The sequence below is a fragment of the Lepidochelys kempii genome, chromosome 21 (genome assembly GCF_965140265.1).
Source record: "Lepidochelys kempii isolate rLepKem1 chromosome 21, rLepKem1.hap2, whole genome shotgun sequence".
NCBI lineage: Eukaryota > Metazoa > Chordata > Testudines > Cheloniidae > Lepidochelys > Lepidochelys kempii.
Window position 1 is genome coordinate 401,996 of NC_133276.1, and position 121,914 is coordinate 523,909.

Below are 121,914 nucleotides of genomic sequence, written 5' to 3' on the forward strand. Positions count from 1 at the left end.
TGCTTCACCCTCACCTCAGGGCTGAAGTGCTTCTCTCCTTCCTCATGGAATGCAAGTGTCACCCGAACACATCTTCTGGTTATTCCTTTGCACCAGCAAGGAGCACCTTCCTTACTGCTCTGGTCCCTTCCAGGAACTGATCTGCTCAGGCCCTGCAGCTCCTTTTAAACTAGGCCTGCTGCACTCTGAAGGGCTGCTTCCCTGTGGCCTCTCTAGGCAGGCCTGGAGGACCCACCTTTACTGCTCCTGTTCTCAGGCAGGGTGTAGTAGGACCACCTACAGCTGGGGACCACAAAGGGCCTAGTACACCCTGTCACAAGGAGACACTCCCAAAATGAAATATCCACTCCTGGGATTAGTTTGTGAGGACCATGGGAAAGAGGCAAATAATTTGCCACACAGCATGAAATCTCATTATAATCAGTTTGCTAAGCATTGTGTATTGTTCAGCACCACCCACTCCCCCCCCCCCCATAGAGTGGAAAACATTCAACAATGCCATCTCATTTGAACATATAACAGTAAGAAATTCTATTTTATTAGCAAACAAAATCTCAAAGATCCCATGACAACACTATCCCCTGCCTTCATTTGTGAACGGGGAAGAAACATCACACATCTTTGAAGTCTGTCCCTGAACTGCAACGTTCACAGTTGGCATTTTCAGTCCAGTTTTCATAACTCGCAGCTATAAACAGTCCCTTTCCCATGGGGAGCAGGTGAGACTAACTAGGTGGAATGAATCTTTTGGTGACTTGGATAAATCCTTTATAATTCTGCTGGTTGCACTGGAGGATTTCACACCTTTTCCATCCTGGATAACTTCGACCCAATAGTCTGTATCAAAGAGATTTTTGCTTCTATTCTTCTTTTTTGAATTAGAAGGGTTTGGGGTCCCTGTAGATTGAGGAGAAGTTAGAAACAATCTTTTTTCCCCAAAGATTCCAGTCTAAAGTCAATATCTGCTCTCTGCTCTGCACCCACTTTAGACAATAAAGACCCCAGTTTACTTATTTCAGAGTAACAGCCGTGTTAGTCTGTATTCGCAAAAAGAAAAGGAGTACTTGTGGCACCTTAGAGACTAACCAATTTATTTGAGCATGAGCTTTCGTGAGCTACAGCTCACTTCATCGGATGCATGTTTACTTGTTTGTTCCTAGAAGAATACTCAGTTACCTGTATGGGCAATTCTTACACAAATTATTTTCCTGTAATGGTTTTGGGATCCATTAAAACATATGTATTACTTAATTATCCAGTCTTTCATGCAGACATATATGTCATCCTCATCACACTGTACTTTGGCTCAGACTTTATATAGGACAAGTGCACAAATAATGCTTTTAGGGTATGAGTCAGTTCTTTCCCCGACAGCTGCAATCTGCAACAAAGATTAAAACCAACCAACAATAACCTTCCAAAGGGCAAAGTGCCTGAGGCCAAATAGAGGAAGCCAAATTAAAGAAGTGAGATTTTGGAGACCAGGGTTTCCCCTAACTACCTTCCCTTAACTTCCTGGAAAAACTGTAATTTTCATTGGTAAGGGATTGTTTATTCTTCATATTAATGAAAACCAATTAGACATATGGGAATTTGAGTTGAACAATGTTCTTCAGAAATTTATGTAGTTTTCATTTTTATTTGTATTGGGTTTTTTTCAGATTTTTTTCCCACTCCCATATGATTGCAAAAAGAAAAGGAGTACTTGTGGCACCTTAGAGGCTAACAAATTTATTTGAGCATAAGCTTTTGTGAGCTACAGCTCACTTCATCGGATGCAGTTTACTCTCATGTAGCATACCCTTTTCTGCTCAGCATCTGGTCACCCAGTTTCACTTAAGGAACATTTCTCAATAGCTGCAACTCACACTTTATTCTGGACATTTATTATTACTTCCACTTAACATTATTTACTTTGCACCAAATCCTGTAAATCTTCCTCCTCTATCCTGCTGCTTCTTTGCTTCTCAGACTACCACCTTGGTTAGTAATCCTCAGCAGATTCTATAAGTGACACTTATCATGTGTGTGAATAGAATATTGCATGAGCACGGGCTCCCTGGGGCTTGGTAATTAGCTATTCCAGCGGCGGTCCTGTCTAAACTGACATAATTTTCTGTGTAACAGAATCATTTCTGGCAATACCCCACGTGGCACTGGCAGCTTCTGAGGTAGAAATCTGGCACCAGGCATGGTTTGACAGAACCTGCATTGGAGAGGTGCTGTTTCTAGGCTCGTGTGACATCCGTTAAATGCAGAGGATCATTACTGCATATAAGGATCAGTAGCACCCATTAAGGCAGAGGGGGAAAAATAGACAGACACTCTGAAAAGCCTAATATGACTCCAGCAATGGAATATTTTATGGTCATTTGCCCTAGCTATGCAGCTCTGCCTTGCCAGAATTCTCCTTGTGAAAGGGCAATCGGAGCAGCACCCCGGGGACATAAATCAGCCCATAATCTATTCAGCTAGAAAAATTCAAAACACAGCTGCTTGTGAAATTATTCATTTTTAATCATAGTCTGTACTGGGTGTCAGGTAGGATGGTGGCTTCTCGCATCCTGGTACGTAGTGACACACACACAGTAATTTGCAAAGATATACTGAGATATAAAACAAAGTTTAGAATCACTGAAGAAGAGATATTTGTAGATTTATGGTATACCCTGTGATTTTCCCCCAAAAAAACAGATTTCCTTCAAAGAGGTGCTGAAGTAAAACAAAGGTTGAAAAGGTATTTTACAAACACTGTTTGTGCTTCTGAGAGGAAATTTTGCTAATTTTTTTTTTAATAAGAAAAGTGCCTGTTAAGAACCAAGGATGTTTATTTTTGAGCTGACTTGAATTGCGTTTCTGGCTTTCCTTCAATGATGTTCAAAACAGCAGTTGTTCAACTAGCAGTTTTGCGGTTTGCAAATCTGCATATAAAAATGAGGAAGCTCTACGGTTATTTAGTACACTATTAGAAGGGGTGCAATAGTATTGTCTCCTGAGTCCCACGCGATTTGGCCTTTTACACACAGATTGTACATTGACCAATAGTGGCAAGTTTAGACCTATCCAGAGTGATTTGTTATGTTCTCATGACAGTGGCGATCCCAAATTGGATCTGATCCAGTATCACAGTGGGAAAATGTTTAGGCAAAGTACTGCAGTCAACAATACTCCTGAGGGATGTACTTGTGGTATTTATGTAATAAAAGGAAAGTTTACAGGAAAATTTCAAAGAAGATACAATCACAGCATGATGTGTATTACAGAGAGAACACCCAGCTACATTACCATGCTCAGAGGGAGAGAAACATTGAGCAGGAGGGACAGAACCAAAAGCAGGGATGCCAATGACCCAATGTACCATGTTTATTATCTGTTAAGCACCAGCTATGTACAAAACACAAATATGAAGAAAATCCCTGCCTGGAGAGAGAGAGAGAGAGGCTAGGAGACCAGAGGAAGGAGTTACTTTATATTTCTCTCTGTATAAAATGTTCTCACCACCAGAACCATGTATTAGGTTTGGAGATCTGATGAAAAAGTGAATCTTTAGGAGGAACTAAATTACTATACTGTGCTCATCATCTTCATATCTCAGTGCCCAAATGGGGGGAGCAGGCACACCAAGATTGGCAATGGAGAAAAGTGGGTGTGAAGAGGGCTTTGGAGAGAGAATAAGTTCAACTTTAGCCATGTTAAGTGTGTAAAACACTGTTCATCCAAGATGATGTGTCAAAGGGACTGTTAGATGTGCAGGACAGAGCAGAGAGGTAGATTTGTGAGTCATCAGCACAGACATGAGAGTGCATGAGGTCACCAAGAGTAAAGATGTAAAGCAAGAAGAGAAGGGGGCCAAAGGCATAGCCCTGAGGGAACCCACAGAGGATGAGAGAGCAGAGGACAAGGAGCCACCAAAGGAGATTTGGAAGGTAGTGTCAAGTCACCCACTTGTGGTGTGACCTGGAGTTTCAGTGACTCTGTCTCAGACTCCTCCTCCAATAGCCATGGAGGAGTCTGGGTCATGCTGTACTTCCACCACTCGCAGGGTATCAGTGTTCCAAATAAATAATGGCAATCTACACAACCTCTTCCACCCATCCTGGGCTCCTCTTAGGTCTTAGTTGTCTTCCAGGACAATGGCTCACAGGGCTTCCCCCTGGAGCCCCTCAGCAAAACTCAAAAAACAGATGAAAATACAAACCAAGCAAGTTCTGACCATACTGAGCTTGAGCCTTTAGTCCATCTCAGGTTCTCCCCAGTTTTCCATTCTTCTGCAGAACACTGACCCACAGGGCTGCCTCCCTGGAGTCCTGCCCCTTTTCCAAGATCTGTCACAGGAGGTAAATCCATTCATGTAGCTTTTCCCATGGCTCTCCTCTCCCTTCACCTGGTTTCTGTCAGACCCTTCCACAGCTTAGGAACTCCAGCCCACCTCCAGCAACTGCTCTGAATTCCTTCCTGTTAACTCCTCCCTGAGCCTGATGCAAGCTCCAGGTGTAACAAGGTAGGACTAATATAGTGCTCAGGCTCCAGTTAACCCCTTCCTGGCCAGTGTGGACTTTATACATCCCATCATGTACAGTCAGAAGGGCAGGACCATTATGAGAAAGAACATTACAGGGAAGCACTGGAAATGCAGGACATTGTTCCTTGACAGACAGGTATCCAAAGGGTGGAGTATGGATGCCATTTAGGCCTTAGATCTATGTCTGAGCCAGCCAGCTCCTGAATCATAGAATATCAGGGGTGGAAGGGACCTCAGGAGGTCATCTAGTCCAACCCCCTGCTCAAAGCGGGACCAATCCCCAATTTTTGCCCCAGATCCCTAAATGGCCCCCTCAGGGATTGAACTCACAACCCTGTGTTTATCAGGCCAATGCTCAAACCACTGAGCTATCCCTCCCTCGCCTCATGCTCAAGGTATAATTTCCAACCTCTGCCTCTCTCTGTGTTCACTGAGCTTTACCTACAGACTCTGGGTCAGAGTCTGCTCTCCGTCATTCCAGATTTATGACAATGTAACTCAGATCAGAGTCTGGCCCTTTGCGAGTTATTGGGAGTGCACCTGAGTACACCTCACAGAGACTGGTGAATTTAATCTAAACATCTGGCCCTTAATCCTGCTTCAGGAATTCTGTAATGATGATAATGGCTCCTCTAGTGTCACAGACATTCCAGCAGGGAAAGCTGGCTCTGTTGCCCGACTTGGGCCCCAAGTTGTTTCCATCTGTGAGGAGATGGAAATTTCAGAGGTTACATTTCCTTGAAAATGTTTCTGACAATAGGAACCAATGAAATGACTTATATGCAGAAGAAAGATAGGTGAGACACACCAGGGCTAGAGAGACAGCTGCGTGGGCCAGTCTCTAAGGCGAAGATGAAGATAAGCATCGACACAGTATAGTGTCAGTCACTCCAAAAGGACCGCTCATTTTGTGCTCCCCCATTCCCATCTCCTTCCGCTCCTCCTTCACTGTAACTCATCTCCTCATACCTTCCCCTCCCCAGTTCCTGACACCTTCTGTTTTCTACTCCCTATAACACCTTCCTGTCTCCCCCCCCCCCCCCGCCCTTTCTATTTTGCAGGGATATTTAAAAGAAGCTTCTTGTTCTCTTTCCTGCCTGTCATTTACCCCTTCTGCTCTAGGCTAGAGTCCCTGGGCCTGGTCTTATATATACAGTAGTATAAATTAGCAATCACTGCACTGAAACCAATGAAATTACACCAGTGTACAACAGCCAGTGAGATCAGAATCAGGCTCACTCATGCTAACTCTTTAAAGCAATTTCACTCTCTCAGAAGTGCTCTGATGTGTTGCTTGAAGGCTGCTATGCAAAAATACATTGTAGAATAACACATATTTTAACCCTTTTCTTCATCTGTGCTTTTGACTGTATGCCTACGCTACAACTGAAAGTACAATTTGCAGCTCAGGAAGACATACCTGTAGTAGCTTTAATCTAGCTAGCATGGCTAAAAATAGCAGTGAAGGAATGATGGCAAGGGCAGGCCATATAAGCCTGGCCAGAATGAGGGTACATACTTATATTGCTAGACTATGTTGCTGCGGCTCACTGCTAATTTAACTGTGCTAGCTAGATTAAAACCAGTGTGGGTATGCCTGCCAGAGCTGTAATCACACCTTTGACTGCAGTGTAAACATACCCTTAATAATTTTTATCACACCTATGGCCACAATACCTAGGCATAGATAACACAAAGCCACAACATGCACACATGCACATACATAACCCACACTATAGCCCATGATACAGTGATATATTAGTGAGAATGTACTTAGGGTTTCAGTTCCAACTAAATAATCCTCTGTCCTTTTTAGTTGTATTCATGTATGAGTCTCATCCCTCTTATTTCTCTTGAAAGAGGTAGCGCTCCATGTATTTCTTGCTCCATCTCAACATTCAGTTATCTGATAACTCATTATTTCAAGTATATTATCGTACCACTCAATTTTCAAGTGAAGAAAATCTCTCTTTTATTCAGGGCCTTGCTTAAAGGTCTTCCTAACCTATCTTTTCTGAAGATGAAATCTTTTGCAGACTGATTGTTTCTAACCTGCCACAAATCAGAAGTAAGGTTGCACAAAGTAACTCTGTCTTTTTATAGTTGTTATATTAGCACAATACTGTGTTAGTTATTTCCATTAATATCTGCTGTGATTTAGAACAAAAGGTCCATTGTAAACTAAAGTCTAATCAATAGTGAAATACAGAAATAGACAGGGAAGACTTATTGTTTCTTAAATGAATGTGGCCAATTTTATGTTTATTCTCAGATGTTTAAATTCACTTCACTTCTGAGTCAAAGGTCATTCTGAAATTCTTTGTATTTATTTTCACAGTGTGATGGAATAATCAGAATGTCCTGGTGTTTTTATGTGATAAATCATGTTAATGTACATTACAAACAATGTCTTAGATTTATCAGAGGTGAATTTTGAAGGAATAATACCACAAAGCTGAGAACCCTTTTCCAGTAAATACTAGGAAGCTGATGACCCTGCTGCATGTGTATAGAATTTGGCCTAAGGAGGAGGCAATGAGTATCTGGCCAGTGGGCAGGAAGTTCTGTGAAAGTGAAAGAAAAAGAAAATAAAACTCTGAAGTAACAAATAAGAAAGGCCTTTAGAGCCAACAGCAGCAAGAACCAAAACCTCCCTCTGTTTGTTGCAGAAACACTTCCTTTGGGCTCTCAGGCCCCAGTCCAGCAAAGCACTTAAGCAGGTGCTTGACTTTCAGCACATAGATAGAGCCATTAAGATACACAGAAAATGTGATTCATTCCTTGTCCTCTCAAGAATGTAGGAATTGCCAGGCCTGATCTGACCAAAACTCCATCTAGCTCAGTATCCAGTGTCTCTGTCAGAGACTAGCAGCATCTGCTTCAGAGGAAGGTCCAAGAAAATCTGCATCAGCTGTGATGGGATAACCTGCCCACAGGGAAAGTTTCTTCCAAACCCCAAGTAGTGAGAGCCTGGGTCATGCCATGAGGTAGAAGGAATGACATCCCTTCCAAAACCATTGTTTATCTTTAACATTTTGGATAAATCTTCTATCAATATAAATATGTAATCCCTTTTTTAATCTTGCCATCTTGTGGCAATGAGTTCCACTGGATGTGTGTTATGTGAAAAGGCATTTCCTGTCATCAGTTTAAAATTTGCTTCCTTTCAGTTTCATTGAATGTTCCCCATGTCTGTCCTCAACACAATGCATCATAATCAAAAAGTCACTTACACAAGAATTCCCTCTTCATGGCTGTGGCCCCTTTTCTTGTAGCGTAGAATGAGATGAGAAGCTAAGAGGATTTTCTTCATGAAGCTCTGGAAACTGAGTGCATGGTGAGCGTGAATCAACAATACCTCCATAGGCTGCTTCTCAGACCTTCTTGGTAAGAACTTGTATAAGAACACAGAACTCAATGGCTACTGAAGTAAAATTTCTAAATGAGAATAGCAAATTCCAACAACTCCCAGCAGTTCATATACTCTACAGTAGATACATGAATGAATAGAAGCTTGAAGGGGATTTGGCTGTGTTACCAAAGCATCTGTGGAAATGAGATTTTCTTCTCACAGAGACATTTCTCTAGGCAAAATTATGTTTTAATTAAAGACATTCATCACATTTCCAGAGTTTGTATTTCATGCATCTTTAGCAGCCTTTCAGAGGAAGCCTAGAGATCAGCTTATTCTTGCATACAAGCTTTTCTGGGGCTGCACAGCTGAGGGCCCCACATTATATAAACAGATAGGACCATGAGACATGAGTGAACCGCCCATTTGGAGGGAATCAATTATAGGACATTTTTCTGGAGTAAATACAATCACTTTAAGTTAAACAATAACGTATGTGTCAAAAGAAAATGAATAAAATGTCTACCAGTCTGCTTAGAAACACTGTGTCCTCGGAGCAGGAGAGGAAATTTAAATCCCCTGTGAAACATACAGCTAATCTGCAGTTCTTAAGTAACTGCGGTGTTCTACAAATAACATGTCAGAAATGGCTTAGAGGCCATGCAGCGAAGGGGGGTTGTAATGGATGGAACACCACACATGTTAGGATTCAGTGATAGCGTAACACGGAGTCGGCGGGTGGGATCGAATCTGGGACCTCAGGAACTTAGTGTATGAGCCTCTACTGTATGAGCTAGAAGCCTCAGGGCCCCAGCTAAGGCTGTAGCAGACTCATTAATCTCTAAGTGATCTTGGTGCCACTAGGGGGGACAAAACACCACACTTAGCAGGTGTGTGGGTTACAATAGCATATGCTTGAGCACAAATAATAGTTTATTATCTGCTAAGTGGGTTTAGACACACATCCCCAGCGTCCATTACAAGGTGGCCTCATAGTAAGTGGTACACAGGAACAAGTCTAAAATACTAGAAAGCCCGCCGCTAATTACATTAACATGAAGAAAGGCCTGATGGGCAAGATATCTTAACTGACAGGTGCCAATCATGTGCACTAAATATGTTGCCTAATCTACTGAATGATCTTACCTAAAAAGAGTGTAAATGGTGAATTAAAAGCCCACTGGCTTTTTTTTTTTAAAGGAAGGCACCATCAGTTTTGTTCAGCAAAGCTCTTTCAAAAAAATTGTGAGAAGGGGAGTAAATCTCACCCTGCATAATATGGAAAATCTATCAGGTGAAAATAAAGGTATTAATTGAAAGTGACATTTCTGAGTTCGCTGGTGGGCATCTTGCTGAAAATGACATCTGTGACTCCAGTTATGGTTGCTCAGTGCCCAGTTTTTATTCTGCATTAAAATCAGAAAAAGTACTCTTTGCACAATATTGAATGGTTTATTTCAATATTACACAGTAATGTTCTTCCTCTGATTGTTGATCTCATTTTATAGCTAGATGGAGAGTGTCTTGCATAAGGAATTGTGCCTCATGGATAGAGTAGGAAATTAGAAGTTAGGACTCTAGATTCTTATCCAGCTCTGGCTTGCTATTTGATACAGGCAAGCCTCGGTGCTTTAGTGTACTCCTTATGAATTATTAGCTCAATTTTATACCTAAATCAAAATGGGTGAGGGTCAGAATTAAAATGTGTAAAGTACTTTGAGATCCTCAGATGAACGATGTACCAGGTATTCTTATCTTATTAATCAGATCTCTGATATTTTACTCTTCCTGTGCTGCCCACTCCTTTCAGTCCTCTTTCATTACTCTATTATTTAATCATCTTTAGTTCTGGTTCTCTATTAAATTTTTTATTGAAAAGCATATTTGGTCTTGGCCTCTTAAGACAGTTGACGATGTTTGTATTCACATGTTCTCACAACATAGAGCTACAACATCTGAACTGTATTTGCATATTAAATTAATAGAATTCAGAAGATTACCCTGCAAAATTCCCAACAGAAAATCAGCCAAAGTTCTCTTTGGCATCTGTACATCTCATTTGGCATTCTCATTTAGCATCTCATTTATTTTTCTTGAATACTTTGACAATGTTCTCTTATTGTTTATGGGTTAATTTTTCTGCTCATGTATTCTCCAAAGAAGGAAAGGATGGTATTACTATGCTCTGAATAAGGACACATCACTTGGTTGTGAGGATTATTTCATTATTGTTTATTTCTTTTCTGTTTCCCTTCCTGGATTTTTGGATCCTTGAGTCACATAGCATAGTGTATTCAGTAGACTCCTGTTCCTCTTACTCCAGCTCTTGTAGGTGAAGCCACAGAAACTTTGTCACTTAGCCTTGGTCTACACTAGGAGTTGAGGTCAAATTTAGCAATGTAAAATCAATTTAACCCTGCACCCGTCCACACGACGAAGCCCTTTTTTTCAACTTAAAGGGCTCTTAAAATCGATTTCCTTACTCCACCCCCGACAAGGGGATTAGTGCTGAAATCGGCCTTGCCGGGTCGAATTTGGGGTACTGTGGACACAATTAGACAGTATTGGCCTCCGGGAGCTACCTCAGAGTGCTCCATTGTGACTGCTCTGGACAGCACTCTCAACTCAGATGCACTGGCCAGGTAGAGAGGAAAAGGCCCGCGAACTTTTGAATTTCAATTTCCTGTTTGGCCAGCGTGGCAAGCTGCAGGTGACCATGCAGAACTCATCAGCCCAGGTGACCGTGATGGAGTCTCAGAATCACAAAAGAGCTCCAGCATGGACCGAACGGGAGGTATGGGATCTGATCGCTGTATGGGGAGAGGAATCCGTGCTATCAGAACTATGTTCCAGTTTTCGAAATGCCAAAACATTTGTCAAAATCTCCCAGGGCATGAAGGACAGAGGCCACAACAGGGACCCGAAGCAGTGCCGCGTGAAACTTAAGGAGCTGAGGCAAGCCTACCAGAAAACCAGAGAGGTGAACAGCCACTCCAGGTCAGAGCCCAAAACATGTCGCTTCTATGATGAGCTGCATGCCATTTTAGGGGGTTCAGCCACCACTACCCCAGCCGTGTTGTTTGACTCCTTCAATGGAGATGGAAGCAACACGGAAGCAGGTTTTGGGGACGAGGAAGGTGATGATGATGAGGTTGTAGATAGCTCACAGCAAACAAGCGGAGAAACCGGTTTTCCCGACAGCCAGGAACTGTTTCTCACCCTGCACCTGGAGCCAGTACCCCACGAACCCACCCAAGGCTGCCTCCCGGACCTGCCAGGCGGAGAAGGGATCTCTGGTGAGTGTACCTTTTAAAATACTATACATGGTTTAAAAGCAAGCACGTTTAATGGTTAATTTGCCCTGGCATTTGCGGCTCTCCTGGATGTACTCCCAAAGCCTTTGCAAAAGGTTTCTGGGGAGGGCAGCCTTATTCCATCCACTATGGTAGGACACTTTACCACTCCAGGTCAGTAGCACGAACTCAGGAATCACTGTAGAACAAAGCATTACAGTGTATGTTTGCTGGCATTCAAACAACATCCGTTCTTTATTTCTCTGTGTTATCCTCAGGATAGTGATATCATTCATGGTCACCTGGTTGAAATAGGGTGCTTTTCTTGAGGGTGGAGGGGCTAGCCACGCGGTGGGGGGAGGCAAAATGCGATCTTGGAACGAAAGCACATGTGCTATGTATGTAATGTTAACAGCAAGCTTTACCATGAAAGAGTGTACCCATTGTTCTATAAAATGTGTCTTTTAAAATACCACTGCCCCTTTTCTTTTCTCCACCAGCTGCATGTGTTTCAAGGAGCACAGGATCTTCTCCTTCGCTGAGGCTAGGGAAGATTAGAAGGCGAAAAAAATGCACTCGCGATGAAATGTTCTCTGTGTTCATGCTGTCCTCCCACACTGACAGAGCACAGACGAATGCATGGCGGCAGACAATGTCAGAGTGCAGGAAAGCACAAAATGACCGGGAGGAGAGGTGGCGGGCTGAAGAGAGTAAGTGGCGGGCTGAAGAGAGGGCTGAAGCTGAAAGGTGGCGGCAGTGTGATGAGAGGAGGCAGGATTCAATGCTGAGGCTGCTGGAGGATCAAACTAATATGCTCCAGCATATGGTTGAGCTGCAGGAAAGGCAGCAGGAGCACAGACCGCCGCTATGGCCCCTGTGTAACCAACTGCCCTCCTCCCCAAGTTCCATAGCCTCCTCACCCAGATGCCCAAGAATGCGGAGGGGGGGCCTCCGGCCTCCCAGCCACTCCACCCCAGAGGATTGCCCAAGCAACAGAAGGCTGGCATTCAATAAGTTTTAAAGTTTTAAACTTTTAAAGTGCTGTGTGGCCTTGTCCTTCCCTCCTCCACCACCCCTCCTGGTGCTTCTATCCTCCACCACCCCTCCTGGGCTACCTTGGTAGTTATCCCACTATTTGTGTAATGAATTAATAAAGAATGCATGAATGTGAAGCAACAATGACTTTATTGCCTCTGCAAGCGGTGATCGAAGGGAGGAGGGGAGGGTGATTAGCTTACAGGGAAGTACAGTGAACCAAGGGGTGGAGGGGTTTCATCAAGGAGAAACAAACAGAACTTTCACACCGTAGCCTCTCCAGTCATGAAACTGGTTTTCAAAGCTTCTCTGATGCGCACCGCACCCTCCTGTGCTCTTCTAACTGCCCTGGTGTCTGGCTGTGCATAACCAGCAGCCAGGCGATTTGCCTCAACCTCCCACCCCGCCATAAACGTCTCCCCCTTACTCTCACAGATATTGTGGAGCGCACAGCAAGCAGTAATAACAGTGGGAATATTGGTTTCGCTGCGGTCTAACTGAGTCAGTAAACTGCGTCAGTGTGCTTTTAAACGTTCCAAATGCACATTCTACCACCATTCTGCACTTGCTCAGCCTGTAGTTGAACAGCTCCTGACTACTGACCAGGCTGCCTGTGTACGGCTTCATGAGCCATGGGAACAAGGGGTAGGCTGGGTCCACAAGGATAGCTATAGGCATTTCAACATCCCCAATGGTTATTTTCTGGTCTGGGAATAACGTCCCTTCCTGCAGCTTTTGAAACAGACCAGAGTTCCTGGATTAAGTTTAGAAGTGTGAGCAACAGGAGTGATGTAGTGGTGGGAGTCTGCTATAGACCACCGGACCAGGGGGATGAGGTGGATGAGGCTTTCTTCTGGCAGCTCGCGGAAGCTACTAGATCGCATGCCCTGGTTCTCATGGGTGACTTTAATTTTCCTGATATCTGCTGGGAGAGCAATACAGCAGTGCATAGACAATCCAGGAAGTTTTTGGAAAGTGTAGGGGACAATTTCCTGGTGCAAGTGCTAGAGGAGCCAACTAGGGGGGGAGCTTTTCTTGACCTGCTGCTCACAAACCGGGAAGAATTAGTAGGGGAAGCAAAAGTGGATGGGAATCTGGGAGGCAGTGACCATGAGTTGGTTGAGTTCAGGATCCTGACACAGGGAAGAAAGGTAAGCAGCAGGATACGGACCCTGGACTTCAGGAAAGCAGACTTCGACTCCCTCAGGGAACGGATGGGTAGGATCCCCTGGGGGACTAACATGAAGGGGAAAGGAGTCCAGGAGAGCTGGCTGTATTTCAAGGAATCCCTATTGAGGTTACAGGGACAAACCATCCCGATGTGTCGAAAGAATAGTAAATATGGCAGGGGACCAGCTTGGCTTAACGGTGAAATCCTAGTGGATCTTAAGCATAAAAAAGAAGCTTACAAGAAGTGGAAGGTTGGACATATGACCAGGGAAGAATATAAAAATATTGCTCGGGCATGTAGGAATGAAATTAGGAGGGACAAATCGCACCTGGAGCTGCAGCTAGCGAGAGATGTTAAGAGTAACAAGAAGGGTTTCTTCAGATATGTTTCAGAGTAACAGCCGTGTTAGTCTGTATTCGCAAAAAGAAAAGGAGTACTTGTGGCACCTTAGAGACTAACCAATTTATTTGAGCATAAGCTTTCGTGAGCTACAGCTCACTTCATCGGATGCATACCGTGGAAACTGCAGCAGACTTTATATATACACAGAGAATATGAAACAATACCTCCTCCCACCCCACTGTCCTGCTGGTAATAGCTTATCTAAAGTGATCATCAGGTGGGCCATTTCCAGCACAAATCCAGGTTTTCTCACCCTCCACCCCCCCACACAAATTCACTCTCCTGCTGGTGATAGCCCATCCAAAGTGACAACTCTTTACACAATGTGCATGACAATCAAGTTGGGCTATTTCCTGCACAAATCCAGGTTTTCTCACATCCCCCCCACCCCCATACGCACACAAACTCACTCTCCTGCTGGTAATAGCTCATCCAAACTGACCACTCTCCAAGTTTAAATCCAAGTTAAACCAGAACATCTGGGGGGGTTAGGAAAAAACAAGAGGACACAGGCTACCTTGCATAATGACTTAGCCACTCCCAGTCTCTACTTAAGCCTAAATTAATAGTATCCAATTTGCAAATGAATTCCAATTCAGCAGTTTCTCGCTGGAGTCTGGATTTGAAGTGTTTTTGTTTTAAGATAGCGACCTTCATGTCTGTGATTGCGTGACCAGAGAGATTGAAGTGTTCTCCGACTGGTTTATGAATGTTATAATTCTTGACATCTGATTTGTGTCCATTTATTCTTTTACGTAGAGACTGTCCAGTTTGACCAATGTACATGGCAGAGGGGCATTGCTGGCACATGATGGCATATATCACATTGGTGGATGTGCAGGTGAACGAGCCTCTGATAGTGTGGCTGATGTTATTAGGCTCTGTGATGGTGTCCCCTGAATAGATATGTGGACACAGTTGGCAACGGGCTTTGTTGCAAGGATAAGTTCCTGGGTTAGTGGTTCTGTTGTGTGGTATGTGGTTGTTGGTGAGTATTTGCTTCAGGTTGCGGGGCTGTCTGTAGGCAAGGACTGGCCTGTCTCCCAAGATTTGTGAGAGTGCTGGGTCATCCTTTAGGATAGGTTGTAGATCCTTAATAATGCGTTGGAGGGGTTTTAGTTGGGGGCTGAAGGTGACGGCTAGTGGCGTTCTGTTATTTGATTTGTTAGGCCTGTCCTGTAGTAGGTAACTTCTGGGAACTCTTCTGGCTCTATCAATCTGTTTCTTTACTTCTGCAGGTGGGTATTGTAGTTGTAAGAAAGCTTGACAGAGATCTTGTAGGTGTTTGTCTCTGTCTGAGGGGTTGGAGCAAATGCGGTTGTATTGCAGAGCTTGGCTGTAGACGATGGATCGTGTGGTGTGGTCAGGGTGAAAGCTGGAGGCATGCAGGTAGGAATAGCGTTCAGTAGGTTTCCGGTATAGGGTGGTGTTTATGTGACCATTGTTTATTAGCACTGTAGTGTCCAGGAAGTGGATCTCTTGTGTGGACTGGACCAGGCTGAGGTTGGTGGTGGGATGGAAATTGTTGAAATCATGGTGGAATTCCTCAAGGGCTTCTTTTCCATGGGTCCAGATGATGAAGATGTCATCAATATAGCGCAAGTAGAGTAGGGGCTTTAGGGGACGAGAGCTGAGGAAGCGTTGTTCTAAATCAGCCATAAAAATGTTGGCATACTGTGGGGCCATGCGGGTACCCATAGCAGTGCCGCTGATCTGAAGGTATACATTGTCCCCAAATGTGAAATAGTTATGGGTAAGGACAAAGTCACAAAGTTCAGCCACCAGGTTAGCCGTGACATTATCGGGGATAGTGTTCTTGACGGCTTGTAGTCCATCTTTGTGTGGAATGTTGGTGCAGAGGGCTTCTACATCCATAGTGGCCAGGATGGTGTTATCAGGAAGATCACCGATGGATTGAAGTTTCCTCAGGAAGTCAGTGGTGTCTCGAAGGTAGCTGGGAGTGCTGGTAGCGTAGGGCCTGAGGAGGGAGTCTACATAGCCAGACAATCCTGCTGTCAGGGTGCCAATGCCTGAGATGATGGGGCGCCCAGGATTTCCAGGTTTATGGATCTTGGGTAGTAGATAGAATATCCCAGGTCGGGGTTCCAGGGGTGTGTCTGTGCAGATTTGATCTTGTGCTTTTTCAGGAAGTTTCTTGAGCAAATGCTGTAGTTGCTTTTGGTAACTCTCAGTGGGATCATAGGGTAATGGCTTGTAGAAACTCGTGTTGGAGAGCTGCCGAGCAGCCTCTTGTTCATATTCCGACCTATTCATGATGACGACAGCACCTCCTTTGTCAGCCTTTTTGATTATGATGTCAGAGTTGTTTCTGAGGCTGTGGATGGCATTGCGTTCCGCATGGCTGAGGTTATGGGGCAAGTGATGCTGCTTTTCCAAAATTTCAGCCCGTGCACGTCGGCGGAAGCACTCTATGTAGAAGTCCAGTCTGCTGTTTCGACCTTCAGGAGGAGTCCACCTAGAATCCTATCACCAGCAGGAGAGTAAATTTGTGGGGGGGGGTGGAGGGTGAGAAAACCTGGATTTGTGCTGGAAATGGCCCACCTGATGATCACTTTAGATAAGCTATTACCAGCAGGACAGTGGGGTGGGAGGAGGTATTGTTTCATATTCTCTGTGTATATATAAAGTCTGCTGCAGTTTCCACGGTATGCATCCGATGAAGTGAGCTGTAGCTCACGAAAGCTTATACTCAAATAAATTGGTTAGTCTCTAAGGTGCCACAAGTACTCCTTTTCTTTTTTCAGGTATGTTGGCAACAAGAAGAAAGCCAAGGAAAGTATGGGCCCCTTAATGAATGAGGGAGGCAACCTAGTGACAGAGGATGTGGAAAAAGCCAATGTACTCAATGCTTTTTTTGCCTCTGTCTTCACGAACAAGGTCAGCTCCCAGACTGCTGTGCTGGGCATCACAACATGGGAAATAGATGGCCAGTCCTCTGTGGAGAAAGAGGTGGTTAGGGACTATTTAGAAAAGCTGGACGTGCACAAGTCCATGGGGCCGGAGGAGTTGCATCCGAGAGTGCTAAAGGAACTGGCGGCTGTGATTGCAGAGCCATTGGCCATTATCTTTGAAAACTCGTGGCGAACGGGGGAGGTCCCTGTTAGCCGACGGCCAAGGATGTTTGGTGAGGTGCCAGCTATGCCCGTTTATACCATCCGTGACTTTAACCGCTAGGACGCACTGTCCCTTCGCGGCGGGCAGCCCAGGCTAGGCTGACGGATGCCCCAAGGTCCTAACCACCCGTGACTTTAACTGCTAGAGCTCAGAGCTCCTTCGCAGCGGGCAGCCAGGATTGACTGACAGGTGCCCCAAGAGTTTGCCCCGTGGAGGCGGCACAACTCAACGCTAGGCTCTTAGTACTCTCACCTAATGGCCAGGCTTTAGAGCCAAAACGGCTGAGGTTCTTTAATTGTGTAGGCTGCTTTACAGTAAACCAGAGAAAACAAGTCAGGCTTATGCATAAATGGTTACCAAAATTTATTAAGCTAGATTCTAATCATGTGGTTACAAAATTGCTAGTGCCTACTTATTTAAATGTAGAGATGTTACACACACAAACAAGTTACAAAACGGAAGCCACAATCCCAAAGAAAAGAAAAACAAAGTATAGAGCTCTATTTCAAAATATGTGTACACTAAAGATAGGAGATCAGGTGTGGGTCCTTCTTACCCTCCTTGCATCTCTCGATTCCAGCGGTGCCAAGCCAGGATCGGTCACTCAATTCTGCGGAAAGACGAATAAGGGACAAGGCGTAGGGACCCTCTTAGCTGCAGCAGCCTTGGGAGGCTGTCACTTATCTGACCAGCAGATAGATAGTGAAAAGCACTCAAAAATCATGGTGCTGTAGGTCCCCTACTTATACCTCTGTACTCCTTTATTCTCTTTCTCCTTTCTTATGCCAAATTGAGGCTGGTCTGTCGGGGTGACGCCAGCTTTTGCAAGAGTAGTTTACACTTGCAAGGGAGAGAAACAATAAGTTTCGACTACTGGACATTTCTTTTATCAGGGTAAATATTTTCCCACCTAGGATGTTGGTGTGTGTGCATCACGCTATTTAGTTGGGGCTAAGAGCCATGTCTGTCACAGGGCCTCTGCCTGCTGTGAGCTTAATCCTTGTATCTGTTCCCAGAGGCACATTGTAGCAGCACACCTGTGCTTTCACAGCTTCAAAGGCTGTGCTGGAATATATGTTAAGTGCCCTGTTCCTGCTTCCTCCTGTGTTTCCAGCAATGCTGGTCTGAGGGGGGGGCGGCTGTCTGGCTACAGTCCCGGATGACTGGAAAAAGGCTAATGTAGCTCCAATCTTTAAAAAAGGGAAGAAGGAGGATCCTGGGAACTACAGGCCAGTCAGCCTCACCTCAGTCCCTGGAAAAATCATGGAGCAGGTCCTCAAAGAATCAATCCTGAAGCACTTACATGAGAGGAAAGTGATCAGGAACAGTCAGCATGGATTCACCAAGGGAAGGTCATGCCTGACTAATCTAATCGCCTTTTATGATGAGATTACTGGTTCTGTGGATGAAGGGAAAGCAGTGGATGTATTGTTTCTTGACTTTAGCAAAGCTTTTGACACGGTCTCCCACAGTATTTTTGTCAGCAAGTTAAAGAAGTATGGGCTGGATGAATGCATTATAAGGTGGGTAGAAAGTTGGCTAGATTGTCGGGCTCAACGGGTAGTGATCAATGGCTCCATGTCTAGTTGGCAGCCGGTATCAAGTGGAGTGCCCCAGGGGTCGGTCCTGGAGCCGGTTTTGTTCAATATCTTCATAAATGATCTGGAGGATGGTGTGGATTGCACTCTCAGCAAATTTGCGGATGATACTAAACTGGGAGGAGTGGTAGATACGCTGGAGGGCAGGGATAGGATACAGAGGGACCTAGACAAATTGGAGGATTGGGCCAAAAGAAATCTGATGAGGTTCAATAAGGATAAGTGCAGGGCCCTGCACTTAGGACGGAAGAACCCAATGCACAGCTACAGACTAGGGACCGAATGGCTAGGCAGCAGTTCTGCGGAAAAGGACCTAGGGGTGACAGTGGACGAGAAGCTGGATATGAGTCAGCAGTGTGCCCTTGTTGCCAAGAAGGCCAATGGCATTTTGGGATGTATAAGTAGAGGCATAGCGAGCAGATCGAGGGACGTGATCGTCCCCCTCTATTCGACATTGGTGAGGCCTCATCTGGAGTACTGTGTCCAGTTTTGGGCCCCACACTACAAGAAGGATGTGGATAAATTGGAGAGAGTCCATCGAAGGGCAACAAAAATGATTAGGGGTCTGGAACACATGAGTTATGAGGAGAGGCTGAGGGAACTGGGATTGTTTAGTCTGCGGAAGAGAAGAATGAGGGGGGATTTGATAGCTGCTTTCAACTACCTGAGAGGTAGTTCCAGAGAAGATGGTTCTAGACTATTCTCAGTGGTGGAAGAGGACAGGACAAGGAGTAATGGTCTCAAGTTGCAGTGGGGGAGGTTTAGGTTGGATATTAGGAAAAACTTTTTCACTAGGAGGGTGGTGAAACACTGGAATGCGTTGCCTAGGGAGGTGGTGGAATCTCCTTCCTTAGAAGTTTTTAAGGTCAGGCTTGACAAAGCCCTGGCTGGGATGATTTAATTGGGGATGGGTCCTGCTTTTGAGCAAGGGGTTGGACTAGGTGACCTCCTGAGGTCCCTTCCAAGCCTGAGATTCTATGATTCTATGATTCTATGCGAGCGTCATGTACCTTTCCCGGCCATCCCATGCTGATGTTGGTGAAATGTCCCTTGTGATCCACCAGTGCTTGCAGCACTATTGAAAAGTACCCCTTGCGGTTTATGTACTCGCCGGCTTGGTGCTCCAGTGCCAAGATAGGGGTATGGGTTCCGTCTATGGCCCCACCACAGTTAGGGAATCCCATTGCAGCAAAGCCATCCACTATGACCTGCACATTTCCCAGGGTCACTACCATTGATATCAGCAGATTCTTGATTGCGTGGGCTACTTGCATCACAGCAGCCCCCACAGTAGATTTGCCCACTCCAAACTGATTCCTGACTGACCGGTAGCTGTCTGGCATTCCACAGGGCTATCGCCACTCGCTTCTCAACTGTGAGGGCTGCTCTCATCTTGGTATTCTTGCGCCTCATGGCAGGGGAAAGCAAGTCACCAAGTTCCATGAAAGTGTCCTTACGCATGCAAAAGTTTTGCAGCCACTGGGAATCGTCCCAGACCTGCAACCCTATGCGGTCCCACCAGTCTGTGCTTGTTTCCCGAGCCCAGAATCAGCGTTCCACTGCATGAACCTGCCCCATTAGCACCATGATGCCCACATTGCTAGCTCCCGTGCTTTGAGAGAAGTCTGTGTCCATGTCCTCATCACTCTTGTCACTGACATCGCCTACTCACCCGGTTTCGCTTTGCCAGGTTCTGGTGCTGCATATACTGCTGGATAATGCGTGTGGTGTTTAATGTGCTGCTAATTGCCAAAGTGATCTGAGCGGGCTCCATGCTTGCCGTGGTATGGCGTCCGCACAGAAAAAAGGTGCAGAATGATTGTCTGCTGTTGCCCTGATGGAGGGAGGGGCAACTGACAACATGGTTTACAAGGTTGGGTTACAGGGAATTAAAATCAACAAAGGGGGTGACTTTGCGAGAAACAGAATGGCCCCCTCAAGGATAGAACTCAAAACCTCAAGGATAGAACTCAAAACTGGGTTTAGCAGGCCATTAATTTCACGGAGGGAGGGAAGAGAAAATGAATACAAAACAAATCTGGTCTATTTCTTGTTTTGATCCACTTCATCTATCTTTATACATCTTGCTGGCAGCAGACTGTGCAGTACAACTGCTAGCCATCGTCATCTCCTGGGTGCTTGCCAGAAGATGGTGCAGTATGACTGCTGGCCATCATCTTCTGCTGGCTGCTGATTAAAAGACAGTGCACTGCCAGTAGGACTGAATCACCATGAGACGAAACTTAAAAGGGAAATGACCTGACTGAGTCATTCCCATGTTTGCCCAGGCGCCCCTGACCTCATCGAGGTCGGTTAAAAGAGCACCCAGGACTACGTTGACGACAGCTACCAGTCATACTGCACTGTCTGCTGCCAAAAGGCAATAAACTGCCGCTGCGTAGCAATGCAGTACCATGTCTGCCAGCACCCAGGAGACATGTGGTGACGGTGAGCTGAGCGGGCTCCATGCTTGCCGTGGTATGGCGTCTGCACAGATAACTCAAGAAAAAAGGCGCAAAACAATTGTCTGCCCTTGCTTTCACGGAAGGAGGGAGAGAAGGGGGGCCTGACGCTATGTACCCAGAACCACCCACGACAATATTTTAGCCCCATCAGGCATTGGGATTTCTACCCAGAATTCAAATGGGCAGCAGAGACTGCAGGAACTGTGGGATAGCTACCCACAGTGCAACGCTCCGGAAGTCGACGGTTGCCTCGGTACTGTGGACACACTCCACCGACTACATGCAGTTAGAGCATTTGTGTGGGGGGACACACAATCAACTGTATTAAAACGCTTTCTACAAAACCGACTTCTATAAATTTGACCTAATTTCGTAGTGTAGACATACCCTAACTCAGAAAGTAAATGAAGTAACACAGGAAGTTACAGAGGGGTCCGCTCAGGAAGATTTTGCACCCAAATGTTGCATTTTTTGGTAGGCACTGCAAGGTTTACATTCAGAGATCACAGAAACATGCTTACACTGAATCTAACCCCGTAATGTGGGAAATCTGAGCTGTGTGACCTTGACACTAGCATTGTCACAGTGGAGGCCTCCCAACCAAGCCAGGCTGTATTTTATTTCACCTGTGTGCATGTAAAGGCAAAACAGGGGTAAAGTGCAAATGGTGCTGCTTTCACATACATCTGTTTTTGAAAGAACACTCCACTCAATTGAAAACATTTTCATCTTTTTTCTTCCATTTGATCTTTTTTCAACATACTTTTCATATTACTTCTGGCATTTCACTTCCATCTGGTTTCAACTTTTGATTAGAAACGTGAAGTTCAACTTTAGCAGTTTTATGCAGAGAAGTAGGGTTCTCATAGCAATTTTATCCCATAAGCAATTTAATGCAGTGCTGGGGTTCCCAATAACATTCCACTGCATACATGGGAGGGGATGTCCTCAGTAGCACAGTCTGCTATACATATACAGGGAAAGAAGTCGCTGATAATACTGCTCTGTGTTCCTAGGAGAGGCTCCTCAATTATCGAGTAGAGACAGAACACAAAAGGCCGAACACACAAGACAAGGAGACCCTGATTGTTCAGTTGTATTTACATGGAACATTTGTGCTGCTAAGATAACTGTCATTCAAATGTAGTCACAGAAAAGCTGCAGACTGATAGGTATATCACCAAAGAAACTATACACCTGCACATACAATTCCAATAGATACACTGAAAATAGACAGACACAGGAGTCAAGTGCCTAGAATATCTGGATTCAATTTAGGAGTCGCTATGGAATCACCATGGGAGAATGTGCCAAAATATTTGAATTGTTCAAGAAAAGTAAAAGAAAAAGCTTTGTGTGAAGCGATGAGCACAGATCACTTGAGGCCCTATGTGTCTGTCCTTGCACAGCATGGAAAGCAGCAGATGGGAATAAAACATGTGCACTCGGGCCAGGGAAGAGAGAGGGTGGATGTACTAGTATCCACACCTCAAAGCAGCCACCACCAGCTGTTCTATCCCACCTATACACATGGCAAAGAAATTCAGATGAGACTTTAGTAATGAACCATGTCTTACATTTTGAAAAATTCTAAAGTGAATGGTAACAAGGCTTCATGAACTGGGGTCACTGAAAGGAAACCTGGGGCCTCTGCTTAGGCTAAAGAAGTGCCAGGCATTAAGGGAATTTATGAAGAGATTAGTCATAATAAACTTCCACAATCATCATCAATAGAAACATCTTGTCTAAATAGTTTAGAAAGGAATGGGAGACCTCTGAAGGAGACATAAAGTATCTAAGGGAAACAGGCAGGGGAGATGGACTGAAATGGGCTTCTTCTTAGCATTTTCTGCATTCCTGAGTAGCTGACACCTGAGATTCTAACACTGGAAACAGACAGGACTCTGATTACACTGCTACAGAGAAGAGAATTACTCTTTATTCATCTCACAGTTGTCCCATTCCTGTGCTTTCTGTGTATACATTATCTCTGGGTCAGATGAGTAACGCATCCGGCCTCACTTTAATATTGTGTTTGGAGTGTTTACTTGCAGCGTTCATGATGTAAAGATTTGAGACACATGTAGGACACATGCAGGAAATAAGATGTAATAATCTCATGTTTATAATTCAGAGAGAAGGATGGCAGAGCTGAAAGTGGGTTTGATTGACTACCAAATCTATTTTCTGGAGTCACGTTTCAATTAGACAGGTTTCAGAGTAGCAGCCGTGTTAGTCTGTATTCTCAAAAAGAAAAGGAGTACTTGTGGTACCTTAGAGTTTCTCTGAGAAATAAATTTACTGGTAATCAGATAGTTTGTTTGCAAGTACCTGAATCATTAAAGTCTTGCTCTGAATATTTCTAGTCTCTAAGTTTTTCAAATTTGTTGCAACCAATTTAGTTTGTGCCATAAATCTCTGACCAACTTTCTTCTCTCATCCACTATACCTGCCTCAGCGTCTCTGTATGTGGTGTCCTCCAATCATCAGTTGTTTTATTTGGAAAATCCTGTTTTATCTACAGTATTGAAAACTTCCATAATATTTGATGTTTTTCTTAAAGTTACAGCTTTTGGAGGTAGCTGATCACAAAAGAATCTACGTTTTTGTTTAAAAAAAAGTTTCTAGCTCTCCTGGTTGTGGAGAAGAGCTTGAAAATATGACCCCCAAGCGTCAACCACTAGAAGACAAGTAAAAAGAACCAAACATTTATCATTTTTAAATTTCATAATTTTCAAGCCTATCTTCTAATTTTGGGGGCCTGATTCATGAGTTTTGAATGCTTGCGGTTGGCAATACTGTATCTATTTATTTACAGAATAACCTAGGACGTGATAAATCCAATTTATTTCAATGTTCACCCAGCTCTAACACTCATAGATGATCCTAACGAAGTTACAGACATAAATTCTTCCCTTTAAACTTTCCATATTTCTTCATCCATTGCATTTTCAGCAGTAGAAAGTTCCGATATTGCAGCTGTATCCAAAAAAGTGTGTGCATGCCCAGTGTGCACATATGCATTTTATGTGTTTGTTCAACGTTTTTGGTCTATAGTAATTTTGACTTTCAGACATATTATAAGGAGGACTTGTGGCACCTTAGAGACTAATAAATTTATCAGAGCATAAGCTTTCGTGAGCTACAGCTGCTGTAGCTCACGAAAGCTTATGCTCTAATAAATTGGTTAGTCTCTAAGGTGCCACAAGTACTCCTTTTCTTTTTGTGGATACAGACTAACACGGCTGCTACTCTGAGACATATTATAATGACTTTAAGACGATAGAATTCTTTTGGTCAAATCTGGTGCTGCTGCTTAGCTTCCTGCTCCAGTAAAATCCCATCTGCTTTTCCACGACCACTGGCACAAGTGCATAATGATGACACTTCAGTACAAACCACACACCAGCTGTAATGAAACTTGCCTCGTTTCAGCAGTGATTCGTCCGAACGACACACAATAAATCAGGTTCCCTACTCCAGCACTGGCGGTGTCACCACAGCACCAAATGACACAAGTGTGAAACCTGAAACTCCCAAACTATGCAGCCAGCTCGTAGTCATAATCCACTCAATGACTTCAACCCAAGTCTTAAGTATTTACATTGTTCTACATTTTCTAGTAATAAGCCTAGCAGTAAACTCAGCAAATCTTGCTGACCTTTTTCACTCCTTCCATATTGATCAAATGAAGAGGGCAGACTGGGGTTTACCCAGAGTATTTAAGAACATGTTTGGTAATACGAAAAGCAGAGAACTGTGCAAATATATACGAATGGATTTGAAACAAACCACAGACAGACAAGAAAACCCCAAAGCAACAGACACATTCACTCCTAGGGTAACTCTCGTGAAGCCAATAGAATTACACTGCTAGTACACTCTGTGGCGTTTTCTGATGATGGTTCTGTGCCTGTTGAGTAAAGCCCAACCTTTCTCCTAGGCCTTTTGGGGGTAGTGAGCTGGGGACTGGGCTGGGTTACATTGTGGGCTTGGTTTGCTGGCTGGAATGAGGGTCTTTATTGCCTCTTTCTGGTCTGGGGAACTGTTGTGTTGTATTTTTAATGTGTGTCAAAGGCGCATACATTAGGGATGACTGGCCTGACGTTTCGTGAATTCACCTGGGGTAAGGTGAGATTAGTTCCCCTGAAAAGCAACCATTAGGCCTGGGCACTCTGGAAACACTCCCACCCATAGGTGCCAACTCTGTGGATGCTCCGGAGCTCAAGCATGCATGGGAAAAAAATAGTTGGGTGCTCAGCACCCAACAGCCACAGCTGTTCGGCGGTGCTGCTGATCAGCTGTTTGGTGGCTGGAAGGAGGTGCTTGCGGGAGAGCAGAGAGTGGCAGGTGGGCTTGGGCCTCTGGGAGGAGGCAAAGTGGTGAAGAGGTAGAGCGAGGGCAGCACCTTGGGGAAGGAGCAGAGTGGGGGTGGGCCTGGGAGCAGTGTGGGGGTGGTGCACCCACAGGGAAAAATAAAAGTCAGTGCCTGTGCTCCCACCAGTAACAGATACAGGCCCATGTGCTTCCCGGCACCATGAAAAGCTTCCCCATCCACTCCACTTCACCACCTTTCCTCTCCGCACAGGAGCCTGTGGCCAGGTGGGAAAGGGAACAGGTCCAGAGTGGGATAAGCAGCTGCAACAAACACGTTCTTCCTACCCCAAACTGTAGTCAGATCCACAAGCAAAACATGCTACCTAAGATGGCTGCACCTCTGGAAAGTCACAGTCAGTGAACCAAGGCTAGGCACAAGTACAGAGCAGAGTCCCTTTGTGCATCTATCTGTTAACATTTTATTGGGGGTGAGAGCCGCATGGTAACCGCCTTCTCTGTTCCAACCCCACAAACTGAGGGTAAGGGGAGAATGCAGGGTGTTGGCAGTTCTGGTGCTACAATGAAGCCGTGAGTTTGGGCATTAATTTTTTCTCCTCCAAATACTTATGGCCCATAAGCAACTTCAAATGCTTTGAGAAGAATAGCCTTGTGTTTAAGGCACAGACCTGGCACTTGGAGATCTGGGTTCTATTTCTGGCTCTGGCACAGACACCCTGTGTGACCACGGCCATGTCACTCAGTCTCTCTGGGCCTCAGCTCTCCATCTGTAAAATAGGGATAATAATCCTTCCATTCTTCCACCCTTTGTCTTCCATATCTACTGAGATTGGATTCTCTGTAACTTGAAGTCTTTACATCATGATTTGAAGCCTTCAGAAACTCAGCCAGAGCTTATAGGGCTATTATAGGAGCAGGTGGGTGAGGTTCTGTGGCCTTCAGTGTGCAGGAGGTCAGACTAAATTATCATGATGGTCCCTTCTGGCCTTAAGGTCTATGAGTTTTTGGGGTGAGAGCTGTTTCTTACTATGTATTTTTTGCACCAAGCACAATGGGGTATTGATCTCAGTTGGTGCAACTATAGTGTAAATAAATAATAATTTGATAATCCCTATATCCTTTAGAAAACATAGAATGACAACAACAATGCTACCTATAGAGGATGGTCACATCCCACTGATAACTAACAAAAAAGAAGCCAGTTCATTGCCATATACAAAATTAAATTAAAAGGTGACTGGAACAAATGCACCTCACAGATGCTCAGATACACCACGAGAGGGAGTGAGCTCTGCAGGTGAGAATGACCTGCTGCCAAACCAAACAAGTTTTATGTCAGAAGGGAAGAGCAGAAGCAGCTCATGACCCTCAGAAGGATCAGCTGTATGTGATGGCAATTCAGTAATTTATATGCTATTTTAGAAGGTAACAAGAAAAATCTGGAGGAAACTAGGAAATCATGCTCCTCTTTGGAGATTATAGGACCCATGTAAATAGTAACAAGGTACCCAAATGCTATGGTGGTGTGGCAGAGATAGAGAATCTGAAAGCAAGCATAGGAGCTGCAAGGGCCCACCTAAATCATGTGGCTAACAAGTATACCTAGATGGCCAGTGTGATTTTTATTGCAGGGAAATCTATTGGAAGGTCAGCCAGTTTTTTTCCGCAGTTTGCCATGGACTTTTGTTCAGATTTTGCTGTGTTATTAAGGTGCTTTAGTACATTGCCTTTTATCTCAGCAATGGTGTCAGCTAATTTCTCACTAGTTTTCTCAGTTATATAGCTCACAAAATAATCCCAGTGTGCACTTTTTCTATAGCAGATTACTAATCTGAGACTACATCTACTGCCAGCCCTGCCTGAGTGCAATTCTGTTCTGCTTCTCCAACACAGGGCGTGTACATTCACATGCTGGTACTGGATTCTCTTCCTAGTATGTTCCCCCAGGGTTAAATGACACATCAGCTTCCTTGCTGTGGTTTGGTCGGAAGGATTCTGAATGCAGATATACTGAGGTTCTTATTCTGGATACTTGATCTCTTCTATGCTTAGCCTCCGTAACTGAATGAACTCTTCCCCTTGTATTTTTCTAATGAGCTCAAGAGTGCACGGTTGATGTCCCTCCTCTTGCGTCCACTGAGCTTTAGCTCTGATTTGCTCTTTATTCCTGGAATTTACTCTTCCAGATGCCTGTCCAGTGCAGCTGCTGTGTCCTGCCCTGACACTTGCTTCTCATTGTTGTTTTGTTACTTTCTTTCTTTCCCACTCTTGCTTTCCTTCCCATGTTTTATAGCTTTTCTGGTTACAACTTCATCTGGTTATCCTGACAATGGCCTCACATTCCTTGAATCCCAGTGTAGGGAGAAGCAGGCTGCACACACTGTAAGCACCAAAGAAGGTGCAGTAGGGAATAGCATATTAACTGGTTTACATACAATTACCTAAAGGGTTGGCACCCTGCTACTAAAATAGAAGGGGTTAAAAGCAGTCCTGGAGAGGGCTGTGGCTGGGGATGGCTGATTGGGGAAGCAGCCGCAGCTGGGCCACACCCCAATCAGGCCCCAGCTGTCCTGTATAAAAAGGCTGTGAGGCAGTGGCCCCAGGAGTCTCTCTCCAGGCTAGGAGAGAGTAGGGCCTGGCTGCCAGGGTTCTGAGGGTGGTGCAATGTTGGGGAAGGAGCAGGCTGAGCGGGGGTGCTCTAGGCTGGCAACTCCTCAGGCTATAGGGCCTGGTTCAAGGCCTCTAGAGATACTGGGAGGTAGAAGAAGACAACAGGTCTGAACCCCCTTGCCTATGATGAGTGGCCTTTACACTGCAGTCTGCCCCAGGGAGTGGGGGCTTGGTGATGACTGGCAGTAGCCCAGACTGAGGCAAGGTGGGGATAGTGGGTTTGGGGTTCCCCAGAAAGGGGAGACCCAGAGGCAGAGTGTGGGGGTACTGCCAGGGTGGCAGAACCCCAGGGAGAGGGGGACTGGGGTCTGTGAGGGATACGGGGGCAAGATCTGTGTAGATCACTGGCCTGCAGAGGGCGTTCCAAGGGTGGTGCAAAGAGCTAATTCCCAATGACCAGGAGGAGGCGCTGCAGGGATGAGTCTGCTCCTTTACAGTTGTCTTGGAGTATAACTTATTCGCTTAAAGTGTAGAACACAAACACATTAGCAGAATTCAGTACTTTGTTAGTTCTTTAAAATTCCCTTTCCACCCTTCAGACAATCCAAAAATAGAATGAATGTTGTGGGAGAAGCTAGATGGAGGCTTCCCAAACTCCTAGGACTTCCCATTTTGATCTAGTGACTGGCTGCAGAAAATTCCAGTTAAGGGACTGTAAAGCAGGGACTCCCTCCTGCCCCCACATCCAACACAGAAAAAAATCTCCTCCCAGGGAGCTGTAGAGAAGGGAACACTGTTCAAACATAAAAACCATGCTTCTTTTCCCTGAAAGGGGGGACCCAATAGAATGGTGAGCTTTTAACCATTTCACAGATTACATCTGATATTGGTGGGGGGAGAGGATCACACCCTGCAGTTCTCCCTGTACTCGCTCTAGACTATTCAAATCAGAAACAAGTAGGGCAAAATAAACAGTAAATCTGTTGTGAAATTTAAAAGTATTCTGGTTAATGGAACTGTGGGGGGGTGTTTACCTGAAACAATTAATGTAGTAATAAGTTTGTTGGCTTTTAAAAAGAAGCTATTGAAAAACCAGCAGAGCTCTCCTGCCTCAAACACAGGCATGCAGATCCAAAGGCACTTGCTCATTTATCTACTCTTCTCTTCTCTTTCCCCAAGACTAATCAAGCTTAGATGGATCCCTGAGACCCACCCCACTTTCCCCTGCCTATGGGCCCCAGGGCACATTCACATCCTTCAGGCAAGGAGGACTGGAAGGAATTCCTTTTGGGATCAGTCAGCACTTCACCTTAGTCTGCTAGAAGGACATGAGAGAAATCCCCTCTCAGCCAGGGCCTGACCAAACTGCTTTGGCATGCCCTTGTGCCTTCTGGCCCAGGGAGTGAGAGGCTGGAACTAGGCATCTAACCAGGGTCTCTTGCATAGCGTTACAGAGCAATGTGTTAGATCACTAGACTAGCTCTGTATACTTTCCTTACAGATTGGCCATGGCTGGGATGGAGAGCAGCAATGGAGACAGAGCAGCTTTCCAACTGTGCCAGCTGACCAGATTGCTGCAGAGAACTTTAGCCTGTCAGGAGCAAGCTTCTCCGTGAGCACTTTTGATTTTTATGGGCCCACTTTTACAGTACCTGGGACATATACTGAAAGTAGGAGATAAAATGAAAATTCCCATCATAAACAGCACAGACTCTACACAGGTGCTTACACTTGCCACATCACCAGAGCATCTGAGTGCAGTCCAAAAGTGCAGTAAAGAACATAACCAGCATTAATCAGGTGACATTCTTCCCTCTCCCCCCCCCCCCCCAGAGAAAATTATGTTTTGTTTTATTTTATTTTACACCTGCTGTGCTAAATGTTTGGTATTGGAGACGGATCAGAGAAGTGTACCTTGCACTTGGAATGGAAAATGCTGAGGTTGGAAGTGGTTCTTAGATCCAGTGGGAGTTTGTTTAACAGCCTTGGACCAGCTGCCGAGAAAGATCTGGCTCCTGCACAGCTGAGCTTTAGCCTTGCCGTACACAACTCATTGTGCCTGTGTGTGGAGTTGTCGACTAAAGTTTCTTGTCCTAAAGCATCTTGAAGATAAGGATATAACTTAAATATGACTCAGTATACCACAGAAAACCAACACAGAGAGTGGATCACTGGTTTGATGTGCTTATAGTAGTCTGTGTTGCTGAGGAGATATACTGTTAGTTCTGCACTTGTCTGTTCCTGTGCTTCCCCAGCCCAGTATAAGGTAAATCCTCCTCAGCAAATACTTGATTGGAAAGATGGATCTTGCATCACTATCAGGCAGAGGCCTGAATCCACCACTGAAAAACCTGAGAGAGAGAGTGCACCTTTAGAGAGAGAAGCATGATTTAGTGTAGAAATAGTCTCTTCTCTAAGCCACAGTTCACCTTAAGTGATCACTCTGGTTACAGTGTGTATGGTAACACCCATTGTTTCATGTTCTCTATGTATATAAATCTCCCCACTGTATTTTCCACTGAATGCATCCGATGAAGTGAGCTGTAGCTCACGAAAGCTTATGCTCAAATAAATTTGTTAGTCTCTAAGGTGCCACAAGTCCTCCTTTTCTTTTTGTGAATACAGACTAACACGGCTGCTACTCTGAAACCAGTGATACAATGAGTAACTGCTCTAGTCTGCTGCACTAATCTCTCTCCAATAAACCAATGATATCTGTGGCCTTTAATTTTTTTAAAATAAAGTAATTTAATAGGAGATTGTCATAACATCAGTGTCGCCTTCACTTAGAGCAGTGTTTCCCAAACTTGGGACGTTGCTTGTTCAGGGAAAGCCCCTGGCAGACCGGGCTGGCCCGTAAGCGGCTTTCACTGAACAAGCGGTGTCCTAAGTTTGGGAAACGCTGACTTAGAGTAATACCCTGTGTAACAGCAGGAGGCCATTCTTTGGTGGAAGTTTCTATTTAAATGTAAGATTTGTCATTTATTGTTGTATTGACATATCTTAAATTGATTTGAAAATAGTAAAACCTCTCAATAAAAAGATAATAGCATCAGATACTTCTTAATTTGATCGTATAGTCCATAATCCTAGCTCTGTTTTTCACAGCCAAGCATTTTAATTTGATAGAAGAGCAGGTCTCAAATGTGTCAATACTGTAATTGGAGATCTCTGAAAAATGCTGAGAGAGATCCAAAGAGACAGAGAATTATAGCATAGCATTTTATGATGAAGGTGGATGTACATTACTTTCAGAGGTTTGTCTGGCATTAGCTTACCATGTAAAAATGTGCATTATCTTCCCCAGGTGTCCTCCTCATTTCCTAATTTTTCTAGTTTTAATATGATTAATATTTATGTTGATGTAATACCCAGAGGCCCCAGTCAATCAGAACTGGGGGCTGATGTGCTGGGCACTGCACAAACACATGCAAAGGCATAGTCTCCACCCTACAGCACTTACCATTTAAGGGCCCTGATCCTATATCACTGAAGTAAACAAGGCTTTCACATTGATTTCAGTTGGTCCTGGATCAGGCCCTCAGGATTCTACAATAATAGACTATTAATCCCACATTGCATCTATATATAGCACCTGCTTATTTGCTTAGTGCATTGAATACTTCCAAACTATTCCTGGGAACTATATGTACAGTTCTTCATTCCAAAACCCATTCTGACTCAGGAAAACTGTTTTTATGTCATTAGAAGAAAACCATTTATTTGCATAGACATGCCCAGTTATTTAATCTTTGCACTCTGTCTCTCATCTCCTATCCCCAGTTCCCACATACTCAAAAAAAGACCAGATGTTTGCTTTGCCTGACTATGGAGACATTTAAGCACTCAGTGAAGTATTCTGATCAATTCTATCTTGTTTCTTTGAGTAGTTGCTTCTAGGCATGTTAGGAGTTGCATGACATGTCTGCTTACTTCATGAGAATTCAATGGTGTTGAGAGGAAGTCAGTGAAATAACTCCCTCCTAGGAGATGTTTGGAAACAGTGGAAATCCTGTTAAATGCAATGATGGAGATTCAGCTGAGACTCAAGAACCACTGCAGTGAGATTCTAAAGTGGTCAGCTGTCTTGTTACTGAGCATTCCAGTGAGTTCATGGGAAACCCTGATCCAAACTAACACTGAAAACTCTCCTGCTTTTTTTTCCCCCCTTGTATCTGTTGCTACTGTTCATCCATCCTTTGCTTGTTTAGTTTTTATTATGAGACATTTGGTCACCCTGACCCTGTGTTTATTTCTTATAAGCAGTTACCTGCCTGCATATCTTTTTTAAGTGCTTAGTTGTTGTTGGAAAAACTTTTGCAGGTCATCTAGATCCATGGCAGAGTATTTCCACACCTCAGAAGTACAATTTGCAAAAGAATTTCAAGTTATTTGCATAAAAAAACTGGGAATATTCAGTGGGAAATATCAATATGACCCTAGAATCAACTAGAGTGAACACCCAGTTCTGTCTCAGACATGGAGATCAGCAAATATAATAATGGTGAAATCTGCCTTCCATCACCTACTTAGAATGTTCATAGGAAAAAAGTTAACAAATGTAAAGCTAAGTGATCCAAAGATTGTCTATATGGAATGTGTATGAAGAAGGTATAGGGAAGATGTAGAGAAATTCCTCATACAGTATTTTTTGTGGAACAGTAGCAGGAAAAATTATATGAACCGGTTACTCCCAGTTTTACTCAGAATAGCTGACAACAGAGGTGTGGCAGGACCTGTAAGTTTTTCAAGGAAAATGATCCCATAAGCAGCATTAGGTTTTTTTTTTTATTGTCATTACTTATCAATTTATAAAGTTCTCATCTCCATTATAGGATCTGGGATTTTGTACAAAATAAACCAGAATAAAACCAAACTGTGTTCCACAGCTAGAGAAAGCAACCAACAGGGCAAAACAATAAAATATCCCAAACAGGAGGCCAGAAGAGTCTGAAGCATTGTGTACTGAGTCCTGGAGACCTGTCAGGGAACCACTCTGGGAGGCATCCTCCAGGAGGGCATCCCACAAGCTTGCTCCCAATTTTAGGGTAACCAGAGGTCCCAATTTAGGGGCTTTGTCTTATATATGCAATTATATCCCCTCTCCAAAAAAAAGTATCCCAATTTTTCACACTTGCTGTCTGGTCACCCTAGCTCCCATCCAACACAGATGAAACCTCAGGACATAAGATTAAGAACAACACAGCTGACCTCAGAAGCCTGGGAGGAAGAAACATGAAGAGCTGCTAACTCAAGTACAGTCCTGGCTTTTAAAAGTCTCTCACTTCCTCAGACCTATATCACTAAGAGCCAAACTCAATCCATTGTCTTATGGGCCCCCAAGGTATGCCAGGGACAGGTAATATGTAGTCTCTTGCCATTATGCCAAGGAGCAGACAGGCTACTGCATTCTGCAAGTACTGGATCATTTTTAAGGGAAGCTCAGTTAGATGTGAATTATAATCATTTAGTTTGACACCCCTAGCTTCTAACATGAGGGACCAAATGCATAAACAATCCCTCTGGGAAACAGTGACTAAAAATCCTCCCATTCTATATGACAGCTTGATTTCCTACAGTGGCTGATGCCCTTTGTGCTTTGTTCCTCTCTGTATTTAGTCTAGTTATGTGGTACTAGCAAGAAAATGGTCACTGTGTCTAGTTTACCAGGTGGTAGAGCTCAGCCTTTCAAAGTTCTTGTGGGTTTGTGTACATGCTCTTGCTGCTGGCCAGTTCTTCTGCTTCTCCATCAGGTCTCTGTTCTGAGCCATGCCTGCCTTCTACTTGCACTTTCATCTTGCAGTGTGCTAAACATTCCCACTTGCCATTTCCTATCCTTGATCTGTCCCACACTGATCAGCCCCAGCTCCTAGCAGGCTCTCCATGCTGTGTAACTGAGCTGTGGTTTGGATGATTTCTCTTATTTTCCTCAGTTTTATATTCTCCCTGGATAATAATTAATCTCATCCTAAACTCATCTGACCCTAGTGAATTTACCAACCTCTGTGGCCTGAAGGGTTTTCCCAGCTCTTTCCAGCTTTACACATAATAAAAACACTGATGACACATCCTTGCAGGATAGTCACTTTTCAGAGTTTAATGTCTTGGTATTTAATATTTTTTCACTACATTGTGGATTCATCACTTGCCAAATTTCCATTTTTTTAAAGTGAAGTCAGTTTTGAGTCATGTCATAGCTCTAAAACAACCCTGCAGCTAATACTGTGCTCTGGTTTCAGCCACTCATAATGTAAAAATGTCCAAAGCAATGTTCAGACACGCACATCACACTCCTTGGCTGGGACCTTCTGGACTAAACTTTAGCCCAGCAGGAATGACAACTGTTGAGGTACAATATAAATAGGGGTTTTGAAAAGAAGTACTGAGAGCCTCATAATAGCAGGGGGATTTCAGTGAATAGTGTACAGGCCAGTACAGCTCTTTTGGTCACACAGGGCTAAGCCAGTCACTGCTGTTAATGGGAATATCAGTCACTGTTCTCTCCCTAGGAAATGGGTTAAATTAGCAATTAGGAAATGCTGTGCACCTGTACAGATCCTGGTGTGGGATTGCTAGGATCCTGTACTGCTCTGGCTGTTTGTATGGATAAAGTGTGAAATGGTGATAATAGGAAAGAAATATACCAACAGTCAAGTGCCAGTCTGAAACTGCAATGTCACCTTCAGTAAGACCTGCGGAGAGAAGAATCTGAGAGCTCTCAAGAGTCTCCCTTGGGCCAGTTTAACAACATCTATTTTTAGGCTTCCCAGGTTGGATTTCTGAAACATTTAAAAAATATTTTACTAGATTTATTTTATTAGGATGACAGATGAAGAGACTATTATAAAACCCTGAGCCTGGTACAGTAAAGGCTCCATTTAAAGGACAAGAAGGCAGAAGAGACATTGTACTAGATCTGGAGATGTGGGCGGCTATACTGGTGCCAGCAAGAGAAAGGGGGAGAAACAACACAAACAGGAGCAGCAGTGACAGGGAATACATGTCTATGGTGTGCAAGAGCTAGAGATTGAGCAATTGTAAACGATTCAGGGTAACCCACGGAGTCTGAGGAGACTTGGAGCACCAGTGGATTGTGACTGCACCCCTTACCCCCCCCCCACAAGGCCGTGAGGGGGGCGGTGGCGGGACTGTTGCTGCCCCAGGGCAGCCCCCCCCCAGGCCGTGAGGGGACGGTGGCGGGACTGTGACTGCCCCAGGGCAGCCCCCCCACCCCAGGCCGTGAGGGGGGCGGTGGCGGGACTGTGACTGCCCCAGGGCAGCCCCCCCCAGGCCATGAGGGGGACGGTGGGGAGGATTGTGACTGCCCCAGGGCAGCCCCCCCCCCAGGCCATGAGGGGACGGTGGCGGGACTGTGACTGCCCCAGGGCAGCCCCCCCCCAGGCTGTGAGGGGGGCGGTGGCGGGACTGTGACTGCCCCAGGGCAGCCCCCCCCCAGGCCGTGAGGGGACGGTGGCGGGACTGTGACTGCCCCAGGGCAGTCCCCCCACCCCAGGCCGTGAGGGGACGGTGGCGGGACTGTGACTGCCCCAGGGCAGCCCCCCCCCAGGCCGTGAGGGGGGCGGTGGCGGGACTGTGACTGCCCCAGGGCAGCCCCCCCTCCCCAGGCCGTGAGGGGACGGTGGCGGGACTGTGACTGCCCCAGGGCAGCCCCCCCCCGAGGCCGTGAGGGGGGCGGTGGCGGGACTGTGACTGCCCCAGGACAGTCCCCCCACCCCAGGCCGTGAGGGGATGGTGGCGGGACTGTGACTGCCCCAGGGCAGCCCCAAACCCGGGAGACGAAGGGCGAGGCTGGCAGGCTAGAAGGCAACTGTGCAGGAGGTGGTGGGTGGGAAAATGGAGACACCGCTTTAGCCTGCCCCCGTCATGTGACTGGCGTCCCCGAGCGATGCCCGGTCACGGGCTGGCCGGCCCTGGGAGGCGGCGCTGCAGAGCCCAGCTGGCAGCCGGCAGAGGGAAAGGGCCAGAGACGGGCTGCTGCCCTCACCCTGGCAGCTGTTCTCGTGCCCACAGCGGGAAGCAAAGGCAGGCTCGAGGCGAACCCGAGAATGGCCCGCGCGCCCAGCTGCAGAGCGAAGATCATTAGCAGCAGCTGCGGGCCGTGGCTGAGCGAGCTCTGGGATCCTGTGACCGTCTGGGCACAGCCGGGGGTGGGAGGGGTGATGTGTAGGCCCAGGAAGAACGAACAGTGGTGAGAGAAGTAGAGGGTGCACGAACAGCCCCCATGCCAGCACAATGGGAAGCACTGTTATTATTCAGTAAAATAAACATACAGCACTGTGAATTGAGAGGGTGTTTTGCAAGCAGTATAAGACCCCTCCCCTGCCCCAGAGAGCTTCCAGTCTGAGATCTCAACCCTGCAAACACGTCCTTAGCTTTAAGCACAAGTAGTCCCAATTATTTTAGTGGGACTACATACATCCTTGAAGAAAGATAGGAGAGAAAGGACCGGTAAGACATTGGACAACTGTTCAGGACCAGGGGAGTGAGGTGAGTGACAGACACAACAAAGAAGGATGTGACACAGCAGGGGGTGCAGACTTGCATTACAGAGAGCGCTGAGCTTGATTGCACTACTTCATATCACTCTTCAGTGGGGATCAACCGTAATGGTACATCAGACCATGCTGCGCCAGCTCATATGAAAGGGCTATGTGTGGTCTTGTATACAGTTAGGGTATTATTTCTGTACAGTGTTGTGTGCTTCTTGGGCCATCCTGCTGTGCTAAGTGTTATGGCTATGACATACTGTATATTTTATTTTATGGCTATGTGGATTCACTATATGATATAATATTGACTCCCTGAACTGCACTTCCCAGCTTTGTGAATATGGGTGTTTCTGACAAGTGTGTGAAATTTGATACCCAGTGTTCTCGTGTTTGTGAGACGTGAGGACCCAGGAGCTTTTCTCTGATGCCCCGTGGCAATACTTTATAAGATTTTATTAGGTCAAGTAAACTTTAAGCATCTGTACCAAATTCTACCTTCCTGAATCATAGGGGTGCAGTTTCCTGGTGAGATAGAAATCTGAAACCCATGGATCTGAAGGTTTGCAAAACAGAGTCAGAACATGGGTTATTTACACTTTATATAGGCAGTTCATTGCAGGAAGAATGTATTCTGTGTGACCTCAAGATGCAACTTACAAGGCTGAACCAATTCCAGCTATTGCTGGCACTCACATAGCAATAGAACCCTCAGATGAGCGTGTTCAAAGTTTGTTTTCTGAATAAGTTCTTTTTCACTGGCCAGAGCAGCACAAATGACAATAACGAAGTCTCTTATGTATGCCATTTCCTTGCTAAAAGCCCAAACCAGATTTCACCATACTAGGCAACGTTAACTTGCTCATAAATGTAGTCAACCAATTTCTAGAGCAGAATATGCAAGTAAAATCCATGTCTTCCATATAAGTTCCAGATCTGTCACAATCCATGAATTCCCAACCAAGGAAAAGCACATGGTAATGCAAGATGAGCAGCCTAGCATTTCAGAATTGTGGAACTTACTGAGACCAGCATATGATCCCGTGAAACGTGATGGTACTGTAGCAGTCAGTGCTTCCATCAATACACTACCATAAGATGAAGCAGTCATCTTGTGGGTGAAGCATGGAGAGGGTCTTCTGTGACCTGGGTTAATTTCCACACATTCCTTGAAAATCACTCTCTCTTTGTACCTCAATTTCTCATTTCTAAAATGGAGATAATATTTCCCTATGCATCTATCTGTGAGCATAAATTCATTAGTGATTGTGATTTTCTCAGATACTATGGTGATGGGGGGATGGGGGCACATAGGTGTCTAGATAGGTTAGAAGGCAAGAACAGAGCCACCCCGGATGGCTGAAGGGAGCTTTCACCTGTAAGTCATCAGTTCAAAGCTAGCAAGGGTCACAAGGGACTGAGTTGTTACTATCTGAAGGTTGTCTATGGAATGAGATGATGGGTCTCAGACCCAGTTCATAGGGGGTAAAAAACCAAACATTAAAATGTACAACCATCTTTGCAACCTGCAAAAAGGGACAAAGGATTGAATAGTCCAGAGAGCTGTCAATAAAAGCCATAAGAATGAATGTGGTCACCCAGGGAAATAGTTTGAAGTGCAGGGGAAAGGAAGCAGGAGGCAACACCATAGAATATGTTAAAAGAGCTGTGGCAGAGCCCGAGGTAGAAGAACCATGAAAGACCAGGGCAGAAAGAAAAGTTAAGGAGGAAGTAAGCAGACAAATCAAGATGGATGAAAATGTCCTTAGAATGGGCCAGTTGCAGGTTTATTATCCTGAGTGAGGAAGACCAGGAGGAGGCCTCACTGCAGCAGATCCAGGACAGAATTAAAGGAAAGGAGAGTGAGGCAGTGGGGTTTGGCCTCTTGCTTACAAAGCTTTGTTTGAATGGAGGAAGAGAGATGGGGGGGTGGTTGGAGTAGGAATGGAGATCAGTAGGCTGAGTGGTCAACCTGTTAAACGTCAAAGCCCCAGGCTCACTGAAAATAATCCCAGTAATTCACTGCACTTTATGATTTTCCTTATTTACAACATTTTTAATTCAGCAAGTGTAAGCAAAGATGTTCTGAATTAGGAGAAATAAGAATTTGTGTCTGTCAGGACAAGGACAGCATTGTCTGAAATTCAGCTAGTCAGATATTGGCTACTTTAGACTTCTGCCTATTCTCAAGCAAAGTTTCTTTTACAAATATATTAATATGGTCTGTTCGAAATGAATTTTCAATTGTGCAGTGCAACAACATCTGGAATTAGCCATCCACTAACAACACATTCTACAAAGAAGCAGAGGAAAAATGCCAGGCAGCCACTTTGCTGTGGAGCTCTGCTTCAAGATTCCAACCCCTGAGGGATGTGGGCCTGGGTGCCAACATTCAGCAGAACCACGGTGCAGGGAAAATACAGTCTGCACAGCCATTCACTGCACAAAGTTCCAGGCAGTGAACAGGTTCAAATCCAAGAAAAGAAGATAAATACAGAGTTCATTTAACCTCCACTCCAACTCTCAAGCCATAAGACATTGTGCACAGTCCTAATATAAAGTAGCTGCAGAATTCTTTGGTACCACACATGTTATCTCTTTCTGTAGAGTCTGGAGATATTTGCTGTTTTCTTAAAGCTCCAGCTTTTGGCATTCTCTGATTACATATGAATCTCACCTTTTTAGGAAGTTTCTGGCCTTCATGGTTGCAGAGAAAAGCATCAAAACATGACCTGAGTGAACTCTTAAAAACTCAGAAAACAAAAGGCAAATACAAAGAAACCAAAAGTAATTTTTTTAAATCTCATAATTTTTAAGCCAATCTCATGATTTTTCGGGGCTTGTCTCATGTATTTTGAACAGCTGGGGTTGGCAATACTTTGTCTAAGACTGAAAACACTTCAGGGCAGGAATTCTGTCTGTTACATGTGTGTAAAGCTCAGCAGATACCTGGGGCACTATGAAAATATCAGTTGTAAAACACTTACTCACAGGCACCTTGCACAGGGTTGTGGGCTTCACCAACGGGGGACCAGAACTGGACAAACAATATAAAACCTTCATTTACCCAAACCTGACATTCTGTGGTGTCTGAGCACTCACAGTAGAGTGGCTCAGGAGGGCAGGCTGTGCTATCCTCCCCATTTGGGATTTATGAATCAACTAAAATTTCAATGACAGGTTTCAGAGTAGCAGCCGTGTTAGTCTGTATTCGCAAAAAGAAAAGGAGTACTTGTGGCACCTTAGAGACTAACCAATTTATTTGAGCATGAGCTTTCGTGAGCTACAGCTTATGCTCAAATAAATTGGTTAGTCTCTAAGGTGCCACAAGTCCTCCTTTTCTTTTTGCTAAAAGTTCAAGGTACTTTGGATAGGTGCTATGTGTTCCATTTCCCAAGAATAGAATTGCTTTGAGAGCATTATACTGAGCCATTTGGCCTGAGCTGGGACATCAGCCCTTCTGCGGGGAGCAAACTTCACAGACCAGCTCAACACTTTGATTTCGTAGTTCTAGTTAAAATTAGCAAATTTTAAAAATCTGATCGCGCCTTACTAGCTTCTGTGGCTGATATATACATGTGGATGCAAGGTGGCTATTTATTTAAGCCAATCTAAGCACAAATTTCAGGTATTTGTCCCTCCTAATCTCTCCTATTAAGAACAAGCAGAATTTATAGTTGGAATGTATCTTGGGGATGTATGAGAGAAATGATTGCGTTGCTCACCTAATATTCATAAACTTCAGCAGCTGCCAGCACTACTACCTTCCACTTCTGACCTGTCGCTAGTTACTGTACTGTCCTCACCTCTAGCTGTGGTGGACGAATACAGCTCAAGTGCCCTCTAGTGGAACTTCATTGTACCTGACCTTTCCTTGCTCTCTTGTGAGGGGCAGAAGTATGTAAGATGGATTTTACTTTGTGTTTTGGAAGGCTCATGGGCTTAACATTAACCTGCTTAGCTCCTCTCCCAGCAGCCAGCATGTGTTTCTGATAGGGGCCCTGCCTGGCTGATGAGAAACGTTCTTGTGGTAAGCTTCCGATTATTAAAAAAAAAAAAAAAAAAACGAGGAGTACTTTAGAGACCAGCAAATTTATTTTTGCATAAGCTTTCATGGGCTAAAACCCACTTCATCGGATGCATGCATGGGTGAATAAGAGACCCCAACATGTTGATTTCCTACAAATTCTCATCCATGGCTGACTGTTTTACATCTGTCTTTTTCTGTCCTCCATGGCAGGTCCCCAGCATTCATCTGTTTACACTGAATATGTTGCAGAATGGACCTCTTTGGTACACTGTCTTCATTCTGCTGATAACACTTGGTATGAGTGTAAGTTCTGAGGCTTTGAGACTTAGAGAGGCAGGGTGAAGGTTGTTGGAGCTGTTATGGGAAAGGGGGATCAGCTACCACATGCATGTGCTGAGAACCTACATAGAAATGAAATATTCAAAATATTGCAGCTATTCTCCTCTCCAAAACTACAGCTTGTTAGTTACCCAGTCACTTAGGAGCCTCCTTACGAGCTGCTGAGCACCTGGCTGATGTTAAAGGTGAAAGCAAAGGCTACACATACAATGAGCAGTGGGGACAATCTGTCACCAAACCTGAGTTACATGAACCTAAGCAAAACATGGGCCTGTCCTCTCTGCAAGTCCCCAGACCAGCTAAAACTATCAGTCACTGCAGACACACAACTTCAGCTTTAAAATCATTACCACTTGCCGTTTGTTTTCCAACGCATTACCAGTTTAACGATTTTACAAGTTGCCAGAAATATTTGGGTTTGTATGTTATTGAGTGAATGTATGTTTCCTCTGGAAAGACATGCAGAGAGCTAGATATTGTGTGAGTAGGATGGGAATAGCTTTGGATGCATCTTTTCTAACAGCTCTTCTTCTCAATGTATCCCATTAACAAGAAAGATGCAGAGAAAACTGAGCACTATTTCATTTTGATGACTTGTAAGTGGTTATGTGATAACATCAATTTAGGATTGGAAAGTTCCTCTCTATATTGCCCTGACAGGAGGGAATCACCAGTGGAACAATTTACCAAGGATCATGATGGATTCTCCATCACTGACAATTTTTAAATCAAGATTGGATGTCTTTCTAAAAGCTGTGATCTAGGAATTATTTTTGGGGAAGTTCTCAGGCCTGTGTTATACAGTAGGTCAGACTAGATGATCACAATGAGCCCTTTTTGCCTTGGATAGGGTGACCAGCTGTTCTGATTTTATAGGGACAGTCCTGATATTTGGGGCTTTTTTTTATATGGGCTCCTATTACCCCCTCACCCCCTGTCCCGATTTTTCACACTTGCTATCTGGTCACCTTAGCCTTGGATTCTATGAACAGTTGTTTACAGAAACAACCCACAGATAGCTCAGGTTGTAATGGAGAAAAGATGGAAGTGGCATGCATTTTATGCTGAACTTGGGGATCTTCAGACATTTTGGAGGTTTCACAGACACCTCTTTCTCTTTCCTTTCCCATGAGCTCAGTTTCTGCTGTATGAGGTCCAGCCACTTTATCTGAAGAACAAAATCTACAGTTAAAATATAACTAAGTAAAAACAAATTCCACAAATCTGCAGAATGATATTTGAAGAAAACCAGGTAGCAGGGTCTGCATCCTCCCTATCTTCTATGCAATTTCCAGAGCTTTGTTGAACTTTCTTGGGAATTCTTCTAGAGTAACCCAGATCTAGGGATATAGTAACAGAACCATTCAGCTTGGCATTGTTTTGAGTCAGACACTGCAAAGTGGAGCAGATACCATGATCCAGAATGTCAGTACATGATTAACCAGAACAGAGACATTTCCTGAGAAATGAATAAAATCTTTATTGTAAATTCAGTGGCCTGGATTAAGGAATCCCTGTATAATAAACCCCTTCTCTTAGAATACATTGGCCCTGATACAAATAATCTCCCTAGACATCACAGGCAGAGTTTTACAACACGAGGGAAATACCCAAAGAAAACCATGTTGCTGACCTGATGGTAAATCATATGTGCAAAGCATGCAGCATAATGGATCCCAGTTTTGACTGGGATTCCTGGCAATTTGCTATTAAAATTATTATTACTAGTGATGTAACTTTTTAACTTTAAAATGTAGGGGGAAGGGGGTAAATTTTTCTTGGATGCTGAATACAAGGAGCTTGATTAAATGTAGTAAAATGCTGTGATTTACATGATGTGCTGACTTTGCATCACTCTGTATATTTTCACTTATTAGCCAAAGTAACCTACAACCTTCGATTCCTTTAGATAATGAAAAGTGCATGTGTAGCTGCCATCTGTCTTGGATTTTAGAGGGCATCTAGCACAGTGGTACCAAGCCCCAAGTACAATCTGCACATAGCACAGTTCGTTACATTTTGTGTAGTGAATAAGCAAAGGTTATAAAGATCAGTATATCGCCATCATTCCCCAGCCTAAAGTACCACTTCTGCCATACCCAGAGAAGCATGACTTCTCTGCCCAGGAGAGAGACCCCTTCTGTCCCCACCTGGCATGCTTACTGGACCCTTCATCCAGTCATGGTGCTGAAATGAGTCCCCCCAAGTGTCAACCAAGCCCTAATGCTGATAGTCTGCTCCTTCAGTTGCTGATAGGATTCATGCCAGGTGAAGGCAGAGGTCTGACTTTTAGTGCAGAACCCATAAGAAGGATTGTGCCAGGCAGCGCAACCCTTATTCATTCCCCAGGAGCTGAACCATCGAAGTGACCTCTCCAATGGAATTGTTATTTCTCACCATGGTACTAGTCACTGCCATTCTTTATGTAAGTAAAATGAAACACAGAAAATATGCAGCACATTTCACCACCGAGTACTCCCATTACACATTCCAGCCTCAGTGCATTTTTGAAGGACCACAGAAATGTGGAGCTTAAAACCTGTCTAGTAAACTTCCTCAACACTGAGGCATATGCTTTGAATTTAGTCACTTTCTTTTTTCCATTGCCCTTTGGAACAGTCTCCCTTTCCTACTTGTCTCAATTAGAGACAATTCTCACATCAGGTCAGCGGCAATGGTGTGTTCCACCCTGTAGTGCAGCTTGGGATTCTGGGGCCTCTGTGCTTCTAGGAATTACCCCACTGACACTCCTGGGAAAGTCTGGAAATGCCTTTGGTCCTGGATATCATCAGGCACTTCTGCTGTGGAGTGATAAAATACGGTTCCTGCCACTTACTGGGCATGGAGCGGGCATACAAGTATCGGTCTAGATCATGACACTGAGCATGGAACAGGCAGGGAGTGGACATGCTAACATCACTCTAGATTGTGACCCTGAGCAAGGAATAGCAAGGAGTGGATGTGTGACCATCGCTCTAGATCATGACACAGCATGAAATGGGTAGTGAGTGGACATGCAAGTATCACTTTAGATTGTGACACTGAGCATGGAATGGGAAGGGGATGGATGTCTGAGCATCACTCTAGATCATGACACCAAGCACAGAAATGGCAGAGTAGACATGCGAGTATCGCTCTAGATCATGACACTGAGCGTGGAATGCACCATTTCCATTAGTAGACCCTCTTTACAAACTTTCACTGATATCTCACAGAGGGCCAAGGGGGTTAAGTCACTATCCTTATACACATTTTAAACATGCAGAATCTGAAAGATAGCAAGGTGAGGTGATCTGCACAAGACCAGACAGCAAGTCAGAGTAGGGATTAGCATGCAGGAGACCCTGACTTCCAGTCCTGGGGACAGCCCCTTAGACTAATCTCTCATTAAATTATTGCATAGTTTCATGCTGGGTCATCAGAATGACCCTCACTCCACTGCTGATGCTTTACAGTCCCATGATGATCAGCTGGGTTCAGATTAATTCATTAGAAGGCAGGGGCTGAGTGCTCTGGGGAGACAGCCTCTCCTTACATCACCAAGCAGTGAGACAGAGAAGCATTGTTGGGGCTCCAAGGAGTCCTGGCCACATTTGGTAAATTGTTTCAGTATTAGTTACCAACACTGCATCTGCTAAAGAGCCCTTTACTATCATATAGCTTCTCCCTGTGTAGGTACTTACAGGTTATGATCAAGTCACTTGTTAACCTTCTCTTGGTAAGCTTAATAGTTATTGCCCTCATTAGAATTCCTAGGGATGACAGTCCCACAGGAAACTCCTTGCAATGTGGGGTAGATATTAGGGTCCTGTTGTCTCACTTATGAAGTTAACAACAGGACATTGCCCTCAATTGGGATGCATTGAGAAGCTAGGGTCCAACATGGGACTCGTTGCGCTATGTTGTAAAGTTTTAGGATCCTGTTATGTTCCTGTCCTACCAGGTTACCACAATTCAAATAATAACAATTATTAAGTATTAGATTATCTATATATTCTATAATAGCTAATATATCTATTATCTATATATTCTATTCTTATACCATTCTCACCACTGTAATATCTGAACGCCTTCCAGCAGCGTATTAAGCAATGTGACTAACATCTGTCACGTGTTGTTTGTTCTCTCATCCTCTCCCCAGGGGATGAAGCATGTGGAGTGTCTTGGTAGTTAAATGCGCCCGTGCGTGTGCGCACACACAGCTATGTATTTATATTAGGGAATGCAAGGTCAAAGAAATGTGCCTTGCATTTGGAGCAGAAGTTGGTGAGGTTTGTGATGATCCTTAGCTCCAGAGGGAGTTCATTCCAGGCTCAGACCATCCCCCGAGCAAGTTTTGTCTCCCGCACAGACAAGCTTTAGTCTTACTATAGAGAGTTTCATTGTGCCAGAGGAATTTAGTTGTTGGCCACAGTCTTCATCCTTGAGCTATAGGTTGTCCTTTAGATCTCCTGGGCCCCAGCTATGGAGCACCTTGAAGATAAAGACCAAGACCTTAACTTTGATTCAGTATTCTATGGGATGGCAGTGTAGAGAGCAGAGGACAGTTGTGATGTGCTCTCATTAGTCTATGTTGCTGATGAAGCACGCTGCAGCATTTTGTATGAGTTGAAGTTTCTTAAGTGCTGAAGAGCTTCTGGCAGTCAGAGGTTTAGGGACACCCAGAGCACAGGGTTGCATCCCTGACCATCCTGGCTAATAGGCATTGATCAATCTATTCTCCATTAACGTATCTGATTCTTTTTTTGAACTCAGTTATACAGGTTGACTTTGTGTTGTCTGAAGAAGTACTTACTTCCCTGTGTTTGTGTTAAACCTGCTGCCTATTAATTTCATTGGGTGACCCCTGGCTCATAAGTTATGAGAAGGGGTAAATAACACTCCTTTATTCACTTTTTGCACACCATTTATGACAGAATAGATCTCTATCCTATCCTCCCTTAGTCGTCTCTTTTCCAAGCTGAAGAGTCCCAGTCTTTTTAATCTCTCCTCGTATGGAAGCTGTTCCATACCTGTAATGTCAGAGTGGAAAGATCTCTGACCACTGCCTTAATGAGCTGATGATCTGTTCAAGACAGCGGCTGTGTTGTGATGTCCTTGATTCTGACGTCTAGGCCAGAGATTAGGTCCAGCGTATAACTGGCTGCATGCGTTAGACCAGAGATGGCCTGTGAAAGTCCTAGGGAGCAAGTGAGGAGACAAGTTCTATTTTTCTCTTATGTTTTCTATTTTAGGGGTTTAAAACATCAAATTACCCCTTTTGGGATTGTTACGGTCCAACAGGCTACCCCTTTCAATGTGAAATATGAGGGTCTTTTTATGATATTATCTTCTCTTCACGTTCTTATACCATTCTCATCACAATGGTTTCTGAGCACCTTCCAGAAGTACATTCAATGATGTGACTGATATCTGTCATGTGATTTTCACTTACAGAGTTAAAAACATGACATAGCCTCCTTTGGTAAGCATGGGAAGTTCAGGGCCAACAGGGCACGCCTGCCAATGCTAAAGGGTACTGTTATGTTTGTCACTCATCAGGTTTGCAAGGAGATGTTGGGTGAACAGGAATTATTTGAGTCCCTTATAGTTCTAACTCAGGAGATAATGTTTAATATTTCTTCCAATTGGGACTCTAAAATGGAAAACCTTGGTTATCCCAGGGAACACAATGGCCTGCCTTCCACCACACAGCTATAGAGCTAATCCTAATATAACCCCCGAAACCTCTGTTTCAGTAAATGTGAAAGCCTGCCTCAGCCTCTCACCTCTGGGACAATTCCAGCAGTGGCTGGTAGTTTAGCTGTATCATAGAGGAGCACACAGTGTCCCAAGACTGCCCTGACAATACCAGAGGGCAATGTGGGGAATCAAGGAGCTGTGCAGAAATGAGAGCTGGCGGGTCATGAGAAGAAATGCAGATGGGCATGGCCCAGAGTTTCTTACTGCCTAATGTTGTACAGTACCCCAGGGAGCACATCAGACCTCGCTAAGCCTTTTAAAAATGCAGCCTATGGATATGCTATTAAAAGCCTTTTTGGTGGTGTGTTAACTTTTAAGTTTGCAGTGCAATGTGAGAGGGGTTATGGAGTGGGTCCTGGGAGTGTTGCAGGAGACAGTTTGTAGGGTTGGGAAGGCCTTTTGAGGGAATGATCTCTGTAATGCTTTGTTGTTTTTTATAAGCGCTTGTATGCTTTTTAAGCTGGTTGAGTGCCTGAAGCATTGTTTTTATGAGCATAGTTAGGCTCCAAAGAAAGAGAGAGAGAAATAAAGAGAGAAAAAGAAAACACTATATTTAGTCCTAACCCTTTATCCAACTGTACTAAATCAAACTGTGCTCAGTCCATATTCATCTCCTACTGTGGTCCAAATGTGGCAAAACCAGTGATAGGCTAGGACTGGAGTCAACAGCAGCACCTCAGAATCTCACAGGCCTGGGCGCCTCAAGCCTAGCCTCTGAACACCTGCCCCAGCTTCCCTATCCCTTGTCCAGGAGTGGCCCCATCTTTTTCTATACAGGGTATCCCATGTTAGCTAGATCTTCCATCACACTCTGCAGAAGCGTATCCCATCCCCTGTATGCCATGCAGAACTTCCTTGGGATTAAATAACTTTAAACAATGAATTTTTTCTGCTCATTTTTCACCATTTGCAGCAGGCCGTTTTGTTACCCTCTGGCACTGACCTCCTTGGAAACAAAACATCTCCAGGGCTCTTTTAATCCCATTTAAATAAATTAAACCAAATTAAAACTTTTAACATTATTACATTTTAAAACATTATTACATTTTATAATCCATTGTTCACTGGCCCGTCGGACGACATCAAACACCTGGAATGTGCATCTGTTGGCTCCCTGGTGTAACAACTAGGCTTCAAGCCCTCTTGGCCTTGTTACCTGCCTCATGTCCCAAGAGATGGCCGGTGCCAAAGCTTCCTTTCTGAGCAGTGATTTGTTTCATTGCACACCCCAGAATGTTCTCCCCAGGTGGGAAGATGGGGGTTGCCACGTGCAGACCTAAAAATAAGTGGATGAAATGGGACAAATGGAGATTTTTAGGGATGTGCAACCCTTCTCCAACTCCCCGCAAATATCTTCCATGTTCTTTTCATTTTTAGGGTTTTTCTCTGAGTTAAAGATAACAATAGATATTACAGCTGCTAAATAAATCTTGTTTCTGTCATTCCTTTGGCACAAATGTTTGGACCAGGGTGGTAATGTTTCCCACCCACTTTGCACTGACGGAGATGACTGTCCAAAGTGCAGGGCAATGAAAATCAGACCCAAAGATCATAAAGAGCGGGGCGTCAAACTGGGATCCTTTAATGGACATAGCTGGAGGAATAGGGAGGTGGGAAGAGTTAGTTTTTCTGAAGGGAGGGAGAGTGGGATCAGCATCTTAAAAGGGTCTGGGTGCCCATTGCTTGGGAGAGAAGTGCAAAGGAACCACAAGATGAGTCTCTACAGCTCTCTCTGACCCAGAGATAACAGCACAGAAAGGGGAATTTTAAAATTGAAAATGAAAAGACCAGTGTGCCCTCCTGTTTAATAAGCAGCAATTCAGGGCCAGCCCAGCCCATGAACTTGTAAGCTGCCAAGAATTCCCCACAGGTTCCTGTTCCTCCTAGAATTGTTGTCTCTAAATCTTGCTAGAGTGTTTGTAGTTTTGCCTGAGGTGCATTTCTGACTCTGACACTTTGTCTGTCACCTGCTAATGCTGACAAGGGAGGAGGAGGTTCCAGCAGGGTTTGCTGCAGCTTCACAAAGCTTCTCACTGACATCAGGATTACACTCACTCAAGACAAGTCTGGTTTTGACCAAAGTTGGGCCCAACAGGGAATTTCCAGGCCTACGGAGTGTCTTTGAGTGATGCTCCCTCCTCCCCACTACCACCAGTTTCCAGAGGTGTTGGAAGAAGCCTCTGGGTTTTGCTTTGCAGAATCATTTCCTGCAGACCTGAGACATTTTGCAGACTTCTGTGATTGTACAAACTTGCACTTGCTTCTGAACAAGCACCATTTATAGAGGAGCCAGTACTGGAACCACCCAGCCACAAGCAGGAGATCTCATCAATCCAGTGTTTGCCCATCTCTAGAAACACTGGATGGGCCAAAAGTTCTTGGAATGGCTGGATACTATGTAGTATGCTAATATAAACGAAAAGGAGGGGGATGGGTGACAGGGCTTTAAACATGGCTGTGCAATGGCACAATGGGTAGCTAAACCCTGGTGTCCCCTCAATGTACACACACCTTTTAGGAGGGAGAATAACAGTGTGGCCAATCTGAGTGCAACTCTTACATATCACTAATACAGTTCCTCTTAAACATTGGGATAGCACAGGCTGTGCCCATATGTACTCTTCCCTGTCTCAGGGAAGGGGTAATCTGAATGAGAAGAGGGTCTGTCTGATAGGCCAGAGGCCTGCCCTTTGCCAGCAGGATGGAGCAGCAGGCTCATAGTTGATCCCAAAGTCACCATCACTGTGCCTAAAGACTGTGCATGTGATTGGCTTTGTCTGACAGAGAAATCAGCAAAATGTATTAGCATTCTCACAGCTGCCTTGTGCCTGAAAGGCAAGCAGGAATCTGGGCCTGTGCAGTCCTCATGGTGTCCATCTGTTGTTCTCTTTAGCCTGGAACAAGCTTCACAGATTCAGATTTCATGGGATGTGGTCCCACTGCTGAGCTGGAGAGGAAAGGGCAGAGCCAAGAGAGAGCATGAAGGGATCGGTTAAAGGTAGGTTGAGAGCAGGAGAGGAGCCACGCTGTTCCCTTGGACAATAAAAGAAGCACATTTCTAATCTTCTTTATAATCCAGTGAGCAATCCCTGCACAACAGTCCGTGACAGATTTGGTCACATTGCTAGGCCCCGCACTCAGGCACTTTACTTAATGGAAATGGAAACAGAAATATAGGTGCCAATTAGCTGATCCAAGTGAAAGTATCCCTGTCAAAATGGGAGCCCTTGAAGGTTCCTGAACTATTCTGTTAGAATTTAAAGTAAATTGTAATTCTATGTAAATCACTCACTTGAGTCAGGAAATAGGACTTTTTTTTCTCACATAGCGCCTTCTCACTTTTTGGCTTCAGCTTCTCTGAGGGGCTATTTTGGACCTAAGAAAAGGGAATTTGAGTTTAGTGTGCATAGCAAAAGGAGAAAAACAGAAAACCTGCACAATTTTGTGCATAGCTGAGAACAGAGCATACAAAAGTTCTGTTGTTCATAAAGGGACAAAAACCAGAACAATTGTAGGTATACGCCTGCAAAACACTAAGCAACGAGTTTATCACTAGGATGAAATGAGGATATTGTGGCCTTTCTCCTAATCTCTCCTGGGTCAGTGGATTATCAGAGAATTCAACAGTTTTGAGGACAACCAAAATCAAACAAACAATATTTCAGTACTGGACAAGAAGTCAGAAAATCCCGTTCTCCGGGCCTGGGGAATACTAGGGATAAATTTAAAGACTTATTTTGGAGCCAGTTTAGGAACAAGAGTTCAGATTTTCCCCTTGTTTATTTTGTAGGCAGAGTTAAACTAAAATGTATTGGCAGCACATGGCATGTATATGTCGACTGTAAGAGTCTAGGAGCAAGAACTGTATCTTATCTTCTTGTTACCAAGCACATCAATAATCTGTATATATTGCAATACTACAGCATATAATATAATATTTCAATATAAATGTGTAATTGCTGTATATGCAGTCTATTGGCATGTGTGGTGATAGGCAGATGAAAAAGAAGATGCAGTCATTGCTTCAAGAACCTGACAATTGTAACTCTACCTGTAAAGAGATTTTCAAATTGGAAGCTAGATATTACCAGACCAGTCTGTTTACTTTATCCAAGAGAAAGGCAAGGCATGACTTGATCACGGTGTGTAAGTGCCTGTGTGGGGAGAAGACACCAAAGTAGAGAGCTTTTTAGCAGACAAAGGCAGAACAAGATCCAATGACTGGAAACTGAAGCCAGACAAATTCAGACTGGACATAAAGTGCCAGTTTTTACAGTGGAGGTAACTAACCACTGGTACAGTTTACTAAAGGATCTGGTGGATTCTCCACCAACCAAAGTATTAAAATTAAGACTTGATTATATTCTACTTCCTGTGATATGAAGGTCAGCCTAGATGGATCAGAATGGTCCCTTCTGGCCTTACATTCTCTCGGTTAATCTATTTTAAGACAGGAAATACCGTAACTACCTCATTTGTATGAAGAAAAAACATTAATCACCATTGTAATGTTTTCACAAACCCACCACCACCTCCTGCAAGGATAGAAATCCTGGAAATCACAAATTAAAAAGACAATTAAAGCAGGGGAAGTTAGGAAGCTCTCCTCATGTGGAATGATCAACATTGCCTAACAAATTACATCATCAGTAGGGTAAAAGGGCACAAGAAAGCATGATTCTTGCTGGTATCTTTACAGTAAGTACCTAGGCTGTGTTTTGGCCAGACAGCTGGGCAGAAATCTGAATAACTGATGTGAGATGGCTGTGTTTACACATACATCATCACTATTGTGTTATAATGTTATTCCTTCTATTTACAAAGTTGCCACACACAACTCCTTAGCAAAAGTATTTCCAGTCAGAGCAAAAAATGCTTCTTCTCGCTCGTCTAAGCCTCTTAATTTCTCTCTGCCTCTACCCTTGTTTATTCTTTGCTCTGCAAAGTGTTTGGGATGATGCAGTTATGTCTACACAAGATAAAATTGTGTAATACTGCTTGGTTTTTAAACTTTCTGTCGTGAGATTGATGGTTGCTGGCACCAGAGGGCGCCAATGACACATTAAATGTATGTGACATAAAGTATGAGAGAATCAGTTTAGATGCCAATCAAATTATGTCGCTATTTATATAAATTCTCATAACTCATAAATAAACATAACTCATCCAAACTGAAGGCTGACTGAGGGCTGAGTGAATGTAGTGGATTGCTAAGATATCCTTAGCAATGATTTCTGCTTGGTCATTAACATCAGCCCCAAATGGGAGACTGCAGCAAGAGAAGAGAAAACAGCCCCACTCCCTCACATTTCCCTTTTCTTGTTTCATTTCAGTGCCAGTTTCCGTCCCACCCTCCATGCTGACCAGATGGGGAGTGTGATTCATTGTGCCCTGGACCAGAGGCTCCCTTCCTCAGGCACTGGCCAGTGGGCAGATAAGGGCACTGGGCTGGCCTGTTTCCTGTGATTCACACTGGCTGGTGGAGACCCAGATTTGCATGATAGAACACCAGGCAGGAGAGCTGCACAAGCCCGGCAGCTTCTGAGATTTGGTTAGATTCATCCAAAAAGTCTGATTCCTAGGCCAGGTCTACACTACAGACCTATGTCAGTGTAACTACGTCATTCAGGGGGGGTGAAAAATCCACACCTCTGAGTAATGTAGTTATAGGACCTAACCCCCTGTGTAGACAGCGCTATGTTGACGGGAGAGCTTCTCCCGCCATCACAGCTATTCCTCTCAGGGAGGTGGATTATCTACACCAGTGGGAGAACTCTCTCCCATTAGTTTACAGCATCTCCTTTAAAGTGCTACAGAGGGGCAGCTGCACTGATGCAGCGTTTTAAGTGTAGACTTGCCCCATGAGGCCTTTTCTGGTCTCCTTTCTCATCCCCAGACCCTCAGCAGGGCTCACAACTCCCTGACCATTTATTTCCACCCCTCTTCCCCCCACATAACACATGCCCCATAATTACTACATTTCTCTATAGCAACAGCCACGTACCTTGTCAGACCAATAAAATTTATTCAAACTGAAACTGTAGATCACAAGTCTAGGATTTTTCTCTGCTTAGCTTTGGTCAACTGCATACTGGGCCAGAAATACCTCAGAGTTTACTGCTTCCTGCATCCCAGCACTCACAAAATTAGAAAACAGCAGCAACCGTAAAAGACTGCTGCTCCTCCTAAAGCCCAAGGTAGATTTCAGCCAAGGATGCACTAAAGGTGCTGCAGGGTGCAGGATCTCTCATGTGATGGATGCATTGGTCGCTGGGGATTGCAGTTTTGTTTAGCTTTATGCAGCATGTACACTAACATCTCCCACAGCAAGATCTTCACTGCAGGATGCAGTTATCAGGGATCAGATATGTGGGGCAGTTACCTCACTCCTCTGCTTTCCAAAGGGAATGTCACACCTGCACCACAGAGTCTCCTTCTGGACCTGCGTTTCCTTTTATCGGAACTGTGCTGCAATGAACAAAGGCAACCAGAGCTGATGCCAAGAATGTGACTTATGAATCTCCAAGCTGGATTTCTATTTGTTTGGAGCCCAGGATGCTGCAGGGTTTGCTCCTGGCCATGTTAGTGCATGGCATATGGAAATTCCAGGACTGTAAACGCGGGCAACTATCAAACATTCTTGTGTAAATAGCTGCTTAAATAAAACCTAAAAAATTGTGAACTCCGTTGTGGAAGCAGAATGCAATATTTGTATTTGAACCATGATAGTAAATTCCGGCATATTTGTATCTGTTCATGTGCGAGGTGATGCTTTGATGTTATTGATTCAAATAGTTAATTCTGGAAATTCAGCAAATATTCTACTTTAGTATTCCCCGAGCTTTGTTCTGTTCATGGCTAGTATCACTACCTCAGTTCAGAGCCTCTGTTCCAAGACACAGTACAATTGCAGCTATAAGGAGTAGAGTAATGGGACTGCATTAATGTGTTTTATATTGAAGTTTGTAGGTTAATTGTTGATGAAGTAGGATGTTCGGTTACTTCCTGCTGGGTTACTTTGAATATGGTTTAGACCGAGAATGCTGCAAAAATGGCTTAATCATCACATTTCATGAAATGACTTGGAAGAAAAATAATTGTAAGTGGATTGCACTAAATCCACATCAAATCATCTCTAACAAACTTTGCTAATATTTTCTAAAGGCCAAATATCAAAGATATTGTAGCTCTTGTGGCCAAGTATGTTACTGATCCTTCTGGAAGCAATAAGAGTGTTGGCATAAAATACTTTTTGCAGTAAACGATTGAGAAAAGCTGCCACACAGCAGAGTATTAAACTGGAGCAGCATGTTGGCGATACTTATTTGGAGTAGTTAATTTGAATGTTAATAACAGAGCACAACTTTCATGCTATATTTAAAATCTGTTCAGCCAGATTTCAGCCACTTTTAGAATTATGTAACAAGAAGGCTTATTTTTTTAATTAGGACTGAAAGCCCAAGTCCTAAAGCGTTAGAGGGAAAAGACAAGAGTTCACACAATGTGACAGAAGCTAGAGGTGTACAATTCCCATTTAGGAATATCCATTCTGTCATCTTTCAGCCAATACAAGATTGTTCCAAGATTTGCTACTGGTTTAGGTGTCCAAAGGGGCATTCAGTTTCCTTGAAGGGCTTATTCTACTGCCTAATCCAACTAACTGTCAGGAAGATTTTCTTAATATTCAAACTAATTTACCTTTTATAAATTAAATGCCTATTTGGCAGAATCATGATAAGCATATATTGAGGCTTTCTAAAAAAAACAATTATTTTTTACATGATACACTATTGGGGTAAATGCCAGTTGTATGGACACATAACACAATGGACATGGTAGGCCAAAATAATTTAGCAAAGAGGAAGGCAATGTTGTTCTCTACAGTAATACTGAAAGCATACTTCAGTGATACTGAAAGCATACAACACCAAAACACTGCTCTTCATGATGCAAAGCTGTGATGAGGAGTTCATTAATAAAGTTTCGGACTCAGTCACACACATCTTCAGAAGTACCTGATCTGCAGATGAAATGAGGTAGTATGCAATAAATATCCCTAATCCTGTGAAGATCAGTCAGAGTGATTGTGTCACCTGCATTCACTGACCCTTTCTTCCACTGCATCACATTTAAACTTCTTGTTCTCAAAGTCCTTCATAACTTTGCCTCTCCTTAGTTATCCAGTCTTGTCTTGTAACATTAACCCCACACCCTCTCCTCTCTACCAGCGGTGTCAGCCTCGTTGGCCCATTGTCTGCTTTTCCCAAAAGTGTCTTCATTGTTTCTTTCCATGCCAACTGTTACGTATAGAATGCCTTTCCTGAATTAATGGACGAGGCCACTACTCGTTCCCTCAAATCTTTCCTCAAGGCCCATTTCTACCATGATGCTTATGGAAACTCTACCAGCTAATGGCTAGGGTGAGAGGCAATCCATGATAACTTATATTTGTTATGATTCAGAGCCATCAAGTTGTGCACAGAGCTAGCCTGTGTAGCTGTGGGAACTTATTACTGTTACTCTCATCCTCCCTCCTCCTTCTCTGCTGTTGGTTGTATCACTCACTTGTCATGGCTTGTCTTAAATTAGGTCCTGATCCAAAGCTCAGAGTGGTCAACGAGTCTTTCTCTTGACTTCAGTGGCCACTGGATTGGGACATTAGACTATAAGTTCTTGGGGGCTGGGGTTGTGTCTTCCTGTTTGTCCTGATTGCCTAGTCTTCCTTCTTCAAGGAAAAACTTGGAAAAATTAGAGAAAGAAAGGCAGCTATTGTAGCAGCAAATGCAATAAAGAACAGAGCTGCTGTGAGTTCAGACTGTAAGATAGAGACATTAGCTTTTTTTCATTGCTCGCCTGAGCAATCCACCAGGTGTGTTGCTATGAAACCCTGGGCCCTAGGACTGTTTTCCAACATCAGCTTCTTCTCAGCATATTCATAGCTTAGAGGCAGCTCTCTGCTCAAGCCAAGTAAATACAACTCAGATGAGAAGTGTGGTGTAATTGCTAACATCCAAAGTATCAAAGCCAAAGACTTAGTTATAGTCACTGAAAAGGAGTTTCCTATTATCAATCAAAAAGTTCATCCCTGACTTGTAACAATGAATAAAGACACAAAACAGGCTGGGTATGTTTAAATTTAGTGCTGTGGATCAGACTGCAATGGAATCTGTTCTATAAATATCAGATAAAGGAACTTGTCAAATGCATGTGTTAACTGTAAACAATCTACAGCTAGAGGAAAATGAGGCTTTCCTCCTCGAGCAAACCCTGAACCTTATCATTTCATCTGGCTGTTTCTCTTCCTCAGCCTGTGTTTGAGTGGGATGGGTATGATCTCTGTCTCTCAGAATACAGGAAACTAGCCCAAGCAAACCTTTGGCAAACAATGGAACAAGGAAGAAAATAAAAACAGAGCCAGTTGTTGGTAGTGTCCTGTTCATTAGCAAGATGGGTATGAGCCCTGCATCAGATCAGAATTACCACTCATCCTGCAGCAACAAAAACTGGCTGCACAGGATTAAAATTCTCCAGGCAATGTAATTGGGCCCACAAAACCAGAGCTGAATGTGGCCCCATCTTTCCATCTTGTATAGTGTGCAGCAGTGTTACTAGGTGTCTACACTTACCGGAGGATCAACGCTGTGGCGATTGATGCATCAGCAGTCAATTTAGTGGGTCTAGTGAAGACCCGCTAAATTGACTGCCGATTGCTCTCCCCTGGACTCCTGGATTGAGAAGAGTAAGTGGCTTGGATGGGAGAGCATCTCCTGTCAATGTCACATAGTGTGGACCCTGCGGTAAGTAGGTCTAGCCTACATTGGTTTGAGTTACGCTATTCACATAACTCAAATTGCGTAGCTTAGATCCACTTTTCCCTGTAGTGTAGACAAGGCCTAGGTCTAAACAAGAAAGACCTGACATTTCCATTAATTCCCATCAGGATTGGTAACACAAAGGAGATGCTGGTTTTACCCAGCAGAGGCTGCAGTCTGCTCAGGTCCCTGCTTCCTCATGTGGAGAGCCCTACCAAATTCATGGTCATGACAAACGTGTCATGGACCATGAAATCTGGTTTCCCCCCGTGAAATCTGGTCTTTTGTGTGCTTTTACCCTATACTATACAGATTTCCCAGGGGAGACCAGCGTGTCTCAAATTGGGGGTCCTAACCCAAAAGGGAGCTGCAGGGGGGTCACAGGGTTATTTTAGGCTGCTATATATTAGCCGTCGCCTCCAGCTGCCCAGCCCTGAAGGCAGTGCTGCTGCCAGCAGCAGCACAGAAGTAAGGGTAGCAGTACCGCATCCCCCCACAATAACCTATTTCCTAGTTGCGATCTCCCACACACACACACACAACTCCTTTCTGGGTCAGGACCCCTACAATTTCAACACAGTGAAATTTCAGATTTAAATAGCTGAAATCATGAAATTTACGATTTTTAAAATCTTATGACCATGAAATTGACCAAAATGGACCATGAATTTGGTAGGGCCCTACTCATACGTGCTAAAGCTTGTGGCCGAGGGCTACATCCCCAAATGTGCCTCTGGGGCCAGAGGTGTCTTTACGATGCATGCTGGGGAGGAGGCCATAGGGGCCTCAGTGGTGCATGCCTTGTGGGGGAGACACGAGTGCCTTCACACCATCTTTTGGACTTCCCGATCCTGGAGGCTGTACCAGCCCTTGGCACAAGTTCGAGTAGCTTCATAACTTGTGCCAGCAAATAGCAGCTAACAAGAGGCTATTGTGCTGTCAAGGGTCACTGGAGCACATTACATTGCAGCCTGCCCCCCTCACTTCTGACAAGACCAGAAGGAAGGGGACAGGAGGGGCTACGCCAGCCCCCCCCCAACTCAGGCGTCTAACTCTGGAAGAATACTCAGCTGCTGCCTCAAGGAGTGGCACAAATAGTGAAGAGAGAATTTTATTTTAGCCATTACTTCTCCCAGCCCAATGTGCCAAAGGTATGTTCCTGGAGCATGGGTGAGTTGGTACCTGAGGGATTCTGGCGTCTATGGAGCTAGGAACACTTGTAGCTCTTATGTTGCTGTTTCAGAACTGTGCTGAAGAGCTGGCTGGCTGGCTGGAATGAGACCTGCCTTTTTGCAATATATTTACCACATAAGCCTTTCACCACGTTAAATGAGTTTGCTGGCTCTCATCCTATCTCTACCTGTGCACATCACAAAACCATCAAACAATGTGGTACATATGGCAGAAGGCCAGGACAGAAACAGCTGGAGGGCTGATGCATTGAAAAAGTGGTGCAGGGTAGATTGGGTTCCAGAATCGAAATACAAAAAGGGGACTGCAGGTCAGCATTTACATGTGATGGCAAAGCTGTGGGGGGATACAAGGATTGGCATAAAGGATTTATATGGAATGGGACAAGTATCTTTTCTTTTTGCAGAAGGAGAGGAAATAAAAATGCAAGATTTGTTCCAAATAAAAATTCAAGAAAAACTCCAAAAGGAGCATTTTCCTTCCGAAGTCGTATGACAGCTGCAGGCTGAGCTGCAGGCCCCTGCCTCCCGCACTGGCAGGAACACCAGCAATGCTTGTCTGATAGCTGTAGTAAAGTGCAAACTACAGAGGCTTTGATTTAAAGGCATTGATTCTTTAATCCAGGTCCTTCTCCTATATCACAGAGCTCCTCTTTAACGTACCATGCTTGCAATTTTTCAGTATTGTTCCATTAAATTTGCAGATATTACACAACATAAATTAAGCTTTTATTCATACTTCAGATGCTATTTTATTAATCCTCTCACCCAACCCGTGCTTCAAGGAGAGAATCCAAGCCCCAATGGGAAACTTCTGGGTAGGAAAGTGGACACTGAGTTCTAAGCATCAACATTACAATCACCACACAAGACCATATGCAGCACACAGTGAGAACTGTGTTATTAGCTGGCAGCTGCCTTGATAGCTTTACACTTGATGCCTATTAAGGTAAAGTGTAACTGACTTAGTTCATGGAAAGTTTTCAGCACAACCCTCTTTCACAATATTTTTTTAGAGAAACAAGTATTAGTCTTTCTGCTGTGCACAACTTAATTCTTTCATGAAGCTGAAACATGCAGCATTTATCACCAGAATGATTTTATATTTGTTTTAATTTATGCAACGCTTAAGCAGACAGAATCATCTTATATAACTGAGTCTCTTTTATTATCTGAAAGGCTTCTGCTTCTCTACATCAAAACCTTAAAGGAAATTAATGATGAAAAGCTGAATTAAGGCAGCATTGATTCAGCAGATCACTTAAGCACATGCTTAATTTTGAGCACAAGTAGTCCCATAAGTTTCAGTGGGGCTATTCACATGCTCAACATTAAGCCCATGCTGGAGTGCTTTGTTGGATCCGCCATAAGACATGTTTAGGGTCAGACTCAATCAAAAAGAAGGAAAGTTGTGAGTAAGACTGAAGCTTCTTCCTTAATTGCCTTGTTTTTAATAGTGACAGAAACACTCCTGGACCAGCCCCACCATGGGTCACTTCTTGGTCACTTACAGCAACAGAGGGAGATTATGTGGCTTTTTCGTTTTGTGTCACAAACTATATTGGATGTTTTCATGAGATTTTGTTTTAATTCTGTGTCTGCTTCATTGCTAATGAAACAGCAGATCCCTGATCAAATGTCTGCAGTCACAATTCAAATCAGAGAGAAGGTTTCCCAAGAAAGTTGCCAGGCTCTAAAGTAGCCAAAAATAAACATTGAAAAATAGTAAAAACAGAAACCAAACCCCAGAATCCATCCCTATGTTGTCATGTCACAAAATTGGTTTATTTTTTAGTACACACACAAGTAAACAGTTTCCCCCTTTATCTCTCATTTGTACGTAAGTTCCATATCTCTCTGCCTTGAGAATCTACACTACATTAACCTCTCGAGGGATCTCAGCAGGGAGGCATCTCAGAAATGGAGGCACTAAATGCAAAAGCAAACTAGATAGGTGAAGTCTCCCTATAAAACTATTTTATTACAAAACAAAATGGAAAATAAACACTTGATACATTCAATATTTGGATAAAATGTTTAATATTAAGGGTCCTTTTCTCAAAAACGTCTGCCTCACCTTGTGACCTCTGGCAGAGGCCCACAAAGCAGTTTCAGTATCTGACAAGTTCCTTCTCAAAGCTCCTGTGAGTGAGGGAAGGGCTGCTGAAAAGCCTCTGTCAGAGCCACATGGAAGAGACTTGAACAATATACCATACACACACTGTAATCAGAGGAGAGTCACATATGTACTACACTTAGAAAGGAATAAGCAATTGCACAAAACTACAAAAATGGGAAATGATTGCTTCGGAAGGAATACTGCAGAAAAGGATCTGGGAGTTATAGTGGATCATCACAAACAGCGTCAAGAATGTAATACTGCTCAAGAAAAGCACATGTCATTCTGGGATGCATTAGCAGGCGTGTAGTAAGCCAGGCAGAAGTAATTATTCTACTCTACTCGCTGATAAGGCCTCAACTAGAGTCCTGTGTCCAGTCTGTGCACCACACTTTGGGAAAGATGTGGACAAACTGGAGAAAGTCCAGAAGAGAGCAACAAAAATTATTAAAGTTCTCGAAAATGTGACTCACAAGGAAAGATTGAAAAAAATTGGTTTGTTTTGTCTGGAGAAGGGGGGGGATGACAACGATAACAGGCTTCAAGTATATAAAGGAAAGGGTGATAAATTGTTCTTCTTACCCAGTGAGGACAGGGCAAGAAGTAATGGGTTTAAATTGCAGCAAGGGAGACTGAGGATAGACATTAGGAAAAATTTCCTGTCAGGGTAGTTAAACACTGGAACAAAATATCTAAGAAGGTTGTGGAATCTCCATCACTGGAGGTTTTTAAGAAAAGGTTAGACAAACACCTGTCAAGGATAGTCTAGAGCAGAGGTTCTCAAACTAGGGGCAGTCCAGAATGTATTCTGGGAGGGCATAAGAGGCTTTAGGGGTAAAATCCTTATTCTCCCTTTTTATCCACAGCAATGAGTAGCAAAGTGGATTCCTCTGGACCTATCAGGTCCTCAGAAAGCGCTGTGCATTTTCATGCAAATCCCAGAAAGCACAAATCTGAGCAGCTAGGATTAGGAAAGTATCTTTAACATGTTCCCTTTTAGAAATGTTCTGTTCTTGAGTTTCATGGAGTGAACTCCCCCAGCAACAAAGCACCATCCCTGCTCCAAGTGCGGGGCACACTTCTCTGCGTGCCCTCTCTGCTATAAACAGAGCAGTGTATGTATCAAAAGCAAAACACCCTCCCTCCCTAATCACAATCTGGGGCGCACACGCTGCTCCCCGGATGTCAGATGGCATTAAGGACATGAACAAACTCCGGCAATGCCAGGGAGGAGCTGGGATCCTCCAGGGAAGGAGGGAGGAGCAGAAGCCTAGAGAGAACAGGAGAGAAGTAGAGGAGGCAGGTGGGAACCTGGAGCCTTTTCTTTGCAAGGGCTGCCGAGGAGCCCTGCCCCGGGCGGCCCAGGGCGCCTGTCCCGTGCTTGGCCCCGGGCCAGGCTGGCTGCAGCCGCGCACCGGCAGCGGGGGTCGCTGCAAAGCCCTCACCAGCCCCAGCGCCGCCGCCGGCTGCTCGGCACCAGGGGCGGGCTCTGCTCCTGCCCGCCCCCGCCGGGCCATGCCCCATCCTCTCCCTGCACCTGCCTCCCCCCGCGCCCCGGGAGCAGCCGGCGAGTCGGGGCGCGGAGCCGGAGCCCGCCATGGGCCGCCTGCGCTGCATCAAGTTCCTGCTCTTCGCCTTCAACTTCGCCTTCTGGGTCAGTGGGGCCGGGCCGGGCCGGGGCCGGGGCGCCCGGGAGCCGCGCTGCGGGCAAGGGCTGCTCCGCGCGCCCCTGATGGCCACAGCGGGCTGGGACCGCGGGGAGCTGGGGGACCGGGGTCTCTGTGGGGCGGGAGCTGGGAGGAGTCCGCAGGGCTCGCTTGCCATCACCCTCACCCTGCGGGCCGGACTGGCACCCACGTCTGCTTCCCACAGTCCCCCTGACCCGCGGAACCCCTTTCCGAGCTGCTCCCCACCCCCCAACACCCACTTCTCCAGGGACACCCACAAGCCATCAGCCAGGCGGGGAGGGGAGCACTGGGGGGCGCCCTCTGGAGCCTGCTGGAGCGCTGACCTCCAAGTAGTTAATCAGAATGAAAAGGAAATGTACATTCGACTAAAAGAAAAGGAGGACTTGTGGCACCTTAGAGACTAACCAATTTATTTGAGCATGAGCTTTCGTGAGCTACAGCTCACTTCATCGGATGCAAACCGTGGAAACTGTAGCTCAGGAAAGCTCATGCTCAAATAAATTGGTTAGTCTCTAAGGTGCCAGAAGTCCTCCTTTTCTTTTTGCGAATACAGACCAACACGGCTGTTACTCCGAAATTGTACATTTGACTGTGATATTTTCTACTTGGTTTGGGGGATCCCTTTACTGCACCCTTCACATGTTTTTCTCTTTGGGCTTGTGAGGTCTTCATGCCAACAGCTGTTTCTGTCTGTGCGGCATGTCAGTGCTATGCAAATGTTAAGTAAGTGTGCACACCGCCCCAGTCCCCTGGGGCAGACGCCACAGCTCTGCACCCACTGAGACACATTTCAGCCTGGCCTTACCCTGGATTTTGGTTTGGTAATTGCAAAGGAGGTCAGACGAGATGATCATAATGGTCCCTTCTGACCTTAATATCTATGAATCTTAATAATATCTATGAATTTTGCAGGCACAAATAATTATGGATGCTGTTTACATCACTTAGACACAACCAGGTATTTAGGCATCTACAGATCAGGAGGAAATCTTGCCCATTCTATTTAAAGTATGCAGCTGCAAAGTAATAATATTTGTAGGTATGTTCATTGGGGGTGCTAAAAATGTTGTCTTTTAGAATGCAGTCTCCCTTCATAGAAACAACCCTTAATTTCAGCATCCCCACAATCACAGTGCTGAGGGAGTGGTCACCAAGCCCTAGGTGCAGTTTTGGGTACGCAAGTTGACTAATAGGCTTGCATAGTGTCTTTGGCAGTTTGGCTTAAGCTTCTCAAACTCTGCTCTTGATCTTGTAAACATTCTGTTCTGTGATGCTCATTAGCAAGAATATTTTGCTTTTGACATAAAACACACACACACACTCTTCTCCCCCAGTTCTAAATACCTACCAGTGTTACCAGCAGCTAGAACAAAATAGCTAGTGATCTGTAGTGAAAGAGTATATGTGGGGGTTTGCCCAACCATACAGCAATAGAAATAAAGAACTTCATCTGTACATATTGGTTTAACAAAAATCATAGCTGTTTATTCCTTGGCATTGTTCTGGAAATTGGTATTTTCCCAGTACTGTGCTGGTATCTTGGCTTGGGCAGTGCTGATAATCATGAATCAAAAGGGAAGCAAAACCATCCATTGTTGGAGACCATGGCTCTAAATATGGAAATATTACTACAATTATGTAAAATTGCCTATTTGGATGTTTTGTCCAGTGTAGTTCTCATGTGGAGCTTTATTAAGCCTCCATGTTAGAATGTGAGAGCGTGGACCTTTGGTCTGCCAGCGGACACACCTTGTCTTGGTGATGTGGTAATAGGAGATGCTCTTGTTTTACACATAACCAACACAGGAAAGAAGGATAAGTATCTCACCTAGTTGCAACAGTCACAGGATATGTTTGTTTCAGCACTGTGACTTTGCTCTAACATTGTGGGAAGCAAATTTCTGGGCAGTGCACATATACATCAAAAGAAAGCTATATTATTTATGTATTACTTCAGATTTAACTTTTAAAACATGCCTATCCAGTGGTCTGGGCTTCTTCTTTGTTGTTGTTGTTGTTTTATTTTTTATAAACCTTAGGAAATGCCTCATCACAGAACAAAATATTCTTGATACAAAGAGAGGTAAAACTCAGCTGAGACAGCATCTTTCTTTAAAAATATAAAATGGACATAGTTAACTTTCAGAGGTGCCCAGTTCCCCACCAGTCAAACAGTAAATCTACAAGCCAAGACATCACACACATGCCAGCACCAAGCTCTTGTGACCTGAGCCTATGAACCTGTCATCTGCTGCTTTTACAAGTTCACCTTATAAGACAAATACTTTCCATCACAGTGTGGTCAGTTCATTGAACAGCATCCTGATATGGTGATGAAACATCATTCCATTGCCGCACCATACTGATATGGGATGATGTGGCACCGACCCTCAAAACTTGAGGGCCCCTAATGGCCACTGGAGGGAAAGCGTAGCACAGTCTCTGTTCTAAGGGCCTGCTCAAAATTAGGAGGCCCAGCTATGAGCAGGCTCCTTCAGTATACAGATATGTGTACACACCTACCATTTTTGATCACTAGGGGTGACTAGACATTCAGGAAACGATCTACATGCACACACAAACACGTTCCGTGTATTATCAATGAGAGTAACTGGGTTTCCCACACATACATTCCATTTCATATCGGTACTTTTTAGTGCCCTCATTACCATAGTAAATGAGTGCCTTCCAGTAGTGCATTAGATGGTGAGACTAGTATTTGTCATCTGCGCTCCATTTCATCTCCGCATCACACAGCACAAAGAATAAATAATAATAATGTGTCAGGGCAGCGCCCAGGAGCCCCCGCGTGGACCAGGACCCCATTGAGCTAGACGCTGTACAATCACAGAACAAAAAAAAGGTTCCTGCCCCAAGGAGCTTACTGTCTAAGTAAAAGACAAGAGACAACAGGTGGATATAGACAGATGTGAATAAAAGGAAACAATGAGACAGTATTGGTCAGTGTGACAGGTAGTGGTCTCAGCACATCTGCACAAGAGCGACCTGATGCTCTTCAGATGCACACCCAGTTCACACCATATGTTGCCAGTTTAGTTTTGGTCATAAGAACATAAGAACGGCCATACTGGGTCAGACCAAAGGTCCATCCAGCCCAGTATCCTGTCTACCAACAGTGGCCAATGCCAGGTGCCCCAGAGGGAGTGAACCCAACAGGTAATGATCTAGTGACCTCTCTCCTGCCATCCATCTCCACCCTCTGACAGGCAGAAGCTAGGGACACCATTCCTTACCTATCCTGGCTAATAGCCATTAATGGACTTAACCTCCATGAATTTATCCAGTTCTCTTTTAAACCCTGTTTTAGTCCTAGCCTTCACAACCTCCTCAGGCAAGGAGTTCCACAGGTTGACTGTGCGCTGAGTGAAGAACTTCCTTTTATTTGTTTTAAACCTGCTACCCATTAATTTCATTTGGTGGCCCCTAGTTCTTATATTATGGGAACAAGTAAATAACTTTTCCTTATTCACTTTCTCCACACCACTCTATATACCTCTATCATATCCCTCCTTAATCTCCTCTTTTCCAAGCTGAAAAGTCCTAGCCTCTTTAATCTCTCCTCATATGGGACCCATTCCAAACCCCTAATCATTTTAGTTGCCCTTCTCTGTACCTTTTCTAATGCCAGTATATCTTTTTTGAGATGAGGGGACCAATCTGTACGCAGTATTCAAGATCTGGGCGTACCATGGATTTATATAAGGGCAATAAGATATTCTCAGTCTTATTCTCTATCCCTTTTTTAATGATTCCTAACATCCCGTTTGTTCTTTTGACTGCCGCTGCACACTGCACACACTCTTCAGAGAACTATCCACGATGACTCCAAGATCTTTCCGATAGTAATCGAAACATCAGATGGCTCATCTAAAGTTATAGAAGATAAACATGTTTCCTTAGCACTTGTGTGTACTTTAAATGTCACTGGCTTTTAAGCCCTTTATTCAGTGGCTTGTAAGTTTCTAGCAAAATTATCTTTTGGGCTGCATTTTCCCATTTTTCTTTTCAGTGGTGCTTTAAAAATTATTATGCAGGTATTTTGGAATGGAGTGAGGGGGATTTCTGCTCTTTAAAAATAAAATCTTACTCATGACTTTCTCTGCCTGGATAACTCAAAACCAGTTTGGATAAAAGTTACCATCTGTCATCCTGTGCACCCACATGGCACAGGTGCAGATGTTCTAGAGATGCAATAGATACGTAGATTAGATAGAGGTGTGGGTTTGCTATGTCTGCAAAAAAACAAAAATAGTTTCCAAGATGAAGAAGTTACAAACTGGTGAAAACTGCATCCCGCACATACCAGTGTGTGGTATGTCATTTGCCTACCAGAAAAGGCAGGGCAGTTTTCCACATTCAGTCAAACATTGCAAGACACTTAAAGTACCCCAAAGTACTGCCAAACATACTAATAAAATTCTGCTCCCCCTGTATTACTAAGACCTTCTGTTTAGGAACAGATTGTTGTCAGTCACTGGAGTGGTCTTTTCAGACTGGGTATGTGCAGGGTCCTCGAGAGACTTTGCATACACCAAACATGGCAAGAGTCCCCCTGTCTTTGAGTTGGCAGTGTAAGGAGCACGGTTGTGTTTGGAGTCTTTCTGGATGTCATTGCTCTAGAGGTCGTGGAGTGGGACTCCGAAGCAAATGTGCAGTGTAACAATGCATGTTAGGGCTTGCTGTTAGTGCAGCTTCCAAGGCTGAGGTTTTATTTGCACAGAAGTCAAGAATACAAGGTACTTTAGCTGCAGGGGGGCTTAGTTATTGTTGCTGTGGGAACCCTCACTTTGAATCCCTGCTTTTAATGTGTTTAATGTCTTATCCTTATTGCATCAGCCTAGCTTTTGCCTTTAATATAGTTTTCTTTGCAGGAGTTTGTGCAGGGTGCCAGTGCACAATTGAAGACACACAGTGAAGTATCTATCGTAGTCTTAACAACAGGGCCAGTTCTCATGATGTCTAGTTGAATACGAGCTAAAGGAAGCTCTGCAATAATACAGCCGTTAGGGATAGTCTTAGGCTAAAAGACCCTTTCCCAGGGCACCCCTTCACATTTTTACTCTCTTTGACCTCTCAGCTGGAATCACACCTGTTGCTTATTGCCCCAGTGTCCAATAGTCCAGGGGTCACACCTCTCACTCACTCCCCAGGTCTTGTCCAGCTTGGGGGCTGCACCTCTCACTGATCCCAGGCACATCCTGACCTGTAGGCTGTGCAGGGAGCCAGTAGCCCATTTTCTTTCTCTGTGCTTTCTCGTTGGAGTTGCCACTTGAGCAGAAGGAGGTTATAATGTTGGTTAGCGCTGTGATTGCTTTGATATCTACAAACACAAGATGGCTTAGATTTTCTACCGCTGGAAAGCAGGAAGAGGACTCAAAGTCTGCTAACCAATGCCATGGCTTGACAACTCCTGACAGCCTCTGGAGAAGTTTGCTATACACACAGGACCTCAGCTCCCATAATTGCAGAACAATACAGCAGGGTTTAATGGTATTGTTATTAGGGATATAAATACCGTTTAAGAAGTTAATCGTTTAAACGATTAAAAATATTTTGTTTAAACGGTTAACCAATTAACGCACCAGCGGCTGGGGCTGATCTGGCTGGCATGGCTGGGGCAGCTCCAGGTGGTGCTGCTTCGGCTGGCGCAGGGCTGCTGGGTCCAGGCAGCCGGCTCAGGGGTTAACGATTAAGGCACGTTAACCAGTAAGACTAATGTTAACATTTTATATCCCTAGTTGTTATCAACAGTGTAGTTACAGCTCTTTGCCAGATATCCAAGTTCTCAGGGAGAGCTGCTCTGGATAAAATTGCCTGGGGTAGTACGTATCTTCCAGTTTGATTTTTGATAATATAAAAGGATTTCTTTGCCATCAGCAATTTCTGTCTGTTGTAGGCAGGTGATTTCCTAGAATTATACCATTAGCATGACCTGCATGTTGTAAAAGTGTTCAGTACTACAGGGCATGGCTCTCACTTTTTCCATAGTATGGGCCGCATCATAATAGGTTGTCTTTCAGACACTTCTCTTCCCATTCAGGTTCAAGTACCATCCTCTGGCAGATACAGCCATTGGTTACCTAGAGAAGTGATTTTAGGAAGCCTTTGCATATTTGTAGCTTTTAGTGTGAGAAGTGTTTGTCCATTTTTAAAAAAAATAGTTACTCACAGAGGCTGCTCCAGCTTTGCATTTCATCTCCCCTCACATCCACGCTGTTTCTCAGCTGGAAACAAGGAGGAAAACCAGCACCAGGTCACCAGGCAGCTTTTTGTGGACCCAAGTTTGGGAACCTTAGACACAGGACACTTCAATTGCACTTTAAATAATTTAACCAAAGTTACATTCTCAGCAGAAAGTATGTGATACTGTAACACTGACCCCATATAAAACCCATTCACAACTCCCTGCCTCTGTACACTGGGGGAGAGGATGCTAAATAGGACAACATTCTCTGTCTTCTTTCCTACTGCTAACTCTCCAAGTCTGCAGAGCTTTCTTGTGACTGAAGTTCTATCCAGTATGAAACATGCCATTGTCCATACAGAAAATATTTGATCTCATTCAAACAGCCTTCTGCCTGTTAAGCAGTTCAGTGGGGCTTGCCCAGAGCTACCTCCATCAGTATCTAGTAGAAAATGTATTCTGAATCCAAAGTATTGTATATACTTGTAATTTTCCCCATGAACTAATGTTGCAAATAACCCCTCCTAGGTTATTCTGACAGAAGGGCTGTAACCTGTTAGTCAGCTGATTGGTATGTATCCTTGTACCTTCTCCCCTGGTACTGCTTAAAAGCCTTCTAGAAACACAGACTTGCTCTGATCGCTGCTTTGTATCCTGAGCAGGGAGATTCAGACTAAATATGGTGCAGACTATAGAACCCAAGCTTGTTAAACAACTAAAGGATAATAAAGGCATTTTCTTTCATAGTATCACTTTTGGGGGGGCAGTCTTGCTATCACTGTATTTACGTCTCTCACCTAACAGTCCCCCTTCTGTAAGGTTTCCCATAAAGGAAAGAAAGAAGAAATCTGTTGTGACTGATGGAGCCACAGTGGCAACTAAATGATACAGCTTTGGGTAGCAGGCACACTTAAAGGGAATATTTGTGTTTGCCTATAGTAGCTCTTCTTTGAAATTGCTTCTCAGTTAAGAGCCTTTACAGTCGCACTCAATGAAAGACATGCAACCCACTCTGCCTGGATGCATGTTTCCTAGGCAAGTCTGGGGTCCCTTCAGCCAGCTGTGGGTAATTTAGGAAAAGTTGATTCCATAGAGACATTTCTACCATGTATGCCATTTGCAATTTCATACTCTGCAGTTTTCCTGAAGTGTGGTTAACTACTGAAAATCTAGCGGGCCCAATTCATGGCATAAATGACACAGAAAACACACATTTCCAGGGCAGTACATTAGCATCTTAATAGAATTATTTAAAAGGACACACATACTTTTTAAATAGCTTTTCACTCTTTCCCCTTTCTTTTCCATACTCTGTCAGAAGCTGCAAAATAGACCTTCTACCTTACAGTTTCAGCCTTTTCTTTTAGGCAAATATAGGTGGGGTATTTTCCCTTTTACCTTGTAGGTTTTGAATAAGGTTAAATTGAACACAGCTCCTTTAAGTGCCACAGTTCCAATGTATACAGTGCCAACGTGCACAGTGCCCTGGGAGTTCTGTTACTCAGCTGCAGCTGTGAATCCAACGGGACCAGTACAAAGCTTTGTGTTATGTGATTTCATGAAAATAACGGCTATTGTGTCTTGTTTAATGTATTGAGAAAGAAGATAGGTTTCAGTCTCTCTGTTCTTGATTGGCTGGGAAGTTGCTTTACATGTACACAACTCTGACACTATCAGTCAGAAAACTTGGCTGAACCTAGAAGGGCACATGTAGCCCAAGTAAACCTGATTTTCCCAATAACTCCTACTGGTGACCCTAATAATCCTAAGGCTAGCCTATGAGTCTGGCTCAGGAGTCTCTAGCAGCATGATCAGGGCACTTGGGGACGCTTGGCTTGTGTACAATGATGAAGTTCACTCCAGTCCATTTGCCTAGGGAAGGCTATGTCTCTGTGTAGGTAGAGTTAAGCCAGACCTCAGAGTCAGTCCAACAGTTTGCCTTCTTGTCCTGTTGCTCATTTTCAGACCATCCTCTCAAGTGCTGCGTCCAGTCTGTGCTGAATTCACTTGCACCAGTATTGAACAGGTGCACAGTAGGGTGAGAGAGACCCAGACAGACCCATCTTTGGCATCTACTGTCAGATGCCAAAGATGTGATGAAGCAGTGGGCTCCCCCACTCTCCTCCAGGTTGGGCAGCGGCTGCAGATATTGGCTCTGGACTCTGTCAACAGTGTTTGTTCTGTTCTGTGTTGGCTTCATCTTTACCTAAATTAGCTTTGTGAGCTGAAATCTGTTGTTATTGGCCCTGAGCTCTGGTTTGCAGGGTCATTCTGAAGCCTCCTGTCCCCACATTGGTGGAGCCCTGGCAGAATTGCCCTTAACAGCCAGGCTGATGTCTGTTGTTTTCATGGTCCTCTTTGAAGCATCTGGATTTGATCTATGCTGATGTGACAGGTTCAGCCGGATAACGGAGAAGGTATTTTTGCCCTTATCTACCATAGGAGTGTCCTTTGCGGAGCACCAGGAAATCGGCCATTTCTGCATTGACAGTGCACTTAAATGCTCTGCACTCAATTCCTCTTGGGGAGCATTGGGTCTGATCCTGCAAAGTGCTGAACACTTCAACCCAATAACATTAGTGGGAGCTGGGGGACTCCTCAGCTCCCAGAAGAGGATTAGCACTTTGCAGAACTGGGCCCATCATCTAAACATTTCTCCTGAGCTGACATCCCATTGCACTGGGTTTGTATTTGTATCAAATGGGATTCTTCTTGATGTTTGAAAAAATTGATACCTTCTTTGCTAGACACGCGTATGGTCAGAGTGTCCCTCATTGGGACAGTGCCCCTAACTCCCTGCTGGGGCTCTGGGTTCAGTAGTGAAGACTGTCCTGTACTAAAATGCCATTGTTACTCCCTGTAGCACTAGGGTTGTCCTTGGTGGCCTCCCCTCCAAGGGCTGATCAGACCTAGCCCTGCTTAACTTCAGCACATTCCCCGCAGTGAAGTAGGATCCTTTTTCGGAATCTTTTCTTCCTGGTTTGAACGTGCCCCTAATCAGAATCTGGCTTGTCTCGTGTGGACAGTGCCATTTGGCACTTGGAGCTCCTGAAACAGAGAGACTATCGTTTATAACCGAGGTGGGGGAGGAGTGTGTGCCCTGGCTTCATCTTCCTCAGAGTTTCAAAGCAGCCACAGGCTGGGCCCATTGCATCTGTGCTCCTCCTGACCATGCAGCAGGGCTAGTGACACACTGGCAGGGGACTCGCCCGGCTCTAATGTCTGTTTATTCAGCTTCACAGCAGCCACAAGATTTTGGTTGAAAAACAGTCAGTGAAGTTATTCCTCTCCCAGTAGCTCTGTCTGTGCCAAGCAAGCGTGGGCCGGCAGCACCATCTCAGCTCCTGGGGATGCACCAATTCCATAGACCTCAGACTTATGTTCTGGGCTTAGAGTAGGCTTGGTTGACCTGCCTTCAAATTAGTCCAGTTGAGTATCTCTGGTGGTAAGGAGCGGAATGGGGAGTGGCTGTGGGGCTAGGAGGGAATGAAGAGAGAAGAGGAAAATGAGCTTTTCTCATCAGGGAACTTTCCATTCGGTGTTTTTACACCACCAGGAAACACCCAAGTAAGTAACAGCACATTGAGCGAATTCTCCAAATTCTGCCTGTTTGGGCTTGTGGGAACTAGCTGTGGCCTCCTGAGCACTGGCTCTCTTCCCCTGTGCCTCTGTTTGGGCCCTGTCATTTTCTGTGGCACTCAGAACCTACACGGCTGCTTGGGGCCATTTTGATGAATGTCTGAGGTTGGTTCTTTGTAATGTTTGAAAGTCATTAATGGGTTAAAAAGCACCGTGGTGTTAAAGAGCCAGAGGAGAGGATAAGGCAAGTTGTTCTGTAACAGAAATTCATTGGTATCCAATATTGGGAGGGGCCTGCTGAGTTCTGTGACTTTGTAATCCTGCGGTTTTGGAGTTTCCGGGAAGCACAAGGAGTCACCCGTTGTAGCTCTTTGGCATGCTCCAGCTCTTTCTGGCCCTTTGCAGTTGTTATTAACTGGTCTGTTTGCTTTCCAGCTGGCAGGGTTGGCTGTCATTGCCTTTGGACTATGGTTGCGATTTGGTGGGGTCCTGAGAGACTTAACCTCAGAGGAAAAATCCCCAGAGTACTTCTACATGGGTAAGTTAAGGCACTTAGACTTTGGCTGTATCTCCAACCTCAGTTTCACCAGCAGGTATGATCCCAAACACTACTCTACACTACACATACAAAAGTGGTGCTTGAAAGTCTGACAGGTGAATGGCACTAACCTTGTCTCCTGCCCTTCCCATGGCACATTAAGTGACAGCCTCTCTCAATTCTCTCCTTGGCAACAACTTTTGCAGACCTGAATTAATTCTTAAATATGATTTCATAGTTGAATTTTTCTGTAATGCTGATGCTTATGAAACAGAAACTGGGAAGGATTGTGCACTCCTTCAGGTCTGCCTACCACAGCACCCTTTGAGGCCTTTCCTTTCCCATGCTAGCCAGCAGTATGGTGAAATTGGAGTGATCCATATCCTGCCACATTAGAAGCAGTGGCAAGAACATGTTTCCATGAGATTGCAACAGGATCATTTCTGCATATTTCAGGTACAGCTCCAAACACAATGGGAGGACTTACTGCTCATCGCTTCTTCTTGCTCCTGCACACACAGGCCCTCAGTGTTGTCTCAGTGGAATTGGAACAAATCCTGTCATGGTTGAAAAGTAGAATTGCACTGTCATCACCTCCAGAATTGTTCCCACAACCTGAGCAGTGACTAGCCCAGCTCCTCAGCCCTAGGGCGCTTTACTTCGTCTTATGTAAATTTAAAGATGTAATTTTTCCAAAGCTCCAGATGTGCTTTTCAAGCACTGTTGGGGTGTTCTGGGGGCTCCAGATGTTACATGTATATTATGTGCCTAACTGGTTGTTGTGCATTGGTTGCCTGTGGTTTCATACTTCCCATTTCTTCATCCATCCATTTCCAATTGTGAGACACCTCCCATGCCCTTGATTTGTTTCCCCTTTCCTCTCTGATCACGTTAGGAGAAGTCAGATTCTGTCTATTTTAAGCTTTAAGCAGGTTCACTCAATGCAATCTGATTATCACACTCATTTCATCCTTCTCCAATGCCAAGTGCAGAGCAGCAGCTGGGGATCTCCAGAGAGAGAGAGAAAATCCTGGCTGCTCGTGTAAGAGTATTAAATATGAATCACTGGAGGAGTTGAATGCCTGCCAGAAGTGAAAGCTGATTCAGCGGCAGTGCACGGCACCAGTTATTTCTATCCTGGAGTCTTAGTCCAAGTTTAACCTTCTCTCCAGTTACCTTTAAATGACCATTGTACAGTTAAGAATTGACCCAAACCCCAGTCTCTTGGTGGGTCAAACCCACTTCTACAGATGCATGGAGTGAAAATTACAGATAGAGGCATAAATATATATTGACACATGAAGAGAAGGGAGTTACCTCACAAGTGCAGAACCAATGCTGAAGGCCAATTTAGTCAGGATGGATGTAGTCCACTCCTAATAATTGATGAGGAGGTGTCAATACTAAGAGAGGGAAAATTGCTTTTGTAGTGAGACAGCCACACCCAGTCCCTATTCAAGCCCAAATTGATGGTGTTAAGTTTGCAAATGAATTGTAGCTCTGCAGTTTCTCTTTGAAGTCTGGCCATCATGTACAGCCCCTAGCTAAAACCTCTCCAGCCGAACTGGACAGTTTCTATGTAGATTGGATACATGGACACAAATCAGACATCAGGAATGGTAACATACAAAAGCCAGTAGGAGAACACTTCAATCTCCCGGGACACTCAATAACAGATCTAAAAGTAGCCATTCTTCAACAAAATAACTTCAAAAACAGTCTTCAAAGAGAAACCGTAGAGCTACAATTCATTTGCGAACTTAACACTATCAATTTTCCCTCTCTGGGTATTGACACCTCCTCATCAATTACTGGGAGTGGACCACATCCACCCTGACTGAATTGGCCTTCAACATTGGTTCTCCACTTGTAAGGTAACTCCCTTCTCTTCATGTGCCAAAATAAACCTCTTAATGTAGATTCCATCATCCTTGCTATGCAAAAAGTAGTTTCCTCTGGTGAATGCATAGTGGCATTTCTGAAAAGTCTAAGCTGCTGCTGTAGCCTTAAATGGAAATTCCAAGTGTTATTTAGATTTTGGTCATTTGAGCAGAGGCTTTGAGAATGTCCTTGTAAAAGTTCAGCTGTATCTCCTGATCCAAAACTGGATTTAATTTCTGCCACGCTAATTTTCTTTGGCTGGGTATTTGTAGAACCCCTACACTGCAGTACCTATCTGCTAAGAGGGAAAGTTGAGGAACAGGACAGAAATGTACTGGGAAGTCCTTTGAACTTACACTGTTGCCTGCCCCATGTCCAGTCAAATCCCAGCTGAATAGTACTGTGGCCTGTGGGTAATCTGGCAGGGCTGCACTATTAGCAAAGATTTTAGCACCCTCTACATCATGAAGAGCTAGGAAGAGAGTCAGTGTTTCTCTGTGCAGCAGGTTGTTCTGTTTAGGTGTTTGAACCTCACCCATTGCTGAGGTGCCCCAAGCACTTGACTCTCATTGTAACTTTCAGGTATGAGTCACCCCTCCCATTTTGTCCTCTGAGGCCTATTCAGAGAGATTCCAGGAGTCTCATTTTTCCAGGGGGTGCACAGGAGCTGTGTATGTATCTTCTGTTCCAGACAAACTGGCCCCTTCATGCTGACAGCCAGGATTTTGCAGCACTGAGTCCAAGTGCAGAGTGTGTTTGTGCTATGGAAGGGGCTGCTGCTCAAGGGCACTGCTGTCATCAATGTGACAGGGAGATATAAATATGTTTGGTTATATTAAAAATCTTTCCTCCAGCCTATTTATAATAGCAGCTCTGCAGCCACTTTCTCCAAGCCTGAGGATCCAGATCTTCACCTGTAATCGTATCAGCTCAGAGGCAGTACTGGGGCCTGCATTAGAGCTGCTTTCAGAGTCTGTTTTGTAGCTATGTTAGAGGTAGCTTTTGCACCATTCTGTCCTTTTGGCATGCACCACGTGGCAGGGAAAGGTGAGCAGTAAGGAACGGCTTAGAAATATGCACATTTGACATAGGGGAGACTCTAGAGAACCAGGAAGAGAAAAAATCTACTCTACTGAAAATGATAAGAAGACCAAGAGGAAAGCATTAGAGCAGTGAGTATAACATCTGCTGTGGGACATCCTGGGAGAGCTCCTGGGGACCCCAGTCTGATCAGCATAGGACTGTTCTACACTCCATTTTTGTACCACTAGAACTATATCAGTTTAGAAAGAGAGATGGCTAAAGCGGTGCAACTCTAATGTGGACAGTCCTACTGGCATAAAGGTGCTTCAACATGAACTATACTGCTATAAGGACCTTTACACTTGTATAACTGCATCCAGACTAGGTAGCTACACCGCTTTAAACCATTTCCAAACCAGTTTATAGAAGTACAAAAATGGGGTGTAGACCAGCTCATAAACTTGGTCATGGGATTCATGCTGAACTTGGCTGCGTAAGGCTTGTTCTCTGAGGAGATAACTGCTGCAGAAGAGAAGGGTTGTGCAGGGGGAGTGTTATGCTTAGTTTTAGGGCACTGGCTGTAATCTCCTTCTGAAGGACCATGGATTGAAGGACGTAGTTAAAACTAGGCAGATGGAATGTAGTTAACAGGCCAAATGGACTATGCCTGTGGTGGGTTCTAAGGCTGTTCAGACTAGCTCCCGGGGAAGACACATTCTGCTCATATGGTACCTGGTTTGAACTGGTGTCCCTCTCACACTTATTTATGGAGTGAGATTTTCCTGCATCTGAAATACTTTAACATGATTGATAATTATACCCCTGTATTTTCATTTGGCTGGCATGAACCACCCCAATAACCTTGTCCCTCACCAGCAATCCGGCATCTTCCTTGCCCCCTGGATTTAGTTCTGGCCACACTTGCCAAGCAATCCAGCCAACTTTTCGAGCCACTGAAATACTCCTCTTGGTTGGAGACCGACTGGCAATTTTGACATAGGTAGATTTCTGTGTCAGAGGCTCAGGGCCATCTCTGGTTTGGCTTTTTGTTGGTGCTTCAGGTTCCTCATCACAGTTCATAAGAGCAGGATTGGCAGGAAGGGTATATTTTAGCACTATAGTAATCAAATCTTTTGACTCCTGCAGTCTCTCACCCCATATCAGTGGGCACGACACGTCTGTTTATGAATGAATACGGGAGAGCAAGAGGAGGCAGCTATCCTAGGCCTTAGCAAACTGCACGCACTGCCTAGACTGCTTGAGGGTGTTCACACCTGATAGCAAACATGCCAGTGCCTCTATGTTTTACACCATTTCACAGCATGTGTTTTATGTCTCTGCTGTAAGCAGTGAGATATAATGGCAGCATTTTGCTCCAGCTGTGATTATGCTCCCAAACAGTGATTTTTTTCCATTAGATTTCATGATGAATCTTCAAAGTCTCTTTCCTTTAATTATCTTCTTTCTGGGATATGGTTACAGTGCCGGGCTGCTACTATGCAGACTCATCTCGTCTGTGTTGTCTGCGCTGGTTGGAAGAACAAAGATCTTTTGATTGTTTATTTCCTGAGACCATCAGGCCAAGAAATCTGAAATTAAGGGGCTTGCTTTCTTTGGGAAGAAAAATGAGCCAGGTTCACGTGCCGCCCTCTAAAGGGGATAATGGCCGCGGGCTGAACCCAAGATTTTAGTTGAGTGCATTTCAAAGTGTCTCTGTTCGGTAATTTCCCATTCCTAAGTGAACTTCTCACGCTGGTAGGGATGTTACCTGTGGGGCTGCTGCTTTTAAATTTAAAATGTTAAAACCCAAAATGAAGACAATATGATCCCGTCAAACAGGATGTTAAGTTTGTGACGTGAGAGCTGAGATGAGGAAGCTTCTATAGCAGGGAGTTAAAGCAACAATACGGGACACTCCAGCACAAGGGCTCCCAGACCAGCCCTCTCAGCCGCCCACAGAGTCAAGTTAGAATTCCCTGTGTGACGCTCTGAGGAATCTCTCTTCCCTGTGGCAGTTGGGATGTTCAGCCTCATGGGTCCTAGACTTCCCCAGGTAGGGGCTGGGAACAGAGCCTTCTCCTAGACTCTGGAGGTCACTTCTCCACTTGTCTGTTAGAACATGGATGTATTGTTTCTTGACTTTAGCAAAGCTTTTGACACGGTCTCCCACAGTATTCTTGTCAGCAAGTTAAGGAAGTATGGGCTGGATGAATGCACTATAAGGTGGGTAGAAAGATGGCTAGATTGTCGGGCTCAACGAGTAGTGATCAATGGCTCCATGTCTAGTTGGCAGCCGGTATCAAGTGGAGTGCCCCAAGGGTCGGTCCTGGGGCCGGTTTTGTTCAATATCTTCATAAATGATCTGGAGGATGGTGTGGATTGCACTCTCAGCAAATTTGCGGATGATACTAAACTGGGAGGAGTGGTAGATACGCTGGAGGGGAGGGATAGGATACAGAAGGACCTAGACAAATTGGAGGATTGGGCCAAAAGAAATCTGATGAGGTTCAATAAGGATAAGTGCAGGGTTCTGCACTTAGGACGGAAGAACCCAATGCACAGCTACAGACTAGGGACCGAATGGCTAGGCAGCAGTTCTGCGGAAAAGGACCTAGGGGTGACAGTGGACGAGAAGCTGGATATGAGTCAGCAGTGTGCCCTTGTTGCCAAGAAGGCCAATGGCATTTTGGGATGTATAAGTAGGGGCATAGCGAGCAGATCGAGGGACGTGATCGTTCCCCTCTATTCAACATTGGTGAGGCCTCATCTGGAGTACTGTGTCCAGTTTTGGGCCCCACACTACAAGAAGGATGTGGATAAATTGGAGAGAGTCCAGCGAAGGGCAACAAAAATGATTAGGGGTCTGGAACACATGACTTATGAGGAGAGGCTGAGGGAGCTGGGATTGTTTAGTCTGCAGAAGAGAAGAATGAGGGGGGATTTGATAGCTGCTTTCAACTACCTGAAAGGGGGTTCCAAAGAGGATGGCTCTAGACTGTTCTCAATGGTAGCAGATGACAGAATGAGGAGTAATGGTCTCAAGTTGCAGTGGGGGAGGTTTAGATTGGATATTAGGAAAAACTTTTTCACTAAGAGGGTGGTGAAACACTGGAATGCGTTACCTACGGAGGTGGTAGAATCTCCTTCCTTAGAGGTTTTTAAGGTCAGGCTTGACAAAGCCCTGGCTGGGATGATTTAACTGGGAATTGGTCCTGCTTTGAGCAGGGGGTTGGACTAGATGACCTTCTGGGGTCCCTTCCAACCCTGATATTCTATGATTCTATGATTCTATGAACATGAGTCTGTTGATGTTTATGGGACAGTTCGAGACCCAGCCCTTTCCTCCAGATTGGCTGGGCAGAAGGGGAAGGTCTGTGTTCTGGCCCCCCAGAGCAGGCTGACGGACACTCACTATATATCTCCTAGCAAGTAAAATATTAAACCATAGCATTGTCAGTTACAGTAAGGTATAAACTGAATATAGCCAGTCCATGTGGCCTTGAAATGTACTAGGAAAACTGATCTGTGTGAATGAATCAGCCTGGATGATAACTCCCTGCAGCACACTCGGCTCAGAAGCGCAGCACTCCCTTCACATTACAAGTTCTTCACCACTTTATTACATTGTACTTTCTCCACCCCAGTTATATAATCTGATCATTTGTGGGGGCTAGAGTGGCTGTGGTTGGAAATACAATGAAGGCTGGGGCTCTCCTTTCAGATCACTGAGGAGACTGAATGATCCTACTAGCTTTGAGTGGCTATAATGAGACAGTGCATGCTTTAGGATATGAAGTCATGTCTGCAGCAGACGGATATTAGCAGCTTTTCTCCATAGTCGTGGGTGCCCACGCAAACAGGAGCAGCCCAGCAGCATGACACCATATGAACTGCAGCTGTCTACTCCTTTGCTCAGACCATTTTCAGTGCCACCTAGATGTATCTTTTGGGTCACGCACTGTATCCTGAGTCAGCACTTTAAAAAGTCCTGTTCAGTCTTTTCCGAATCCACAAGCCCATCAAATTCCAGCAGGCCTTTAAAATTAGAACTGGAGGCAAAAGCAGCATCTGCACAGAAAGGCACAATTCCACACCTGACACCTTCTGCCCAGGGACTGGGAATTGCTGCTGGCAATCCATGCCATTGCACATCAACCCTTAGCTTGCAGATACCTTTAACCTCCACCTTAGATTCAGGTGGTAAACTCGACTACCTCTTCTCCTGCACTCCCAATGTGCAGGTACCTCATGCTGCAGTCAGAGGAAGGTTTGTACAGAAAGGGCCCTGAGTGGAAAATGAAAGCTACTGTGCTGAAAGCCACTAAAGGAAAAACTGATTGATTCAAAACTGAAACTGTTAGAAGCTCCTCAACTTGCACTGGCTTTTATCACCTGCCGAGAGCTCCTGAGAGCCAGGACCTTTCCTGTGTTGGCATGGGGAGGTCAGGTAATCAGTGTATTTAAATGGCTTTTTGTTGTCTGAACCCTTATTTCATGATCACAGACGGAAATGTAGCGGTGGAAGATCATCAAGCCCATCCCCCTGTGATGGGACAGGACCAAGTAAACCGAGACCGTCGCTGACCAATGTTTGTCTAATGTATTCTTAAAAACCTCCTGTGATGGAAGCCTGTTCTAGAGTTTAATACCTTTGTAGTTAGAAAGTTCTTCCTAATCTCTAATTTAAATCTCCCTTGCTGCAGATTAAGCCCCATCACTTCTCATCCTACCTTCAGTAGACAAGGAGAACAGTTGATCCCCATCCTTTGTATAACAGCCCTGAACATAGTTGAAGACTGTTATCAGGTCCCCCCTCAGTCTTCTGTTCTCAAGGCTAAACATGCCCAGTCTTTTAAAGCTTTCTTCAGAGGTCAGGTTTTCTATACCTTTTATCATTTTTGTTGCTCTCCTCTGGACTGTATCAATTTATCCACCTTTTTGCCGAGACTTGTATGCACTACTCCAGTGCCTAGAGGAGTGGGACAATTACCTCCTTTGTCTTACATATGATATTCCAGTTAATACACCCCAGAATATTAGCCCTTTTTTTGCAACTGAATCACCTTCTTGACTCATTCAATTTGTGAGCCACTCTAACCCCCAGGTCCTTTTCACCAATATTAGGCAGTTATTCCCTATTTTGTAGTTGTGCATTTGATTTTTCCTTCTAAGTGTCGTACTTTGAACTTACTTTATTGAATTTTGTCTTGTTGATTTCAGACCAATTCTCCAATTTGTCAAGGTCATTTTGAATTCTAATCCTGTTCTCCAAAGTGCTTGCAACCACTTCCAGCTCGGTGTCATCTGCCAATTTTATAAGCATATTCTCCACTCCATTATCCAAGTCATTAAGGAAAATATTGAAAAGTACCAGACCCAGGACTGACCATGTGTGACCCCACATAGATATACCCCAAGCTTGACAGTGCTGTTTCTTCTTGGGTTTTACATTTTCTGTATACTTAAAATCAGGAGGCATTTAATGAGTATAATGAGCCCTTTAACCAAGAAAATACATTTTAAAACTGATTTCTTTGTCTCTTGAAGAGATGCTGGGTGATGAATCTGCCTTCACTTTTCTTCTTCTCTTTCCTTGTGTGGAGCTGCCATTTCTTGTAGATCTCCACCCTACACCAGCAGCAGCTGTTTAACTTAGATTCATTAATGCACTTGCTCTTTAACTGTGTAACTGTGAATGACACATTCCCTTCCCCAGGCCTATGATTCTCTTATATAAAGCACTTACAGATCACCTTGGCACCTGACATTGTGTGTGTTGCTCTCCCCTATGACAACGCCATTTAGCAACAGGCTGTCTGGGTCTGGGTCCCCACTGTCCTACCCCCTTGTGATTCACTGGGCTGATGAAAACTGATTCTGGGGTCAGAGTCTAGTCAGGGGTAGGTAACCTGCGGCACGCGAGCTGATTTCCAGTGGCATTTACGCTGCCCGAGTCCTGGCCACCGGTCCGGGGGGCTCTGCATTTTAATTTAATTTTAAATGAAGCTTCTTAAACATTTTAAAACCCTTATTTACTTTACATACAACAATAGTTTAGTTATATATTACAGACTTATAGAAAGAGACCTTCTAAAAATGTTAAAATGTATTTCTGGCACGCAAAACCTTAAATTAGAGTGAATAAATGGAGACTCGGCACACCACTTCTGAAAGGTTGCTGACCCCTGGTCTAGTCAGACTACCAGTAGTTAGACTCCTAGCTGTACAGTTGTTCCTAGTCCAGACCCGGTCATCAAGACAACACTTGCCTTAATTCAAGAAGCAGACACCCTAAAGCAGGTGATTCAGGTGACTGGGGATAAATTCCTGGTTGTCTTTTAACAAATGAAGAACATTTTGCTGTGACAGTGTATGACGATACCAAAAGCCCAGGCACATACAGGGTTCTTAAATTAGATCCCTTATACATCACACACCCTCTCCTTTTTATAATATCCCAGTTTTAGAATCAAATCTTTAAAAAGGGATAGAAAATGGCTTATAGAAAAAGGAACAGCACAAAAAGCTGATTGTATCATGCGGAAAGCGTCCTACCCTGTGTTACACTCTAACAGAGCTGGAAACACTCACAATGGGAATATCCACTGGGAGTATCAAGAGCAGATTTTCATGGATGCTATAAAGAAGCCAGGATCCTCTCTAGCTTCTGCCCCATCTCAAATGACTCTGAGCACAGATGATAAGGCAGATTTGGAGCAGAGACATGTTAGGGATGGTCCTCATTATTTTCCTGCACTTTCACCCAGAAATTCTCCATGCTTACATTTAAACATCACAAGGGCAGTACATTTCATCGTGTTGACATAACCAAAGGTGCTGGGAGATAACAAGTCAGCCTGCAACACCTTTGCAGAGATTTACACAGCGCTAGGGAATATAACTTTTCTGTCACTAATCAAGCTGCATGTAATCTTAAAGTCCACTGGGACTGTTGAAGTTCCATTAAAAATTGTCTATCAGGTTTAATAGACTAGCATACACTGGTACCTTATTCAGATATTAGCTCAGTGTTTTATAGCACATGCTGAACTAAGCATGGAGTGGAGTCAGCTCCCTGCTTACTACCTCCATGTTCTGGCATAGACAATGGCTGCACTATGTTAGTTTGTATATTCTTGCAACATAATTATTTAGGGTGGTGAATGTGATTTAAGATGGGAGTAAAAGCAACAGTAGTAGGCTGATTCTACTCTGAGAGTGTGTTGTACAGTGTCTACCCAATGGGCCTCTAGACTCTAATGCAAATAAAAGAAACAAAGATTCTGTTTTCATGGAAATATCCTAACTAAGGGGGCGGAAATGCAGGATGGGCAGTTACATTGTAGTGGTGTTTATTTTAGGATTAAATTCAGAAATTATAATGTATCAACAGAAGTATATGTTCTGGTTGCTATTTGGAACACTCAAGTGATTCTGAAATCAGCAGCCCTACAATGCAATTTGTAAATTGGAGTATGATAATCTCTTGTCAATTACTCTCAACAATATCACATAAAAGCTTCATTTGCTTGAAATAGCTGTCTAAATATAGCATGTTTGACAGTTACATCTGAAAAAGTTGCAGGAAGGAAAAAAGGTAAATTAGGCAAATATTACAGAGAAGTGGTCAAACTTGTTTTATCACTTTTTCAGTTAAAAGCAAACCTCCTAACCACAAAATAACTATTAAATTCACAGTAGTTACAGGGTGTGCTTGTGTTTATGTGCTATGCTCATAGGAAGCTGAGAGTTCCATCTCACTCTCTTTGTAAATCCATGTAATTCATTTCTCTCCAGTTGCAAACAGCAGTTGGTTGCTCTCCTGTTTTGTAAACCTGTTGGATAGGAATATTTATAGTAAAAATCTGTGCACACAGAATAATGGGGCCAGATCCTCAGCTGTTGTAAATCGGTGAAGCTCTTTTGGAGACAATGGCACTTTGCCAGTTTACACCAGCTGAGGATATGGCCCATGATTTCCAACAACTCAAGTTTGTTTCTAATTTTTCCGCCACAAAGCATGTGCATCTTTGGTTTCTCGATGTCACCAAATGCAGCCTTGGGATATGATAGCCCCTGTCACAGTTGTGTCAGCCCTTGACAGGGAGAATAGGCAATTGCCGATGGGACTGTAGTTACTTTCAGTCCCATAGTAAGCCAGTAACCGTTCCCTGGAGTTTACTGAGAAGTTCAGTGGAAATCTCTTCCGGTCAAGTCTGGATGCTGGGATCTTCTGCCATCGCTGCCTCTGGCTCCCTCATGCCAAGAATGGGGCTACTTGTTTTCTCAGGTAATGGAGGCTGAACACTTGGCTGTGTGTGCAGTGTTGGCTTCTCAGCCCAGGAGAGAGAGGAGACCCATTTAAATGGAAAAAATACCCATGAAAATATAGAGAGCCAAGTAAATAAGAAACCCATGTGAAATAAGGCCACGTAGAGACACTGTGCCTTTATCTCCCACTGCTCCACAGTGATGGACCTCAGACATGGGTCCATGTCTCAAAGTTGTGAGCAGGATTTTGGAGAAAACAGACCCTATGAATGAGTTTAACTTCTCCTGGCAGGAGATGCTGCACAGAACTCGTGTGTACTCAGATCCTCAGTAAAACTGTGTCACAGGAAGGTAAGTAGCTGAAGAAGGCCATTGGTTTGCATTGTCTGGGAAGAGGCTTTGCTTTATCACACGCTAATAAGTTCCTGGGTCACTGGCTTGTGTTTTCATGTTTCTCCTCTACTTAGAGCAGAATTTTAATTCCTATTCCTATCCATTGTGTGATCCTTCACAATGCAAACAAAGATTGAGACTGGTTCTGAGGATACATTTGTTATTTCGTCAACAGCTGGGATGTTTCTGGTGCTGTGGGATTTCTGACAGATTACAAACTGGTAACCCAAACAAGCAATCTTCCATTGAGGTTAATTAATGTGAAGTTGTGTTGTTTGTAGATTCGCATGTGTGTATAAGGGCTCGGAGGCAGCAAAGGAGCAGATCTCTCACAGAGCCTTTCACTCTGTCTCGGAAATGGGGCCGTCTCTTGCCCCCAACACACGCACAAACATGCCCCAGTTTGCAGCTGTAAAGTTCTATCCTTTCCTTTTCCTAAACAATTCAGAGTGATGGAATTCCACAGTCAGTGCTTAGGACAAACGTTCCATTCAGCTGTGCGTGGTGCACAAAATGCCCTTTATCCTTGTTACTAGATGCTGTTTAAGGCTAGGTAGCTGTTGCCTCGTACCCATTCCAAAATAGAGTCTGTGTCCTTACAGCCAAGGGAAAGAAAAAGAAATAGCATCCTGTACCCAGAGCTTTATATCAGTAACCAGGGAAGACTGATTTGCCCATTCCCATGCCGAGCAGGACACAGGCACTAGCAAGGAAGGCTAGAAAGTGCAAATTAAAGTGTCTGAGTCTGTCATGTGTGGGGTTTTTCCTCAGGCCACACAATAGTGTGGAGCTCCATACTGTGAACATGTGGGGATCTCAACCTTACATATGCATTTGCCCTCCTTCCCTGCGGGTGGCCATAGGCCTCTCTGTTTGAGATTGCCATTGGCTCATTGTCAGTTGCCATCATTATCACAAACAGAGCTGGCTGGAAATTGGAAACCTTTCCCCTGGGAATTGTCATTGGAAAAATCCCCAAATGAAATCTTCCCATTGGGAAATAATGGTTTTCCTATAGGAAAATTTGAAAAATTAAGGAAGTGTGATCCAAACTACTTCTCCCCACTTCCTTTCGCCTTTGCAACTTTTGCCAGTTGGAAAAGTCTAAAAGGTGGCTTCTTTTCCATTTTCTCCCACTTTCTCTTTTCTGACTGACAAAGAAGTTGAAGTGTTATGTGTTGTTTTCTCACTTAAAGAGGAAGAATGTTATTGCTAAAAATGAAAGTGTTGCTTCCTGTTTTTAAATAACATTTTTACCCACTTTTTTTAAGGGAGAGAACACAAAACAGTGAGGTGAGCATTTCCACAAAAATCTCCAAAAATACTGAAAAACTTGAAGGGTTACCCACCAAAAAATTTGTTTAAGAAAACAAAAAATGTAGTCAAAAATTAGATTTTTTCACAAAAATAATAGTCTTAGCTGAGACCCCTTTTTTTTACCAGCTCTATTGCAAAGTGACACTTCTCCCCAGACCCTTCACAGTCAGCTCTCTGCCTTAGAGTGATAGACTCAAGGAGCTCACTCTTTCTGGCTTAACAAAGAGAAGATTAAGGGCAGGGTGGATTTGATTTAAATCAAATTGATTTAAATTGTGATTTAAATCACTAGTCAGGAAGACTCAATTTAATCATGGATTTCTACATAAAAGTGCATTCTTGTTGGTTGTTATAACCTTAATACATATTCTTCACAACTCAGAGACAGACGTAGGTTTCATTTTTAGAAGGTATACACTATACATTTTTAAAGTGATTTATTTTGAAAACTTTTCAGATTAGTTTTACAGCTATATCAGAAAATGAATGATTGTTTGGTTATTTCATTTACCAAAGTAATTAAAGCAGATATTTATGAAGTTATTGGGAGGTGAACTATCTCCAATTCAACAGGTTAGTCATTAATATTTGGAGGATTTTCTTGCCGTGCTCTATTAGGAGGAGAACTTAGCAGACAGTCATTTAAATTGCTTTATTTAAGTAAAACAACAACATTATGTATTCTGGATTTTTTTCTTCAACAGCAAACATATAATATTTTAACAAAACAAGCATATGAATATAGTTAAGCATATAGTTAAACATTCAGGTTTTTTAAATCAGGTTTGTTTTTGTTAAAAAAATTTTTTTAACTGAAATAGTTAAATATTAAAAAAAAAAAAAACAAAAATAAATAAATAAATAAATAAATCAACTATGTCAGCCAGGTCAACATGAGAAACTTAAAATATTGGCTTTTGCAACTAACTCAGTCGTCTTCACCTTCATTTTCCTGTTTGTTCGTAATCTGGAAAAGAAAAACAAGCTTTCCTGCTTTTTCAGGTCCCAAACAATTTCTCAATTTGGAATGAATTAGTCCAAAGGAAGAAAATATTCTTTCTACACTGGTAGAAGAACCTACTGCTGTTAAAAGTGAGATTATCACCTCAACAGTCTCTGAATCCAGATGCTTAAGTGACTTCCACCAGTTCACTGGTGTGACTTTCTTTAAAACATCATCAGCAAACATCTATTTCTTGAATGGTTCACCCTTAGCTCTGAAGTTTATTATAGGTGGCATTATGGGGGGATGGTTGCTGGATGTCCATGTCACAGCCAACTCCTCTTCTTCAGCAGTTAAGGTTTGACCCTAGTATCGAGTATTGAGAATATTTGCAAGAAAATGAACTGGAGATAGTGCTTGTTTCAATCATTTTTTAATGCTTGTAATTTAACTCTGTCATTGCATATTTCTCTCTTTTTAAGATCTCACTCAGTTCCTTCCAAATTTCAACAGCATCAGCAATAAAACAGCTATTTCCCTGCATTTTGTTGAAGGCTGCAGAAATAGGCTTCAGGGTACTCAGCAGGTGTTCAACATTTCTCTTAAGCTCGATATTGAGAACTTTGGCTGTGACAGTGCCATCTATTTTTTCACTGTTTTGTTCACAAACTGTCATCAGATTAGGCCAGTTCCTGATACAGTGCACCAAACAGTCCACTGCTGAGTTCCATCGCACGTCTTATGGGAGAGTTAGCTTGGTTCCTCCCACTTTTTTCAGAGCAGCTGCTACAGAGTGGTTGTTACGGAAGTATTTTGCAATTTCAACAACATTAGCCTTTATTTCTGGAACACTGAAGTCTTTGACTAGGAGGTGCATCAAACGAGCACTGCAACTGTATGTTATTAGCTTGGGACTCTCTTCACTCTCTTCTAAATAATTTCTTGTCATCTTGGACATATTTTCAGCATTGTCTGTGACCAAGCTGCATACTAGACATTTCAATTTTTTTTTCACAGTTTGTTATAGTTTTTACTGCTACTTCTTGTATGTATTCTGCTGTGTGTGCATTTCCTGATGTATCAATTGTTTCTGTAAGGAAGACATTCCCTTCTTCTGTTGTCACACAAGCACATACAACAGGATCATTGTGGATATTGCTCCACCCATCAAGACTCAGGTTAACAATTTTACCTCTAGAACTTTTGCACACTGCTCAATTTCTCTTTCATACACTTTATCCAGCAATTTGCCTGTGAAATCTGTTGGGTGCGACATCTGTTTGCCTGCGGCTCTGTTGGGTGGACTGTATCCTTGTCTTAATGACTGAACCATGTTAATGAAGTGTGGGTTCTCAATCATACGGAAAGTAGCGTTTATTGCATAAACAAACCAGGCAATTTTTTCATCAGTTACCTCTTTTTGTAATCTGCTGGTTCTTATCACAAACTTATCTATGGTTGTTTCTGGATGATGGAGATTTTTTTTTTCCGTTTTGCTCCAGGTGATATACTGTGACTGTGTGACATACATGATGTGACTGAAACACTATCATTGGCAGATAACTCTGAAACTATAGAAAAGTATGGTGATCTTAGAAACATAGAATATCAGGGTTGGAAGGGACCCCAGGAGGTCATCTAGTCCAACCCCCTGCTCAAAGCAGGACCAATCCCCAACTAAATCATCCCAGCCAGGGCTTTGTCAAGCCTGACCTTAAAAACTTCTAAGGAAGGAGATTTCACCACCTCCCTTGGTAACGCATTCCAGTGCTTCACCACCCTCCTAGTGAAAAAGGTTTTCCTAATATCCAACCTAAGCTGCCCCCACTGCAACTTGAGACCATTACTCCTCCTCCTGTCATCTGCTACCACTGAGAACAGTCTGGATCCATCCTCTTTGGAACCCCCTTTCAGGTAGTTGAAAGCAGCTATCAAATCCTCCCTCATTCTTCTCTTCCGCAGACTAAACAATCCCAATTCCCTCAGCCTCTCCTTATGAGTCATGTGTTCCAGTCCCCTAATAATTTTTGTTGCCCTCCGCTAGACATTTTCCAATTTTTCCAAATCCTTCTTGTAGTGTGGGGCCCAAAACTGGACACAGTACTCCAGATGAGGCCTCACCAATGTCGAATAGAGGGGAATGTTCACATCCCTCGATCTGCTGGCAATGCCCCTACTTATACATCCCCAAATGCCATTGGCTTTCTTGGCAACAAGGGCACACTGTTGACTCATATCCAGCTTCTCATCCACTGTAACCCCTAGGTCCTCTTCTGCAGAACTGCTGCCTAGCCATTCGGTCCCTAGTCTGTAGCATGGGATTCTTGCGTCCTAAGTGCAGGACTCTGCACTTGTCCTTGTTGAACCTCATTAGATTTCTTTTGGCCCAATCCTCTAATTTGTCTAGGTCCCTCTGTATCCTATCCCTACCCTCCAGCGTATCTACCTCTCCTCCCAGTTTAGTGTCATCTGCAAACTTGCTGAGGGTGCAATCCACGCCATCCTCCAGATCATTAATGAAGATATTGAACAAAACGGGCCCCAGGACCGACCCTTGGGGCACTCCACTTGATACCAGCTGCTAACTAGACATGGAGCCATTGATCACTAACCGTTGAGCCCAATGATCTAGCTAGCTTTCTATCCACCTTATAGTCCATTCATCCAGCCCATACTTCTTTAACTTGCTGGCAAGAATACTGTGGGAAACGGTGTCAAAAGCTTTGCTAAAGTCAAGGAATAACATGTCCACTGCTTTCTCCTCATCCACAGAGCCAATTATCTTGTCATGGAAGGCAATTAGATTAGTCAGGCATGACTTGCCCTTTGGTGTATCCACGCTGACTGTTCCTGATCACTTTCCTCTCCTCTAAGTGCTTCAGAATAGATTCCTTGAGCACCTGCTCTATGATTTTTCCAGGGACTGAGGTGAGGCTGACTGGCCTGTAGTTCCCCGGGTCCTCCTCCTTCCCTTTTTTAGAGATGGGCACTACATTAGCCTTTTTCCAGTCATCCGGAACCTCCCCCGATGGCCATGAGTTTTCAAAGATAATGGCCAATGGCTCTGCAATCACGTCCGCCAACTCCTTTAGCACTCTCGGATGCAGCACATCGAGCCCCATAGACTTGTGCTCGTCCAGCTTTTCTAAATAGTCTCAAACCACTTCTTTCTCCACAGAGGGCTGGTCACCTCCTCCCCATGCTGTGCTGCCCAGTGCAGCAGTCTGGGAGCTGACCTTGTTCGTGAAGACAGAGGCAAAAAAAGCATTGAGTACATTAGCTTTTTCCACATCCTCTGTCACTAGGTTGCCTCCCTCATTCAGTAAGGGGCCCTCACTTTCCTTGACTTTCTTCTTGTTGCTAACACACCTGAAGAAACCCTTTTTTGTTACTCTTAACATCTCTTGCTAGCTGCAACTCTGAGTGTGATTTGGCCTTCCTGATTTCACTCCTGCATGCCTGAGCAATATTTTTATACTCTTCCCTGGTCATTTGTCCAATCTTGAAGGTGGATAGTCTTCAGAATCTTGTAGGTTGAGGATGGATTCTCCTAAACAAAATAAGGCAATGCAGTTATTTAGTTATTATTACCATACTGCTCATTTAGTATTACTCATTGCATTCACTGACACTCAGTACTAGTTTAAAGGTGAAATTGTGAAAGGAAGATCTGCCTATTTCAGTTATTTATTTTTTAAATAACTGCATCTAAAATGATAGTACCATAGAGTAAAAACTGTATTTTTTTGCTCCAACATGAGAATTCAAGTGTAGTCCAGAAGGAAGACAGGTGAAGATGGATGGCAGGAGAGAGATCACTAGATCATTACCTGTTAGGTTCACTCCCTCTGGAGCACCTGGCATTGGCCACTGTCATCAGACAGGATACTGGGCTAGATGGATCTTTGGTCTGACCCAGTATGGCCATTCTTATGTTATGTTCATTTTGCATACATGCCTGTCTTACCCACAGGTAGAAAAACTCCATTAAAATATTCCCAAACTGGGTCTCTTTTACAGCCTGCTGCCATTATAGGTTTTCTCTTCTAGTGAGAGAATGGTATGGTAGATCTCAAATCAATGAAGGTGTAGGGAGCCACGGTGGCTCCCCTCCGAACCAGAGGGTAAAGAGCCACCCTTTCAGCCTGAGTGGGCGGGGCCAGGCCAAGCTTCCGCCAATCCCCGGAAGGGGAAGGGTGGGACAGGAAGTACAAAGGGCGGGGCCCTCTGCCCAGTGAAGAGAGCACCAGGGAGGGAGGGAGACAGACACAGGCTGCTCCCTCGCAATCCTGCTGCTGACCCAGGCAAGGAGGAGCCTGACCGGGAGGAAGGCCTGTGGCAACCAGGGCTGCCAGCCGCTGAATACCCAGAGGACCTGGAGGGGCCTGGCTGCAGCCCGGGCCAGCGTGACTCCGATACCGAGGGGGAGCGGGAGTGGCCCGCAGCGGAATACCCGGAGGAGATGGAGGGGCCGGAGCTGCCCGCAGCGGAATACCCGGAGGAGATGGAGGGACCGGAGCGACCCGCCTGAGAGACCGGATAGGAAGTAGCCCAGGGCCTGAACTACACCGTGGGGTGGATGTGTTTGGTCAGCGGGCGTGGATGGCCCCACTGACCCAGCGGCAGGACTTTCACCTCCCGCCACTGTCAGGGCCCTGGGCTGGAACCCAGTGGCGTTGGGTGGGCCTGCATTCCCCTACACCGGTGCTCCCCTGCCGGGGGGGGCGGACTACCGACTCTTGCCGGCGCTCCCCTGCCTGGGGGGGGGCGGGCTACCGACTCTTGCCGGCGCTCCCCTGCCTGGGGGGGGGCAGGCTACTGACTCTTGCCGGCGCTCCCCTGCCTGGGGGGGGGGCGGGCTACCGACTCCGGCTGGCACACCTTCCCCGCTAATTCCCCAATGCCCGGAAGGTGTGGCTGAGACCTGCCACGGAGACCATAGCTCTCCATCACCCCTAGGGGCTCGGAGGACCGACTGACACCTGTCACAGAAGGCAACACTCAGAAAGACCTCCAAGACTTCTGGAATATGCTGATCAAACAGTTTCACTTTTGTTTCTACTGCTTGTCCTTTTCTTCTCACATTTATCTCCAGACTTATTCTCCTTGTCCAGATCTATTCCGCCCCCAACAATCTTCTATTCATTGAACTTTTTGAAATGTTGCACTTTTAGAGAAAGGTAAGGGATGGACTCTGTGTACACAAATTTGCAGAGGGACAATAGGGTTGAGGTCTGTTATATCGTACCTCTCTACATTATTTATCTATTTAAAAACATTTTTGCTGTTAACAAGCATGTTATCTCTGGAGACACAAATCCACAACTGCAAAACTAAGCATCTCTGATGGTATCTTCTAGACTGATCACTGAGTCCCATTGGGTAAATAGAAAGATTAGCCTAAATAATCTATACAGAAGCCCATGGAACCCATAAGATTGGGTCCCTCATCCATGAACTAATGGAACTCATTTACAAAACTTTTCTTAAACATTACATGAATATATTGTCTCATACTATAGACTTAGAATTTATAATCCCTATTTAATGAGGAGCTATATTGTATCTTAATTAAAACTATCTTTTAATAGGTTTTTTAACCTCCATCGGAATGCGTGAGTTGTTTGATGTGGTGAACTCCTAAACTGTGAGGAGCCACAGGCTGGGCCATTCAAATGGCAGTCTTCTCCAGGTCTGTAATAAGGTCCCACATTCGGCCTTCACAGTCAATGTCACATTAATGTGGCCATATTCAGTACTTTCTCTTCATAGAATAATAGAATATCAGGGTTGGAAGGGACCTCAGGAGGTCGTCTAGTCCAACCCCCTGCGCAAAGCAGGACCAATCCCCAACTAAATCATCCCTGCCAGGCTTTGTCAAGCCTGACCTTAAAAACCTCTAGGGAAGGAGATTCTACCACCTCCCTAGGTTACCCATTCCAGTGCTTCACCACCCTCCTAGTGAAAAAGTTTTTCCTAATATCCAACCTAATCCTCCCCTACTGCAACTTGAGACCATTACTCCTTGTTCTGTCATGCAGGCATTTGCCCCCAGCATCCAAGGTAAAGTACTGAAGTGTACCATGGCACCGAACAAAGAGCAAGGGACTCAAACCAGCACATGGGCAGATCTGACCTTGCTGTCCCCAAAGCACTGAGAGAGACCAGGGAACCAGAGGATATGTGCAGTTGCAAGAAGAGATGGTGTGACCAACCTGTCCTTGGAGTCCAAACAAAAAAACTTGCTTACAGAACCCAAACAATGCGGGCTTCCTTTCACCTGTAGTAGGGTGACCATATTTTCCAAAGGAAAAACGGGATACCATGTGGGGTTAGTCCGAGCCCGTCCCCCATGCGAGGCTGGCCACTGGGCAGGGCTTAAAAAAGGGACTCTCCAGGCCAAAACGGGATGTATGGTCACCCTAACCTGTAGAGATCTTACTCAGCTGCAAACAAAAGGTATTTGTGGTAAGAGAAGTGGCTAAAACTTGTCAGGCTGAAACTGGCCCCTTTTGCCTTGATCTGCCACTCACTCTGTTTTCACTTGCACCAGATTATTACTAAGAGGTTCTTTGCTTCAGTGTCTGTGGTAATCAAACACCCACCCCATGCACACACGCTCGTAGTTTTTGCTCTTCCTCCTCCTGCTCTGATGTGGGTGCAAGATTAGTGACCTCCAGGGCTTTGTGGTTCACAAGGGAAGCAGCTCAGAGGCAGAAAGCAGAGCCAGATTAACCCATAGGCTAAAAAGGCTATAGCCTTAGGCCCTCCTATTTTTAGGCGCTACTGTAGGCCCTCCATTCCATACTGAAGTAACAGTTGAGCGACGGTAGCGGGGCATTCAGATTTTTTTTGTCTCATTAGATATTGCTTTGTACAAGTGAATCCATCAAGATTGTGAATTCAGTTGATGGTGATTGTGATTTCGTCTTTGTGGGCTAAGTAAGTGTTTGTGGGTCCAAGCAATATTGAACTTTGTACACAGTAGGCCTACACTGGACAATAGAAACCATCTTAAAGAAAGGAGGATGGCAGAAATTGGAGGAGGCCAGAGAAAGATGGCAAAGACAAGATGTAGTGCTGAAAGGTACTCCTTCTCTCCTCATGTTTTTTCCTCCTGCTAAGTCTGGCGGTGAGGAAGTCCAGGCGAATAGTGAACTTGCTGTGCCTGCACCTGATGAAAAGGAGCAGCCTCCTGTGACTTCTCTAGCTGCAGCCACACCCCACTCCCCTGAACCCTTTCCCAGTGATATACAAAAACATCCTTCACCAATGATCCAGGTGAGTGGGACACAACTTCTCAAGATCTCATGGCATATTGGACTGAGAATGGCCCACAGAAATGCCAGAATCTAGATACTGATTTTTCACTGACAAAGCGAGAGTATACCAATCAGAATCGTTATCTGACCAAATCAGTGTTTGAATATGTGAAGCCTAACAAACAGATTGGCAAGCGAGAATGGCTCATCTATTCGCCTTCTCAGAAGAAAGCGTACTGTTTTTATTGCTGCCTTTATTCTGATACCAAAAAGTGAGGAATGTTCTGCGAAGGCTTCAATGATTGGAAGAATACTGCATACATTACCAATCATGCAATGAGTGAGCAGCATACATTGTCAGTTAGCAGCTACCATTCCCGAAAGAAAGTTAGTGGCAGAATTGATACCCAAATGGAAAATCAGTTTTTGGAAGCTCATGCTTATTGGAAGAACGATCTCAGACGTGTAGTTGAAACCATAGTTTTTCTTGCTGAGCGTGGTCTGCCATTCCATGGCTCAGATGAGACTGTTTGATTGAAACACAATGGCAATTACCTTGGCGTTCTAGAGCTAATCGCTAAGTTCGACCCTCTGTTAACTCAGCACATCAGTGAACACACAAATCGTGGAAAAGGCCATACATCATATCTATCAAAGACTATTTGTGATGAATTGGCAAAGACGACGCTATCAGTCATTGTAGAGGAGATCAAAGATATGGGATATTTTTCAGTGTGTGTTGATTCAACACCGGATGTGTCACGTAGATCAGTTGACTGTCATCTTGCGTTATGTGCCACCCAGTGGACCAGTTGAGCATGTCATGACCTTCATAAACATCACCAGCCACACAGGGGAGAAACTTGCCTTGTTCCTACTCAATTTCCTCACCAAAAATGGGATTGACATCAGCCTTTGTCGTGACCAAAGATCTGACAATGCAAGGAATATGAGTGGCAAATATTCAGGGGCGCAGGCAAAGATAAAAGCGCGCAATGCTTTGGTTGATTACATACCATACCATGTGCTGCACACTCCCTCAACCTAGCTGGCCAGTCTGCCATGGATTGTTGAAACAGTTTCTTTTTTTGGATTTGTCCAAGAATTGTAGAGTTTTTTCTCTGCCCAGTGCCCAGATTGCTTTCAGGGACACAGAGGAGTGCCAGCACTGAAGCTGTGAATGCAGTTATTCTGGGATATCCCAACATCCTTGAAGCACTACAGAGCATCAACGATGATCCTCAAAAATCAGCAACAAGAAAAGATGCGAAGATCCTGAGTGTGCAATGCACACTTTGGAAACTGATATTTTGTGGTTTCAGAGGAGCAGCCGTATTAGTCTGTATCCGCAAAAAGAAAAGGAGGACTTGTGGCACCTTAGAGACTAACAAATTTATTTTGTGTGAGCTCTGGAATGATATACTTCAGCCATTCAGCAGGGGCAGTCTAAGCTTGCAAAGTGCTCAAATTGACCTTTCCACTGCTGTAAACCTAATGAGGCGTCTTGGAACTGTTCTTCAACAAATGCGGGATAGTTTTGATGAGTATGAAATTCAGGGGGCTGATAGGACTGCTTACCATGAGTATAAGTCAGCCAAACACCACAAAAGACAAGACGTGACAATGCAACTGCCCACTCATTCAGTGACAAGGAGGCCTTCAGAGTTAATACCTTCATCACAATCATCAACTAACCGAAAAGTTCATTAGAACATCAGATCGAGGCTTAGAAAAATATTGACAAAACCTTTAGTGTACTGACATTTTTCGCCTAACATTTCAAGTTCCGAAGTCAGTGGAGGAATCAAACATCTGTGTCAGAAGTACCCAGATGATCTCCCAGTAGATTTTACTAAAGAATTTCTTCACTTTGTTGAATTCACATCACGTTCAGAAATAGAGAGAAAAGATGGCGAAAGCAAATCTATTTGGATGTACCGAGTTATCACTGAATCCAATGTGGTAGAATGAAAAGGAGTACTTGTGGCACCTTAGAGACTAACCAATTTATTAGAGCATAAGCTTTCATGAGCTACAGCTCACTTCCTCAGATGCATATCGTGGAAACTGCAGCAGGCTTTATATATACACAGAGAATATGAAACAATACCTACTCCCACCCCACTGTCCTGCTGGTAATAGCTTATCTAAAGTGATCATCAGGTGGGCCATTTCCAGCACAAATCCAGGTTTTCTCACCCTCCACCCCCCCACACAAATTCACTCTCCTGCTGGTGATAGCCCATCCAAAGTGACAACTCTTTACACAATGTGCATGACAATCAAGTTGGGCTATTTCCTGCACAAATCCAGGTTTTCTCAGATCCCCCCCACCCCCATACACACACAAACTCACTCTCCTGCTGGTAATAGCTCATCCAAACTGACCACTCTTCAAGTTTAAATCCAAGTTAAACCAGAACATCTGGGGGGGGGGGTAGGAAAAAACAAGAGGAAACAGGCTACCTTGCATAATGACTTAGCCACTCCCAGTCTCTATTTAAGCCTAAATTAATAGTATCCAATTTGCAAATGAATTCCAATTCAGCAGTTTCTCGCTGGAGTCTGGATTTGAAGTTTTTTTGTTTTAAGATAGCGACCTTCATGTCTGTGATTGCGTGACCAGAGAGATTGAAGTGTTCTCCGACTGGTTTATGAATGTTATAATTCTTGACATCTGATTTGTGTCCATTTATTCTTTTACGTAGAGACTGTCCAGTTTGACCAGTGTACATGGCAGAGGGGCATTGCTGGCACATGATGGCATATATCACATTGGTGGATGTGCAGGTGAACGAGCCTCTGATAGTGTGGCTGATGTTATTAGGCCCTGTGATGGTGTCCCGTGAATAGATATGTGGGCACAATTGGCAACGGGCTTTGTTGCAAGGATAAGTTCCTGGGTTAGTGGTTCTGTTGTGTGGTATGTGGTTGTTGGTGAGTATTTGCTTCAGGTTGCGGGGCTGTCTGTAGGCAAGGACTGGCCTGTCTCCCAAGATTTGTGAGAGTGTTGGGTCATCCTTTAGGATAGGTTGTAGATCCTTAATAATGCGTTGGAGGGGTTTTAGTTGGGGGCTGAAGGTGACGGCTAGCGGCGTTCTGTTATTTTCTTTGTTAGGATACTCTCATAAAAAAACAACCTTCCACACAAGCTTCCTCGTGGCTGGATTTTATTAAAACTAGACAAGCCATTTACAACGCACACTTTGCTTCTCTACAAAAGAAAAAGGACACTAAACTTTCTAAACTACTACATGCTACAAGGGGCCACAGCAATGGTTCCCTCAACCCACCTAGCAATATTGTTAACCTATCCAACTATACTCTCAGCCCAGCAGAAGCAGCTGTTCTATCTCGGGGCCTCTCCTTCTGCCCCTCCACCCCCACGAACATGATACAGTTCTGTGGTGACCTAGAATCCTATTTTCGACGTCTCCGACTCAAGGAATATTTCCAAAATACCTCTGAACAGCATACTAATCCACAGAGTTCTCCCTACCAACACTACAGAAAGAGGGATTCTAGGTGGACTCCTCCTGAAGGTCGAAACAGCAGACTGGACTTCTACATAGAGTGCTTCCGCCGACGTGCACGGGCTGAAATTGTGGAAAAGCAGCATCACTTGCCCCATAACCTCAGCCATGCGGAACGCAATGCCATCCACAGCCTCAGAAACAACTCTGACATCATAATCAAAAAGGCTGATAAAGGAGGTGCTGTTGTCATCATGAATAGGTCGGAATATGAACAAGAGGCTGCTCGGCAGCTCTCCAACACGAGTTTCTACAAGCCATTACCCTCTGATCCCACTGAGAGTTACCAAAAGCAACTACAGCATTTGCTCAAGAAACTTCCTGAAAAAGCACAAGATCAAATCTGCACAGACACACCCCTGGAACCCCGACCTGGGATATTCTATCTACTACCCAAGATCCATAAACCTGGAAATCCTGGGTGCCCCATCATCTCAGGCATTGGCACCCTGACAGCAGGATTGTCTGGCTATGTAGACTCCCTCCTCAGGCCCTACGCTACCAGCACTCCCAGCTACCTTTGAGACTTCCTGAGGAAACTTCAATCCATCGGTGATCTTCCTGATAACACCATCCTGGCCACTATGGATGTAGAAGCCCTCTACACCAACATTCCACACAAAGATGGACTACAAGCCGTCAAGAACACTATCCCCGATACTGTCACGGCTAACCTGGTAGCTGAACTTTGTGACTTTGTCCTTACCCATAACTACTTCACATTTGGGGACAATGTATACTTTCAGATCAGCGGCACTGCTATGGGTACCCACATGGCCCCACAGTATGCCAACATTTTTATGGCTGATTTAGAACAACGCTTCCTCAGCTCTCGTCCCCTAAAGCCCCTACTCTACTTGCGCTATATTGATGACATCTTCATCATCTGGACCCATGGAAAAGAAGCCCTTGAGGAATTCCACCATGATTTCAACAATTTCCATCCCACCACCAACCTCAGCCTGGTCCAGTCCACACAAGAGATCCACTTCCTGGACACTACAGTGCTAATAAACAATGGTCACATAAACACCACCCTATACCGGAAACCTACTGACCACTATTCCTACCTGCATGCCTCCAGCTTTCACCCTGACCACACCACACGATCCATCGTCTACAGCCAAGCTCTGCGATACAACCGCATTTGCTCCAACCCCTCAGACAGAGACAAACACCTACAAGATCTCTGTCAAGCTTTCTTACAACTACAATACCCACCTGCAGAAGTAAAAAAACAGATTGATAGAGCCAGAAGAGTTCCCAGAAGTTACCTACTACAGGACAGGCCTAACAGAGAAAATAACAGAACGCCGCTAGCCGTCACCTTCAGCCCCCAACTAAAACCCCTCCAACGCATTATTAAGGATCTACAACCTATCCTAAAGGATGACCCAACACTCTCACAAATCTTGGGAGACAGGCCAGTCCTTGCCTACAGACAGCCCCGCAACCTGAAGCAAATACTCACCAACAACCACATACCACACAACAGAACCACTAACCCAGGAACTTATCCTTGCAACAAAGCCCGTTGCCAATTGTGCCCACATATCTATTCACGGGACACCATCACAGGGCCTAATAACATCAGCCACACTATCAGAGGCTCGTTCACCTGCACATCCACCAATGTGATATATGCCATCATGTGCCAGCAATGCCCCTCTGCCATGTACACTGGTCAAACTGGACAGTCTCTACGTAAAAGAATAAACGGACACAAATCAGATGTCAAGAATTATAACATTCATAAACCAGTCGGAGAACACTTCAATCTCTCTGGTCACGCAATCACAGACATGAAGGTCGCTATCTTAAAACAAAAAAACTTCAAATCCAGACTCCAGCGAGAAACTGCTGAATTGGAATTCATTTGCAAATTGGATACTATTAATTTAGGCTTAAATAGAGACTGGGAGTGGCTAAGTCATTATGCAAGGTAGCCTGTTTCCTCTTGTTTTTTCCTACCCCCCCCCCCAGATGTTCTGGTTTAACTTGGATTTAAACTTGAAGAGTGGTCAGTTTGGATGAGCTATTACCAGCAGGAGAGTGAGTTTGTGTGTGTATGGGGGTGGGGGGGATCTGAGAAAACCTGGATTTGTGCAGGAAATAGCCCAACTTGATTGTCATGCACATTGTGTAAAGAGTTGTCACTTTGGATGGGCTATCACCAGCAGGAGAGTGAATTTGTGTGGGGGGGTGGAGGGTGAGAAAACCTGGATTTGTGCTGGAAATGGCCCACCTGATGATCACTTTAGATAAGCTATTACCAGCAGGACAGTGGGGTGGGAGTAGGTATTGTTTCATATTCTCTGTGTATATATAAAGCCTGCTGCAGTTTCCACGATATGCATCTGAGGAAGTGAGCTGTAGCTCACGAAAGCTTATGCTCTAATAAATTGGTTAGTCTCTAAGGTGCCACAAGTACTCCTTTTCTTTTTGCGAATACAGACTAACACGGCTGTTACTCTGAAATGTGGTAGAATGTTTCCCAGATGTTGAAACTGCTTTACGGCTGTATTTGTCACTAATGATTTCTAACTGTAGTGGAGAATGTTCCTTCTCTCTTCTAACAAGGGTCAAAAATGACCTCTGATCCACCATGACTCAAAAGCATCTCAGTGCTTTGTCCCTCTTGAGCATTGAGAATGCAATCGTCAGGTCTTTGAATTACGATGACATCATTCATTACTTTGCCACAGCTAAAGCTAGAAAAAAAAATTTGTTTGTTTGAAGAAATGAGCATAGTGAGAGTAGAATAAACTTGTTAATTTTACATAAATAAATAATGTGTAAATATGTATGTAGATAAATGTTTGACTTTATAATTTTGTTTGCAATATGTAATTCATACTTAGGCCCTTCCCTCCCATTAGCCTTAGGCCCCTCATTACCTTAATCCGACCCTGGCAGTAAGAGCTGAAGATGGAGGTGTTTCCCCATGCCTCCCAGTCTCATCGAAGGGAATGAGCCTAACACAGGCCTCTGACTCTGCATCTTAGATTACTGATGACCCAGTGCTCCATTTCAGTGATTGTATTAGGATGACTGGAACTGATCCCTCATTGATCTTGTATGGGTCTAACTCCATTGAGTTCAGAGGGGATATTCCTTGTTTTTTCAAAGAAGATCTGAGTCAGGACCTGTGTCTCTACGCAGGGTCATGAGGGGGATGGGGTCTGTACAATGCTATTTCCCGTACTGCCAGTTGATTCAGTGGCAGCAGCTATCACATTCCCACACCCTCCTGCTGCCCTTCCACTTCACACAGAATTATTCTGCCTGGCTCTTTAGTGGGAATCTGTTACTACTTCTGAGCTTGAGAAGGCCTCACCCTTGTACTTCTTTGTGTTTGGTGCAGGGACATATCTGTGTCTCCACTTCCTCTGCTACCGTTTCTCATCTCTCACATATCTTCCCAGTAAGTCTCTTCCAGCTGAGAAAGCCCGGGCCTGGCTCTCTCCTGGAACCCTGATACACAAGTCCCAGACTTGCACATTGGGAGGGAAACTTGCTCACTCTGAGTTTGTTTTCAGGCAGTTTTTAGACGCATAAACTTTAAGGCCCGAAAGGACCATTGTGATCATCTAGTCTGACTGCCTGCACATCGCAGGCCACAGAACCTCGCCCACCCACTCCTCCATCCTGTGACTAAAGATTTGGTGTCTGTGCGCATGTGTGTTTGAAGAAGACACTTAAAACCTATTTCAGTTTTGGGGCTTTGTAAAAATCTCTTATTCATATTTTCCAGCTAGAGGCAGCAGTGTGCGTCTGGCATCGGCAGTCCCTGCAAGAGCAGGGATGCATTCTGGGATGAGATCTCTTGAGTGGGAGATATACAAAGGTGGCTTTTCTTGGTGGGCACAGCCTCTTGCAGCCAGCAGACCAGGCAGCCCACTCCGGGAGCTGACAGATTTATTTAGTGAATGCAGTGAGAGGCACTTCCTATAACACGCCTTAAAAGGGAAGCTCCGATGAGAGGTAGAAGTTCAGCTATGAGTCATGTGAGTAAAATGTTAAAAGGCTTTGCCATTGAAGTGAGAGCAAATCCAAATGCAACTAGGACTCTTCAAAGTGGTCCGAGCCCCAGACCCCAAAGAACCTCGTCTGATCTAGCTAGAGGCAACATGAACGGAAATAGGAAAGACCCGAGCCAAGATGTTCAATGACTGATAAAGAAGGAGGCAGAGTGTAACATACAGAGCAGGGTCCAGGAAATTTGTATCGCTATTTACACTGGTCTCATCACCATGGGAGCTGAGTGCCCCCTCAGAAAATGAGAAGACGTGACATTGGGCGACATGATGAAAGATGTTCTTGAGGCATGTCACAGATAATATGATTTACCCTCCTCATGCTACGCATGGAGATGAACTCTGATTCCGACCCATGTACATCCCCACCTTAAACCCAGTCAAAAATAGTCAAAAGCCTGTTGCAATGTGCATTTACATTGGCATGGATTATGCTAAGACTCTAGGTAAATAATAAGCTGCATGGTACTAAGATGCTGGTAAATTCAGACTCTGTGAACTCCAAGGAGGAGTTCAGGAAATCCAGCTTCTCTGGTGTAACAGCTGGTGCAGCTGCTTCTCCATTAACATTTCACAAAAAGAAAAGGAGTACTTGGGGCACCTTAGAGACTAACAAATTTATTTGAGCATAAGCTTTCGTGGGCTACAGCTCACTTCATCGGATGTTACCACAAAAATAATCTGGGTACTAGCTTTTAGCAGGATTTATATTGCATCAATTCTTGATGATGATATTACAGAGGGAGAGAGACAGAAAAGCCACTGGGATTTGGGACCCTCAGGCGTGGCACTTTAATGACAGCAGTGGCTTGGCAGTGAGATCTTCCGTTGCTCCTGGACAAGCGGGCAAGAACTCTGACATGGTTTGAGTAAACTGAAGTTCTGAGGCTGTCAGTATTATAATAAGATTATGATGAAAGTTTTTGTTAACATTTAACTATTTTCTGTAGAATTTTTGCTGAAATATTTTCCATTTCTCGACTAGCTCTGCTATTTTGCCTAGCATCCCTGTGTGCTGAATATATTGTGCACAAATGCAGAGAGAGCCCCAAAGAATTTATCCTCCAAAAGAGAGATGCCACGATGCACTGGGGAATGCAGAGCTTTTAATTATTTCCCTCTCAATTATTCCTACACCCTTCTGTGGGGTCTCTGTGCGGGTCTGGATGTGGCAAGGCCTAGTGCATATTCAATGCTGGCAGCTATGTGAATGATAAAGATTCAGGTCAATTTTAAAAAATAAAATGTTAAACATTAGAAAATAGTGAAAGTATGAAAATGCACAGTGTGCAGTTGACTCTGAAAGCAGGGCTGACTGTGCCCTCTAGTGGGACAACCGACTGTAGCATCCCCCACATGCTGCGTGGGACGGAAAGTGCTGCAGGCTCATTTTAGCATTTGATATGCATTAAATATGTCTGTGTTCCCAGCCCCCATGTAAAGATGGCAAAGGCTGAAGTAGCAGGGTGCTGTGCTGGACAGCAGGCCTGATTGTGGTCAGTGCTGCACCCGAGGCCAAGGAATCATAGACTCCATCAAGTAACGAGCACCCTCCTGGCATTCTGACTGAAAGCCTGCAGCCAGGCAGAATTATCATCCATTCATCATTAAACAGTTTACAAATCTAAATAAGATGTGATCTCTGCTCGGAAGAAGCAGCCCCGACCTGTCTCCCTCTCCCCCAGATAAAGTCTAGAACACAAAACCATGCAAGTGACCTCATGCCACTATGAGGTGCACAGAGATTCTGGAGATGGCAAAAGCTGAATAGCTCTCAGGGTGGGGCAGAAATGATCGTTACAATATTTTCTATAGTACTGTACTTTGGCCAGTACTAGTTTTAAATGTATGAGGTGCCAAGCCTGTGTCCCTCAGTGCTAGGGGCCTTTCTGTGCTAGGGGCCTTTCCTCTCCTCTCCAAGCTGAGCTGCACTGGCAGGCTCATCCCAGCATGCTCTTGAGACATCTTGCAGTACCCACCAATACATTCCATGTTATGATTGTCACTGTTTCTGACCAGTCTTCATGCCATGCAAATTCCATACAGGCAAATTTCCTTTGGCAAGATGGGCCCAAGCTCTTCTGGCAACAAGTCCAAGAGAGAGGTTAGCCAGAGTTTCTGGACAGTACCCACCACTCCCAAGTTATCTCTGAAGCACTTAGCCATGAACAGCCAGCCAGAATATGGAGGCAGTTCACAGTGTTCCCATCAGCTATTGCAGGGTCACTCGGACCCTGTCTGATGAAATTGAGGGCAATATGAAATATGGCTGGAGGCAACAGGCCCTGCAGGAGGTGCTGCCTGCAGTTCATATGAGAAGGACTGTGTGTTTTACAAACATAACCACTTTACCAGACCATCTGACCATGGTTTGTCTCTCTTTCTTTATGACGCTGCCTACTATAACACATGCTGCTTTTGCTGGCAGCTTCTGTGGAAGAAAGTCCCTGGCCTTCACATGCTGATAACATGAGCCCCTCTCAGCTCATGTTGTCCGTCATTTTGGCATCTGCATCAGTATGCTATAAGGGCATGTGTGTGTTAATGGATCTGGGGTGTGGCTATCATACGAAGCACTAGTGTCCCTGCCATTTGTTCTGCAGGAAAGAAGCCACACTCCAAATAGAGAAGCATCTCATGTATCCACTGACCTATTGAGAGATGCCCCACCTCTGTGAAAGTAGAGCTCAGCACTGGGATTCACAGTGGCTGACCCTCAGCAGCTTCTTAGAGAACGTTGACTTTTTATTGCCAGTCTTTGTCCACAGGAGTTGTAATGTGATCATCTCATTCCATTTCTCCTGAGACATCAGTTTTCCAATAGGCCCCACACCTTCTCGATTCCAGTAGCCAGCACTATCCTCCAAAGCTGAAATACTGCTGCCAAGGACAGACGGCATCTTGCAATAGATCCTGTGCCTTCCCTTCTGGAGGAGACGGAGAGTGTCATGTTAGCCCTGTGCCCAGACATCCCAGCAGCATGGTTCCATGGGGCTTCCCACACTCACCCCCTGCACAGCAGTGAAGTGTGCTTCCCAACCACACATTGGGCCAGCTGGCAAAACCAAGTCCATACGCTTTAGAAAAGCTAGGGAGGGTTCTATGAGATGGGTCCCATTAGAGGCCAGTGTGACTTTGCACTCTATATGATTTCATGAAAATATGCTAATAGGTGTGAATATAATGTAACTGGAATATGCTTCGTGCAAAAGGTCTCTAAGTAAGGTATCATTACAAAGTTTATAATCTACTGAGTGTGATCATCCAGTTTATATAAATGTATCATTCTTATATCTGAAACTAGAAAAATGAAATATAACTCCGAGGTCCTATTGTAATTATGCAAAATGTGGACCATTAATGGCGGTTTGGAATCTTGATGGCTCCCTTTAAGCAGGACAATTGGTTATAAATGGCTCTGTTTACTTGTAAGTCTTCCTGTGTACATGTGTGCTGGCAAGTGGGTAATGAAGTCTTACAGTGACATGTGATCATGTCACCTGAACTGGAATCCATCTTTAGCCTGGTGCTTTTCTATTTAGAAGGAAGGGTGGGAACCCAGAGAGGGACAAAGGATTCCCACCTTCTGCAAAAGATATATAAGGGGGTGGAACAGAACAAAGGAGGCTGCAGTCATGAGAAATCCCTAGCTAACACCTGAGCTGGAACAAGGACTGTACCAGGGGAAAGGATTGTGCCCAGACTAGAAACGAGTCTAGTCTGTGAAAGAAGCTTATTGGAACATCTCTGAGGGTGAGGTTTCATCTGTAATCAGTTTCTTACTGTATTAGGCTTAGACTTGTGTGTTTTTGTTTTATTTTGCTTGGTAATTTACTTTGTTCTGTCTGTTATTACTTGGAACCACTTAAATCCTACTTTTTATATTTAATCACTTTTTGCTAATTAACCCAGAGCAAATATTAATACCTGGGGGAGCAAACTGCTGTGCATATCTCCCTATCCGTGTTCTAGAGGGTGAACAATTTATGCGTTTAACCTGTATAAGCTTTATACAGAGTAAAACAGATTTATTTGGGGTTTAGATCCCATTGGGAGCTGGGTGTCTGGGTGCTAGAGATAGGAGCACTCTCTAAGCCGTTTTCAGTTGAGTCTGCAGCTTTTGTGGGACGCAGTTCAGACCTGGGTCTGTGTTTGCAGCAGGCTAGCGTGTCTGGCTCAACAAGACAGGGTACTGAAATCCCAAGCTGCCAGGGAAAATGGGCTCAGAAGTAGTCTCAGCACATCAGGTGGCAGTCCCAAGGGGGTCTCTGTGACCCAGCCCGTCACAGCCAGGTCAGGTGCTTCAGTGTCACAGGAATTCCGTGTGGCAGAGGCTCTCTCTTCTGCAGAGAAAGTACACTCCAGGGAGATGTGATCCTGAACAGTGCTGACTTCAGAGGATTGTCTTTCCTGCTTCTTGTTCTGTGGTGACTGCTATAAGATGATTCTATATGATGTGATGTATGAAACACAGCACCTATTGGTGGGCAGTGGACTTCTTGCTGGACTGTGCAGGTTTCCATACAGGAGACCTGGCAGGAGGAACCCTTTTCATGCTGGCCTTTGTGGAGCTTAAGGAAGCTTATGAGATCTAAGGAGGTGACTGGTTCCCTTTGGGGGACACAGCAGCCCTGCTGAGGAGCTGTAGAGATGGAGGGGACTGTCCCTTGGGGCACAAACACAGGACTGAGAATGGATGACAGGCTCCTCCCTGCCAGGAAAAGTGATGTAATGTCTGAAAGACTGTTCTGGTTTGAACTCTTCTGAGACGGACTGGTTCTGGTTTCCCCACAGGGCTGTATGTGCTGGTGGGAGCAGGGGCGTTGATGATGACAGTTGGATTTTTTGGGTGCTGTGGAGCAGTGCGGGAGTCTGAGTGCCTGCTTGGAGCGGTAAGTAACGGGCTTGATGGACATCTCTCTGCTGGAGGTTATTCTGATAGAAATCTCCTTCAGGGGTGCACCATTGCATCACTGGTGGGAACAGCTCTTGGGTCAGAGATCAGTAACTTGATTTTACTCTTCATAATAAGCAGCTACTTTATTAACCCAACATCTCCAACAGGTCGCATTCAATAGCTTCCATGTGTGAATTTATCCCCTTGCTAGCTTGACTCAGCTGCTGCCTCCTGGGACTGCCTCCTCTGTCACTTCCACCATCTGTAGCGACCTCCCGGGGTCTATTTCCACCTCATCTGCCCTTTATCTCATTGAAAATCTAATCTGAAAACACCACTCCTTCTCCCTTGCTTCTGCCTGCTAACACCTTCCTCCCTCCCTCAGCTGTTGTGTATTATTGAGCCTTGTGGAAGGATTTGGGATGCAAAGTTTGTATAAAGGCCCTTATGTAAAACTAGTACAGACTCTGTTTCTCCTCTGCAGTTTTTTGCCTGCTTGCTGGTGATATTTGCTGCTGAAGTCACCGCTGGAGTGTTTGCATTCATAGGCAAAAAAGCGGTGAGTAGCAAGGTGATTCTGATGCTATGGGCTGGGTTTGGATTCCTGCTGCTGACTGATCCGAAGAGGTCAGGTAAAGGTCACATTTTAGGGAAGGATTCCACAGAAACAGGAGGACTCTGTGACCCTCTAGACATGGAGAGCTTGTGTTGTCATGAGCCTGAGAAGCTGGGCTTCAAAATGGGACATAGTCTCCATTCCCACATATGAACAGAAAATCCAACAGTATAAATAATCCCTGTATGTGAGAGTAATATCAACTTCAGAACTGCCTGGAGAGCTGTAGGGGAGTGGGTGATGCTCTGGGGAACTGTACATAATCAAAACAATGAACATCTCTTGTTAGTGAACCTCTTCTGGGTTCTGAGTGCCTCGCAGAAATATAGTAAACAAGTGCTGTAGGGTTCTGCCCAAGTTCTCATAAGTTCCCAAGAGCCCTGCTCTCCCAGAGCACCTCTATTACTGTTTCAGTCCACCAGATCACTAGGGATAAAATAGTGTGGAGGAGTCGCTCATGACTCTAGGGGCTGGAGAGGAAAGCCAGGGATGTATATTGGATTTGGAGTAGGATCTGATAGGTCCCCTGTTGTCTCCAGTTCAGTATCTCAATGGACTTGTCTGATTTCTACAGGCAGTACAGGAGGTCCAGACCATCTATGAAGAAGCTTATAAAGACTATGTGATGGACATGGGGAAGAGTAACAAAACTCTCATTCAGTTCCACACAGCTGTAAGTAACTCATGTGAGCTTAAATAGTGCTCACAGTGGTGGCACCCTTCAAAAATTGAATGCCAGGGTTTGCAGAAGGGTGACTGCTTCCCACTCTCTGGGCCCTGAGGGAGTGGAATTGAGGAGTTTGTTTAAAGGTGACCTGGTGGCTCAAGTGTATGCAGCTTGCTTTAGGTGCCAGAAGTCATGGGCTCAAATTGCAGGTAAGTACTAGCATGGGAAGTGCAAACTGCTAGACCTTCAATTTCTGAGTGAAATTCTGTGGGCTGCTTTATACAGGAGGTCAGACTAGATGACCTTAATGATCCCTTCTGGCTTTAAAATGTATTAATATGCAAATATAACTGTGAAAAAATCAGAATTGGCAGGAAATTTCTGAATCAAACAGCATTTAAAGGGCTGCATCAGCCACAAAGGGCTCTCTACAGCACCAGCTATTGAAGGGATTTTCTACATGGGAAGTTGATTGAGATAGTCATTCCCAATTAACTGTTGCTAACTGTCATGTATGGACAAGCCTTAAGGCCAAACTGGCCCCATGCCTCATTCATGTACTTGAGGAAAAAATACCCTACAGTGACAATACTGTGGCTTCCTGCTCCCCAAAGCAAGGAATGTTCCCCATCGGTTTCTGCAGCTGGTGTTTGGGCCAAGTTCTCCCTAGAAAAACTAATGGTGAATGAATACTGTCACCACCAGGGATCTGGACAACGACATTTGTTACCATAGAAATGAAGAAGCCACAACCAGGCGTGCAGTGCCAACGATTTCTCTTGTACCTCAGTTTATCAATGTGTTTCCTCCAGCACAACATTACACATGCCCTTCCCCCTCCATCCTGTTCCTTATAGCCATAGTGCTGAGTAACTCCAGTAACTGACAACAGGGCACAGGCTTAAGAACAATCCAAGGGAGTGGACTCTGTTCACCTGAGTCCTGGGCAGATCTGGTCTCCAGTGCACTAGAGGTGTTATTTGCCCAACTAGAAAACAATCCCCAAAAGAATCTACAACAACCAGCTTTGGCTTCTCCAGCAGGGTCCACTCCAGCTCAACAAAGAGGCCTTTTTCCCATGCAATGCATCAGCACCTCTCTCTGTCAGACACATGGGACAGTTAGCCCTCATGTCCCTTGCTCAAGAGCTGGATGAGTTTGTGAGCATCCCTGAAACTTAGCCTAACAGTAGCTGTACAGACAGTAACTAATTACACCCTTGTGAGAGGTCGTAAACCTTCACAGTGGGGACTGAGTTCACCTCTATGTCTGTATGGTGCCTAGCACAACGGAACACTGATCCTGCCCAGGGCCCCCAGGCCCTACTGTGATGTAAACAGTATTAAAGGTAGATCCTGTCATCATTCCCATTGCACAGCCAGTGAACCTGAAGCACAGAATGAGAGACTTGTCCCAGGCCACACAGCAAGTCAGCGACCAAGCCAAGATTAAAACTTAGCCCTGGTCTACACTAGGACTTTAGGTCGAATTTAGCAGCGTTAAATCGATGTAAACCTGCACCCGTCCACACGATGAAGCCCTTTATTTCGACTTAAAGGGCTCTTAAAATCGATTTCCTTACTCCACCCCTGACAAGTGGATTAGCGCTTAAATCGACGTTCCCAGCTCGAATTTGGGGTACTGTGGACACAATTTGATGGTATTGGCCTCCGGGAGCTATCCCAGAGTGCTCCATTCTGACCGCTCTGGACAGCACTCTCAACTCAGATGCACTGGCCAGGTAGACAGGAAAAGAACCACGAACTTTTTAATCTCATTTCCTGTTTGGCCAGCGTGGCAAGCTGCAGGTGACCGTGCAGAGCTCATCAGCAGAGGTGACCATGATGGAGTCCCAGAATCGCAAAAGAGCTCCAGCATGGACTGAACGGGAGGTACGGGATCTGATCGCTGTATGGGGAGAGGAATCCGTGCTATCAGAACTCCCTTCCAGTTTTCGCAATGCCAAAACCTTTGTCAAAATCTCCCAGGGCATGAAGGACAGAGGCCATAACAGGGACCCGAAGCAGTGCCGCGTGAAACTTAAGGAGCTGAGGCAAGCCTACCAGAAAACCAGAGAGGCGAACGGCCGCTCCGGGTCAGAGCCCCAAACATGCCGCTTCTATGATGAGCTGCATGCCATTTTAGGGGGTTCAGCCACCACTACCCCAGCCGTGTTGTTTGACTCCTTCAATGGAGATGGAGGCAACATAGAAGCAGGTTTTGGGGACGAAGAAGATGATGATGAGGAGGAGGAGGAGGTTGTAGATAGCTCACAGCAAGCAAGCGGAGAAACTGGTTTTCCCGACAGCCAGGAACTGTTTCTCACCCTGGACAGGGAGCCAGTACCCCGCAAACCCACCCAAGGCTGCTTCCTGGACCCGGCAGGCAGAGACCTCTGGTGAGTATACCTTTTAAAATACTATACATGGTTTAAAAGCAAGCATGTGAAAGGATTACTTTGCCCTGGCATTCGCGGCTCTCCTGGATGTACTCCCAAAGCCTTTGCAAAAGGTTTCTGGGGAGGGCAGCCTTATTGCGTCCTCCATGGTAGGACACTTTACCACTCCAGGCCAGTAACACGTACTCGGGAATCATTGTACAACAAAGCATTGCAGTGTATGTTTGCTGGCGTTCAAACAACATCCATTCTTTATCTCTCTGTGTTATCCTCAGGAGAGTGAGATATCATTCATGGTCACCTGGTTGAAATAGGGTGCTTTTCTTCAGGGGACACTCAGAGGAGCCCGTTCCTGCTGGGCTGCTTACCTGTGGCTGAACAGAAATGTTCCCCGCTGTTAGCCATGGGGAGGGGGGAGGGTTGAGGGGGTAGCCACGCGGTAGGGGGAGGCAAAATGCGACCTTGTAACGAAAGCCCATGTGCTATGTATGTAATGTTAACAGCAAGGTTTACCCTGAAAGAGTGTAGCCACTGTTTTATAAAATGTGTCTTTTTAAATACCACTGTCCCTTTTTTTTCTCCACCAGCTGCATGTGTTTCAATGATCACAGGATCTTCTCCTTCCCAGAGGCTAGTGAAGGTTAGAAAGAAAAAAACGCACTCATGATGAAATGTTCTCTGAGCTCATGCTGTCCTCCCACACTGACAGAGCACAGACGAATGCGTGGAGGCAAATAATGTCAGAGTGCAAGAAAGCACAAAATGACCGGGAGGAGAGGTGGCAGGCTGAAGAGAGTAAGTGGTGGGCTGAAGACAGGGCTGAAGCTCAAATGTGGCGGCAGCGTGATGAGAGGAGGCAGGATTCAATGCTGAGGCTGCTGGAGGACCAAACCAGTATGCTCCAGTGTATGGTTGAGCTGCAGCAAAGGCAGCTGGAGCACAGACTGCCACTACAGCCCCTGTGTAACCAACCGCCCTCCATACCCAGACGCCCAAGAACGCGGTGGGGGGGCCACCGGCCAACCAGCCACTCCGCCGCAGAGGATTGTCCAAAAAAAAGAAGGCTGGCATTCAATAAATTTTAAAGTTGTAAACTTTTAAAGTGCTGTGCTTAAAGTGCTGTGTGGCATTTTCCTTCCCTCCTCCACCACCCCTCCTAGGCTACCTTGGTAGTCATCCCCCTATTTGTGTGATGAATGAATAAAGAATGCATGAATGTGAAGCAACAATGACTTTATTGCCTCTGCAAGCAATGATTAAAGGGAGGAGGGGAGGGTGGTTAGCTTGCAGGGAAGTAGAGTGAACCAAGGGGCGGGGGGTTTCATCAAGGAGAAACAAAGAGAACTTTCACACCGTAGCCTGGCCAGTCATGAAACTGGTTTTCAACGCTTCTCTGATGCGTACCGCGCCCTCCTGTGCTCTTCTAACCGCCCTGGTGTCTGGCTGCTCGTGACCAGCAGCCAGGCGATTTGCCTCAACCTCCCACCCTGCTATAAACGTTTCCCCCTTACTCTCACAGATATTGTGGAGCACACAGCAAGCAGTAATAATAGTGGGAATATTGGTTTCGCTGAGGTCTAAGCGAGTCAGTAAACTGCACCAGCGCGCCTTTAAACATCCAAATGCACATTCTACCACCATTCTGCACTTGCTCAGCCTGTAGTTGAACAGCTCCTGACTACTGTCCAGGCTGCCTGTGTACGGCTTCATGAGCCATGGCATTAAGGGGTAGGCTGGGTCCTCAAGGATACATATAGGCATTTCAACGTCCCCAACAGTTATTTTCTAGTCTGGGAATAAAGTCCCTTCCTGCAGCTTTTAAAACAGACCAGAGTTCCTGAAGATGCGAGCGTCATGTACCTTTCCCGGCCATCCCACATTGATGTTGGTGAAACGTCCCTTGTGATCCACCAGAGCTTGCAGCACTATTGAAAAGTGCCCCTTGCGGTTTATGTACTCACCGGCTTGGTGCTCCGGTGCCAAGATAGGGATATGGGTTCCGTCTATGACCCCACCACAGTTAGGGAATCCCATTGCAGCAAAGCCATCCACTATGACCTGCACATTTCCCAGGGTCACTACCCTTGATATCAGCAGATCTTTGATTGTGTGGGCTACTTGCATCACAGCAGCTCCAACAGTAGATTTGCCCACTCCAAATTGATTCCCAACTCACCGGTAGCTGTCTGGCGTTGCAAGCTTCCACAGGGCTATCGCCACTCGCTTCTCAACTGTGAGGGCTGCTCTCATCTTGGTATTCATGCGCTTCAAGGCAGGGGAAAGCAAGTCACAAAGTTCCATGAAAGTGCCTTTACGCATGCAAAAGTTTTGCAGCCACTGGGAATCGTCCCAGACCTGCAACACTATGCGGTCCCACCAGTCTGTGCTTGTTTCCCGAGCCCAGAATCGGCGTTCCACAGCATGAACCTGCCCATTAGCACCATGATGCATGCATTGGCAGGGCCCATGCTTTCAGAGAATTCTGTGTCCATGTCCTGATCACTCACGTGGCTGCGCTGACGTCGCCTCCTCGCCCGGTATCACTTTGCCAGGTTCTGGTGCTGCATATACTGCTGGATAATGTGTGTGGTGTTTAATGTGCTCCTAATTGCCAAAGTGAGCTGAGTGGCCTCCATGCTTGCCTTGGTATGGCGTCCGCACAGAAAAAAGGCGCGGAACGATTATCTGCCGTTGCTCTGACGGAGGGAGGGGCGACTGACGACACGGCTTACAGGGTTGGCTTCAGGGAGCTAAAATCAACAAAGGGGGTGGCTTTACATCAAGGAGTATTTCAGGCAGGACTTCACGGAGGGTTCCAATAAGAAATGGTGCACCTAAGTTATTGTTCTTATTGGAACAATGAGGTTAGTCTGGCCTCTGATTGATACATGGCTAGATTTACCTTGCTGCACCTTCTCTGTGAGTGACTGCAGTGTGACCTAGAGGAATGAGTCCCCTAGACAGGGGCGGGGGGAAGCAAATGCGTACAAAACAAATCTGGTCTATTTCTTGTTTTGATCCACTCCATCTATCTTTTACATCTTTGGCTGGCAGCAGATGATGCAGAAGGACTGCAAGCCATCCACATCTCATGGCTGCTCGGCAGAAGATGGTACAGTACGACTGCTAGCAATCCGTATTGCCTGCCTGCTCACCATAAGACGGTTCAATAGGACTGACTGCAGGACTAAAGAGAATGACCTGGTCCAAATTAGTCCCTGCGCCCATGTCTGTCCAGGCGCTCCCGGCCAACGCGGCCAGGAGCCCCTCGGACATGACGATGACGGCTACCAGTCATATTGCACCGTCTGCTGCCAGAAGGCAATGGGTTGCTGCTACTGTGTAGCAATGCAGTACCGTGTCTGCCAGCACCCAGGAGACAACTGTGACGGTTACCTGAGCGGGCTCCATGCTTGCCGTGGTATGGAGTCTGCACAGGTAACTCAGGAAAAAAGGCGTGAAATGATTGTCTGCCCTTGCTTTCACGGAGGGAGGGAGGGAACGGGGGCCTGACGATATGTACCCAGAACCACCCGCGACAATGTTTTAGCCCCATCAGGCATTGGGATCTCAACCCAGAATTCCAATGGGCAGCGCAGACTGTGGGAACTGTGGGATAGCTACCCACAGTGCAACACTCCGGAAGGCGATGCTAGCCTCGGTACTGTGGAAGCACTCCGCCGAGTTACTGCACTTAATGCACTTAGAGCATTTTCTGTGGGGACACACACACTCAAATATATAAAACCAATTTCTAAAAAACCGACTTCTATAAATTCGACCTGATTTCGTAGTGTAGACATACACTTAGAGCCCTACTTGTGCCCAAGTCTGTGTTCATTTCGTGAAGCAATGCTGCCTCCCATAGAGATCAAGCCCTTCCTTTTGTCACTGTTTATATCATTCCAACATTCTTCATAACTAACATTTCACAACCTCTGAACCTCTTGTCCTTCTCCCATGCCTATTAATTATGACCCAAAGAGGAATTCCAAGCATTTTCTCAGAGATGTGTAAATGGGAAAAACAAACCCACTGAAACATTCTGTTGATTTATCACTAGCCACAAACCCAATAGCATGTTCTGTCTGTAATAAAGACTCTAGCATACTCTGCTGCAGCTTCAACATGGTGCCCACATTTCTACACATAGTGCTTGAACTATTTCTGTTTTCCTGGGTAAACGGATTTAGAAACTGCTGGCCCGTCCATAGCAGGGATTTGTATTGCCTTGAGCAGTCAGGCCCACTTGCTGCCATTGAATGCAGAGTCTCAGTAGGAAACTAGCCTGTAGTTTCTTCCTTTTTTGACTTTCTGTCTCTCTCTCAACTATGTAGCTTCAATGCTGTGGTAAAGAAAGTGAGGTTCAGGTGAAGCCCACCTGTCCAGAGGGCATCCAGGTGCCCAAGGTGAGTGTCTTCTGTGCTGATTGTTTTAATTACCGTTCCCCACAGATATGTCAGTTTGAAACAGAAGTTTCTCTGACACACAAGGAGCAAAAATAGCACTAATGATGACACTGGGACGGACTGAGGTTTATAGCCCAGAGGAGCTAGCTGAGGAGAGACTATGTCCACAGTCGGATCAGCTGGCTTCAGATGATTCAGATATCCTTTGTCCATATCAGAGTTACTTAAGATGAAATTGGAGAAATGTGCAAGTAGAATCATATTCGGGAAAGTCAGAGCAGCTATCTGCTCTGAATAAGCTCCAACACCTTCTCAGCCATGGGCTGTGCAGCTGAACAGCATAGAGGCAGAGGAGAGTGAGGGGTCAGACTCAGAAATGTGAACAGCCCCTGCTCTTGTTGTCTGCAGCCTCCCTACCACCTCCCCAGGTAGCTGTGGCAGTAATGTCACACAGTCTGAAGAGCAGGGGCACTTAGATGTTGGTGTCTAGGAGTCTGTATGAAAGGCCTGCTGAAGGTTGAATTATGGCATGTACCTGTCTTCACCATGCTCAGAGGACCCTGGCTAGGAACGTGGCCAATTAAAATGAGGGAAACACTCTCATTTCTAGTTTTTGTGGCACCTGCCTGCAGTTGCACCATTATCCTGAAAGGCCATATTCCCCTGATTTAGTGTATCCAGACACATAGCTGGCTTTAACTTGTGGGGAAGCTATTAATGAAAACCCACATGTGAGTGCTATTGAGATGGCACATGGGTATAGAAAGGAGTATGGTGAGGACAACAAAGGAGATTATTCCTGGCAATTGAAAGCCTATTGATTGCTCAGATGAGGGGAGAGTAAGCTACCTAGTAGCAAGAAATGTCGAGCAGGGCACAAGGCATAGAAGGCAGGTTAGCAGACAGGTCACTGTGTTAGCCTTTCTCCATGTACATGAAGGCAAGAGTTTAGGGAAATTATATAGAAATATTTGTCTAGGAGTTAAGTGGAACTTTCATTCTGTTTTTAATAGAACTGCCTGGATGAAATCCAGAATTTAATTAACTCGAATCTGCATTTAGTTGGAATCGTTGGAATTGGAATTGCTGGCATCACAGTGAGTAAATACATCATATCATTGTCTTTTCTGTCTATACGAAATCCCTGCACCCTCCCCGAGTCCATATTTCCTGGGAGATGCTCTGCAGTAGCTGCTGGGGAGATTTCCATATGATATCAACTGTCCCTGACGCTTTTCTCTGAGAGTCACTCTCACTCTCCACATAAATTTTGGCAAGTCCCAGTTTTATCAGTTTATTTTTCATCCCCATAGAGTGAATACAAGCTATCTGGGAGAAATTCCACTTTGTTACTGTTGTAAATCAATATAAATTAATAATTTCAGCCAAAAAGGCTGAGTGTACTGAAAACCAACCAGCTATCCTGAGATTTCACCCATTCCAACCCATTGTTGGCACTGGTGTTGTTTGTCCCTAAATATTTGGATCCAAGCTGTACACTCATAATGGATTTGAACATGAAGGATGATCTGTGATTTAACCAGTTGCTTGTAAGGAACTGATTTTCCCAGGTCACGCACATTAACAATCTGGTGAAGGAAAACCTATGATATTGTGATAGATGTTCATGGCTTACCTGGAAGCTAGAAATCAGTACATCCTCATTCCTATGCCCATTGCTTTAACAGAACTGAATTTAAACTAGGCAGATGGCTTCAGGATATATCCCTCTTCTAACTGTTAGGTATCCAGATTAAACAACACCATGTTGTCAGTGACTGATTCATCTAATCGTATCCCCAAAGCTTCTCACTTCACTTGTTTTAAACTTCATCTTCTCCCACAAAAAGTGTGCTTTGCCATTTCCAAAAATCTGTGCGTTCATAACTGAGCTGTGTGGCCACTAGATGTCACACTAGTGCATGAATCCAGCAAGAAGACACATCAAACTGACAGAGGCTTGGAGATTAAAAGCATTTTCCAGCCTGCATCTGCTGCGATCTGCTCCAGATTCAGCAGCCAATGACAGTCTGAAGACACAGGATGAAACCAGATTTCTGAGGAATTACACTCCCACCTGCTCTCTGGAGGAGGAAGTTAATGGAGTTACCTGTACTTTCCAAAGCTCACTGAGTTCAGATGTGGAAGGAGGGTTCATATATTTCAAACTAAAGAGCATAGTAATATGGTCGCTACACCTGACCTGTGGGGATGGAGAGAGGCAGGGGGTGTTAAACATTCTCAGAAATATGGGGAGGTCATAACAACCAGTTAGCCATAGGCAACCTGAAATGTGACTTTTCTAAAATATAATGGCATGCATGGAAAATATGGCAAAGCAATCCAGATGGAACAGAGCCTCAATAAGCAGGCTGTTCAGTGCCTAAGAGTACGTGTGCACTGCATACAGGGATCCAATCTTCATAACGTCCCATTGAAATGGGCACAGATATGGTAAAAGGAGATATCAGATGCCACGCACTTGGGGTCCTCGTGGTCCTGCATTAACTTCACAACTCTCAGGCATCTGGGCTGGAAGGAGAAGCAAGTGCTAGTCCATGGCTCCTATGTGGTAAGGCTGGCCAGCTGTTGTCCTGTGTTCCTGGGGAAGGGATTCAATGGCATGATCATGATCATGGATGACGTCTTTGCTTATTGCCTGTAAACTCTGTTCTGGAGCTAAAACCTGTGACTAGGGAGGAATTACTAGAGACTCTAGCTCCCTCCATTGGATTCCATTCTAACCCCTGCAGTTTCCTGAGCTTTAAGACTATGGATTCTATTTACATGCAGTGTATAAACTTGCCTCATGTACAGTAATTATTAAGAGTTTAAGCTTCTCTCTAAACCCACAGTATCCTGCAGCAATCCCATACGTTAGCCTATCTTACACCCAGAGCTGAGCTCTGCTCTGATTCAGAAGTACACATGATACTCCATGAACAGAGACCTCCTATAACCACGTTTCTGTGCTAGACTGAAATTCAAGTCCTCTGTTTCAGTGCTGGATTTGATACCAGTGACAGTGCTGATCTTGTGTCAATGCAGACAGTATCAGTAACAGTGTTAATGATCTCCCCAGTGATATTTGGGAAGGGCATTATGCTTGCAGAGCATTTAAAACTTCCATGGCACTGCTATGGTCATATCATCTTAGCTCTGAGTAATGGTGATGTTCCTTCCATGTTAACTGTCTTCTTTCCTGAGACTTGTAGAGAGGAACAGTCATCTGTGCCCACTACCCCTCTGGGAAGATCATTAGATTGTTCTGAAATGACAGTTTTGTAACTATATCTACTTTTGTAAGAGGAGGCATTCCATGGAAATCTCTAAATCACATTCCTTCTCTTTTAGATCTTTGGCATGATATTCAGCATGGTTCTCTGCTGTGCTATCCGCAATACAAGGGACATGCTCTAAAACTCACTGCACAATTTCTATGCTCCGGGATTTCCAGACCTTACAAGACTTTACAAGATACATTCTCAGAGTTTAATAATTGTAATACATTTTTGATTAGTGTTTTAACCAACTGAGAGGAAAAGGCCTCATTTGGTGAGTGTGAATTGCATTAATTGTGTTCAAACTTTTAAGTCAGAAAACTGAAATGAATAAAATGAGGGTTTAAAATGTACTTTCCTAAAATGAAAAGGCAAAGGTGGTACCTAAAATTAATTTGTTTTTAAATATCTTTGCATATATATGGCTGAGTGCTTGCGCATCTATATACACTGGATAAGCACCTGCCTGTCTCCACGTATGGATCTGCAAGAGTGCACAAGTACAGATATCTGTATATATAGTACATTGTGTGGGTGAATGCATGCATATGACATATGTTGTGTGGGCACGTGTTTGCATGCACATTCCTGCAGTGTCCCCACTATGTGAGAGTGTGCATAAAGCCCTGGCATATATACAGGTTGAAACCCTTTCATAGTGACCCCTGTTGGCTAATAATCAGTGTAGGAGCAACTGCCATTTTTAAAATAAAACCTTTAATGTAGTTTTTATCCACTAATCCCAAAATTAAAAGGAAATACAATTAATAAATAGGATTTATTCAAATGAGTTGATCTCTAAGGGCCTGTTCCTGAAAGTATGTACGCCATGTGAGTAGTCCTGTTGACTTCAGTGTCACATGCAGAAGTGTTGGTAGGATTGGGCCCTACATCTGAACAAAGAAGGATTCTTGGGGAGTCCTAGGACCAGGCAAAAGGGGAAGGGTTAAGAGAGAGATGGGAGGCTGATGGGCAATGCAGAGTCAGTTATACCAGGATAAAGCGTGCCTTGGCTTCCCAACCCAGTCTGTGTGACAAAATCACGGTTATGCATTTGAAAGTCTCTAAAATCCTATTAATTTTTAAAGCGGAGATTTCAAAAGAAAGGGCCAAAGAGAGCTGAAGCTGACAGTCCCACACTGGGAGCAGCTAGCATGGACTTATACTTGTACAAAGCCCAAATGACCCCAGCAGAACCCCACACAGCACAGAGGCTCGTGCAGGATTGAAGCCTTTATCCAGAAAAGCAGCAGAGTTGTGGGATATCTTGTGCCCAAAGTCTTTGGCTAGCCGTGCTGTAGGGAACAAATAAATTGTGAAGACTGTTAGGGAGAAACAAAAGTGGCACTTTAAAACCTTCATTTCTTCCTCTGCTCTGAACTACTGCGACTATCACCATTTCAGCAGGGCTTTTACCTCAAATCTCTCGCCCTCTCCTTTGGGTATAAGGGCAGGAAGTAAAGGCAACACATTTTTACAGAGTCATAAAGAGTCATTTTCTTATTGGCAATTATGCTTTGCGGGTAAGAGATGTAAGAATTACATTGTATCCTTGAAATACCTCAGGGCTTGAGTTTACACAGCTTGCTTCCATATTTTTATTTTTCTTATTTATTCACAGTAGAATGTTCCTTTTAAAACATTCGACAGCCTGGAAGTATTCTCCCCACAAAGGGAAAATAAAGTACATGAGAGACTAAGAGTCTTATATTTTTGGCTCATTTCATTTGGGAAAGCAGGCTCTTTCTCCCCCCTCCCGCCCCCTAAATGTTTCAGAAAGGGGGCTGTGCTAGAGATGTGCATGAACTCATGTAGTAACCCTGCCTCTCTGCCTATCCTGTCCAGCTTTCTAATGCAATTGTGATTTGGTTTTCCTGGGTTCCAAATTAGAGAGTAAGTATAATGGAGAAGGGCTCGTCTCGACTGATGTCTTAATAAAATGATCTTTGCTCTCCAAAAATCTAGTGCAGTTACTATAATAGAGTCTTTGCTCCATTTAAACATACTGGAAGGATGTAGGACTTCAGGAAATATTTCCTATATCAGGGCATTAATTCAAGTACTGCGTGAATCCAAGTGCATGGGTTTGTATGTAATACAAATACCCAAGTGTGCAGCCCTCACGGTCCCAAGGAACCTCATATTTATACCACCTCAAGCTTATTTTGGTGCTGGAAATCATTCTACTGTTATACCTTTTCTACAATTCATTTAATAATATTTGAGTGTCAGACCTGCCTGTCCTTTACATTTGCCATTTGTAATTTCTCACGAGCAGCATTTGAATGGCCATTGATATCCTAAGGCAGCTGTGTTCTACTAAAAGTAAAGCAGCTGGGTATGCAACACACTGCCATGCCAGGAATTTCTGGGCTTAGCCTCAGGCTCCCCAAGCCAACACGGAGACAGTGTGGCTGGCTCCAAGGAAGAGAGTTAGGTTTGCATCCTTCTGTAGTGACCTCACTGGAGGAGAGTCTTGTGGACACACCTTGTGTAAAGGTAGGGGCTGAGGAGGTTACTGCACTAGCCTAAGGCCAGAACTTCAGGGCCTGACAAAATAGTTCACTTTTAGGAGAGAGTATGAGTCTCTCGACAAAGCATAGAGCCATGTGGCAGTTCTGTGGAGCTGGAGAATACCCCATAAAGAGAAGGCTGGCAAAAAATACACATAGCTATACGGAAGCAGTTGTCTTAGCCTTTGCCAGTCAAATGAAAGGGTCTTTGCAGACCAGTAGGTCTAACACACTAGACGGACATGATGGCATCAGTGATCTTTTATTAACTAAGACCTAACTTTTGTGAAAGACGGGTCTGTACATTGCTGGCCTCGCCGGTTCTCCTGGTCTGGATAGTACAGATAACTGTTAGGCTCACTGCATCCCATGTAGGAGGGCATTTACTGTACACACAGATCCATCTCTCTCATGCACACTCTGAAATGAATATTTTTTTAAACACACACAAACACCCTTGCCATTTTTTAAAAAATTACTGAATCTTGTTTGGCACTAGAACAGGAATAAATAGCCAGAGTTTGCTTCCTTTTTCACTTACAGCAACACGGAGTCAGCCCGGAGATGCCCACTTCTGCTTTTGAGATGCACCAGTACACGAACTGGTGCTTGCAGAAAACTTTTTGCTTGTTTACCTCTAAGTGCCTTTTAGAAACAGAGACGAGTGCCAGTAAGAAAAATATTTCAATACATTCAGACTTGAATCACCTTGCTTTCTAATGAAATAGTTTTTTTCTATACAGTGCTTTCATATTTATATACATAACAGTTATGTGTACTCTGGGTTCTAATGCTATCCAGGAATATTGGATGCACTTTGTACTGAAGATCAGGAATATAATGGTACCAGTTATTGGTTTAATTCTCTGGATTATTATTGTGCATCAGGCCAGGAAGCAGCATATTTAAAATGTCTATCAGGGCCTTTAACAAAGTGTGGCCTTCCCATCTTGCTATTTCATGCTGTTGTTTTGTAGACAGTATATTACTGCATTAGTAACAGTTTCCTCTATCCTGTATTAGCATTTGAAGGACATTTTACTCTGCTCCAGTGGTTACTAGCAATAGGAGGTGAAATTACTATCTTATTCTTGCTGGCCCTTATAACTATTATTAGGATTCTTCTGTAGTGCTTTACAAGCAATAACTAATTAGACCCTTCCTTGGCATTTCTGTGGCTAGACTGAGCAATCCTGTTTATAGTACAGTTGTGGTTGAGCTATAAATCCTACCCTGACATCTGGGAAGAAAAATACTCTCAGTTTCTGTGGAAATATGCCCCATTCGTTGTGCTGCTTCCCCTTTGGTTTAAATCTGGCACTCTCATTTTATTTCCAAACTCTGCACTTCTGCCAGATGGCACAGCACTCTTCCCAACATGCTCCATCTGGCTACAATAAGGAAACTTTCTATAGCATCTGAATCAAAACCACTCAAAAATATAGTCTGTGCTAGAAAATCAGCACATCAGGATTGAATTCATTCAACCCAATTCTGTCCTCAGATACGTATGTGCACGAGAACATCCAATGCACCGATCAGCTCATGGCTCCCTCTAGACCAGTATCCAGTGTCTCACAGTGGCTAGTACCAGCTGCTTCCAAAGAAGTTGCCAGAAACATCTGTAGCAAGCAGCAGCCTGTAGGGGAAGTTCCTTCCTATTCCCATCAATTGGCTTATTATTCTCATTATTCATATAATTGTCTAACCTCTTTTTAATTGTACTGAGCTCCTGAAATTCTCATTGACCTCTGTAGGAGCCATATGTGCCTATTTGAGGGCAGAATTTGACTAGTTTTGGTAGCATTCCGGGGCCAAGCAGGAACTGAGAGAAGTAGATCCCTGGAATATCCATGCAACAAAGAGTTGTGTTTCATTTCCAGTTGTCCCACTGGAAACAAGTGGGATTGTTCCATGGCAAAATATATTCCATCCCTACTGAAAAAGAAAGAGAGCTGTTATCTGAACCCTTTTAAACCCACTTTTTGTGGCCTTTGGAAGACTAACTCCTTTAAATTTTTTGTTTCATGTTCTCTATGTATATAAATCTCCTCACTGTATTTTCCACTGAATGCATCCGATGAAGTGAGCTGTAGCTCACAAAAGCTTATACTCACATAAATTTGTGAGTCTCTAAGGTGCCACAAGTACACCTTTTCTTTTTGCGAATACAGACTAACACGGCTGCTACTCTGAAACCTATTCTTATTAAATGTACATTATAAACATAACTCACCGTCAAATCCTTTCCCCTTCTGTGTTGGCGAATTACGATGCTCGTGTCTTTACCTCCCTGCGAGACCAGGATTGTCTCTTTTACATTGCCTGAGACATGCATTTCCAATACTGAATGCTTGTTCCTGTATTCCAAGTACTAACATTAGGCAGGACTGGGACATCACGTTATTATTATAGGGCCTGTGAGAGCAAGAGCATTTGTCTATATGAAAGTTTCTCTGAGTTGTAAATGTTGGTCAGGTGATTGTGCTGTTGCTGAAACTAGTTTTCATTTGACATGTTCTGAACTGGCTTTTATTGACTTTGCTGTACTGAATTTAAAGATTCTAATAAAAATAACCTGAAATAAAAGAGAAGTGGAGGAAACAAGTCTATGAAGTCCAAGTTTTTGTGGCCTCACAGGAGTGCTAACTGGCCCTGTCATTCACATACATACACACACTATATACTTCACCCTGCTTGGGAAACTTCCAGCTGTGGGAGCCCCACAGTTCTTGTATGAAGAACAAAATTCCAAACACTGCTGCCAGTGATGCACTGGAAATAGTCCTTGTCACCAAGCTGAACC

The 121,914-nt window shown here is 44.6% G+C and overlaps 2 protein-coding genes across 3 annotated transcripts; both read left to right on the forward strand.

The window, feature by feature from the left end:
• The first annotated feature begins 61,116 nt into the window (after positions 1-61,116).
• TSPAN2 (tetraspanin 2) lies at positions 61,117-121,040 on the forward strand. Of its 2 annotated transcripts, XM_073319959.1 has the most exons (8): positions 61,181-61,311; positions 71,565-71,667; positions 105,122-105,219; positions 105,709-105,783; positions 106,415-106,513; positions 113,243-113,314; positions 114,328-114,411; positions 116,669-121,040. In XM_073319959.1, the coding sequence occupies exons 1-8, from the start codon at positions 61,255-61,257 to the stop codon at positions 116,732-116,734; spliced, it is 654 nt and encodes a 217-aa protein (XP_073176060.1). In that variant the 5' UTR covers positions 61,181-61,254; the 3' UTR covers positions 116,735-121,040. The 2 variants fall into 2 exon arrangements, with proteins under 2 accessions (XP_073176061.1, XP_073176060.1); XM_073319960.1 differs by lacking the exon at positions 71,565-71,667 and having other exon boundaries at positions 61,117-61,311.
• On the forward strand, positions 108,349-110,092 carry LOC140901367 (myb/SANT-like DNA-binding domain-containing protein 7). Its single transcript, XM_073320097.1, has 2 exons — positions 108,349-108,905; positions 109,493-110,092. The coding sequence occupies exons 1-2, from the start codon at positions 108,349-108,351 to the stop codon at positions 109,548-109,550; spliced, it is 615 nt and encodes a 204-aa protein (XP_073176198.1). The 3' UTR covers positions 109,551-110,092.
• Positions 121,041-121,914: the final 874 nt, after the last annotated feature.

Coding starts and splice junctions, on each gene's coding strand:
- LOC140901367 (XM_073320097.1), top strand. CDS start 108,349: ATGATGGAGTCCCAGAATCGCAAAAGAGCTCCAGCATGGACTGAACGG. Junction 108,906..109,492: donor CCGGCAGGCAGAGACCTCTG/GTGAGTATACCT, acceptor TTTCTCCACCAG/CTGCATGTGTTTCAATGATC.
- TSPAN2 (XM_073319959.1), top strand. CDS start 61,255: ATGGGCCGCCTGCGCTGCATCAAGTTCCTGCTCTTCGCCTTCAACTTC. Junction 61,312..71,564: donor CCTTCAACTTCGCCTTCTGG/GTCAGTGGGGCC, acceptor TTTGCTTTCCAG/CTGGCAGGGTTGGCTGTCAT. Junction 113,315..114,327: donor AGGGCATCCAGGTGCCCAAG/GTGAGTGTCTTC, acceptor TGTTTTTAATAG/AACTGCCTGGATGAAATCCA.